The following is a 144,179-nucleotide window of genomic DNA, read 5'->3' as shown; positions in this document are numbered from 1 at the left end:
GTAACGGTTTGTTCATGGTGTTTTCCAGTGGTCTGTATTATGGTTTGTCCATGGTATGTTCTAGTGTTGATGTAATAGATTGTCCATAGAGTACTATTGCTTAATGTAATGGATTGTCCATAGTGTTTTCCAGTGCTCGGTGTCATGTATTGTCTGTGATGCATTCCATTACTCAGTGCCATAGGTTACGTCTGTTTTGTTCCAATGAACTGTATAATGGATGGTCCATGGTGTCATATTGCTCAATGCAATGGACTGTCCATGCTGTGTACCAACGCTCGGTGTCAAGGATTGTCTGTGATGTGTTCAGTGTAAGGAATTGTGTCATACATTGCTCCAGTTCTCATTGTTGTGTACTGTCGATGATGTGTAGCAGTGCTTGGTGTCATGGACTGTCAGTGACGTTTTCCAGTGCATGCTCGGTCTTGCAGACTGTCAGTGTGTTTTTTCCAGCGCCCTGTGTCATGGACTGTCCCTGGTGTTTTCCAGTGCTTTGGTGTCATGGACCATCAGTGGTGTTTTCCAGTGCTCGGTGTCATGGACTGTCAATGGTGTTTTCCAGTGCCCTGTGTCATGGACTGTCCCTGGTGTTTTCCAGTGCTTGGTGTCAAGGACTGTCAGTGATGTTTTCCAGTGCTCGGTGTCATGGACTGTCAGTGGTGTTTTCTAGTGCTGGGTTTTATGGAATAACAGTTGTTTTTTCTAGCGCTTTGTTCCATGGACTGTCAGTGGTGTTTTCCAGGGCTCTATATCATGGACTGTCTCTGGTGTTTTCTAGTGCTCGGTGTCATGGACTGTCAGTGGTGTTTTCCTGTGCTTGGTGTCATGGACTGTCAGTGTTTTTTTCTAGCGCTTTGTGCCATGGACTGTCAGTGATGTTTTCCAGTGCTCAGTGTCATGGACTGTCCCTGGTGTTTCCCAGTGCTTGCTGTCATGGACTGTCAGTGGTGTTTTCCAGTGTTCGTATCATGCACTGTCAGTGTTTTTTTTCTAGCACTTTGTGCCATGGACTCTCCGTGGTGTTTTCCAGTGCTTGGTGTCATGGACTGTCAATGGTGTTTTCCAGAGCTCGGTGTTATGGACTGTCAGTGGTGTTTTCCAGTGCTCGTGTCATGCGCTGTCAGGGAGCTTTCCAGTGCTCCTGTCATGCACTGGCAGTGTTTTTGCTAGCGCTTTGTGCCATGGACTTGGTGTCATGCGGACTGTCAGTGGTGTTTTTCAGTGCTCGGTTTCATGGACTGTTAGTGGTGTTTTCCAGTGCTCTGCCTCATGGACTGCCAGTGGTGTTTTTCTGTGCTCGGTTCCATGGATTGTCAGTGGTGTTTTCCAGTGCTCAGTGTCATGGATGGTGAGAGGTGTTTTCCAGTGCTCGGTGTCATGGACTGCCACTGGTGTTTACCAGTGCTCGGTTTCATGAACTGTCAGTGGTGTTTTCCAGTGTTGGGTGTCATGGACGGTGAGAGGTGTTTTCCAGTGCTCAGTTTCATGGACTGTCAGTGGTGTTTTCCAGTGCTTGGTGTCATGTGGACTGTCAGTGGTGTTTTTCAGTGCTCGGTTTCATGGACTGTTAGTGGTGTTTTCCAGTGCTCTGCCTCATGGACTGCCAGTGGTGTTTTTCTGTGCTCGGTTTCATGGATTGTCAGTGGTGTTTTCCAGTGCTCAGTGTCATGGATGGTGAGAGGTGTTTTCCAGTGCTCGGTGTCATGGACTGCCACTGGTGTTTACCAGTGCTCGGTTTCATGAACTGTCAGTGGTGTTTTCCAGTGTTGGGTGTCATGGACGGTGAGAGGTGTTTTCCAGTGCTCAGTTTCATGGACTGTCAGTGGTGTTTTCCAGTGCTTGGTGTCATGGATGGTCAGAGGTATTTCCAGTGCTCAGTTTAATGGACTGTCAGTGGTGTTTTCCAGTGCTCGGTTTCAAGGACTGTCAGTGGTTTTTCAAGTGCTTGGTTTAGTGGACTGTCAGTGGTGTTTTCCAGTGCTCGGTGTCATGGACTGCCAGTGGTGTTTTCCAGTGCTTGGTTTAACGGACGGCCAGTGGTGTTTTCCAGTGCTCGGTGTCATGGACGTTCAGTGGTGTTTTCCAGTGCTCAGTTTCATGGACTGTCAGTGGTGTTTTCAAGTGCTTGGTTTAATGGACTGTCAGTGGTGTTTTCCAGTGCTCGGTGTCATGGACTGCCAGTGGTGTTTTCCAGTCCTCGGTTTCATGGACTGTCAGTGGTTTTCCCCAGTGCTCAGTGTCATGGACTGCCAGTGGTGTTTTCCAGTCCTCGGTTTCATGGACTGTCAGTGTTTTTCCCAGTGGTCGGTGTCATGGACTGTCAGTGGTGTTTTCCAGTGCTCGGTGTCATGGACTGCCAGTGGTGTTTTCCAGTGCTCGGTTTCACGGACTGCCAGTGGTGTTTTCCAGTGCTCGGTGTCATGGACGTTCAGTGGTGTTTTCCAGTGCTCGGTTTCATGGACTGTCAGTGGTGTTTTAAAGTGCTTGGTTTAATGGACTGTCAGTGGTGTTTCCCAGTGCTCGGTGTCATGGACGGTCAGTGGTGTTTTCCAGTGCTCGGTTTCATGGACTGTAAGTGGTGTTTTTACAGTGCTTGGTTTCATGGACTGCCAGTGGTGTTTTCCAGTGCTCAGTTTCATGGACTGTCAGTGGTATTTTCCAGTGCTCCATGCCATGGACTGCCGGTGGTGTTTTCAAGTGCTTGGTTTCATGGACTGTCAGTGGTGTTTTCCAGTGCTCGGTTTCATAGGCCGTCAGTGGTGTTTTCCAGTGCTCGGTTTCATGGACTGTCAGTGGTGCTTTCCAGTGCTCGGTTTCATGGGCTGTCAGTGGTGTTTTCCAGTGCTCAGTTTCATGGACTGTCAGTGGTGTGTTCAAGTGCTTGGTTTAATGGACTGTCAGTGGTGTTTTCCAGTGCTCAGTGTCATGGACTGCCAGTGTTGTTTCCCAGTGCTTGGTTTAATGGACTGTGAGTGGTGTTTTCAAGTGCTCGGTTTAATAGACTGTCAGTTGGGTTTTCCAGTGCTCGGTTTCATGGACTGTCAGTGGTGTTTTCCAGTGCTCGGTGTCATGGATGGTCAGTGGTGTTTTCCAGTGCTCGGTGGCATGGATGGTCAGTGGTGTTTTCAAGTGCTCAGTTTCATGGATTGTTAGTGGTGTTTTCCAGTGCTCGGTTTCATGGACTGTCAGTGGTGTTTTCCAGTGCTTGGTTTCAAGGACTGTCAGTGGTGTTTTCCAGTGCTCTGTGTCATGGACGGTCAGAGGTGTTTTTAAAGGCGTGCTTGTTGTCATGGACTGTCAGTGGTGTTTTCCAGTGCTGGGTGTCATGGACGGTCAGAGGTGTTTTTCAGTGCTCGTTGTCATGGACTGTCAGTGGTGTTTTCCAGTGCTCACTGTCATGGATTGTCAGTGGTGTTTTCCAGTGCTCAGTTTCATGGACTGTCAGTGGTGTTTTCCAGTGCTCACTGTCATGGACTGTCAGTGCTGTTTTCCAGTGCTTGGTTTCATGGGCTGTCAGTGGTGTTTTCCAGTACTTGGTTTCATGGACTGTCAGTGGTGTTTTCCAGTGCTCAGTGTCATGGACGGTCAGTGGTGTTTTCCTTTGCTCGGTTTCATGGACTGTCAGTGGTGTTTTCCAGTGCTCGGTGCCATGGGCTGTCAGTGGTGTTTTTCAGTGCTCGGTTTCATGGATTGTCAGTGGTGTTTTCCAGTGCTCGGTTTCATGGGCTGTCAGTGGTGTTTTCCAGTGCTCGGTGTCATGGACGGTCAGGAAGTGTTTTCCAGTGCTCGGTTTCATGGACTGTCAGTGGTGTTTTCCAGTGCTCAGTTTCATGTACTGTCAGTGGTGTTTTCCAGTGCTCGGTGTCATGGACGGTCAGTGGTGTTTTCAAGTGCTTGGTTCAATGGACTGTCAGTGGTGTTTTCCAGTGCTCGGTGTCATGGACGGTCAGTGGTGTTTTCCAATGCTCAGTTTCATGGACTGTCAGTGGTGTTTTCCAGTGCTTGGTGTCATGGACGGTCAGTGGTGTTTTCAAGTGCTTGGTTTCATGGACTGTCAGTGGTGTTTTCCAGTGCTCAGTTTCATGGACTGTCAGTGGTGTTTTCCAGTGCTCGGTGTCATGGACGGTCAGTGGTGTTTTTAAGTGCTCAGTTTCATGGATTGTCAGTGGTGTTTTCCAGTGCTTGGTTTCATGGACTGTCAGTGGTGTTTTCCAGTGCTCGGTTTCATGGACTGTCAGTGGTGTTTTCCAGTGCTCGGTGTCATGGACGGTCAGTGGTGTTTTCCAGTGCTTGGTGTCATGGACGGTCAGTGGTGTTTTCCAGTGCTCAGTTTCATGGATTGTCAGTGGTGTTTTCCAGTGCTCGGTGTCATGGACTGTCAGTGGTGTTTTCCAGTGCTCGGTTTCTTAGACTGTCAGTGGTGTTTTCCAGTGCTCGGTGTCATGGACGGTCAGTGGTGTTTTCCAGTGCTCGGTGTCATGGACGGTCAGTGGTGTTTTCAAGTGCTTGGTTCAATGGACTGTCAGTGGTGTTTTCCAGTGCTCGGTGTCATGGACGGTCAGTGGTGTTTTCCAGTGCTCAGTTTCATGGACTGTCAGTGCTGTTTTCCAGTGCTTGGTGTCATGGTTGGTCAGTGGTGTTTTCAAGTGCTTGGTTTCATGGACTGTCAGTGGTGTTTTCCAGTGCTCAGTTTCATGGACTGTCAGTGGTGTTTTCCAGTGCTCGGTGTCATGGACGGTCAGTGGTGTTTTTAAGTGCTCAGTTTCATGGATTGTCAGTGGTGTTTTCCAGTGCTTGGTTTCATGGACTGTCAGTGGTGTTTTCCAGTGCTCGGTTTCATGGACTGTCAGTGGTGTTTTCCAGTGCTCGGTGTCAAGGACGGTCAGTGGTGTTTTCCAGTGCTTGGTGTCATGGACGGTCAGTGGTGTTTTCCAGTGCTCAGTTTCATGGATTGTCAGTGGTGTTTTCCAGTGCTCGGTGTCATGGACTGTCAGTGGTGTTTTCCAGTGCTCGGTTTCTTAGACTGTCAGTGGTGTTTTCCAGTGCTCTGTGTCATGGACGGTCAGTGGTGTTTTCCAGTGCTCGGTGTCATGGACTGTCAGTGGTGTTTTCCAGTGCTCAGTGTCATGGACTGTCAGTGGTGTTTTCCAGTGCTCGGTTTCTTGGACTGTCAGTGGTGTTTTCCAGTGCTTGGTGTCATGGACGGTCAGTGGTGTTTTCCAGTGCTCAGTTTCATGGATTGTCAGTGGTGTTTTCCAGTGCTCGGTGTCATGGACGGTCAGTGGTGTTTTCCTGTGCTCGGTGTCATGGACTGTCAGTGGTGTTTTCCAGTGCTCGGTTTCATGGATTGTCAGTGGTGTTTTCCAGTGCTCGGTGTCATGGACTGTCAGTGGTGTTTTCCAGTGCTCGGTGTCATGGACTGTCAGTGGTGTTTTCCAGTGCTCACTGTCATGGACTGTCAGTGGTGTTTTCCAGTGCTCGGTTTCATGGACTGTAAGTGGTGTTTTTACAGTGCTTGGTTTCATGGACTGCCAGTGGTGTTTTCCAGTGCTCAGTTTCATGGACTGTCAGTGGTATTTTCCAGTGCTCCATGCCATGGACTGCCGGTGGTGTTTTCAAGTGCTTGGTTTCATGGACTGTCAGTGGTGTTTTCCAGTGCTCGGTTTCATAGGCCGTCAGTGGTGTTTTCCAGTGCTCGGTTTCATGGACTGTCAGTGGTGCTTTCCAGTGCTCGGTTTCATGGGCTGTCAGTGGTGTTTTCCAGTGCTCAGTTTCATGGACTGTCAGTGGTGTGTTCAAGTGCTTGGTTTAATGGACTGTCAGTGGTGTTTTCCAGTGCTCAGTGTCATGGACTGCCAGTGTTGTTTCCCAGTGCTTGGTTTAATGGACTGTGAGTGGTGTTTTCAAGTGCTCGGTTTAATAGACTGTCAGTTGGGTTTTCCAGTGCTCGGTTTCATGGACTGTCAGTGGTGTTTTCCAGTGCTCGGTGTCATGGATGGTCAGTGGTGTTTTCCAGTGCTCGGTGGCATGGATGGTCAGTGGTGTTTTCAAGTGCTCAGTTTCATGGATTGTTAGTGGTGTTTTCCAGTGCTCGGTTTCATGGACTGTCAGTGGTGTTTTCCAGTGCTTGGTTTCAAGGACTGTCAGTGGTGTTTTCCAGTGCTCTGTGTCATGGACGGTCAGAGGTGTTTTTAAAGGCGTGCTTGTTGTCATGCACTGTCAGTGGTGTTTTCCAGTGCTGGGTGTCATGGACGGTCAGAGGTGTTTTTCAGTGCTCGTTGTCATGGACTGTCAGTGGTGTTTTCCAGTGCTCACTGTCATGGATTGTCAGTGGTGTTTTCCAGTGCTCAGTTTCATGGACTGTCAGTGGTGTTTTCCAGTGCTCACTGTCATGGACTGTCAGTGCTGTTTTCCAGTGCTTGGTTTCATGGGCTGTCAGTGGTGTTTTCCAGTACTTGGTTTCATGGACTGTCAGTGGTGTTTTCCAGTGCTCAGTGTCATGGACGGTCAGTGGTGTTTTCCTTTGCTCGGTTTCATGGACTGTCAGTGGTGTTTTCCAGTGCTCGGTGCCATGGGCTGTCAGTGGTGTTTTTCAGTGCTCGGTTTCATGGATTGTCAGTGGTGTTTTCCAGTGCTCGGTTTCATGGGCTGTCAGTGGTGTTTTCCAGTGCTCGGTGTCATGGACGGTCAGGAAGTGTTTTCCAGTGCTCGGTTTCATGGACTGTCAGTGGTGTTTTCCAGTGCTCAGTTTCATGTACTGTCAGTGGTGTTTTCCAGTGCTCGGTGTCATGGACGGTCAGTGGTGTTTTCAAGTGCTTGGTTCAATGGACTGTCAGTGGTGTTTTCCAGTGCTCGGTGTCATGGACGGTCAGTGGTGTTTTCCAATGCTCAGTTTCATGGACTGTCAGTGGTGTTTTCCAGTGCTTGGTGTCATGGACGGTCAGTGGTGTTTTCAAGTGCTTGGTTTCATGGACTGTCAGTGGTGTTTTCCAGTGCTCAGTTTCATGGACTGTCAGTGGTGTTTTCCAGTGCTCGGTGTCATGGACGGTCAGTGGTGTTTTTAAGTGCTCAGTTTCATGGATTGTCAGTGGTGTTTTCCAGTGCTTGGTTTCATGGACTGTCAGTGGTGTTTTCCAGTGCTCGGTTTCATGGACTGTCAGTGATGTTTTCCAGTGCTCGGTGTCATGGACGGTCAGTGGTGTTTTCCAGTGCTTGGTGTCATGGACGGTCAGTGGTGTTTTCCAGTGCTCAGTTTCATGGATTGTCAGTGGTGTTTTCCAGTGCTCGGTGTCATGGACTGTCAGTGGTGTTTTCCAGTGCTCGGTTTCTTAGACTGTCAGTGGTGTTTTCCAGTGCTCGGTGTCATGGACGGTCAGTGGTGTTTTCCAGTGCTCGGTGTCATGGACGGTCAGTGGTGTTTTCAAGTGCTTGGTTCAATGGACTGTCAGTGGTGTTTTCCAGTGCTCGGTGTCATGGACGGTCAGTGGTGTTTTCCAGTGCTCAGTTTCATGGACTGTCAGTGCTGTTTTCCAGTGCTTGGTGTCATGGTTGGTCAGTGGTGTTTTCAAGTGCTTGGTTTCATGGACTGTCAGTGGTGTTTTCCAGTGCTCAGTTTCATGGACTGTCAGTGGTGTTTTCCAGTGCTCGGTGTCATGGACGGTCAGTGGTGTTTTTAAGTGCTCAGTTTCATGGATTGTCAGTGGTGTTTTCCAGTGCTTGGTTTCATGGACTGTCAGTGGTGTTTTCCAGTGCTCGGTTTCATGGACTGTCAGTGGTGTTTTCCAGTGCTCGGTGTCAAGGACGGTCAGTGGTGTTTTCCAGTGCTTGGTGTCATGGACGGTCAGTGGTGTTTTCCAGTGCTCAGTTTCATGGATTGTCAGTGGTGTTTTCCAGTGCTCGGTGTCATGGACTGTCAGTGGTGTTTTCCAGTGCTCGGTTTCTTAGACTGTCAGTGGTGTTTTCCAGTGCTCTGTGTCATGGACGGTCAGTGGTGTTTTCCAGTGCTCGGTGTCATGGACTGTCAGTGGTGTTTTCCAGTGCTCAGTGTCATGGACTGTCAGTGGTGTTTTCCAGTGCTCGGTTTCTTGGACTGTCAGTGGTGTTTTCCAGTGCTTGGTGTCATGGACGGTCAGTGGTGTTTTCCAGTGCTCAGTTTCATGGATTGTCAGTGGTGTTTTCCAGTGCTCGGTGTCATGGACGGTCAGTGGTGTTTTCCTGTGCTCGGTGTCATGGACTGTCAGTGGTGTTTTCCAGTGCTCGGTTTCATGGATTGTCAGTGGTGTTTTCCAGTGCTCGGTGTCATGGACGGTCAGTGGTGTTTTCCTGTGCTCGGTGTCATGGACTGTCAGTGGTGTTTTCCAGTGCTCGGTTTCTTGGACTGTCAGTGGTGTTTTCCAGTGCTCGGTGTCATGGACGGTCAGTGGTGTTTTCCAGTGCTCGGTGTCATGGACTGTCAGTGGTGTTTTCCAGTGCTTGGTTTCTTGGACTGTCAATGGTGTTTTCCAGTGCTTGGTGTCATGGACGGTCAGTGGTGTTTTCCAGTGCTCAGTTTCATGGATTGTCAGTGGTGTTTTCCAGTGCTCTGTGTCATGGACGGTCAGTGGTGTTTTCCTGTGCTCGGTGTCATGGACTGTCAGTGGTGTTTTCCAGTGCTCGGTTTCTTGGACTGTCAGTGGTGTTTTCCAGTGCTCGGTGTCATGGACGGTCAGTGGTGTTTTCCAGTGCTAGGTGTCATGGACTGTCAGTGGTGTTTTCCAGTGCTCGGTGTCATGGACTGTCAGTGGTGTTTTCCAGTGCTCACTGTCATGGACTGTCAGTGGTGTTTTCCAGTGCTCGGTGTCATGGACGGTCAGTGGTGTTTTCCAGTGCTAGGTGTCATGGACTGTCAGTGGTGTTTTCCAGTGCTCGGTGTCATGGACTGTCAGTGGTGTTTTCCAGTGCTCACTGTCATGGACTGTCAGTGGTGTTTTCCAGTGCTCGGTGTCATGGACGGTCAGTGGTGTTTTCCAGTGCTCGGTGTCATGGACTGTCAGTGGTGTTTTCCAGTGCTCACTGTCATGGACTGTCAGTGGTGTTTTCCAGTGCTCGGTGTCATGGACGGTCAGTGGTGTTTTCCTGTGCTCGGTGTCATGGACTGTCAGTGGTGTTTTCCAGTGCTCGGTTTCTTGGACTGTCAGTGGTGTTTTCCAGTGTTCGGTGTCATGGACGGTCAGTGGTGTTTTCCAGTGCTAGGTGTCATGGACTGTCAGTGGTGTTTTCCAGTGCTTGGTGTCATGGACGGTCAGTGGTGTTTTCCACTGCTCAGTTTCATGGATTGTCAGTGGTGTTTTCCAGTGCTCGGTGTCATGGACGGCCAGTGGTGTTTTCCTGTGCTCGGTGTCATGGACTGTCAGTGGTGTTTTCCAGTGCTCGGTTTCTTGGACTGTCAGTGGTGTTTTCCAGTGCTCGGTGTCATGGACGGTCAGTGGTGTTTTCCAGTGCTCGGTGTCATGGACTGTCAGTGGTGTTTTCCAGTGCTCGGTGTCATGGACGGTCAGTGGTGTTTTCCAGTGCTAGGTGTCATGGACTGTCAGTGGTGTTTTCCAGTGCTCGGTGTCATGGACTGTCAGTGGTGTTTTCCAGTGCTTGGTTTCTTGGACTGTCAGTGGTGTTTTCCAGTGCTTGGTGTCATGGACGGTCAGTGGTGTTTTCCAGTGCTCAGTTTCATGGATTGTCAGTGGTGTTTTCCAGTGCTCGGTGTCATGGACGGTCAGTGGTGTTTTCCTGTGCTCGGTGTCATGGACTGTCAGTGGTGTTTTCCAGTGCTCGGTTTCTTGGACTGTCAGTGGTGTTTTCCAGTGCTCGGTGTCATGGACGGTCAGTGGTGTTTTCCAGTGCTAGGTGTCATGGACTGTCAGTGGTGTTTTCCAGTGCTCGGTGTCATGGACTGTCAGTGGTATTTTCCAGTGCTCACTGTCATGGACTGTCAGTGGTGTTTTCCAGTGCTCGGTGTCATGGACGGTCAGTGGTGTTTTCCAGTGCTAGGTGTGATGGAGCAAGGATTCGCACGCATAGCGCTTTGCTCGTATGCAAAACCCTTGTCTATAATTGCATAATAATATTAACACCATTGTTCGTCATTTGTAAAGTGGTTTCCCCTACACGCGGGTGTCCCTAGGATGCTTGCTTGTTTGTCTTTTCACGTACTAACGAAGCTTGCACTGAAAATGGCTGCTTTGCCGCAAATTCAGTCTGCGCATGCGTCGGTCATACCCATGTGATGTGACGCACTCGCATTCTGGAGGGATTCTGTGCTCATGCGCATTGATGCTAAATATGGCCGCTTGTCTCTCACCACGCTCTCTGCTTACTGCAGCAGCTTTCAGCCTATCTATTCTTTCGCATTAATCCTTAATGTTATAGTTATTATAAAAGTAAGGGTTGGTTATCTTTTATCATGGTATACAGTGCGATCATTTTTATGTATGATTCTAATTTGTCTTCGCTTACTTTTCATGTACCGCGTCTTTTGGGCTGGGGTGATCTTGAGCGGAGCCATGCTTGAGGCTCTGCTGGGCACCGTCACGTGACCTGAGAAAGTTCCAACTGCGCAGAAGCTAAGCCTAGCCAGCTGGCACCTGAAGCATAATGCGCCTGGGAACATCGCTGGGAATACGGCGTCTCACCTTGGAAAAAGCTATACTGTTGCTACCCACTGTAGACTATCCTGTACTATTGTATTCCATGCATGGGAACGTGAACCAAGGGGGCGGGTATGAAAATTGAATAATTATGATGGGAACGTTGAATTTAGGAGGTGGTAAAGACCACGCCACCTCTCCTGACCAATCACAATATGAGAAACTGTCACTTGCAACATTAGGGGGTGGTCTGAGGGTCCCCAAAACTGTATAACTACCCTAGTTTAGCTTAGGAAAATTGTCCGACTTGTCCGAGTAGCAGACCTGTCACTGACCCTACGATCTCAATAGGTGTTCAAGCCTGAAAAGTGCTGCGGAGCACTTTGTCCTTACTTTCCACAAACTCCCAAGGGGTGGAAAATCCTAAGTGCTGGCGAAGCACTTTGCTGGGGAATTCGAAACTCCAATCGGGGTTTCTGGCGGATTACTTGCAGGAGGGGGTAACGCAGGCGTTGCTGTCCGAAGCTGTGGGTGTTGGTCGTACCCTGGGAGGCCCAGTCCCTGATTCGAACCTGAGGGGTATCCTGTCCTTATTCTCCGTGAGCTGTACCTGCTCACAGTCTGGCATTCCTTTTCTGAGGGTCCCTGTCCCCGTCTTCCCAGCTGACCCGTGGCCAGGGTTGGTCTTCAATCTGAATTAGGTAAATATAGATTGTGGGTTTGCGTATCCCTGTTTCTCTCTCTGATCTGTTAAAGCATTCTTACCTGTGTTATTGCCTTATTGCCATTGAACTTATATGTGCCTGAATTTTAGTTGGTTCCTTCTCTCCCCCTCTCCTTTAGAAATTCATCGATTTTATAAAACCATAGCATGTTCCCGTTTTTCCCTTTCCTTTAGTGGATTGCAGTGAAAGTAGCAAGAATAGTCTGAACACTTAGGTTAAGTACATGTTCTAGGTCCAATCCCATTCCTATGTTCTAGTATAACGTGGCAGTGAATAGTATGTGCTAAAACTTCTCCCTGTAGTTTCCCATATATTCTAAATGGTCATATTTTTTGTGCAAAGTTACCTTTTGGTACTAATTTTGATGTTTGATATATTACTCTGTGTATCGCTTATTATTTTGGCTTCTTCACTTTGAATTCTTATATAAAAACTCGAACTTAATCAGGTGTCTGTGGTCATTTTACAAAACTGTGGAAGGCATTTTAAGGATTTTAAGGTGTATTGAATGTTAGGCCTGTCTACTTTTCTTTAACAGCTCCAGGTCCGTCAAGGAATTGCGCCTGTGGTAAGTCGGGTGCATGGTAAGCAGAGGTAAATCCAAACTTGATTACTCCTAGCAGCGTGCAGGAGGAGAAATCCTCACCCAGTTTCACCCAAACGAAATTAGTGTGTTCTTCACGCCAAGGGCCCAGTGCGTGTTAGAGAATTGGTATCCCGGGTGACCTGGGGAAAACTGCGCGCTCTAGCAGTAATTTCTGGCTAGCAGAGGATGGTTTGGACTAGTTAGATTAGGTAGGCAGGATAGTCATAAACAAACCGTGAATACAAAAACGTGCTGCTGATTGTTACTGTATTTTTACAATATTTTTGAAATGTGTTTTTATATGTAAATGTTCATGAATTTGCATTGCTGTTATAAATACTGCATGTTGAATTAACCCAGAATTGTTTGTAAATGTTCAGTGTAGTCTGAATCCCCGGGGAAGTATTTTAGCTAACGGTGAGTAGAATCCGGTTAGCTGTTGAAGTCACTAAATTTGAATCATTAGTGCAGGGTTAAAGAAGTAACTGGAAGCACTAATTAGGACCTTTGTTTCTGGAGTGAATGATAGCTACGAGTCCATTATAAAACTTTCATTGCGATATCACCTAGTAAGGGTCGCATACGGGAGGAGTAATAGGGTCTCCGAGGCTTGTCTGGTAAGTAAAATAGTTCGCTGGTGAAATCCTGGCTCAGTACATATCCCCGATCAAGGTGGATGAGTCAGAAGAATAACGGGTTCTATGTTACTAGTGTGTAGGGACAGGCAAAGAAGTCTATCCAGAGTGAATGAAAAGTAGACAGAAGTGGTTTACTAGTAGCGAAAGAAAAGTCTTTTCTCTCTTTAGAACACTCAGACATAGTGGCAAACGTTGTGTATTGTTAACTAAGACCTGCACTCGCACTTTAGAGAGAGTAAAAAGTTTCCGTTACCTTGTGAAGGCGGGAGTCAGCCGGAGAGCTGCTCTGACGTCACTCCGTGCCGCGCTGGTATTGGTCAGGACAGCGGGCGTGTAGCGGAGCTGAATTTGTGAAGGAGGGGTGAGTGCCGAAACGGGAGACTCTGTCTTGCGAAAAGGCCGCGCACCCATTGGTTGACCATAGTTGTATTCTCTGACCTGGTTGGGTGGCGCGAAATAAAAGTCGCGCTAGCATTGGAAGCACGAAAGTAAACAAAATTAATCAAGCCGAGTTAGAAGCGAGTCTGGAGAGTTGTATGTGGTATCCAGACTTCATACCGAATCCGAAGCACCTAGGATTTCATAAGGATCAGCTTATACGAGGTAGACCGCACATGATGTATGGAATAAAGAGAAAATTGTCATTTTCGGATAAAGTGAAGAACTTTTTCAAAACTGACAAGCCCATTAGAACGAGAGAAGGCGTACTCATTCCCCCGCCAAATACCCCTGCCTCTTTTATGATGTTTGATAAAGGGTATCACACTTGTCTCTGGCTAGAAAATTGGGCAAAGTATACTGTAGATGACGGAGTCCTGGCATTCCCTGTTGAAGGTACATTTAATGGTCGGATCCTGTTTAACTTAAGGACCCGCATGAATGAATTACACCCTAGACCTAGGTTGACCCAGTACGAAGCTTTGGAGGAATGGGAGATTGAGGCTGCAGAGCGAGATAAACCACGAATGGATAAGGGAGTGAGTAGGTGGTATCCCAGACTTCCAACGCCAACCAAAGAGCAGAAAATGAAACAGTGGAGGCAGTCTATGTTAACTGAAGGGCTGTTCCCCATGATGGGAGTATTAGAGGAGAAAAGAGGAAAGTGTAAAGCAAAAACCCATCACCTAGCACCTATGGGGGATGTAGAAGATGAACACCTGGAAGACTTGTTAATGAAGGATCCACCTCCCTATGTAGCGGAATCAGATTCGGTGCATTCCCAAAGTTCTGTTACCAATTACCCCCGGAGTGGGAGGGAAAGTGATACAGACAGGACAGCTACAAGCAGTAAGCATAGTGGAAGGGATGAGTTTTGCAGACCTAAGTCCACAATCCCGAATTATCAACCATTCGGGGAAAGTCCCCCTCGATTGGTTACCCCGACTGCCCCGAGTATTTATCCATCCTTAGTACCCCAGGTATTACATGGCAATACTGCTGAAAGGGGGTTGCAGGAAAAGGAGAGAGAAGTCCTGACTAGACAGCGAGAGGACTTAGCCAGAACCATTGCACAGATGCATCCCCATCCTGAGGCCTTGACCATTCCGGTAACTATTGGTCCTGCTATCCCAATGTATAAAAATGACTTGATTAGTCCCCTTCCTCCTGTCATCACCCCAATGCTGCCTACTACTAGCTTCCAGACCCCGAGGAAAGAAGTGTTCATAGATGAGGATCAGGAAAGTGAGTGTGAATCTGGAAGTTTAATGGATTTGCCCATAAGGGAGCCGAGGGCCAGTATAGTAGGGGCAAGAAGTCAGCCTAGACAAAAGGAAGTGGTGATTGAAAGTGCATCTGGAATCAGGAACGCCTCTTTAGTTTCCCCTGAAGAATTAGACAGATGGGGGGCGTGGCTTGGCGGGCGAAGATGGCGGTCGCAGCCCTGTAGAGCTCCCGCCGGCCCGGACTGAATCCGATCATTTATCCTGACCCCCGAGCCCACTGTCGGTGCCCAGTGACTGTATTCGATCCAGTGAGGTCTCCAGTCTGCATTGGTGTGTCGATTCTGCGATTCCTCCCTTCCTGTGATCGAGGGGAGACGGCGGCGGAGTGCGGCCTGGTGGCTGGCCGGAGACCGGGGTCCTCGAGTTTCGCGACGCCTGGTGGCACTGTGACCTGGCGGGTGCGGGTGGCATCCGCCACGCCGTCCTTGGCTCATCTCATCGGCTGCGATCGCCTGGGGTCTGGGGCGAAGCCAGCGACTCCTACCCGTCGGCTCATCCCCTGCAGCGACCGGCGAGTGGTGGCAGTGAGGCGGGGCCCGGCGACGGTCGGGTGGCCGGACTTCTTGTGCCCGGGGGAGATCGGGGCTGGACTGGTGGTCGGCTGGGCCGGCTACTCCGCCTCCCCTGGCTTGGACCGCAGGTTACGGCGACCCGTGGACTGCGGATCTGCTGATTTATCCTGATACCCTGGACGGCTGCTTGTGGGGTCGAGTGTGGGTGCGGCCTGACCTGCCGGGGTGAAGCCGGGGCCTCGATTTCCGCGACATCCGATTGCGGCGTCCCTCCCTGGGACCTCATCTGGGCCGCTCCGATCCAACTACTGTGACGGTGCCCGAGAGTGGGGTTGGCCCTGCCCAGCGATCGCCATGACCAGGGACAGAGGAGGAGGCCCGCCCAAGCATGGCCCCATCGATAAATTCACGGGGCCGAGTGGTGGTGCTGGGGCGACCGGTGGCAGCGGCGGCCCCGGACCGGACAATACAGCTATCCTGGCGGCCATCACCCAGTCTCGGGACATGCTTGATGCCAAGATAGGAGCGGTTGGGGCGGATGTCACACTCCTACGCCAGGACCTTCGCAATGCAGTGGAGCGGATCGCCGGGGCCGAGACCCGTATCACGGAGACTGAGGCGGACGTTAGTGGCCTAAAGAAGCGCCTAGCGGAGGTGGAAAGCGTCCAGAGGACACTGGCGGCCCGCGTGGAGGATGCAGAAGGGCGCGCGCGGCGCAACAACCTCCGCTTCATCGGTTTTCCGGAGCGGTGCGAGAAAGACAGCATGGAGAGGTTCCTGACCGAGTGGCTGGAGGGCTGGCTCCCTGAAGGGGCGCTTTCTAAATGCTTTGTGATTGAGAGGGCCCATAGGGCTCTGGCCCAGCGGCCACCGGAGGGTGAGCGCCCACGGCCGGTTATAGCCCGCCTGCTGAACTATCATGACCGGGATGTTATCCTGCGGGAGGCGAGGAACAAGGGCTCCCTCGCCTTCGAAAATCATACCATCATGATTTTCCCGGACTACACGACAATGGTGCAACAGCAGCGGCAATCCTTTATGGACGCTAAGGCTAAGCTCCGGGGCCTCAAGCTCCAGTACTCGCTCCTGTATCCAGCTCGTCTGCGGGTAATCTATCAGTCCCGTACCCACTTCTTCGACTCGCCCGAGGAGGTATTTCGCTGGACGGATGAGGCGGTGCGACTCCGGCCCCACGCACAGCCGGGACTGGATCCGGGCAGGTCTCCGGGATCGTCGCCGGAGCGGACACATCGCCAGCCCAGGAAGGGCCGACATCGGCGGTCTCGCTCCAAGAAGAGGTCGGCTTCCGCCTGTGCGTCGCAGTCGGGTGGCACTAGGGACTCTGAACACTCCGATGCGGGCAGCTGAACACTGTTGGGCCTACACATATTCTATATGCTGCGAATGGACTTGCTCTGCTTTGGCCGGTGAGACTGTTTTATTTTGTTCTTGAGGTGCCGGCCGGCTCCCATGTGGAGACTTCAGCTATAGACATGGGACACTGTGTGGCTCGGGGGGTACCGTATGCGGGCCTCAGACCCTCACGGATGTGAGTGTTGGTTGGGGGGTGGTGAGTGTGCGTTTTGGTGGGGTTTTGGGGATCCATTGGTATGGCGGGCCTTGAGTCCTCTGTTCTGGGCTCGGGTCTCTCCATGCCGCGACAGGTACTTCACTGTTTTCTGAGGTATTGGGGTGGTGGGTGCGGGGTGTGGGGGGATGTTTTGGTGTTGCGCTTGTTGTTGGGGGGGCTCTGGGTTGGAACGGGGGTGTTGCGTTGGCGGGCTGGGGGGGGTGGGTCCACACATGTCGGGGGCTGGGTTTTCTGTCAATTTGCGGGTAGCACCTGGGTGGGAGGGTGGGCCGGATTTTGGACTGTATGTCGATAATGGCTAATGCTGCGAACGTGCCTCCTTCGAAGACCCTGCGGGTGGTGACATGGAATGTGCGGGGTGTCCTGGATAAGATTAAGCGTGGGGCTGTGTTGCGGTGGGGGAAACGGGAGATGGTGGATGTCCTTCTGCTTCAGGAAACACACATGTTGGGCTCCAAGGCCCTTAGCCTCCAGAGATTCGGCTATCATCAGGTCTATCATGCTGGCTTTACGAGGGGCTCACGGGGGGTGGCCATACTGATTCATCGTAGGGTGGCTTATGTCCACGAGAAGCAATGGATTGACCCCCAGGGCAGATTTGTCTTCGTTAAGGGCCTACTGGGTTCCGAGCCGGTGGTTTTTGGAAGTGTTTACGCCCCTCCCCCCCTGCAATGGGCACTGTCTGAGCGGCTGTTTGCGTTGTGGGACGAGATCCCTGAGGTCCTGACTGTGGTGGGGGGTGATTGGAATGAGGTCATGGATGTGGGCCTGGACCGCCAGCGGCGAGCGCATGTGGTGTCTGACCCCCCCCCCGCGGCTGCCCCCACCCGGTTGAGTGCGACGGTGCGCAGTCTGGGCTGGATAGATGTGTGGCGGCATTTTCACCCTGCGGTACAGGCCTTCACGTATGTATCGGCGGTGCATGGGTCTTTCTCGAGGCTCGACTACTTGTTTGTACCAGGGGCCTGCCTGAGTCGTGTTCGGGACGCCACGATACTCCCCAGGGGCCTTTCAGATCACTCCCCCGTCCTGGCCACTCTGACCCTCCCCGCTAAACGACAACCTTTTCGCTGGCGTATGTCCGCCTGGCAGCTACAGCGGCCGGACTATGTGGCGCACCTTCGGGAGGCGATCGACCACTTCTGGCGCGAGAACCTGGTGGGGGGCGCCGACGCTGTTGTGGTGTGGGAGGCACTGAAACCCACGATCCGGGGCATTGACATGGCTTGGTGTGCGGCCGCTCGGCGGGAGCACCGGGAGGCCATTGTGGCAGCCGCGGCCCGTGTGGAGGAGTTAGAGCAGCGTAGTCGACTTGGGGGTGAGGAGGGCGTGGTGCGCCGGCTTCTGCAGGCCCAGCAGACTTACTCCTCTGTCCTTTATGAGGAGGCCCGACTAGCGTGGCTCGCCACGCGTAGTAGGGTGTATCAGTGGGGCGATAAGTCCTGCACCATGCTGCATAGACTATGCCAGGCGACCTTCCAGCCCCTGGAGCTACCCGGCCTCACGGCAGAGGATGGCTCAGTCATGACCGATCCGGACCAACTGGCGGCCAGCTTTGCCCGCTACTACGAGACGCAATACGCTCCCCGAGACCCACTGGGAGAGAGCGAGATTGCCTCGTACCTAGATGACTTACTCCCGCAGGCCGTCCCGGAGGAGACTAGAACGGCCTTAGAGGTCCCGCTTACGTCTGAGGAGCTGGGGGAAGCCCTTGGCCAACTGAATACTGGGAAAGCGCCCGGCCCTAGTGGCTATCCTGCCGAATTTTATAAAAAGTTCCACGTCCAGCTGGGACCCCACTTCCGCTATGCGCTGGAGGCAGCGCGGTCTGGAGGCGAACTACCTCCTGATTGGCGTCACGCTGAGATAGTGGTCTTTTTGAAGCCTGGTAGGGCGCCTCACCGTCATGATTCTTACAGGCCTATCTCCCTCCTCAACATTGAGGCCAAGATCTTGGCGAAAGCCCTGGCGAACCGCCTTCTGCCCCACATAGCCGACCTGGTCCACCCCGACCAGGCCGGGTTCATGCCGCACAGGGCCACCCGACATAATATCCGGCGGGCGCAGGCAGCGGTTGACGCCATGAGCGCTGGGGATGAACAGGCCGCACTTCTCCTAGCGGACATGGACCGAGCCTTTGACTCGGTGAGCTGGGCGTATCTCTTCACCTTGTTGGCCCGCCTAAACCTCGGGCCAGTCTTTCTGTCCTATGTCCGTCTCCTTTATACCAACGTTACGGCGTCGGTCCGAGTGGCAGGCGCGGTCTCAGGTCGCTTCCCAATCGGCCGCGGTACCCGCCAGGGTTGCCCGTTGTCCCCATACCTATTTGCCCTGGCCATGGAGCCCCTCGCGTCGCGGGTGCGACTAGACGCCCAGTTGCGAGGATTTGTCTGGAGTGATACCCTTACGGATAGAATTGCACTCTACGCGGACGATGTCCTCCTGTTCCTTACGGACCTGCGGCGCTCTGGCCCTCGAATCCTGGAGATCATGCGGGGGTTTGGCGAAGTCTCTGGGCTTACCCTTAACCCTTCTAAGTCGACCCTATGGGTTTTACGTGGTGGAGTGGTTGCCGATGGTTGGGCGGCAGACCTGCGCGTAGCGACGGATGGCCTGAGATACTTAGGTGTTTTCCTCTCGACTTCGCGGGCCGCGGCCTGGTCACGTAGTGTCCTGCCGGTGTGGGAACGGGTCCAGACGGATGTTAAAACATGGTCCAGGATGCCACTTACGATCTTTGGGAGGTCGGCCATCTTTAAGATGGTGGCACTGCCGAGGCTGTTGTACCAACTCCAACATTTCCCACACCCTATTGGCATGGAGTGGTTCCGCCAGGTGAACTCTGTGCTGGGCCGCTTCCTGTGGGAGGGTGGAGCAGCCAGGGTGGCCCTGAAGACATGTTTCTTATCCACCTACTGCGGTGGCTTGGCCACGTCCGATCTCCTCTCCTACTACCAAGCATCGCATCTACTTGTTCTTAACGACTGGTGGTACGGGGACAGGAGTGATCCGGCATATGCTCTGGAAAGGCATCTTATGGGTGAACGTACGCTCCACACCATTCTCTACTCGGCGCGTATACGCCGTGGGTTGCCCTCGGTAACGAGGGTGGTCTTTGCAGTGTGGCGGCAGTCTTTGCGTCGCATGGGATGGTGGGGCAAATTGACGGCGGAAACGCCGCTGTGGCATAACGGTCTGCTCCCGGAACTGGCGGCCCTGGCTGGGTTCGAGGGTTGGGAGACTATCGGAATAACGCAACTGGGCCAAGTCATGTCCGGCGCGACTCTCAAATCCTTTGCAGACCTCCAAGTGGACTTTCAGATGCCTCAGACCCAGTTCTTCCGTTACTTGCAGCTGCGTCATGCCCTCGCCCCAAGCATAGCCGGCCTCGACTCCCTCCCGGAGTTCAGTCCGATTGAGGCGAAAGTCTTTATGGGAGACTTGGGAGACAAGAAGGTCTCTAGGATCTATCAGACCCTTGTTATTCACTGCTCGTCTACTCTCAGCTCCCTCCGGGAAACTTGGGAGGTGGACGTGGGCACCTTGGATGAGGACGACTGGAGAGAGGCTCTGGAGTCCCCGCGTGGCGCCGCTATCGCGGTTCGGCTCCGCCTCATACAATTCAAGTATCTGCACCGTGCCTATTACACGCGTGAACGACTGTGGAAGGCTGGTTTGATTGCGTCGTCGGAGTGCCTGCGGTGTGGAGAAGTGCCTGGCACCTTGTTGCATACAGTATGGTCATGTGGTCGCGTGGCTGGCTTCTGGAGGGGTGTATGGAATTGCCTGGCTGAAGTCCTGGGCTGGGACCTTCCCCGTACCCACCGGCTAGGCCTGCTGCATATCATGGAAGGGGTTGGGGGCAACATTTATAAGCGTCATCTGCTGCTTCTGGGCCTGGTGGTTGCTAAGCGAGACTTGGCTCGGGCCTGGAAATCTGTGAGGGCCCCCCCCCTGTCGGCATGGAAGGCGGGGCTGGACTACTTTATGGGTCTTGAGAAACCGATTTTTGAGGCGAGGGGCTGCCCGCGCAAGCACTTCAAGATCTGGAAGCGGTGGGCCGAATACCGTGGCTTATCCTTAGAGCCCCCGGCAGAACCGGAGGAGGACATATGATCGCAGCACTGTCTCTGGCCCTACTGGCGCAACCCGGGTTGCATCGTACCTGCTTCTCTTATGCAAACCATTTATGTGTTGCCTCTGTACATGTGTGGAAGGGGGGGTGGGATGGTGGGTGCGGGTGGGGGTATAGTTGGGGTTGGGTTGGGTGGTGGGGGGGCTTTTTAAAGCTGAGCTTCATTAATGCTTGATTAACGACTCTTGTGTATGCTATCAATACATTGATCTTGATGTGGTGATCTTGGTGTGGGAAGGTGCCACATACATGTCATTCTTTTGCTCAAATAAACTTGGTTGTGAAAAAAAGAATTAGACAGATGGACAAAGGAGATAGAGAAAGAGACCACTTCTCAACCTAAAACATTGGAAATATATAAATTAAGAATAGAAATAGAAGAAATGATGGCTGGGAACGTGGGAGTTGAGCGCCTGAGCTCGTATAATGAAGCAGAGTTACTATTCATCAGTAAAAATCTTACCCGGAGTGCTAGGGTGCTCCACGAAAAGATAATGGATGCTGCCACAGAAATGGGAGTTGATATTAGTCGCTCCAAAATTCTTCAGAAACCCTACAGAGTGGACTTTTCAGACAAGGACTTAGAAAGCCTGAATGTGATGGGGAAACAGATCCAAGTAAAGGAATTGTTGAAACTCCTGCAGAAATGGGGCGAAGTGGGGAAGTGGAGAACAAGGTGGGCAAAGAAGAAGGAAGGCAGCAGAGCTGGGTCAGTAACTTCAGAATTCGTATTAAAGGAAGTAACCCCAACAGAAAAATTGTGTCCCATGAGAGAGGTCCCGGGAGGGAAGTACGTCCATGTCCCTTGGTCCAGGCAAGACATTGTGTCATTTACAAATGACTTCCCGAAATTGCGCGAGAAACCAGTTGACTGGTACCGACAGGTAGAGCGATTCATAAAAGTTCAGAAATGCCTGCTGAAAGACCTGGATGGGTTTTTCGATATTGTGGTCCCTGTAGATCTGTGGACGGAATGTAAAATAGAGATTGATTGGCCTAATGATGAATATCCCAGAGATGCGAGAACGGGAGCCCCTTCACCGGATGTTATGAGGAAATATGACCAGGTCATACAGTATCTTAAGAAAAAGGTGCCAGCCAAAGAGACAGATTGGACCCGAATAGATAGAACAACCCAAGAACGTGATGAGACAGTGCATTCATTTTACGAAAGGTTACTACAGGTATTCAAAACTTACAGTGGTATTGATAATGTGGACATGAAAGACATGACCCATTTCAGTTACAGATTTGTGCTAGGATTAAGGCCTGAGATATCACAGTGGATTCGAGATAACAAAATCAGTTGGCAGGGAAAGCCCATAGATGATGTCCTGAAATATGCGAAATACTGCGAAGATGAAATTGAAAATAAAAAGAAAGCCCTCAAGGAGAAAGTGATGTGGGCACAGGTAAAATTAGCCGAACAGCAAGAAAAACAGTTAAGTAAAATGACTTCTGATAATAATGTTCCGAATACCAATTCTGGGGGGGGAGGAAAGCCCAGACCTAAAATGAGTCGTGAGGAGGCCATGAAAAAGTTTCCGTGCCATGGGTGCGGCCAGATGGGGCATTGGAGAGACGAGTGTCCACACCTACAGGCTGGTAATGCCCCTGTAAATGGTTTGAATCCACAGGTGCCGAAAGAGGGGACAAGGAAAACTCAGCAACAGGTAAAATTACCTCCAGTACCTCGCGCTCCTAGACAGAATTTTAAGAGTCAGGGTCAGCAGAATGAGAGGGCGGAAGTATGGGAGGTTGAGAGTGAAAGAAATGCAGTCATTCCACAGTACTTGCTAAGTGATACCTTCCTTTGTGAAGATCAAGATTGACGGGGCCTGAGAGGGGAGGATGAGGAGTGCGTACTTGGCGCCTCCTTGCCGGTAGACCAGACTGGACCATACATTGAAGGAAAGGTTGAAGGCAGAGATGTCACCTTTCTGTTGGACACTGGCGCTACCAGATCTACTGTAAGAACAGTGGATGTTCCTAACCTACCCCTCTCGGGAGAAGCGATCCAAGTAGTGGGAGTCTCAAACCAGATAATAAGTACCCCTGTAACTGAACCAATGGAGATTTCCATAGGAAATTTCAAGGAAATGCACAGATTTGTGGTCTGTGATTCCAGTCCTGTAAATCTACTAGGACGTGATTTGTTGTGCAAGATGCGTTGTACCATTTACTGCACACCAAATGGCGTTGAAATTCAGACCCCCGATGAAGATGGCCTGTACAAGCTGATGTTAGTCAGACAAGATGCTGATATCAAGCCTTTGACAATTGAGGATTTACCTGAGGAACTACAGCTAAGAGTAGTACCTGAAGTGTGGGACTTCACGGGAAAGGATGTAGGCCTGATGGCAAATGTGGACCCGGTTAAAATAGCAATAAAAACAAATGCTGTATACCCCAAAACCAGACAGTACAGAATGAGTGCAGAAGTGAAGGCAGGAGTAGCGACTGAAATCACAAGGCTGCTGGAAGCAGAAATAATAGAAGAAGTGCTGAGCAGCCCCTGTAATTCGCCTATCATTGGGATCAAAAAGCCTAGTGGGAAGTACAGGGTGGTGCAAGATTTGCGCAAGGTAAACCAAATCGTTGTGCCTTGCTGTCCTATTGTGCCCAACCCTGCAGTAATACTCTACCAGATTCCTTGGAACGCAGAATGGTTCACTGTCATCGATCTGTGCCATGCATTCTTTTCCATCCCATTGCATCCAGAAAGCAAATTCCTTTTCAGTTTTGAATTCGACAGTCATATCTATGTCTGGAATCGTGTCCCTCAAGGGTACACTGAAAGTCCATCGATTTTCAACCAGATACTGAAAAAGTGCCTTGAATCCCTAGTGCTGCCAAGAGAGTCTGTTTTGGTGCAGTACATAGACGACCTGTTAGTGGCATCTAAAACCCAGTCTGACTGTGTCACTGACACAATTGCCTTGCTGAATCACCTAGGAAAGGGAGGACATAAAGTGTCGCCTGACAAATTACAATTCTGTAAAAACTCAGTAAAATATCTGGGGCACCAGATAGAAAAGGGAATCAGGAAGGTCACTACCGAAAGGATCAAAATAATTAAAGCAATGGAACTGCCCACAACCCAGAAAGAAGTGAGAATGTTCTTGGGAGTTGTGGGTTACTGCAGGCAATGGATTGCAGGATTTGCGGCTCTAGCCCGACCCTTGATAAATATGACAAAGAAAGGAGTGGAAGATCCCGTCCATTGGGACAGTGAGAGCATGAATGCTTGGGTAACTCTGAGAAACTGTCTGTGTACCGCACCTGCATTGGGTATGCCTGAGTACAATAAACCCTTTGAACTGTTCTGTGACACCAGAGAAAATTGTGCTCTTTCAGTCTTGACCCAGGAGCACGGATCAGTCAGAAGACCAGTCGCCTACTTTTCGGCCACCCTAGATCCAGTGGCGGCTGGATTGCCTGGCTGCTTAAAAGCCGTTGCTGCTACTTGCGTCAGCCTAGAACAGAGTGAGGGCATTGTCATGGGACATCCCGTCACTGTCTATGTTCCTCATTCTGTTGTCATCCTACTGACTAGAACTAGGACCCAGTACCTCACACCTAGTCGGCTGACTAAGTATGAGAGAATTTTGATCGGTGCTGAAAATATAACTATCTCCCGGTGCAATGTCCTAAATCCTGCGACATTGTTACCTGTCCCTCTGGATGCAGAATCGGATGAGGGTGGGGAACATAATTGCATTGATCTGACTGAATATAGCACCAAGCCCCGTCCTGACATCCGTGAAATAGCACTACGGGACGGGGATAAAACAATGTTTGTGGATGACTCGTGTTTGAGACATGAGAGTGGGAGTCTGAGTGCTGCCTATGCTGTGGTTACTCTGACAGGAGTCGTCGAGGCATCTTACATGCGCGAGGTGAAATCTGCACAAGTGGCGGAGCTTATAGCGTTAACTCGAGCATGCAAGAGGGGAAAAAACAAAAGAATTACTGTTTACACAGACAGTCAGTACTGTTTCGGGGTTGTTCATGACTTCGGCCAATTGTGGTTGCAAAGAGAATTCATGACTTCCTCTGGCACACCTATCCGAAATGGGAAAGTAGTGCATAACTTACTGGAAGCCATCCAATTACCCAAAGAATTGGCTGTGGTCAAGTGTGCGGCTCACAGATCTGGAAATGATGATGTGACTGCCGGTAATAGGTACGCTGACCAAATTGCACAGTTTTGTGCCCGACACCAGATGTCCCTACAAATTGCCCGGTGGGATGGAACCAGCTGCCAACTTATGTTGTTTGATAATGTGTCAACGTGGGAAGAATTAAGAGAGATACAACAGGCCACAGACAGGCAAGAAAAAGGCAGGTGGGCCGCAAAGGAGTGCGAGTTGCGAGAAGATGGTGTGGTGGTAAATCCGGAGGGGGTGCCTGTACTGCCTGATAGCTTGATCGACCCCATGGTCAGAATGATACATGAGCCAACACATATGGGAAGAGATGCGATGTGTCGGGTGTTTGACCAAGTGTTCTGCAATTCAAAGTTCAGGGACCAGGCGGACAGGTTTTGCCAGAGGTGCCTAGTGTGTCAGCAATTCAATGCAGGAAAGAAGACTGTAGTGAAACAGAGTAATATTGGAAAGGCAGTAGGTCCCTTCGTAAGAATCCAGGCAGACTTCATAACAATGCCCAGATGCAACGGATATAGATATGTTTTAGTCATAGTTTGTCTATTCTCTAGGTGGGTGGAAGCATACCCAGCTAAGAAAAATGACGCAATTACCACAGCCAAACTATTGCTCAGGGAGTTGATACCTAGGTTTGGGATCCCAGAGACGATCGAAACGGACCAAGGTGGGCATTTTGCCAACGATGTCCTATTGGAACTCTGTAGAGCATTCAAAATGAAGCAAAGACTGCACTGTGCCTACCACCCAGAGGCTTCTGGGGTAGTGGAACAAATAAATGGCACTCTGAAGTCCAGACTGGGAAAAATGTGTGATTCCACAAAAATGAACTGGATAGAAGCTTTACCCCTGGTGCTGATGAGTCTGAGAAGTATCCCGAATCGAAAGACTGGCCTAAGTCCCCATGAAGTGTTGATGGGAAGAGTGATGCGCCAGGCATGGGTACCCGGAAACAAACTGCTAAGCATTTCTGATGATATGGTGCTAGAATACTGCAAGCAGCTGGGTGACCAAGTGCGTTCTCTCTCTCAGCAGATTGGAGAGACTGAAGACGAGTGGCCAAAGACTCCAGCACACAACCTGCAGCCAGGAGACTGGGTGGTGCTAAAGAAACACACCCGGAGCAGCTGCTTGAAGCCAAAGTGGGGAAAGCGACGACAAGTGATCCTCGTCACTACCACTGCTGTGAAGTGCGCTGGTGTACCGAAGTGGATCCACGCCAGCCACACAAAGCGGGTATCTGGAGAAAACGCGACTGGAGCTGAAGGCAGCACAGCTGAAGAGACCTCCGAGGAAGAGAGTCCGGAGCTAGCTGACATCGAACTGCCGAGCACAAGTCGAGACGTTGAATGGTATCCCGCCGACGAACCAGTTCATGACCCAATACGAACAAGGAAATATTCCTACTTAGACAGTGAGTGGGATAGTCCAGGTGAGTCAGGAGTAGAAGAAGAAGGTCAGGTCAATGAAAGCCATAACCCACCTGATCAGGACATAGGCCAAGTAGGGTCAGATCAAGATCTCGAGACTCCTCCTGAAACTCCGGAGCCGAGAAAGGGACAGTTAGAAATTAGGGCTGACGTTCATGCAGAAGAAAACGAAGAGATCGAAGAGCATGAACAGGAACAGATAGAACTAGATCAAAGTGCTCAGACAACGGAAACAACAGTAACAAAAAGCAAAAAGAAAGTGCGATTTGAATCTGAGCAGGGACAGATTAGCGACCAGGCAGAAGAAATAGACGAAAGACCTGGGACTAGTCAGACAGGCAGGGAATCAGAAGTGCCACAACAAAAAGTGAAAAGAGTGCACGAGGAAGGAGAAGTCTCCTCAACCACTGGGAGGCACGGAGGAAGAAGTACACCTCGATACGTCAAGAGACTAAGGCTCAGACTAAAGACAGTCGAAGAAAACGATAAAGACCGAAAAAGGGCTTTAAGTGAAAGGAATGCAGCCCAAGGCAAATCGCTGAGAAAGAGCGACCGAATAAGGAAACAGAACCGACTGTATCGGAGCCCTGAATGGACGTACTTTGTGTTGGAAGAGATTGACGAGCCTCACCACAGTGGCAACAGTGACAACGAGTCCATTGCTGATCGGAGTTCGGACGAAGACCCTCCTTAAGCGAAGCCCTGAAGTGAGCCTTTGGTGCAAAGAAACGAAGAGGGGTAGCAAAAGCCACCTGTAAGCTAAAATGTCTGATCCGAGTGTCTCTGGGAGATCCCGCTGTGGGTGTCTCAAAACCTGTTGTAAGATATGCTTGTGTAGTGTAGCTATGCTAATAGTAATGTGGATAGGACTAACAGTTTTTTTACCTTTTATGATAAGTAAGAATCCTAACTTGTCCCCTGCTGAACCCGAAGTAGTAGATGTAGGAGTTGTACCGACTGCAGAAACACCACGAAGACTAGAAAGACGCGACAAAAGAGTAGGACTGACACACACACGACCTGAGTTAGAAGCACCAGATGAGGATGGACTACACTTTCACAAAATGAAGAACAGGACGCACTTAAATGTTTTTGCTAACTTGTTAGTACATTATGTAGAAGCTATGGAAATAGAGGACTGTTATGTCTGCATGAAGCTGCCAACTTCAGTGGCTGAAGGCGTGACATACCACCATCTACCTTTGACCTATGGAATATCCTGTAGTATATTAGCTAGCTTGTTCTATAGAAGCTCCTTGCAGTACTATTATTCAAATGAGGACGTAGTATTTTCTGAACTTCCCATTAGAAGACATTTGAACCGTGTACATACTACAAGTGACGTGACCCGCTATATGGGAGAATATTTCCTGACTATAGGTAACATAGACTTAGATCAAGCAAAAGAAGACAATCTGACCTGTTCTCTGCAAGAGCAGGAAAAGATGTTTATAAAGATGGCAGATAGAAGGAGAGAAAAGTTTCAGAAGAAGGCAGATGACGAGAAGGAAAGAGTTCCTAGGTGGGCTGAGCACATGGATAACACCTCAGAAGGCGAAGCCAGTCCTGCCTTGTTGCTGGATTTTGAAGGAAAGGGGAAACTTTGTATCCATAGGGAAAGGACAGAGTACTATAACAATGTATTCATCGGTTCCAGCGAGTGTGAACATAATTATAAGGTAATTGGAGGTTGGGGTTTCAAAAACGGGTCAGAACCTGTGTTTCCCGGAATATATTATATATGTGGGAACAAGGCTTATTTCAAATTGCCGGATCACTGGTATGGGAGCTGCTACTTTGGCATTGTTTTCCCGAAAATATACCATGTGAACAATGCAGCTGGAAGCGATGATGAAACTAATGGCTTAGTGCGTAGTAGACGCGAAAGTGTAGGCGAAATTGTAGGTGATATTTTTAGTGCACTGATACCTGGAATGGGGGTAGTTCTGAACACCCATAGAATCTGCAAATTGTCTACAGTAGTGGACCGGTTGTCAACGGACACTGCTGCTGGTTTCCTGCTGGTCAATACTGAGATGGTTGCGATCAGATCAATGGTTTTACAAAACCGTCTTGCCCTTGACACCCTATTAGCAAAAGAGGGCGGAGTCTGTAGAATGCTGAGAGCGCAACATTGTTGCACCTACATTCCTGATAAGAGTATCGAATTAAAACAATATGTGAGGAACATAACTAATTTGGAAAAGGAACTCAAACCATTAGAGGTTGACAGTGCCTGGACGAGACTGACTGGAGGTCTCTCCTCTATAGGTAGTTGGTTTACTAATCTAGGTAGAAATATTCTGGGGAAAATACTGATGCCAATAGTCATAATAGGTGTGATTGTATTGATCATTTTTATCTGCTGCAAATGTCGGAAGTGTAAAAAGAAATACACAGTAAATCCGAGGGGGGTGAAAAGAAACATTGATGAGTTAGAATTAGAAGAGCTGAAGAGTGCAATTTATAAAAAGGCGAAAAATCACCACTCTCATAGGGAAGCTGAAAGAAAACTAAACAATAAGGTTATTGAAATCGAAATGGACGATATGAATGAATGAGAAAAGTTGGCATCTGTTTCCTTCATGTAGTGATGATAGTAAATATCATCAAAGAGGGGATTGATGGAGCAAGGATTCGCACGCATAGCGCTTTGCTCGTATGCAAAACCCTTGTCTATAATTGCATAATAATATTAACACCATTGTTCGTCATTTGTAAAGTGGTTTCCCCTACACGCGGGTGTCCCTAGGATGCTTGCTTGTTTGTCTTTTCACGTACTAACGAAGCTTGCACTGAAAATGGCTGCTTTGCCGCAAATTCAGTCTGCGCATGCGTCGGTCATACCCATGTGATGTGACGCACTCGCATTCTGGAGGGATTCTGTGCTCATGCGCATTGATGCTAAATATGGCCGCTTGTCTCTCACCACGCTCTCTGCTTACTGCAGCAGCTTTCAGCCTATCCATTCTTTCGCATTAATCCTTAATGTTATAGTTATTATAAAAGTAAGGGTTGGTTATCTTTTATCATGGTATACAGTGCGATCATTTTTATGTATGATTCTAATTTGTCTTCGCTTACTTTTCATGTACCGCGTCTTTTGGGCTGGGGTGATCTTGAGCGGAGCCATGCTTGAGGCTCTGCTGGGCACCGTCACGTGACCTGAGAAAGTTCCAACTGCGCAGAAGCTAAGCCTAGCCAGCTGGCACCTGAAGCATAATGCGCCTGGGAACATCGCTGGGAATACGGCGTCTCACCTTGGAAAAAGCTATACTGTTGCTACCCACTGTAGACTATCCTGTACTATTGTATTCCATGCATGGGAACGTGAACCAAGGGGGCGGGTATGAAAATTGAATAATTATGATGGGAACGTTGAATTTAGGAGGTGGTAAAGACCACGCCACCTCTCCTGACCAATCACAATATGAGAAACTGTCACTTGCAACATTAGGGGGTGGTCTGAGGGTCCCCAAAACTGTATAACTACCCTAGTTTAGCTTAGGAAAATTGTCCGACTTGTCCGAGTAGCAGACCTGTCACTGACCCTACGATCTCAATAGGTGTTCAAGCCTGAAAAGTGCTGCGGAGCACTTTGTCCTTACTTTCCACAAACTCCCAAGGGGTGGAAAATCCTAAGTGCTGGCGAAGCACTTTGCTGGGGAATTCGAAACTCCAATCGGGGTTTCTGGCGGATTACTTGCAGGAGGGGGTAACGCAGGCGTTGCTGTCCGAAGCTGTGGGTGTTGGTCGTACCCTGGGAGGCCCAGTCCCTGATTCGAACCTGAGGGGTATCCTGTCCTTATTCTCCGTGAGCTGTACCTGCTCACAGTCTGGCATTCCTTTTCTGAGGGTCCCTGTCCCCGTCTTCCCAGCTGACCCGTGGCCAGGGTTGGTCTTCAATCTGAATTAGGTAAATATAGATTGTGGGTTTGCGTATCCCTGTTTCTCTCTCTGATCTGTTAAAGCATTCTTACCTGTGTTATTGCCTTATTGCCATTGAACTTATATGTGCCTGAATTTTAGTTGGTTCCTTCTCTCCCCCTCTCCTTTAGAAATTCATCGATTTTATAAAACCATAGCATGTTCCCGTTTTTCCCTTTCCTTTAGTGGATTGCAGTGAAAGTAGCAAGAATAGTCTGAACACTTAGGTTAAGTACATGTTCTAGGTCCAATCCCATTCCTATGTTCTAGTATAACGTGGCAGTGAATAGTATGTGCTAAAACTTCTCCCTGTAGTTTCCCATATATTCTAAATGGTCATATTTTTTGTGCAAAGTTACCTTTTGGTACTAATTTTGATGTTTGATATATTACTCTGTGTATCGCTTATTATTTTGGCTTCTTCACTTTGAATTCTTATATAAAAACTCGAACTTAATCAGGTGTCTGTGGTCATTTTACAAAACTGTGGAAGGCATTTTAAGGATTTTAAGGTGTATTGAATGTTAGGCCTGTCTACTTTTCTTTAACAGCTCCAGGTCCGTCAAGGAATTGCGCCTGTGGTAAGTCGGGTGCATGGTAAGCAGAGGTAAATCCAAACTTGATTACTCCTAGCAGCGTGCAGGAGGAGAAATCCTCACCCAGTTTCACCCAAACGAAATTAGTGTGTTCTTCACGCCAAGGGCCCAGTGCGTGTTAGAGAATTGGTATCCCGGGTGACCTGGGGAAAACTGCGCGCTCTAGCAGGTGTCATGGACTGTCAGTGGTGTTTTCCAGTGCTCGGTGTCATGGACTGTCAGTGGTGTTTTCCAGTGCTCGGTGTCATGGACGGTCAGTGGTGTTTTCAAGTGCTTGGTTTCATGGGCTGTCAGTGGTGTTTTCCAGTGCTCGGTTTCTTGGACTGTCACTGGTGTTTTCCAGTGCTCGGTGTCATGGACGGTCAGTGATGTTTTCCAGTGCTCGGTGTCATGGACGGTCAGTGGTGTTTTCCAGTGCTCACTGTCATGGATTGATCAAATGTCTTCAAGTGCTGAGTGTCATGGAATGCCCTGGCGTGTGCCAGTGTTCAGTGTCTTGTATTGTCCCTGGTGTATTCCATGGTTTTATATCGTGGATTGTCCACCCTTTTGGTCCAGTGCTCTAATCATGGAATGTTTGTGGTGTGATATGTACAAAGTTTTATTAAGTCCCAAGAATTCCCCTGGATCCTAACTGACAGTTCTTTGAGTTGATTACCTTCCACTATAAGAGGCTCTCCAACTACACGACATTTACGACATGAAATGAATGAGATGTTGTTATTGCCGTTCGGTTTTTGTCGGTTTCCTACACAGTCAAAAAATAGAAATAGCACAAAATAATCTTAAACCATCCGTTGAACAATTAACAGGCACAATCTTCCTGAAAAGCTCAATTGCTGATAATTACCCCTCATTCTTCTAATCCGCGTTGCTGATCACTTCTTGCTGCGCTCCCGTGACAGGGCTTCAAGTGAGGGAGCTCTTTGTTCCCAGTCTGACGCGCGTGAGCCTGGACTTGACATTTATCATCTCTTTCCACTGTCACGGGCCGCCTTCTCTTGCGGACGTCTTCTGTCACTGACTCCTCCACTCGGGGCGGAGGGAGGGATGGTGCTATGCTTTTACTCCCACTGACAACTTCTACCCGGGCCCTTTTATTGTGGGACTTGTTTTCGCAATGGAGATTTCTGATACTTGCCATTTGGAAGGCACGAGAAAAAAGACAACAGCGCTGTAATGCATGCTGCACAATAGTGTAGGAGGCTGGGTGTGAATGGCACTGATCTGCGCCAGCTCACAGCTGGGCGGTGTAGTGTAAGACCACGAGCCGGCTTAACACTGTATACTCTCAACATTCAGCGATGCTGGTCGCCAATTTGAGACAACTCGAATAGGGTCTCTCATAGACCTTCCAAATAGGAGCATTACTGGGATACACGAAGGGGGACATTTGGGTGTATTTCAGTATATCCGCAGGAACTTGTGAAGAGACCACTCTCTCTGCATTACCATTTGATTCTACCTCAATGTGAACAGCTTTGTTTCACATCTTCATAACACGCTCTCCTTCATGTTTGGCCTGAGGCTAGAATGGGATTATCATCTGATGGTGTACTCCCACGTTTCAGCAATAACCCTGAAATTCATTCTCCTGAAATGGTGATCCATTGTTAGTCTTGATCTCTTCAGGTAGCCCAAGGGTTTCCAGTAATTTTTCGAGTTTAGCTTTTAGATTCTTGAATGTTGTTGACACTACCAGTTCCACAGCAGGAAACTTGGGGGGAATGTTTACAACAAAATTTCGGAGCGCAGTGTTATGTCAAAATTGGTAACACTGCGCTCTGACATTTTTAAAACGCAGGGATGCGCCATATTTACAAATATACGGGGCATCCCTGTATTTCCCTAGCGCTGGCGCTAATAAACCTTCCTAGCGCCACAGGGCAGGCACCCTTGCGCCATGTTGCAGGGGGTGCCTGCATTTCATGGGCAATTGTTTTTGGGCAGCAAGAGACACCTTCCTGCACATAAACAATCTTGAAGGGCGATTTACTCTTTCTATGTGTCCTGCAGAATTCTGCACACATGGAAAGAGCAAAAATCGAGGAGAAGTTAATAATTTATCCTCGTATTGCCAGTCTAATACCATGTATTACCTGGTCTTAGTTTTTGGCACTGCCCCAGACTTGTAAATTTGGGGCAGCGTAAAAAAGCAATGAGTGTTGCAACAGAATGCCCACAGCAACACCCATTGCACGCCCCTTTCACGCTTAGTGAAGTGTGAACAGGGGCCTTATTTACAAGCTAGTGTTAAGCCACGTTAAGTGGCTTAACACCGCTTTGTAAATGAGGAGTAGGGGATATCGCCACCAAAATGTCGCTAAAAGTGATGTTACAGTGACAATATTCCTTTGCATATATGCCCCTTGTTGTGTGCGTCCATCTACACTAAAGCCTACCATTCATCTGGAAATGGACAGAAGTCAGCACTTATTTTGGTCAATGGTATGTTACATGGTTCTTTGGTGAGTTGGGGCTGGTTGCTCCACACCACTAGCTAACTGGCACGGCCAGTAGCTCCACATGGCCTTGTCCACCATCTGCTCCATGCACGGAAACCACACATTCTCAATTAAATGATTCTTTAATGTAACAACACTTTGATATACTTAGTGTGCAAGCACAATTACTCTCCCTTTCAGTGAGGCAGGAATCAAAATCGTGTGTCCTCTCAACACCAGTCGATTTGCAATAGTGCTTAATTCTGATCTAACTCTTCAGAGCAGAGATACTGTTTGTTGATCAATCAAGATCAAAATCCAGAGTCCCAATCATCATTTCTTTTAATTCTATTTTCAAGCTGTCCACATCCATTACCCTTCCTCTCTCTGGGACCTGAGCTTTCGTTCCAGGATTTCCAATCACTGTTGGGGTGTCTATAACTTTGAATCAATCATCAGGTTCTTGGGCGGTAAGACCCGATTGTTCTGCTGGGGTATGAAGAATTATTTCCCCTCTACAGGTACCACTATTTGCACCAGGTGATGAGTTCAAAAGAGACATGTCAGAAGTTGGCATTAGCATTGGCACCTTTACTCTAGGAGTACTGCAGTTAACATTCAAAGGTATGTTTGGATTGGGTAATCTCCTTGTTATGTGAAGTCCTGTCTGATTTAATGAAAGGTCTGCACTAGCGCCACATGAGGTATCCCCTATGACAGAACCATAGGAATGGGTCTCATTGTTGAGGCCACTGAATTGCTAACTTTAGCATTCATTCCGGTAGGAACAGTAAAAGCATGTGTAGTATTTCTTGCTATTCCAGGTTTATAGAAAGAAACTACAGGACCAATTGTAACAGGAATGATTAATGCATCTGGGGCATGTGAAGTTGAAGGGGCTGTCACTCCTGAATTCTCTCCCATCGGAACAGGATTCATATTTATTGGTGCCGTAGGCACATCAAAGTCTCACTCATAAGTTCAATATCTATCCCACCAGTCTGAGTGACAATGTAGTGACATTGTGTGACATTGTATGGAGGTGGACGGTTTCACAATAATTCAGTTATAAAATCCTCATTTAAGTCACTGTCACAGTCCTCAGGTATATTCTCTGTGTTTCTTCTTTCTTCTTTTTCTTATTCATGCGTTTATCTTTCCCTTCTTCCTCGCTTGTTAGTGCAGGCGATTCATGGGGCAACAATGGCCACAGGGGAGGTAATAGCAGGGGGTGCTGGTGATTCATGAGGACGTGGGTAAGAGCAGGGGGCAGTTAAGGGGGTGGTGCTCATTCTTACGGCCACAGGTAAGAGCGGGGGAAGAGAGTTCAACCACCACTCCCAAAACTAGTGCCACCTGGGGCGGTCTGCCCCCACCGCCCCTCCAGCTACGCCACTGGTTGGTAGGCTGCACATGCAATCACTGGCACTAAATGTGCTTGTGCATACTGACAGCAGCTTACAATGGCAAGCTGCCCATGAGTTTACTCACAATAGATACCAGTGAGCCCCCACTGGTCTGCAATGAAATTTCGGTCCGTGTTCCAGGACATGGAATCAGTGCCACTTCCCAACATGGATAGAAAAGGCGCGCACCCTTTCATGCATATTTAGAGTGTGAAAGTCTGTAGACCCCAGAAGTCCCATAAGATAATCAGCAAAACGTAGGCAGAAAAAGCAAAAAAGGTCAGGGAATGCTACCTGACGAGTATCAGGTTCAACAGGCGTTCCTCAGCCAAAAGTTGGGAGGTTCTACCCAGCATCCAGGTAGTCCTCCTCACCAAGGTGGAAGAACCTAGATAGACTATCAGCGTTGGAGTGGTGGACCCCTGGTCAGTTTTCCACTCTAAAGTCCATCCCCTGTAAGGAAATGGACCACCTCAGTAGTTTTGAATCCTCAACGCTCATCTACATTAGCCATTGGAGGGGCCTGTGGTTCATTTGGACCAAGAAGTGTGTGTCAAACAAGTATGGCCACAACTTCTTCAGGGCCCAGACCACGGCAAAAGTTTCCAGCTCTATCACGCCCCACCCTTGCTCCTGTGGGAGTAACCTCAGATAGATGAAGACTACGATCTGGTCTAAGCTCTCCTCGTTCAGCTGAGATATTACTGCCCCAATACCATGTTCGGAGGCATCTGTCTGAACGATGAACTCTAGAGAGAAGTCCGGGGCCAGGAGCCAGGAGCTGTGTACATGGCCTGTTTGAGGGAGTCAAATGCTGTCTGGCAGGCCTCAGTCCACATTACATTGCTGGGCTGCTTCTTTGAAGTCAGTCCATTCAAGGGGTTTACAATGGTGCTATATCCCTTGATGAACCTCCGGGAATATCCGGCAAGGCCTAAGAAGGCCCTGACATCCGTTTGGGTTTTGGGGGTCTGCCAGGCCAGGATAGCATCAACCTTGCCCTAGAGGGATTGCACCTTACCCCCGCCCACCCGGTGCCCCAAGTACACCTCCCATCCTTGCCGTATCCGGCTCTTACTGCCCTTGATCGTTAGGCCTGCTTGCTGCAGGGCCTGAAGTACTTCCAGGAGGTGGAAGTGATGATCCTCTCAACTGAAAAAGGCATTGTCATCGAGATAAGCAGCAAAGAAGGCCTCCATACCGGCAAGGACCTGGTTCATCAGGCTCTAGAAGGTGGCAGGGAATTCTTGAGTCCGAAGGGCTTGACCCTGAATTGGTAATACCCTTCCTGAATGGAGAGGCAGTTTTCTCCTTGGCTCCCTTGGTGAGGCCGATCTGCCAGTACCCGGGGGTTTGGTCAAGGGTATTCAAAATCTGGGCCAGCCACAACCTGTTGATCAACTCATCCGCCCACAGAATTGGATGGCCATCGGTCCGGGTCACCGAGTTCGGCCCCCTATAGTCCACGCAGAACCTTAGTTCAGGAGTGGTGCCCACCAGAGCGGCTTCTGGCACTAGAACCACTGGACTGGTAAGATCTTCTCTTGACAGGTAGGATGTTGCCCGTGTCCATGTCATGGGTGCACAGGTGGATCCTCCCCGGGATAAGGGAGAACACACAGAGAGAATGTCCCAACACTCTGTAACAATCCCTCTGCTGGTCAGGTGTCAGGGTGGAGAATAGGATGCCTCCTTCCACCAACCCATCCATCTCCTGAGAGTCCAAGGGACAGGAAGAGTATCACTTTCCTCTTCTTCTCCCCATCAGTCACCATTTTTTCTGTTCAATAATTTTATTAAGATTTTAAAAAGATAAAAACAGTTAGGTATAGTTCATAATGATACCAATATGAAGAATAAGGAAAGATCCACAACGTGTGGTAAGAAACGGAAGTAAAAGACTTCCACTCCATAAGAATCACCTTGACAGCCACCGTCAATAAAAGATCTAACAATTGCATATCCAAGGTATCTAACGGCAGAGGTACCTGGGAAGCCCAGGGTCCCAATAAGATCATAGGAAAAGAAAGAGGAAATTTAATTTGAAAGATTAACATGAGATGTTTATGAATAAGATCCCCAAAAGTCTGGAGAAGTGAACAATGAAAGAACATATGTGGATAATCACCGACCTCCAATCCGCAACTCCAACATAAATCATCATCCTTTAAATGAAGAGAACAAAGCCGCTTAGGAGTCCCCATCAGTCACCATTAACATGGTAACCTTGGACCTATTAAAGTGTGGCTTGAGGTGGTTGTAAGTAAGTAAGCTTTATTGTTTGATAACATTGTATCCAATATCCAACATACAGTAAATCCTTAAATTAATCATGTGTAAGTATGGCTAGGATTCAGAACCTCACTTAAATTAAATATATGTATATATATATATGTATAACATTAGTGCACACATTACATAAATTCTCTACCATTTTAAGTGAAATCACATTCTGCTTATATGAGGATGGTTTCCATTTGGTTTGCTAATCAAAAAATGTCATTCAAGGTATTAAAGCACACATTATGGAAGTCGAATTTCATCTTTGTAGTAAGTGCATTATCTACTAAGTAAGGATGGTTTATTCCATGAAGACTTCAAATAATGTATCAATCAGTCAGGGCAAAACACACACTATGAGTATCCTTAAATCCTACAGTGATTGCACTCTTTAATAATGATGTCAAGTGCAACACTCACATTAGTCGCTAAACCACACAAGAAATGTGTTAAGAGCACATTCATGTCATGTATCTATTAAATATTGGTGAAGTGGGGGAGGAGCTACGCCGCGAACTAAGATGGCCGCATAAGCTCCCGGCTCCGCCGACCTCCGCCGGCGACCCGTCTATCCTGTCGTTTATCCTCTACCCACGCCCTGTGCCTGGATGTATGAAGGTTGCCTGATGCCAACGGTGCTGTCCCGGATTTCCTACCTTATTCAGCGATGAAGTTATGACGTGTCCCATTTCTGGCCTACTCCCGGGCTGCCGCCGGGACCTCGATTTTTGAAACACCCGAGAGGGACCTGATCAACATCGGCTGTGGGACCGCGATTGTGGTCGGTCTTCCAGGTCTGAATAATTCTTTCCGCTCTTGACTCTTGTCCTCGTTGATGGATGGTGCCGGAGAGGAGACACTGTGACGTGCTGCGATCCTCCTGCACTGCGGCTGTGGGTTGTGTGCCTGACCCTCGTTTTCAGGGTCCGGGGGCTGACGGGCTGCACCCACGGCCGGTGTCTGTCCTGAGTGTGCCAGTTCGGGGCGCCCTTGTTGTTGCGATCGCCAAATGTGTGCCCGGAGCCCAGCGATGTGGGCTGGAGATTGTGTCCCCCTCCGTCCTCTGGACCCCGGGATGGAGGGGATGGATGGCGCACATTCATTGAGATCCGTAATGGCGGCGATTGGGGCGCTCCACTCGCAATTCACCGGCGCATGTGTCTCCCTGGCGGCGAAACTGGATGATGTCTGCTCGCGACCGGCCACGTATGCTGCAGCGCCTGTACAGAAATCTGCGATCCAGACGAGCAATTTGACCCTCCATCTGCAGGGGCCCGAGCGGCAGCCCGACTTTTCTCCTTTGAGAGTTGGCCTCACTTTTCCTTCATCTGCTACAGTACATGGTCTTCCCTCTACGTCTCCTCTCCGATGGTGTGTTGTCGCTGGATGTCCTGTTCTTCATTGCCGAGTCTCAGGGTCCCGTCGAAGGGGATCGCCATTTCCCTTTGTTCCGGCCCGTCTGCATAACGGATGCCGCCATTTTGAGACCGGCCTTTGCTCCACCTTCACTGCCTTGGTCCGCCATGGACGCTTTGACTGCCTCTGGTCGGATGTGGCTTGGTCGGGATGTGCTCCGGAACGGATTCGCACTGGTCAGGGCTGACTTTGACTTTGAGGTTTTCTTGCTCCTCGCCACTGCTTTGGACCATCTGAGACGCTCACTTGGTTTGCAACTGTTATGACTTTGGAGATAGAACTCCTTGTGGGGCTTGCAGGGTTGACTTCTATTTCCCTGGGGTTGCTCCGTTTATTTTTGCTGAGACTGCACCGAATACCTTACCGGGCCAGGGGTAGGAGGGGGGGGGGGTTTCCTGGTGACTGTCCTCCCCGTGATACTACTGACTGTTTTTGCTTTATTGATGATGATTGTGCTATGGGGGGGTCACTGCCGGCGGGGGGTATCAGGTGTCCGGGGGCTTGTTTGATTTTCTCCTCCTCCACTTTTTATATTTCCCCTTCTGTGGGGCAGTTCCGGGGCGACAGGCACGCTGTTAGTGGGTTAGGCCGTAGCCATTACAGGGGTGCAGGGTGGCGGGTGTGGGGGGGTTCGTTATTTTAGTTTGTTTTGTTCTATGGACCCTATTGCTCTTTTCCGGCTTTGGGAGGGTTCTTTCCTCTTTCGTAGGGTTGGCTGTCTCTTGGTCTTGCACCTTTCTTTTTTCTTTTTTCGGCTTCTCGACAAGCCTCTGTTTCTCTGTTCTTGGGGGGTAGGCTCTCTGGGGTGATTTTTAGAAATGTGGATTATTGTAATGTGGTTTACTGTCCAGTATTATCGCCGTGGCTGCCCGGATTGCATAGCCGCTTTAGTTATAGCCTATCTCCGACTGTAATTGGGGTAAGTCCCAATCGTCTCCTTTGTGCTCCTATCCTGTGAGGTGCGATGTCCTTGTTGTTGCAGCCCCTGCTCTTTTTCTAAAATTTAAAAATGAAAACCTCATATCCTGTTTGCGAGCCCCACAACCGCATCTGATATATCTTGATATATCCTGTTTACTGATTGGCTTCAGTTTCTCCTGTTTTCATTGATTGTCTTTGCGGCCGGCCATGATGGTTGTGGGCCTGCGCATGTATCTCCTTCTTTTTTGAATAAAGGTTTTCAAACATGATGAAGGAGAAACCTAATTATTAAAAATGCTGTGGCCAGGTGTTCAGGAAGTTCATACAAGTATTTAAATAAGTCTCTGCACACATATTGGAAGGAAGAGATTTCCATATTTTGGCAGCTGCAATGGATAAGAATTTGCCTCCAAAGATTACTGTTCTAACCCACTACCGCTTTCTCTAAAGTGCATATACATGACAGACACAAGAAGGATTCATAGCTACCCAATGGTAGCCATAGAGTTTTAATGGACTTAAAAACAAAATAAAACCGGGTATGGTGCAACAATATGATAAACACTATTCACCTGATGTCCTTCTACTGCAGGGGGCATCTCCTTGGTACGAAATACCCCTTCCTACGCAGATCTGGTTACGTCAGCATTTTTCACGCCGACCTAAGTCACAAATCTAGGGGGGGTTAGCAATTTTACCTAAAAAGTAATTCTTCGTGGCAGTCAGTCAAATCAACAAGGTTGTTTTAGGAAAAGTTTAGGGTAGTAAATGGTTGTTCCTAAGTGTCTCTAGCTCACCCGCACTGATATAAAAAAGTATTAGAAGATCCGACAACAGTACTGACAGAACTTCCACACAAACCAAGGGCGATTGGGGCAACTCTAACAGGATTATGGACAGGTCTGTAAATACTTGCACCGCTAAGTCTGCCGGGACACATAGCAACAAACTATTAATAGAATGAGCTCAAGGCCCAGGCCTGATGGATATACAGCTCACTTGGCACATTCACGAGAAGGTATACACATATTACTCTGCACAATACCAAGTCCTCTCCAGGTTAAACTGCATATTCACAACAGCCACCGACCTGCGAAAGAGCCTGCAATTTGCCCAGAGACCTTCAGATCCCTCCCCAGTAGAAGTGTCACTTGGGCATCTAGAAATAACACTCAGGTAACATTGAGGCTAAATCCACAGTGTGTTGTAAACTAAGAAAATACCTCCATAAAGACATTTGTTTATATTGTCACCTTTAGAACATTGGAATGTTGGGAGCTCAATTGAGGATCTCATGGCTTATAAAGGCCGGTGTAAGCTTTCTGCTCCAACATTTCAATGATTGTTTTTCGATTTCTCAATTTTTATTTTTAGAACAATCTACCCTCAGTGGGTGGAATGTTCTGGTAGCCTTAAAGGACTTCTGCCTTGGGCTATACCGGGTGTTAAATGCCCTCTCTTGTTATGGGCCAGAGCCGCAGCCTTTAACAACTGGTATAGCCCTCAGCAGCAGGCTATAAGGATATATATAATTAGCCGTTCTTCCATGTCCGCTGACTTCATTTGGGTCTCTCAAAGCCAACATAAGATGCAAATAAATATTACAATTCTGAATTTGGGAAAATTAAAGAGGGCTTAATTAGCAAAGTGCTTAGATATGTAAAGATGGTAAAAAAAAGTGCCTTAAAGGCTAAGACTTTAGTGGATTTCTAGAATACAGCTTTTTGGACAAGGGTCAACATTTTAAAAGAGACTCAAAGAGAAACCAATGAAGAGATGTCAGCATAGTGGATACTCTGCTGCACCTGGAGAAGCTTTTGTGGAGCATCCATATATATAGAATTCGCATACTCAAGCTTTCACTGAATTGCGCTGTTTTAACTGGCATCTATAGTCTGGTGCCAGTGATAGTGTCAGGGTTGACCAAAAAAAGACATTTCACATTCTAGCTAACATCCATTGGGAGAACAAGATACTGAAGGCCTCATTTATGAAAAGTGACGCATTGCTGCGTGAAAACAGCGATGCGTACCTTTTCATTGCGCCCTCCTTGCGACATGCTGGATGCGTCATATTTACAGTATGACGCATCATGTCGCAAGGAGTTACAGCTAAGTCAGTATTTCTGACGTATCTGTATTCGCAAAAATGACGCATTGCTGCAGCGTGTCACAAAGGTGACGCAACTACAGCAATGGGTCATTTCACATGGGCAAACCCATTTCAAATGTGCCTGCGTCAGTCTTACGCATGCTGGGAGGCAGGCGTAAGATATTTCTTAGATTTCACTGCGTTACTTCTACAAGGTTTACTTGCGTCAAAACGCCCACCCTGCATACATTATACCTGTCACAGGTATAATGTGGCGCAGGGGTTTACAAAGTGACGCATCTACCTAGAAGCGTCACTTTTCTAAATATGACACAACATGGCGCTTTTTTACCCTGCTGATGCGTCACAAAAAGTGATGCACCAGTGGCACAAAAGTGACGCACCAGCGGCCCAAAAGTGACGCAAGGGCTCATAAATAAGTCCCTGAATGATTTGCAATGAGTATGGCGGTGGTCTGTGTTGTATGGCAAAAGGATTTTTTCTCAGGCAGTGATAGCTTGAGGAGTACGCAGGATTTTCATCTTGGAAAAAGATTTAGTTTAGGAAGTTAGAAGACACCCAGTACCTGGTGATGGCCCGAAAATTGGTCAAGATACTTAGATCTCGATTAGAGGGTTCCATGACAATGCAAAATTGAGCCGCTAGCTGATGAAGTGATGGCATGTACTGATTAAACAAATAAGAGGAAGTACAGTGGGTCTCTCATCTCAGAAGGAAGGTTGCAAAGCCACGGTTTGGTCTCTCCTCAACAGAAAGAATATAATCAATTCTAAGTCTAGGCTGGCATATCTTGCCTCTAACAAGGCTTTTATCAGAATATGGTGATCGAAGGTGCAAAAGGCTACTGATAGTTCTAGAAAGATAAGATCCCTGATATCACCAGCATTAACAAGTCTCTGGAGGTCTAGAACCAACATAAATTAGATATATCTAAAACACATTGCATGCAAACAGTGGCGTAGCAAGTTCAGGTGGTACCCAGTGCAGAAAATTTCTTGTCACGCCCCCCGCCCCCACACACATTGAAATTATTAAAAGAAGGAAAAATAAGATGCTTACAGTTGCTGGTGTTATTTTTGCCATTTTGTCACCCCTTCAGTGGTGACACCCGGGGCGGCCCCCTCCCACTGCAAACCCTTCCTACGCCCAGTAGCGGGCAGTGGAGGGAGTTCCGTGGGTCGGTGAGGCGGGGCGGGGGAGGGGCAGGGTGGGGGGTAGTAAACACCGGAATATGGCCGCTGCATGCAAACATAATCTTTCATGGAGGAGATACAGCCCTCCTTGGAATATGGTGCCCAGGAGAGCAATCTATATGTAGAACTCTCCACAACATTTTTACCCTAAGCACCCAGGACAAATTGTTCAGCCCTTGATATCACCAGGTAAATGAACATGAAGCGAGTGGGAAGACAGAAACAGGAGATGTGATCTATTGGTTGTAAAGAGTCCTGCATGTAAATCGCGGCTTCTTCGCTCGACTGAATTGTCTGATCTTGAGCGAATCACTGCTGGCCTGTACCTCACCTGTTTCATTGTATTCGGAATGTCTAGAAGCAATTCAGTTTGCTGTGTGTGGTTCTCTACAAACAAAATCATTAACAATGAGATTAATTAGCTAAGCAGAAGGCCCAAAACATATGATCGAGGGCCAGATAGAAGCCGTTAGGGCATATTAATGATTAGTTTGGAATACTTACTGCATTGATGTTCTTGTTATGACAGTTTAAGTATGTTTATTTTACTAAATTCCTTTCCGATTAGATGAGAGTAAGAAAGAAGCTGAGAAAACAGCTGGAGATTGATGTTTACATACTTACAGATTGCTTTAGAGCATTACATGGCAAAATGGCGTTCAAAGTGTCTGGCATTTAAGAGAGAATTCGTATTTTTTCTCTCACATGAAAGCTAAAATAAACTTGGAGGTATAATGTTATTATAGCTCCGTTTGAGTTTTGGTAATTTACTTTTCAGTGATCAAAGTTTTCCTTTCATTTAAATACATAAAAAGCATATCTTGTTTATCACTGTAGAAAGCACTGGTGCACATTTGGTTTCAATGACATTAAATGAATAATAAATGCATTAAAATAATTGTACATAAGGCACTATACCAATCTCAAACTTTCTCACTTCTAGATGCAGTCCATACACCTGCTTTGCGCCCTACGTTCAGCTCAAGTTTTACCAAAACAAAGACAGTCACATTCGGCAAAAGAGTTTTTTCGGATAGATTTGGCCAAAGCCTGGCATGATCTTCCATTATCCTGGTGCCAGGAATCTACTTTATTAAGCGTCTGTTAGAAACCCAAGAACTTTCTTATTGATGAATGATCCTCCTACCTCACAAGGCTCTTTTCTCTAGTTATTATGTTTTTGGCCTGTCCCTTCTGAATTTTTTGGTTTTAGCAGGTATGTTTTTCTATAATGCCAAAAAGCTCTGGCATACTCTGCGCTTTATAAATGAACACATAAACTAAGGACCCGTTTTAACCCTTTAAGTGTTATGGCTTCCACCACTAAATGCTGAGTCCTTTTTAAGGTCTGCCTTGACAGCGCAGCTGTTGTCAGAAAATTATGTGAGCATCTCTACTTAGGAGGAGCTTTGGTTCTTCCTACATGTTGAAAACCAGGGGTACATGTTTTGATTGATTGGACAGAAGATATTTACTTCCACAAAAAAGTGCTTGCACTCCACGCAGCTGTGATCATTTTGTTTATTTATCCAGCTGCCTAAGCTTCAACTTTCAGGGGCACATACAACATTGGAATGATATTAAAGTTTTTTAGATAACTAGATGATTGATGTTTTTTTCCTCTGGCAGCGGCACAGGTGGGAGGGGGACAGTCTTAACCTACATGGATTTTTAAGTCTGGCTTGGGAGGGCAACTGTCGCTTGACGCTTTAACCTACACCAATATTATTCTACAGTTCTTTGCTTATGCACAATACATATCTATTCCTATGGTTTTTTCTTGTAATTCTTGACGTTACCATACAACATTGCTTTATAGACAGACCTATTGGCATTGTCAATCCTCATTTTATATTTGAGGTATTCCATGCTTTCCCCTTCATAAATTCTTTCCACAAAAGATATTGAGGTCAAATCTAAGTTATTTTTTCCCATATGTTGGGGATTCTAAAGGTAGACAGGGTTTGTGGATTCCCCAGAAGGTAACAGAGAAAATAGCTGTGGTGACTAGCAATCATGGGACTCTGGCCAGTTATGGTTCTTCTCCAGCATCTTTCTCTGCAGAGCTGGAGGAGAATATAGAGAAATGACAGTTGAAGTATAGGCTGTGGCTTTGGTGAAAATCAGAAAACCTACCTGAACATTCCACTGCTCTACTGATCTCATCCCTACCTGAGTTGCCTACCTTCTCAGACTGGTGTGAGCCAGGCCATTTTACACTGGCGACAATGTTTTGGGAGCTGCACCCCGACACGCTGGATAAGTTCCCAAGGTAGCGGATCATCAAAGTCATGAAGTATAGAAACTTACACTGCAGCGAGTTTGGTTGGCATAAACAGTCTGTCACGGTAGGAAAAGAAAAGAAAATTAACTTTGAAGTCTGGTAGTAGGAGAGGCTTGTGGACTTTTGCTTAAATGCACATTGCCCTTCAGTGACATGACCAGTAGGTACAGTGATAGATTCTCAGATGCGTCACCTGGTATAAGGCGGCGAGAGGCGAAACGCAAGCAGGTGCTGCACTGCAGTGCGGTGGAAGGCTGCATATATCGCGGTGATGAAAAAGACATACGCAATTGTACAGATGTCGAGAAGTGGAACAAGAATTGATGCTCTGTTTTCTGTACAAGCGTGGTGGAGCCAGTGGAGTCTCTAGGAGCATCTGGCACAATCTCCGCAGAGAGCGTACACTGCGCATGTACTGCGGATGTATTGGTGCGCAGTGCATCGGTTCGCCTTAGCATTGACTCAGTTTGGGAAGTGAGCCACTCACAAGCGCTTTTATCGGATAAGCTGTTTCAATTGTTCTGAATGCTAATAGGTGACTTGATGTAAGCAGCAATTATTCCTCAGCAACTGTTGCAGCTGGGATTGCATGAGATATACTATTCTTTGGTGACAGGCACAGCACATTAGACTGTCTCTTGAGTAGGAATTATACACAGTTATGGGCTCACCATTTCTTAGCCACTAGATTCAACAACTGATTCAAACCTTAAGGTTTCTCTCAATTGGTGTCTTGTCAGATTTTCTTGTTGAGCTCTCTATCCGGGCTTTGGTGGCATGGAGGGTGTTGGTGATTGGGTTTGAGTTCAATACACTAGAGTGTCAGTCTGGAAGCACAAACAGTTACATACATTTCCAGAAAGTGATGAGGTAGAAATCATGCAGAATATAGCGGGAGAATTTCTAAGTGTAATGAGTGCTGGAGAAACGATAGAGTCACATAAAGACACGTACCCACCTATGTATGTTTGAGGAACTCTGGATGGGCCTTGACAAGAGGTGTAAATGGACCTATTGCGATCTCTGCCATCTGCTAATTGCCACACCACATTTATTAGTTGTAATTGATCTATAATCACTGTGGCTAGAGTTGCAAGCAGTGAGCGATATCAGTGCAAAATGTGTCGTCTGATTTTTGGAAGGTGTTTTGCGTGGGAGAGCTTAACAAATAGTCGTATGCAATTTTGTTCATGGTGTTTGAGAACTTCCTTAATTTGAGTGGGATCAGACATTGCAAAAGCAATCTTTATCATTCTGAGACATATGATATGGATTAGAGGTTGAATAGGACTATCAAAGACGGTATGCAACTGGCAAAGGTAAATGGTTTAGACTGGAAGAACACTTCGAACACAAGCAAGAGATTGGTGGCTTCCCAGATGTTCATCATCGGACCACTGGTAAGACACCTTTTGAGTTGTTCACAGGAAGGAAGCCAGACTATTGACTGGTTCCTGGCTTTTGATGGATTTTCTCATTAACCTTAGAGAAGTGAATTCTGAAAAATTGCAGTTGGAGTCTGGTTGTCAGTGGGAAGCAGTTCAATAAACCCACCTGAACATTTCACTGGCCTATTGACTTCATCCTTACCGGAGTGCCATAGGTTGTGGGACTGGAATAGACCAAACGATTTTACAACAGACAAAATGCAGCAATTAAAAAAAAGAACAAAAAGGTGCTGTGCAAGAAAGTTAGTTTTTCCCACTAAAACAGCATCAATAAAAGGTCTGCAGAGCTACAATTGCCTTGTTACCAGCTTTAAGAAACAGGCAGAGTTGTAAAGGAAAAAAACTTTTTTTCATCATAGCTTTGGCAATTTTCTAAGTGGTCGTCAAAAATCCCTATTTTTGATGTTTCTTCCTATCTGCAATTTCTGGGAGGAAGAGGTGTGAACCCCATGGGTGAACAGAAAAAGATGTACATTTCCAAAAAATAGACAACATTCTGAATTCAGTAGGAGGTCATTTGCATAGATACCTCATGGTTTCGGAAAAAAACTAATCACTGAATGTAAACAGGAACAAAATGATATAGGTGTCAAAGTTATTATCTGTACGTTTTTGCCACGGTAGGTATGGCAGATCTACCAAAGTAATATACTGTTACATCTGACAGAATATTTTGGTCGCAGGGATACACATACTGTTTGTTGGTTGTCCATAAACTTATTGAATGGACAAGGGCTAGGAAGGAATTTGAGTTTAGAAATAATGGTTATTCAAAGAGCTAGGAATGAGGAATTACCCTTAATATCATGTCATTCAGAAGGACCTCGGCAAATTGCGTTCTTTCCTGAAAACAGACGTACATTTGGAAACCAAAAATGGAGAGAAATTCAATAAATAATAATATGTTTTCTAATATTATGTATTCTCACACTAAAAACAATACTCTACGTTTATAGGAGGGCCTAGTTCCAGCAACAGGGAAGCGCTTAAAAGCTACATGGAGAGAAATATTTTTGGGGGGAATTTCAATCTTTCTGGAGAAGTAGGTAGCTGCTGTATTTCGGCCTAGGATCGGCCAGTAGCCATGGAAAAATCGAGTTACCTGTAACTGTGCTTCTCCAGCATTGCTATCTTTCATAGATTCACATGATTAAATCATTCCCCATTGTCGAAGCTGGTGTCCCTCTGTAACTTGGAAATAACAGTATAAGGCACTGACAACTCACCTAGCCAAAGGCAGTGCTCACGTTATGAACTCATCCACCTCATTATTTAAAGGTCCAAAGTCCAACCAATGAGGTAAAGTGCCTAGTGACTCATCCTTCCGAGAGGAGTTCACTCCTCAGATTTCATGGCACAAGTAGTAGACATACTAAACCATGGATTAAAAGACTGAGGTGAGCCTCTTTTTGAGGAGGAATGTGGGTCATGTATGAATCTATGAACTATACCAATACTGGAGAGCCACAGCTACAGGTAAGTAACTCTTTTTTTCTCCAACATTGGATCTTTCATAGATTCACATGCTTAAATCAGAATAGCAAGCCGTATTAACATTTCTAATCAATATGTACATTACACGAGGATAGTAGGAAAGAGAAAACAGGCTCACCTGTACTTGAACAGAAGAACCGCCTGTCCCACCACTGCATATCTGTTTGCAGTTGCTTCCAGAAAGTAATGCTTCCTGGAGGAATGCTTGTTTCTTCACATCGCCGCACGGCAGATGTCTAGTAGTGGCACTCTGGAATACAGTTCTGGTGAAGTAACCATGTTTGTTGTGAAGTGAGCTTTCACCCTCTGTGTAAACGACCTTCCAGCTGTTGTGTGACAGAAAGTTATTGTAGCAGCTACCCATCTTGAAATTCCCTGTTTTGTTACCGGGAAACCTTTACGCTGTGTGAAAGAGATACTAGGAGTGTATTTGACGTTTCATTTTTAATTTTTGTCAAGAAAAAATATTAGACACCTTTTGATGTACAGTGAGTGAAGAGTCCTTTCTGCTGGAATCGACCGATTTCAAACAAAAATGTTTTTACATGAAAGGTTCATTTAAATCAAACTTGGTTGGTACCTTTGGTGTAAATGTGGTGCTAGTTCTTAGTATTACTTTGTCTTTTGAGAATGCTATGATAGTCAATGCCTGAAGCGCACTAACTTGTCTCACTGAATGAAGACAACACAAAAAAACTCAATTTTCCAAGTGAGGAATTTTAAGGTAAGTTTATAAATAGGTTCAAATGGAGGTGATATTAGCTGTGAAAGTACTGCATTTAGTTCCCAGGGTGTAGGAGGTGTTCGATATGGTGAGAACATTCTGAATAAAGCTTTCAAGAATTAATTTATAATTCTTTGTGACCAAAATGATGGTTTAATTGGTGTTCATATGAAACGTGAAATGGCTGAAAATGAATTCTGATAGAGCCATGCTTAAGACCCGACTTTGCTAGGTGCAAAAGTTAAGTATCTAGTGGGATTGAATTTGAAATCTGTTAGAAGTACACCACATACAGAATCGTTTCCATTTAGAAGCATATGGTTTATTTGTTGACATAGCCTGGCTTGAGCAAGGGTTCCTTTCAGTCCTGCGGGATGTCTAATTGTCCAAATTCATGGTGCTCAGGAGTCAAGCTGCTAATTTGAGTAAATGCTCATTGGCATGCACCACTTGACATTCGGAAAGAAAATGCGTTCCCAATTTCAGTAGAATTAGCCGGTTTTGTGCTAATTTAATCAGATCCGAGAAGCAATATTGTCTAGTCAAAAGTTGAAGGGAAGTACCGACTTGGTACAGCAAGAAATGTAGATTGGCCGAAGAAGCCCTGATAAATGCAGTAAAATCCAAGGTTAGATGGTAGATACTAAAATGTTGGGTAGAATATAATAAAATACTATAAGTGAACGAAAAAGGAAAGCGGGGCCTTCTTCTGATTATCACAAGAGAAACAAGCACTGGCGTTGCCAATAGGTCTCGCAGTAGGAAAGTTGGAGCTATTACAATTGCAAATAACAATGCCTTTTATTTTTGTTTTCATTTTAAAAACATAAAGGGCTTTGTCATTTACAAAACCAATAGCTCCAACTTTCCTACTGCGAGACCTATTGTGCACTGCACAGTGTGGGTGAAAGTGGCACTGCGTGGGTGTGAGTGGCGTTGCGTGGGTGAGGGGTGTTGCATGTGTGAGTGTTGTTGCGTGGGTGAGTGGCGTTGCGTGGGTGAGTGGCGTTGCGTGGGTGAGTGGCGTTGCGTGTGTGAGTTGCGTTGCGTGTGTGAGTGGCATTGCATGGGTGAGTGTGGCGTTGCGTGTGTGAGAGTGGGCTTGCTTGGGTGTGAGTGGCGTTGTGTGTCTGAAAGTGGTGCTGTGTGGGTAAAAGTGGCACTGCGTGGGTGTGAGTGGATTTGCGTGAGTGAGTTGCGTTGGGTGGGTGAGTGGAGTTGCGTGGGTGAGTGGCGTTGCGTGTGTGAGTGGCGTTGCATGTGTGAGTGGCGTTGCGTGTGAGAGTGGCGTTGCGTAGGTGAGTGGCATTGCGTGTTTGAGTGGCCTTGCATGTGTGAGTGGCGTTGCATGTGTGAGTAGCGTTGCATGTGTGAGTGGCATTGCATGTGTGAGTGGCGTTGCATGTGTGAGTGGTGTTGCATTTGTGAGTGGTGTTGCATGTGTGAGTGGCGTTGCATGTGTGAGTGGCGTTGCATGTTTGAGTGGCGTTGCATGTGTGAGTGGAGTTGCATGTGTGAGTGTTGTTGCATGTGTGAGTGTCGTTGCATGTTTGAGTGGTGTTGCATGTGAGAGTGGCGTTGCATGTGTGAGTGGCGTTGCATGTGTGAGTGGCGTTGCATGTGTTAGTGGCGTTGCGTGGATGAGTGGGGTTGCGTGGATGAGTGGCGTTGCGTGTGTGAGTGGCGTTGCGTGAGTGAGTTGCGTTGCGTGTGTGAGTGGTGTTGCTTTGAGTGAGTGGCGTTGCGTGGGTGAGTGGCGTTGCATGTGTGAGTGGCGTTGCATGTTTGAGTGGCGTTGCATGTGTTAGTGGCGTTGCATGTTTGAGTGGCGTTGTATGTGTGAGTGTCATTGCATGTGTGAGTGGCGTTGCATGTGTGAGTGGCGTTGCATGTGAGAGTGGCGTTGCATGTGTGAGTGGCGTTGCATGTGTGAGTGGCGTTGCGTGGATGAGTGGGGTTGTGTGGATGAGTGGCGTTGTGTGTGTGAGTGGCGTTGCGTGAGTGAGTTGCGTTGCGTGTGTGAGTGGTGTTGCTTTGAGTGAGTGGCGTTGCGTGGGTGAGTGGCGTTGCATGTGTGAGTGTTGTTGCGTGGGTGAGTGGCGTTGCGTGGGTGAGTGGTGTTGCGTGGGTGAGTGGCAGTGCGTGGGTGAGTGGTGTTGCGTGTGTGAGTGGTGTTGCTTGGGTGAGTGGCGTTGCGTGTGAGTGGGGTTGCTTGGGTGAGTGGCATTGCGTGGGTGAGTGTGGCATTGCGTGGGTGAGTGTGGCATTGCGCGGGTGATAGTGGGCATGCGTGGGTGTGATTGGTGTTGCGTGTCTGAAAGTGGTGCTGTGTGGGTGAAAGTGGCACTACGTGGGTGTGAGTGGCTTTGCGTGAGTGAGTGAGTGAGTGGCGTTGCGTGTGTGATTGGCGTTGTGTGTGTGAGTGGCGTTGCATGGGTGAGTGGTGTTGCGTGTGTGAGTGGTGTTGCTTGGGTGAGTGGCGTTGCGTGTGAGTGGGGTTGCTTGGGTGAGTGGCGTTGCGTGGGTGAGTGTGGCATTGCGTGGGTGAGTGTGGCATTGCGTGGGTGATAGTGGGCTTGCGTGGGTGTGATTGGCGTTGCATGTCTGAAAGTGGTGCTGTGTGGGTGAAAGTGGCACTGCGTGGGTGTGAGTGGCTTTGCGTTAGTGAGTGAGTGAGTGGTGTTGCGTGTGTGAGTGGCGTTGCATGTGTGAGTGGCGTTGCATGTGTGAGTGGCATTGCATGTGTGAGTGGCGTTGCATGTGTGAGTGGCGTTGCATGTGTGAGTGGCGTTGCATGTGTTAGTGGCGTTGCATGTGTGAGTGGCGTTGCATGTGTGAGTGGTGTTGCGTGGATGAGTGGCGTTGCATGTGTGAGTGGCGTTGCGTGGATGAGTGGGGTTGCGTGGGTGAGTTGCGTAGCAGGTGTGAGTGGCGTTGCATGTGTGAGTGGTGTTGCGTGGATGAGTGGCGTTGCATGTGTGAGTGGTGTTGTGTGGGTGAGTGGCGTTGCGTGGGTGAGTTGCATTGTGTGTGTGAGTGGCATTGCATGGGTGAGTGTGGAGTTGCATGTGTGAGAGTGGGCTTGCGTGGGTGTGAGTGGCGTTGTGTGTCTGAAAGTGGTGCTGTGTGGGTAAAAGTGGCACTGCGTGGGTGTGAGTGGATTTGCGTGAGTGAGTGGCGTTGCGTGGGTGAGTGACGTTGTGTGGGTGAGTGGCGTTGCATGTGTGAGTGGCGTTGCATGTGTGAGTGGTGTTGCATGTGTGAGTGGCGTTGCATGTGTGAGTGGTGTTGCGTGGATGAGTGGCGTTGCGTGGATGAGTGGCGTTGCGTGGATGAGTGGCGTTGCGTGGATGAGTCGCGTTGCGTGGATGAGTCACGTTGCGTGGATGAGTGGCGTTGCGTGGATGAGTGGCGTTGCGTGGATAAGTGGGGTTGCGTGGGTGAGTTGTGTTGCGTGTGTGAGTGGTGTTGCTTGGGTGAGTGGCGTTGCTTGGGTGAGTGTGGCATTGCGTGGGTGATAGTGGGCTTGCATGGGAGTGAGTGGTGTTGCGTGTCTGAAAGTGGTGCTGTGTGGGTGAAAGTGGCACTGCGTGGGTGTGAGTGGCTTTGCGTGAGTGAGTGAGTGGCGTTGCGTGTGAGTGGGGTTGCTTGGGTGAGTGGTATTGCTTGGGTGAGTGGCGTTGCGTGGGTGAGTGTGGTGTTGCGTGGGTGATAGTGGGCTTGAGTGGGTGTGAGTGGCGTTGCATGTCTGAAAGTGGTGCTGTGTGGGTGAAAGTGGCACAGAGCCTTTGATGTGGCCTGGCGCAGGAGAAATGCTGCTGCTGCTAATTAAATATAAAAAGTGTTTAGGGACCCACGGCTGCCAAGAGTAACAAGGCAGTGCTGGGAGGGGGGCTGCGCACCAACTGAAGTGCTCTGGTTGCACGGCCTGCGGCCGTGTGAAGTGATAAGCCTTTGAAGTACACAGGCATGCTGTGACGGAGGTGTGAGAGGTCTGGCAGGGAACAGATGGCCTGGCCGTGAAGCAGGGGGCGGGGCAGCGCTGGGGAAGCCTGTGGGAGGGTGATTGATGCCATTGATGTGGGGAGGGAGGAGAGCCTTTTGCGAGCCTTGTGCAGGAGAAATGCTGCCGATGCGCGTGCATGTTTAATCATGTGATTCACGTGAACTTCATGAAAACCGCGGCTGAAAGCCATTGGTTTGACGATGATTTTGGCCACTTGAATTCTCGTTCCCTCAATGCGCTTGCGCGCATTGTGGGTCACGAGACCTAAAAAACATATAACCTTCTGGAACCTGGTTACTAAAGGAAATGCAGAAGGAATTGCTAAAATACACACCAATATAGCGACAGAGGTTTGGAACACCCACTTTTCAAGTATATACTCAAACCTGCAATGTGTTGGATTAATTGATGGAAAATCGGGGGATGTTACAGGAACTACCTGTTTTGAAAAGTCCAGATAATCTTCCAATCATCATGTGTGAAGAAATAGAAAATCCTATTAGGAAGATAGTTCCCCTGAAAGCCCAAGGTCTAGACAAAATCCTAGCTGACCTATTCTTGTCAGAGATAACAATATGGGAACCCTACCTTACTTTGATATTTAATGCCATCTTAAAAGGTCTACAGGTACCACACTTCTGGGCTGGAGTAGAAATGTTTGCAATCTATAAAAAGAGAAGTCCTTTAGACGCTGTTAATTACAGGCCAATTAGCCTAGTTGACACCTCCCAAAATATTTTTTGTAGAGTTATTTTACTTCACCTCCAACCTTGGCTAGATAACCAAGAAGTCTTATGCCTCTTTCAGGCTGGTGTTCAAATAAGCACATCAACCATTGATCACATTTTTAGACTTGTTAATTTTCTGCAAGACAGTAACAATGAATAAAGGAAGGCTCTACGTTGTATTTGTGGATCTCAGAGCGGCTTTTGATCTAGTGCCAAGGGCCACTCTGTGGAGGGTCTTAGCCCAGATGGGACTACCAGACTACATATGTAGAATCTTAGAGAGACTCCATGAGTCAAATTTTGTCCAGGTCCGGAGAGGCACCCTAGATAAACGTATGAAACCTTTTCCCATAAATAAGGGCATGAGGTAGTGGAGGTGTGCGTGCCCCCACCCTATGTTCGCTGTATAAAAATGGTAGGGTTAGTTATCTAAACAAATGTGACAACGATGCTCCTAAACTTGCCTAGATGAGGGTTCCAGCCCTCACTTTTGCAGACAACACTCTTTTTTTGGTCAAGTCGCCGATGGGGATCCTGAAATTACTGAACCAGTTCGGCAGGTTCAGCCGAGATATGGGTCTCGAAGTTAATATGTCACAGAACAAGTTTATGATCTTTAACCAATGCCACTCAACTCAATCTAATTCAACTTTAAATGGGGTCCCTATAGAACAGGTCCAATTGTTTGAATATCTGGGTGTCACCCTTAGTGGAATGGTGGAATGGGCACACCACATTAGTAAACAAAGGATCAAATTAGAAGAATAAATAGGAGGGTTGGTAAAGATTAATCGAGGACTCCGTTATAAACCATTCTCTCCATTTGCGATTGGTTATTCCCCCGAGCGGTTGCAGGCTGGCTCCCTACAATCACTATTATGCCCCGGGGCAAACCGAAAGAGAGACCCCCCATATCTCTTGCATATTGCAATCCAGTATTGGAAATTAGTGCTGAAATATACTGGTACGCCCGTGCCGCACGCCCCCAATGTCCCCCTATGTGGCCTGCCCACGTTACGGGGAATACCATCTACCACTAGATAACAAAGCTGGGCGGGGACTGGAGTGACGACTGTGGGCAACTTATTTGCCCTATGACAAATTCATGCAGACTTACTCAGCCCCTCCCACGCTGTTTTTAACACATCCTGCGATTACACCATATGTGCGAAAATACTGGTTGGTTGACCAGAGGGAGCCCCTGACCTTCGGACTCTTGCAGACACTGCACATAATGGGTCATGGTAGTCATCTGGTCAGATGGCTATACCGCGGCTTACGGTCCCATCTAGGACTCTCCCTGTTGACTCTTCGACATAAATGGGAGGTAGACATAGCCAGGGAGTTTACAGACAGAGAATGGGTGCGGAACCTTGAGCATCCTAGGCGTGTTTCCCGAAATGCTCGACTCAAAACAATACAATTGTTTGCACTACACAGGGCCTACCTTACGCCCCGGGTGATAAAGCGTATGTACCCAACCTCCCCTTCGGAATGTCCTCGATGCAACTACCCGGAGGCAGATTTTCTGCACATGCTATGGGCCTGCCCCTCTCTTGTAGAATTATGGACAGTGGAATAACTTACCCATGGCCCTGCGTAAAATTTCCATGTACAGCACCTTCAGGAAACAACTAAAAGCCTTCCTCTTTTTTTTTTTGTAAAATTTTTTATTTAGTATTTGCAGGGAGAAAGAAAAAAAACAAAAAAAGGGGAAAGGAAGCAAAAGGAAATATACAAGCGACAAACCGCGATTAACCCCACACAGGGGGTGCTGGAGAACGCTCCCTCAAAGGAGGCAAAGGAAAGCAGCATAGATTAACCTTGAGGTGCTGGTTCTAGAGTCAATGTTCGTCGGAGCAGAGGAAGACTGAGGCTCAAATCCCCTCCTGGGCAGCCGACCGGCAAAAGTCTTGTTATTAGAGGCGGTAACCCCAATTGGGGGACAGTGCTACATAAGACTCAAACAGCTATTCCTCTCCGTAGGCTAAGCGGTGTCGCAACAAATAAGAAAGAACAACCCCAACTTTTGCCCCCCCCCCCACTCCCCCACCTTACCCCCCCACCCCTCTCCGCCCCGGTGGCGGCGACCATCCACACATGCACTCCAAGTCCTCATTCAAACCATCCGATTAAATCTGGAATAGGTGAAGAGCACGAACGCGGAGGGACAGACCGCAGAGGGCGGGCCTCGAGACAGAAAGCGGACCAGAGGGCCCCATCGGAACAAGAAATTCTTAAAATTGCCCAAAAATATATCCGACATTCTCTCCTTGCTCAGTAATCGCCATAGTCTCGCGTGCCACAATGATAGAGCCGGGGCAGTCGGTTTCTTCCAGCCCCCCGCTAAGGTTAACTTGGCAGCTTCAAGGCAGAGCCGTAAGATTCGTTTGTCCGCATTAGTTTGATGTTCCAAAATCGGGTCGCGGAGCCCCAACAGGACAAAGTCCATCGACTCTGGAATTGGGTAACCCAGAATGTCCTTGATGTGGGACAAAATCTCAGTCCAGAATGGGCAGATAGCTGGGCAGTCCCACCAAATATGGCCGAAGTCCCCCAACAAACCACATCCTCTCCAGCACCTGTCTGAAGAGGCGGGAAATATCCGGTGTAGCTTGGACGGGTAGAGGTACCAATCGAACATGAGTTTCAGGTGGGCTTCTGGAAGATCTACCGAATGATTATGCGCCGCTATATCCCTCCAGAGGCTTTTCCACTCACCGTCAGAAATGTCTCTGCTATAAGGACCTCCCAGTGTTCCATATAGTGGGACGTGGGGACACCGCAGTCTCCAGCAACAGCCCGTACAAGAAGGAAATCGTCCCCTTCATAGTAGAAGTGCGGAGAATAAAGGCCTCAAATGGTGTTAGTGGCCTCGTGGCGGCGTCCACCACTCCCGCTGAGGTTGCCCAGTGTAGGAGCTGGTTGTGACGGAAGCGTTCAGTGGCCGGGATCCCATAATTTCGCATACAATTATGAAATGTGAGAGGCGCCACCCCGTGGAACAAATGCGTGAGGGCTTTACATCCTCCCTCTCTCCATAGTTCGAAGGGTCCCTCTCTCAGGGCTGGTGGGAAGTCCGGATTAAAGTGAATGGGCGTAAAGGGGGACGGAAACGTGGTCCAACGGTCATCACCGCTGACCGTGTCCCACACTTTCAGAACCGTGCTGGTAGGTGTGCTGATGTAAGCATTCCTGGGCCGGTCCCCCTTAGGTTTCCAGGCCAAATCCCATATTGACCTCCCTGCCACACTCCTGTCCATATGCAGCCAGTGTTTCTCTGAGAGCTGCTGGGACCATTCCACCAGTACCCGCAGCTGCGCGGCCTTGTAGTACAGGTGCATGTCCGGAAGCCCCACTCCTCCTTCCTTCCGCGGCCACCGAAGAGTCGAGAAGAGAAGCGTGCCCGGCCTCCTTGCCACACAAACTTCAGCATCAAAGTCTTAAGGCACCAAAAAAAAATCCAACTCCACCGGTATAGGCAGAGCCTGGAAGAGGTGTAGGAATTTAGGGAGTAGGACCATCTTGAGCGGAAGGATCCTACCCAGCCATGAGATGTATTTTGGCTTCCACCTCTCTAAATCCGCGCGAACTGCCGATAGCATTGGGGGGAAGTTAGCCGAGAACAATGAACCTAGTGCAGGTGTCAGCCGGACGCCCAGATACACCAGAGAGGCAGATGCCCACGATAAGGGTGTGAGCGCGCGTACCCGGTCCACCTCCGTTGGGGGAAGAGTGAGGTTCAGTATGTACGATTTATCAAAGTTGACCTTAAACCCCGCCACCGCCTCAAAGTCAGAGAGCACCGATTGAATATGGGGCAACAATTGGGCCAGGTCCCCCACCGACAACAGCACATCGTCTGTAAAGAGAGAAATTTTGTGCTGCTCACCTGTGAAAGGGAGACCCTTAATCTGTTCCTTCTCCCGGATCGCAAGGGCCAAAGGCTCGATACTCAAAGCAAAGAGGAGAGGGGAGAGAGGGCAGCCCTGCCTCGTCCCCCGTGAGTGAGGGAAGCAAGCAGACCGGTGTCCATTGACCATTACCCTAGAGGTGGGACTGCTATAATTGGCACGGATCATTTTTATGAATTGTTGCGAAAAGCCAAAGGCGCCCAGGGTGCGGAACAAGAAATCCCAATCAACGCGGTCAAAGGCTTTTTCCGCGTCGAGCTCCACCAGGATCGCCGGGATACGGAACCTGTTGGCCTTCTCCATCAGATGTATTACCTGCCTCAGGTTGTCATGTGTCTGTCGCCCCTTTATGAACCCGGACTGGTCCGGATGAATGAGGGCCCGCATCAAGTCCTGGATTCTACTCGCAATGATAGAGGAGTACATTTTAGCATCAACATTGAGGAGAGCTATCGGGCGATACGACGAGCACATGGTGAGATCTTTCCCTGGTTTGGGGAGCACGGTAATCATGGCCTCGGCCATGGTCCCAGAGGTCATCCCGGTGACCGCCATTTCATTAAAGAGGGAGACCAGACACTCACACAGTTCTGTCGCAAACATTTTATAAAACAGGGCAGTGTAGCCATCCGGGCCCGGAGCTTTGTGGAGCTTCAGGGCCTTGATCGCGTCCAGCACATCCGTATCGGAGATAGGGGCAGATAGCAACTCATTCCACTCTCTAGAGACCTGCGGTATGGGGAGGCCAGCCAGCAACCCATTTTGGGCATCTTGATCTAGAGCGTCGCCCTTATAAAGCTCGGCATAGAAGCGGCCAAAAATATCCGCCTTATCCTCATTTCGGTGCTGCAGGGACCCCGCTGAGTCCTGTATCCCTCCAATGTAGTCCCTCTCTCTCTTATCCCGAAGCTGTCGGGCCAAGTGCCATCCCACCTTGTTCCCCTGTGAGTAGGAAACCCGCCGCAGTCTCAAGAGAGTGAATTCTGCTTGATTGTTGTAATGAGCTTTCAATTTCCCCCGCACCGCTGGCAAAGGCCGGAGGGTCACTCTGGACGGATTCGATTTGTGCGCCTGTTCCAATATCGCCAGCTCTGCCTCTAATTCCTCACGCTCCTTCCTCCTCAGTTTGTTGAGGTTCGCATTGAGGCCTAGACAAGTGCCCCTCTACGAAGCCTTACAAGCATCCCACGTGTTGAACACCGAGGTGTCCTACGGCGGGTTGAGAGTCAAGAACTCCCAAATGGCCTTCCGCAACTCCCTGCAGGAGACCTTGTCCCAGACCAGCGCTGCTGGGAAATACCACTTCCGCCAGCCATCCCCTCCCACCGGCCAGTGCAGCCCGAGAACCACCAGGCTATGATCAGACACTGAGAGCGGAAAAACGCTGGAGTCACGGAGATCCCCCCGAAGGCCTTGGCTCAGAAAGATATGGTCTAAGCGAGAGTAAGAGTGGTGGACGTGGGAGAAGAAAGTGTAATCCCGGGTCCGGGGGTGCAGGAAGCGCCAGCTATCAATCAACCCCTATTCACCCACCTGTTGCTGTGTTTCGGCGGAGAAGACCCCAGCCTCCGCCCTCTGTGCTCTGGAGCTATCCAGGTCCCTGTCCCACACCATGTTACAGTCCCCCATTAAGAACAAGTGCTCTTCCAGAAAGTCCCCCACCTTGTCCAACAGGCCCTGAAGAAAGCTATTCTGTCTAGCATTGGGAACATAAACCACAACAAAGATGCACAGTCGACCGTACAATGACCCTTTCACCATCAGCCAACGGCCATCTATATCACTACACACCCCTATAGGCTGGAAATGAAGGGATGCTCGAAAGAGAAGAGCCACCCCCCTGTGTTTGGTGGGGGCAGAGGACCTGTAAATGAGGGGAAAGTGTTTGTGCCGGAGCCGAAGCTCGTCTCTTCTAGCCAGGTGGGTCTCCTGGAGGCCCACCACATCCAGATGATGGTCAGACAAATATTTCCACAGTTTCTGGCGTTTCTGTGGGGAGTTGAGACCTTTCACATTCTATGTGCCAATACTAAGAGGCATGAGGTGTCAACAGGCCCCAACGCTGTGTACTTGGTATGGTAACCTGACGCTGTCCCCTCCCTACCACAGGCAAACAGGCATCCTCCCAGACTACAGTCACTCTCCCGAGCTCCCCTGTCGGTCCCCCATCACCACTCTCCCACCTCCGGCCCCAGGCTCCAAAGTCCTCCAAAATCCAATCGCACCACAACAGGAAGAGGACCCCAGTCATAGCGAATATCATTGACAGCAACTGCCCCTGAATCCGGTCTCCCAGGGCCCACGTAATGTTCAGCCTGAGAGGACAACACTCACAACAAGCATCCATTGGTCGCCACCACCCCCCTACCCACCCCCACCCCGACCCCCAACCACCCCCCCCGTGCAGTCCACCCCCAAACACCCCCCCACCCCCCCAACAAGCAAGCAAACAAAAAAAAAATACTTAACAGTCCCAGATTGATGCAGATCGCAGAACAGTCTCAGGGAAGGGGACGGAAAACCACCGATGGGTCTCCCAAGGACACGGTCCGGGGTGTCTTCTCAAAAAGTACAACCATACCCACGGTACCTGAGTGCACGGGCCCCTCCGGCGCCATCTGGCCGTGAGCCCGAAAATCAGGCCGCCCCGGAGCTCTGCTGGGAAGACATCAATGTCGCTGAGGCAACTGACGCCACCGCATCCCCTCTCTTCTGCAGGCTAGTCGCGCGGTCAGGCCACCCGCAATCTGTCTCCGACCCCACTCTGTGCCAAGAGGAGGATCGTCACCGTCTCCGCGATGAAGGGCTGCCTGCCCCAGAAGCAGGAGTCGTGTCCTCGATGCCCAGAAGCTCTTTCGCCACCTGAAGAGAGCGGATCTGCGCCAGCTTATTTTGCCACCGGAAGACTATGCGGAAAGGATGAACCCATGGGTAGGGAATGTTATGTTCTCGCAGAAAGGCAGTCACTGGTCGAAACTCGCGCCTCTTCTGGAGAGTTGTTGCTTCCGTCCTGATAAAGTTGAGGGCGATGCTTGCGGAACAGCAAGGACGGGATGTCCTGCGCTTTTCGGAGGATCCGCTCCTTCAACTGGAAGTCATGCACGCAGACTAGTATGTCAGGGGGTGGCCCTCCACCTCGCCGAGGCAGGCCTACCCTGTGGACTCTGTCCATCCTGATCTCATGCAAATCCTCCTCGCCCAGGACCTGCAAGAAAAGCGCCTGCACATATCCACGCAGGTCTCCCGCTTCGCCATCCCACGGCACCGCCCGTATGCGGATGTTGTTCCTACGGGAACGGTTCTCCAGATCTTCCGCGTGGGCCTGCAGGTCCAAGTTCTGCTTCGTGAGCGTAAACACATCTTGCTGCAATTGGTGGACATCATTCACCATGCTCAAATCATGGTCCTCCAAAGTAGCCACTGGCTTCCCGATTCCGTCCACGTCCCTACGCTCCTCGCGGAGATCAGAAGCCAGTTGATCACGGAGTTCAGAAATATCCTCCTTTATAGACGTAAAGAGTTCTGGCATGAAGGCCTTGGTTGCAGGGGCCTCATCATCGGACTTCCTGGGCGAGGCGCTAGAGCATGGGGACGCCGGTTGTTGGGTGGCCTTGGGCTGGCCATCCTTGCCGGGCTTCCCTTTGCGCGACACGGTGGACATCGCGGCCCCCCTAGCTCGTCTGGAAGACACTGCGGAAGGTCTCTCTTACGTCTGGATGGAACCCCGCCGATGCAGCCGCACTACTCCCCTGACCCGGATGGTGCCCACAGGTTAGCTCATCGACCCTTCACTGAACTCGTAGTCGGTCCGGACCCCGTTGAAGGTAGTCCTCCAGCCGCCGGCCACCGTCCCAGTTCTCAGCGGTGCAATCGTTCAAGCGACTCTGAGTGTAGGGGCAAGGAAGAGGCACAGCGTCCAGAGAGCCTCCACTCCACCCGGGGTCACCAGCTCAGGCCCCCACCACTGCACGGCCAAATGCTCCCTTCTTGAGGCTGCTCAGTCGAACACCACAGCCCTACTCCGTTCGCCACCTTCAAAGTGCATGCCACAGTGTCAAATCTGGCTCTCCTTCTGCAGAGGGGGGGGGGACAAAGCTTACCCCAAGGCCCCGTCCGGACCATCAGCCGACCCCACGTAGTTCGAGGACCCTCCGAGAGATACCCACGTCTCCGGCACCACCTCCTCGCGCCCAATGGAGTCCGGTGCCCGTTCTCCTCCACCAACACCACACAGGCGCCGGGGGCCCAGGTACACGAGCAGCCGCAGCACTCGCTCCTCCTTCCTCGTGTCCGCTAGGCCAGATGTCGTGCACTCGTGTGGGGCCGCAAAGCTGGACGTCGCGGCACCCCCCCTCAGTGGCCGTGCCTCCCGAACTCCTCCAGGGATCGCCGGACTCACTCATGCGGGTCTCCTCAGCTCCAGGCAGTAGTTAGCGTCCCAGCGCGGCAGCGCGGCCCCCGGCGCAGCTCCTCCCACCTTCCACCGCTAGGCCAGAAGCCTCGGCGTCGCGTAGATTGTAGGCCGAGCAGCACCGTCTCCGGTCCGCAGATTGCAGGGGCCCCACCTCCGCTCCAATGCCAGATGCTGTTACCGCACCTGGGGCCTCCTCTTCGTCCGCCGGGCCCCAGATGCTCCTCTAGGCCCCCTCAGACATCCTCACTCCGCCATCTCTCCGCAAGGCCCTGCGTCCTCAAAGCGCTGCCGGCCAGCCCCGCGACACGCCACTCCAGTCCGGCGCCGTTCTCGGGCGCCGCCGCAGCCAGACAGCGGCCGATAGCCGGACACTGCTCCCAGGGGACGCAGGAGCGTCCAGAAGCTCGCAAACAAGCCCGGGGTCAGGTGCTAAACGAAGCAATGTAGGGCCTGGCGCCGGAGGGACTCAAAGCACGTCCTACTCCGCCGCCATCTTGGCCACGCCCCAGCCTTCCTCTTTTAATTTCTGCTACTGTCCGATTTCAAGTTCTCAGGCTCTATTTCTAGGCAGGCGATGCGATGCGATGCCCCCGGGTGAGTCGCGCGCTATAGAAATAACTATAACATAACATTATACAGGGCCTTACATGCCTCACTGAATGCCCTATGTGGAATGCTCCTGAAACTTGTCTTTTGGGTCTTCTTCCTCTACCTAAGAAGGTGAAGGTATTACAGCGTTTTATGAGCCTCGCCTTGATATTGGCCAAGAGGCTCATCATTCAACGGTGGAAATTACACAAGGCACCTCGTGAAGCGAGGTGGCAGGAGGAGGTTATACAGTGGGCCACTGCTGAGAGGCAGGCGCTGCAATGTGAAGAGTATAGAGAATTAAGAAAGAAACCGATATCAATGGACTGAGCTCAGTTATTAAAACATTTCAAAATACAATCTACAACCCTTACTGATGAATGAGGCATCATTGAGGTCATAGCCTGGGTTCTCCTTCCCCACCCTGCTCTCTTCCCCCCTTGCTTTCCCTCCTTCCCCCCTCCGTCCGGTCCGGCGGCCCTCTGCCCTGCCTTTCCCACCAGATATAGGAGGCAGACACTCCGTTGATAATATCTCAGTTGTTTATTGTTAATTTTTTGTTGTACATTATTCTGCTTTATTATTTGTATTTCTGTGGATAGATATTGCGTATATGATTGAAGCCTGCATGACACTTAACTGTTACAGTAGTTAATTTTAGCATACACTTCTTTCACTTGCACACCATCACCACGTAAAAGATACATTGTGGCTAGTTGGTTACGCTATGATCCATCTCTACACCATCACCTGATGGGTTGGGTAAGATTTGGATTCACCATCCGTATCCCACGTGACGATACTCCGCCATAATGGTGGTCTGATGGGAGTTTTCAGCCAAATGTAATCTTTGGTGTTCTCCATGACCCAGTGTATTTTTTAGATTAAGTACAACACATAGTCTGACTTTATATCTCCTGTATTTTTCTGATTTTGATAGAGTTTGAGATATAGAGGTCAATAAACCAACCCATAGACCCCCCTCCACTTCCCCCTGTTTTGTACTTAGCTAGATATGGCATCTGTCGAAGTCTTTACCGCTATTGTTGAATGCGCGATAGCTGTGCACAAATGGATACTATAGAAGATAATATTATTGTACTTCTCACTGTTAACATATCACTTGGCACACCTTAGATTCGAAAGATGCCGATGAACACATGTATACATGATGTAATGTATTCACAGCTATACACAACTTACAAAACTCAATAAAGTTTGTGTTAAAAAAGAAAGTTTTAAAAATAAACCATTGTCTCCAGTTGAGCAGCGCTCCACTTGTCAGGTTCTGGATGTGGCCCTATATGAAGTGGAGCTATGGAGACACAAAAATCTCAAATCCCGAGAGCTTGTGCAAAATAGATTCTTGAGGGAGGTGTTAAACCTGCCGGCTAGTACCCCTTTGATCCCCCAAGACTGGATACCGGCCTTAGATCAATTGTGGAAAAAGCTTCAGTACGACCCTTGACACTCTGGAGGAAAGTCTGGGCTACCCCAGAATGAATATACTATTGCAGCGGTCTTGAGGATATTCTTAGATATCCTGCAGCAGTTCAAATACCATGGCTACATTTCATTAGGGTTTCCCTAAATGAATTGGGTTTATCTAAATTGTGGGATGATCTGGGGACTAGCTGTTGTACCATTTCAGCCAGAGAAATAAAGACCCGATTTAAATCTCATAGTGAAAACGTATTATTAAATTCGCTGACACTTTGTAAATTAACAGATATCTTTTTGGGGACCAAAGACTCATATAGAATTGAATCAACCCTTTCCAGATGACATCGAGCCAACCCTAGCCAGGAAACTGGATATGCACTTTAAATACGGGATCTTGCCACTTTGCATATTTACCTCAAGATGGGCCAAAACACTAGATTCTGCTGCTTCGAGTTGCCCAACATGTGGCAATGATAAGGAAACTGTATCACATATGTTGTTTTTCTGTTAGACGTATAGTAGGGCTAGGGCGAAAAGGATAATCCCGATATGCAGACGCATAGGAACCACTAGACACTTGTAAACTTGCAGAATTATCCAGACTGATTTGACGCCCTCAACAGTGTTTGCTGTCTCTAGATTTCTAGTGCGCATGTGGTACGCAAGGAAGAAATGTATGATAACCGTTGCCCCCATGTAATCTACAGCTTGTTTTTAGATTTATAATAAGTGCACTTAATGATGTTGAAATTTTACTAGGCAAACTGACCATTCTATTTTTAACCGTAACACTTTTGTAGCACATATGGGTTTTCTCCCTTTTTAAATCGAGATATTTCATATTTTATGTCTCTTTTATGGTGCTTTCGAATCGAATAGTGTCTAGTCCAGTGCGGCCTTTTAAAATCAATGTGCAGGACTCTGCTTTCATTTTCACCATCAGCTTTGGTAGTAAGAGAATCAGGGGAAAAGCTCGGGGTATACGTCCTGTGCCATCTTATCAAAAGAGCATTCAACCAGGAATTTAGCTGTAAGTGTCTACTTGCGTAAAGCAGCATTTTTTGATTCAGAAGGCTGTCTTTCAGCTCCCAATCATGACTGTTTCGTAATGCTCTGCTGAGGTAATCTGCGTGGTCATTGGTTATAATGTGAGGAGGTTCCGACACATGTGTAATTCCATTCTGAATCGCCCAATGGCATAATTTTCAAATTTTCTAGCTCCGAATGACAAAATCAGGGAGCGTGTTCATCCTTGTTTCTGTATGTAGAACATGGCAATGGTATTGTCGGTTCGGACTAACACCTTTGAGTTGGAAATGTGTGGGAGGAACGACTGTAAAACCCTTCTGACTGCCTTGAGCTCGAGCATGTTTATATGCAGGGGTTTTACCTTGGGTATCCAAAGTCCCCTTACAGACAAATCTTGAAAATGCTCTCCTCATCCTTCCACTGAGTCATTGGTCGGGACAAAGTTAGACCTCATCCCTAGTTGTTTGAGCGTTCCACTAGGGAAGTGCTTCTTTCATCTTTGTTATCACCACTACGTTGTCTTTAAAGGACCCTTACATCGGTGCCCACTCATTAACCAACTCTTCCCATGTAGGTGCCATTATCGGGCTACAGAATAGTATTAGTACTACACAGGAAGACATCATCACTAGCAGTCTCTTGAGGAGGAGTACTTCTGTCTCTTTTTTGATGCAGTATTTGCTTCTCTAAAGCTGAGAGGCCCACTTGTGTCTCTATTGAGGTAAATAAGACTTTTGGATTTTTTGCATTTATTATGGCTCCTAAAAAGTAGATTTTTCTTGATGGTGTTAGCTGTGACTTTCTTTTGTTTAATTAGAGACCTCGTACCTGAATAGGTCTATACACACATCTATTGAGTCGTTTGTAGATGCCATATATGAGACATTGACCATCCAGTTGTCCAGGTAAAGATATACCCTATGCAAATATTCTGGGTGCTGACGACCAAAGAGAAGTACTCGAAAATGTTTGTGGCTACATCAAATTGAAGAAATGTGTAATGATTTTGTGGATTCGAATGTGGAAATATGCATCTTTAAGATTCAATGATGTTATGTATTTTTTTTCTTCATTTAAAGGGGTAGCACTTCCTCTAGTGTGATCATTCTGAAAATTTGTTTCCTCAAGTAAAGATTGAGCTGGCACACATCCAGAATGGGTCCCCACTCTTTTGCGGTCTTCTTTCTTAACAGGAAGTATATGATTTTAAACCCCACATTTTGATACGGTTTTGAGACTATTTCTTTGGCTCTTTTTTGTACATGGATCAAATTTCTGCTTTCAGCAAATGTAGCTGTTGGAGTTATATTTTAGGAAAACAGAATTGTCGGAGGATGTTGAATGCACTCCAGGATGTGACCGTACTAGATAACATCGAGAACGCATGTGTCTTTAATGATTGCCTTTCAGTTGTTGATGAAGGTAGATATTTCCCCATTGCAGGGTCTAAAGACGGTATTCAATCTTTTCTGGTATCCGACACCTGGAAATTATCGATGAGGCAGAGCATCCTGGTCTTTTTGCTGGAGTCTAAGGGCTGTATCTATAAACGTACTTTTGCTGTCGGAAACGGCCTGATTCACAGAATTAGGCTGTTACCGACCACAAAAATGCTTTTCCATATGTAGAGCACAAATTGCGATTCAGTAACAGGTCACCAAATGGCAATTTGTGTTCAGCGATTCAGTATTTGGAAGGGAGGTGTTTCGGGCTTCCCCTCCTAATCCTAAATTGCAGTGGTATGTATGAATGTTTTACAACCAAATAAGGGTCGCAAAACATTTGTTTTTTTATCAACACCTCAAGGAAGGTAGTAACCATTCGCAAATGAGACGGGGTCCCCACAGGACACTTTCCTCTTTGTGAAAGCTGGAACAAATATTTTTTAGAGCTGGCAGTGGCCCTTGGACCACTGCCTGCTCTTAAAAATGTGACTTAAATGTTTAATTTTATCTTTTTAACATAGAAGTTAAATAGTGCCTCTATTTCTTCTCTTTTGATGTGGTGCCATGCTTGGGCTCATCTCGTATGAGATGACTTTTCAAGAGCCTATTTATGCCTTTTTCCCTCACTGTGTTCTGAAGAAGGTTCTTTAGGCTTATAGCTGGCTTTAGAAGATTCTGTGTCATCAATCTTTCTATTTTCTCTCTCCCTCTCAAGTACCAGCTACAGACTAATTTCAGAAATATAGGTGTTCAGAAGTCTTGTTCTTATGGATTCATCTAAATAGTTTTCCCTCTCTATCATTGAGGGTCTTGGCCAAAAAAGTTCTGCATATTTTAAATTCAGTGGCATTGTGACCAGGATAGAGGCAATAGATACATCTCTTGTGAGAGTCATCAGTGAAAAACCCTCACTTTCCCACATAAATCACATGCCTTGTAGAGGCTACTTTAAGATTTCTCTGTTGATGTTATTTCTTTAGAGGCAATTAGGTAACAGCACACCAAAAGTTCAAGAAAATGGTCATAAATGAATTATCTATTCTCTGAGGAGCAGCAAAGCTCTGGAACTCCCTTCCACGACATATAGTAGAAATCTGAGATTTGAACTCCACTGGGAGGGGTGAGTTACAACAAGCCACTTCCTCCTCATTGGCTGAACTTGGGCTTTTATAATGAAGGAGATGTGCTAGTAAAGTGAGCATCTCTCATGGCAAGTATCAATAAATAAATCAAGCAGGATTTATAAACATGGCTAATCACCCGATAAGGTATCCAGGCGCTTGTAAGTCCATGAGGGTTAATTGAACAGCCAGGTCTTGACGGCCATTCAGAATTCCGGAAGCAAAGTGATGGTCCCGAGTTGCATGGGGAGGTTGTTTCAGGTCTTTGCTGCGATGCTGGAGAAGGAGCGACTTCCACTTCCGCTTCGTTCAAAAAGGGGGAGTATGGGCAAGGGAGAGGGAGGTAGAGCACAATATTCTCAACGGTTGGTGGAAATTCAAGCGGTGTTTAGTGTAGACAGCTCCTTGGCTATCTCGAGCCTAGTCTGCCTGGGTCAGCAGCTTGAATTGGCATCTCTTCTGTATGGGGAGCCTGTGGAGTTGCCTGATTTGGGCTGTGATGAGGGTTCGTCGAGGTAGGCAGAGGATTAATCTGGCTGCTTTTTTCTGTATGGGTCTGAAGTCTCTATAGGAGTTGTACAGCAATCCCTACATAGAGGGCATTGCAGTAGTCTAGTTGGCTGGTGGTTCAGGCCTGTGTCACAGTGTTTCTCGTGTGCTGGGGTAGCCACTTGAAGATCTTAAGTGAGGAAGCAGGCGGAGGAGCTTGAGTTGACCTGTGATTTAATGGTGATCCTGTTGTCAATGATGATTCTGAAGTTTCTGGCATGGTCAGAGGGAGAGGGTTTGGGCCCTAGATCTGATTGCCACCAGGAGTCATTCAATATGTTGCTGCTAGTGACGAAGATAACTAATACCGTCTTGTCTGTGTTCAGTTGCAGGCAGTTGTTCTTAATCCAGTATGTGATGCTTGTCATGCATCTGTGAAAGCTGTTTCTGGTGGTGGTGGGGCCGTCGGTGAGTGAGAGTGAGAGGATGAGTTGGGTGTCATCTGTGTAGGAAATCATTTTAGACTTCGGATTTGACAATGTTGGCCAGCATTGTAATATATGCGTTGAATGGCGTAGGACTGAGGAATGAACCCTGGGGGACATGACAGGTAATCTCCTTGGATTCTGAGATGAAATGTGGGAGGTGGATCTTCTGGGCTCTTCTGGTGAGGACAGATGTGATTTACCTGAGTGCGTCCCCTTGGATGCCGATGTGGTGGAGTCTTTCGATCAGCATGTGGTGGGATACTGTGTCGAAGGCTGCCGAGAGGTCGAGGAGGATCAGAGCTGCTGTTTCTCTTTGGTTGGGGAGGGTTTGGATGTCATTGGTGGCTGCGATCAGGGCTGTTTCAGTGCTGTGATTGTCGTGAAAGCCTGATTGGGAGGCGATGAGTAGCCGGTTCTGCTCCAGGTGTGTCATGAGTTACTTATTGATGATCTTTTCCAGTATCTTTGCTGGGAATGGGAGAATAGAGATTGGCTGGCGTGTTTTTAGTTTGCTGGGGTCAGTGGAGGGTTTTTTGAGTAGTGGTCAGACTTTGGTGTGTTTCCAGGCATCAGGAAATTTTGCGGTGATGATAGAGGTGTTGAGCAGGTGGGTGAGTACCTGGCCGGTCCTTTGGTTTTCAAGGTTGAAGATGTGGTGCAGGCATGGGTCAGTGGGAGCTCCCGAGTGAATTGCAGTAGTCTAGTTGGCTGGTGGTTCAGGCCTGTGTCACAGTGTTTCTCGTGTGCTGGGGTAGCCACTTGAAGATCTTAAGTGAGGAAGCAGGCGGAGGAGCTTGAGTTGACCTGTGATTTAATGGTGATCCTGTTGTCAATGATGATTCTGAAGTTTCTGGCATGGTCAGAGGGAGAGGGTTTGGGCCCTAGATCTAATTGCCACCAGGAGTCATTCAATATGTTGCTGCTAGTGACGAAGATAACTAATACCGTCTTGTCTGTGTTCAGTTGCAGGCAGTTGTTCTTAATCCAGTATGTGATGCTTGTCATGCATCTGTGAAAGCTGTTTCTGGTGGTGGTGGGGCCGTCGGTGAGTGAGAGTGAGAGGATGAGTTGGGTGTCATCTGTGTAGGAAATCATTTTAGACTTCGGATTTGACAATGTTGGCCAGCAGTGTAATATATGCGTTGAATGGCGTAGGACTGAGGAATGAACCCTGGGGGACATGACAGGTAATCTCCTTGGATTCTGAGATGAAATGTGGGAGGTGGATCTTCTGGGCTCTTCTGGTGAGGACAGATGTGATTTACCTGAGTGCGTCCCCTTGGATGCCGATGTGGTGGAGTCTTTCGATCAGCATGTGGTGGGATACTGTGTCAAAGGCTGCCGAGAGGTCGAGGAGGATCAGAGCTGCTGTTTCTCTTTGGTTGGGGAGGGTTTGGATGTCATTGGTGGCTGCGATCAGGGCTGTTTCAGTGCTGTGATTGTCGTGAAAGCCTGATTGGGAGGCGATGAGTAGCCGGTTCTGCTCCAGGTGTGTCATGAGTTACTTATTGATGATCTTTTCCAGTATCTTTGCTGGGAATGGGAGAATAGAGATTGGCTGGCGTGTTTTTAGTTTGCTGGGGTCAGTGGAGGGTTTTTTGAGTAGTGGTCAGACTTTGGTGTGTTTCCAGGCATCAGGAAATTTTGCGGTGATGATAGAGGTGTTGAGCAGGTGGGTGAGTACCTGGCCGGTCCTTTGGTTTTCAAGGTTGAAGATGTGGTGCAGGCATGGGTCAGTGGGAGCTCCCGAGTGAATAGATTTCATGGTGGAGGTGGTGTCCTGGGTTGAGAAGAGGTGTCAGTTGTTCAGTCTGTGGCTTGTGTCGGTTAAGGTGGTGGCTTATCTGCCGATAAGACCATAGGTGTGGGTTGGGGTTTGAAGTTTCTGTATATAGTTGCAATAATGTCGTGGAAGAAGTTTGCGAGGTTATCGCGCAGCCCCTTGAGGGTGTGATGTTGTTTTTGGTGGGTTGGAGAATTCCTTAACAATGTTGAAATGTTCTTTGGTGTTGTTGCCGCTGGTTCCAATGCGTATGGCTAAGGCTGTCTTCTAAGTTGCCCTCAGCAGGCGGTGGTAAAGGTTGAGGGAGGCCTTGAAGGTTGCCCTGTCTGAGGTGTCCTTGCTGACGCGCCATCTCCTGTCTAGCTGTTTGCTGAGTTCTTTGCTGTACCAGTTGGCCTTTTTTGATGATTTTCTCTGGATGTTGCTCTTGATGGGGACGATCTTGTCAGTGCAATTGGTTATCCAAGCTTTGAAGTTCTTCACTCCTTGTTCGAGGTTGATGTTGGTAACAGAGTAGTAGGTGTTGAGGGTGTCCATCCAGCTAGTCTCTGAGATGTTCTTCCACCTCCAGTGGGGGGTCATCTTGTGGGTGGCAGTGTGGGGGCTGGAGCTGCTGAAGTGGACGATGGAGTGACTGGTCCATGTGAGTTCTGTGACATGGCTGTATTAGGTGCGGTTGCTGGAAAATGGGATCCAGCATTTGTCCTGCGATGTGTAGGGTTGTGGATGATGAGGACCAATTCAGGAATGCTCATACTGTCAAAGAGGTGTGCGATGTTATTGTCGTCGGGGTTAGGTCACTGAGGAAGATGTATACCTTGGAGACTAAGGCTAGGGGTGCAATGAAATCTGCAATGGTGTTGTAGAAACTGGAGCACGGGCCTGAGGGTTGGTATGTGAGGGTACCTCTGATGGTTGTCTTGTCGTCCATGTGGAACCTGAAGCTGAGATGTTCCATGGGGGTGGTGGTGTTGTCAATGGTGATGCACTGTAATGGTCTATTTGTGGAAGATGACAGTTCCTCCTACCAGCTTGCTGGTACAGCAATCAGTTCCTTGTATTGCTATTTCAAAGTTATTGAGGGACTGCTACTTTGGCGAAGGAGAATGATTCAAGCATGTGAATCTATGAAAGATCCAATGCAGGAGAACCCTAGACATCTCTAAAAACTAGACACCAGCGGGAGTTCAGTGTGGTGTGCCTTATGTAGATCCTAAACTTTTTCATACATTGAACGCACTGCAAATATCAGGTTTTGGCTTAAAATAACAGATGCTTCCTCACATTTTTATGAGGGAACGTTCTGAATCTGCAAGGATCAACAAAAGACCTCCTGTCCAGTGTTCCCTCAGTTCTCCTAATAAAAAAGTACCCCACATAAGTCGGTGGGCCTATCGTGCCAGAGAGGAGTAAGTCAAAGCGTGGATCATTGAAGTCAATGTAGCATTAATAGGCTCTTCACAAGGTTACAGCTTTAATCCGTTCCTATCTCGTGGCTTAGGCCCACTCACTCATGTGGGTACCGTTTTTCTCTGAAGGCATGTGGGAAAAAAGGATGGAAAATCTTTTGCCAAAGGCTGGAAGTGCATGAAATGTCTGTACAATAAGGGCAAAATTGTGTTTTGTAGCCATACTTTAACATTTGCAAGGTATTCTGGGTAAGAAAGGGTGCTTGGATCCATGCGAGCCACACCACCATGTATTCCAAGGAGTCTCTAGATTTCAGATACGCTGGGATGCCGAGGGTGCAAATCGACCTCAGGATTTAAATACTGTAGCCTTCCCCACTAGATACAGAGAAGTGGTAGGCTACTTCTAGGCCTTGTTTTGTTATTTGCATGGCATTTTGGGTAAAAAACGATCTGGCGTCCATGCAAGTCTCGCCACCCCCTTGCCCTCCACCCTTGCGACCCCTGGACTCAGAGGAGACAAAAGCTGTGCTAAAAAGATAGACAGTGCCCTGGTGAGCAAGGTTTATATTCTGCAGTTACCATTGAGACATCATATTTTATGCCAGGTAAAAAAAAATACACTCAGCAGTGGAACAATCTACATCAAAGAATGAAAAATATAAAAGAATACACATTTTTAAAACTTTTTGAAGCAGACACATTTTCCAAACTTTTTGCCATGCTTCATTATTGTGAAGACATGTCAAAGAAGCAATGGTAAAGCCAAAAGGTCTGGCATCGGCAAGCTAGTGAGATGTTTATTATTTTATTATTCCAAGGAAGTGTGCCACAAAATGAAAAGTAAATAAATGAGCCTAAGTATGGCACCACATACAATTTAAAATAAAAAAAAATGATAATAATTGCATACACTTTTGTTAGAAAATGACGGGACTTTCCTGGAGAGGAAATGTACGGGTATAGAGACTACTTTTAGTTACAATGTTCGTCACTTGTTAATATGATTCTTAGTGCCACAAATGTATTTTTGGCTTTGAATTACTGTAACCTGAAAACACAGTTTAAACACACAAGAATTACTAAAAAATAAAAAAGGCTTAAGAAAGGAAAGAAAAAATGATTGTAAAAGTAAAGTATTGGCCTATCATCCCTACCAGGGCCGGACTGGCTACTGGGCAGTTTGGAATGCTGATGAGCTGGGGGCTGAATTCACTGCGGTGGGGGCTGATTTCGTTCATTGAGACCTGCGTGTGCTAAACGAAATTCGTTTTGCTTTGATTATTTCGAAACACCCGCAGGTCTCCATGAACTAAATCAGCCCCCACCGCAGTGAATTCAGCCCCCAGCTCGCCAGCATTCCAAACTGCCCGGTACTCAGTCCGGCCCTGATCCCTACCACTTAAGTACACTTCATGTTAGGTGGATGTTCATATGTGATCAGGAAATATGCCGCCACTCACTCACAGTGCAAGGCAGTTAATGGATAAAGTGGACTGCCCATTGAGCCATGCTCTTGGCAGAAGCAAAATTTCAATGACTTCTGTAGAATACCCAGGGCTGTAAATTTAATCATGGCTATTCGGATGATAATTTCAGGGCACCTACAGCTGGTAGAGTGTATCAGAATTAGGGGCCAGATGAATCAGCATTCTGATTTCCAACTTGCAATTCTTGCCAAATAGCAATATGGAAATCGCAATTTCTAATGCATGACAGTTTTCTTTTTTTAAATAGCATTTCCTAGTGGGTGGCAAATTGACCTACATTATGAATATTAATGAGATACGTCGCAATGTGTGATCCTAGGAAACACAGTCATCACAGGAACTGTGGCCTGCTGGGTTCAGCAGACCACCATGTCTATGATTGCTTTTTAATAAAGCAGACTTTTTTAAATGCAGCTAGTTTCCCTTAAAAGAAACACGACCACGTTTAAAAAGAAACGTTTCTTTCATTTTTTTGTTTGTTTAAGAGGAGGCCGAGCCTTTTATGCAGATTCGGTACAAAAGGGGGTGGTGATGGACGGAGCATCTGAATCAATCAAACACTCACACCCAGTCAAAAGATCTGTGTTTAATCCATCACCGTTCTTTAGCCCACTCTGCCACCCCTGTTCAGACATGGCTATATACAAATCAGTCTGACCCTGTGCCTCATGGGAACAGTCCAGCCCGAACTGCCAAGCCATGTCTTCCCTGGACCGGAAACAAGCTTCCGAGGACCGGTTTCCGGCATTCCAGCCGTCTTATGCAGATTATTTATTTCTTTATTTATTTATTTATTTATTATTTATTTATTTATTTAAGGATTTGTAAAGCGCCTGGTGACCCGGAGGCATCCCCGCGCTGATTAGCATCGGTCAGCATGTGGGAACGCCTCTCCATCTCCAGATGCCATTTCTTTCTTTGGTGCACTTTATTTCCGCAGCATTTGTGTCCACGAATGTGTTCAGACCTCTACATTTGGCTTATTTTGGTGCTGGCTGGCTGGATGCATCATAGTCTGGCTTCCCTCTTCCCTTAGGACCATGGGATTTGTTGTGATTTACTGAGATGGTTTGGTTGAAGCGCATAAGATTGCTGAGCTACTTAACTGATGTCAGGTGAGGAATCTTAAAGCCCAAAGAATATTGACACGGAAGTAGCACTTCTAAGAGCCGAGTGCTGGCTAATCTGCATAAGAGGCACAACGATAATGGAATAGATAAGTTCTGATGTATGAGTTACAAACTGATATAAAAAAAATTCTCTCTTGTTTTCCGCTCCTAGGGTAAGGGAATACTGATATAAGGTTTCTTTGTGAACAGGTATGATTATAATGAGAGCACTTAAAGGGTGAGAGGTGAAAAATAGAATCTTAGCAATAAGAACACGTTTAAAAAAAATACATATTTCCAATATAGAATGCACAGCACTAAATATACTGGTAAAAAACTCCTACTTACTACTTAAAAATCTGGATGGACCCGAGGAAGTTCTCACCACTTAAGTCCTTACGGAGAACGGAACGAGTAGGCATGACATTGGAGTGCTTGGGTGCAACATAGAAAAAGGAGTAAGGGCCAGATGTACAACGGTTTTTACTGGTCGGAAACGGAGAATCCGGCTGTTTGTGACCGCTATAATGGCTTGTGCAATGTACCAACCCTATTTTGCGAGTCAATAACCTATTACTGACTTGCAAAATAGGGTTTGCGAGTTGCTCTTAGGAAGAGGTGTGCCAAGGGCGTCCCTTCCTAACAGCGAGCCATAAGGGCATGTATGATTGTTTTGCAACTGGAATGCGGTCGCAAAATAATCGCAGTTTATCACCTATTTGAAGTAGGTGGTAAGTCTGTCACAAACTGGCAGCGAAAACATTCTTAAGAGCGGGCACTGATCCAAGGGACCACTACCTGCTCTTAAAAAATATGAAATAGCAATGTTTAATTTTTCTTTTGAAAACGCATCCTGATTTCCTTTAAGGAAAAGGGGCTGCATTTAAAAAAAAAAAAAAAGGTTGCTTTATTTAAAAGCAAACACAGACATGGTGGTCTGCTGTCCCCAGTAGGCCACCATTCCTGTGTTATTACCCATTCCTAATGGGTCTCAAATTGCGACCTGCCTCATCAATATTGACGAGGCAGGTCATTTGTGACCCCATTGGGAATCACTAAATGTATCTGAGACCCATTAGTATATTTCATTTGCGAGTCTCTAATTGCCAGATTGCCAAAAAATCGCAATTAGCGACTCGCAAAATGAAATGGTTGTACATCTGGCCCAAGTTCACAACACTGTAGGTCGAAACTCCAAGTTGGATATGTCATAAATAAAATTGGGTTTAATTGAGTTGGTTATACAAAAAAAATTCTAACCTCCAAGTGCAGAGTTTTTTTTTTAATCTGTGCTTTGGTGCGTTCTTTGGTATTGATTAGGCATTCCTTGTTAGGTCTCGCCTCTCAATGCGCAAGCGCATTGAGCAGAGCGAGACTATAGCGTCTTAAACAGACTTTACCTAACTGGGCGATTTGGTGCTGTGCCCGTGGCTTTTAGGTCAATGCGCAAGGGCATTGACCTAAAATGCGCGTGCACATCATCAAATCGCCGTCTGTTCCCTCAGCCGCACTCCTCCCACACCTTTGAAGTGAAGGTTAGCTTCACTTCAAAGGCCCCTGCTGCTTAACACCCTCTCCCCGCTCCGCCCCCTCCCCTGCCCGCCGTGTCGCATTTCTCCTCCCCCCCTTCTCTGCCTTCCCTCCGTCTTGTTTCACATTGTAATTCCGCACGGCTTGCCCAACTCTGTTAACATCTCTTTTTATTTTTGGCAACTCTGGCGCGGCACTTGGGGTGCACCACTGCGCTCGCTTTTCCACTATTTGCTCCTCGTTGTCCTGCATTGTAACTTTAAGTATTAACTATTATTTTAGCAGGCGCCCAGTTGTATATATTTTTTTTTTTTTGGAGGGGGGGTTATTTGATAATATATATGTATATTTTTCAACAGTACTAATGCCTCATGTAATCTGGTTGACCGGGAAACTAAGCAAACAATGGCATCCGTACTCGGCTCGACCAACTCTGTTAACATCTCTACTTTGTTGCGGCGAGGAGAGAGAAGGGCGGAGGCGCGACAAGCGGCCTACCAGGCTTTACTTATCATCCCTCGGTGCAGGGAGATTACCCTTCTGCTGTAGTGAAGTCTGCACTTCTCGGCCTTTCATGGAGCGCGACGTCCAGGCCACCCCTGCAGCACGGTCCTCAATGGCTTCTAACTCACAGCAGGATGCTTGGTTTTTTTCGGGATGGCTTCGACCGTTGGTTGTGTAATGTACTCTTTGTTCTAAATTCCGGAAGAATTGAATCTTTCTTAGACACAACTACAGACACGAATTTAAATGTTATTGAAATAAGATCATCTTTTCTCTGTCAAAAACCCTTATGGAACCCACAGGACCACCACACCCACCACCACTACATCCACCAGCACATCCACCACAACCACCACCCCATCCACCACCACAGCATCCACCATCACCACATCACCACATCCACCGCATCCACCACCACCGCATCCACCGCATCCACCACCACATCCACCATCAACAACACATCCACCATCACATCCACCACCACCACCACCACATCCACCATCACCTTCACATCCACCATGACATCCACCATGACATCCACCGCCACATCCACCACCACATCCACCACCACCACAGCCACCACATCCACCACCACCACAGCCACCACATCCACCACCACCACATCCACCACCACCACCACACCCACCACCACTACATCCACCACCATATCCACCACAACCACCACCCCATCCACCACCATCACCACCGCATCCACCATCACCACATCCACCACCACCTCCACCATCAACACCACATCCACCATCACATCCACCACCACATCCAGCACCACATCCACCATCACATCCACCATCACCTCCACATCCACCATGACATCCACCATGACATCCACCGCCACATCCACAACCACATCCACCACCACCACATCCACCACATCCACCACAACCGCATCCACCACCACCACTAGACCCACCACCACATCCACTACAACCACCACCCCATCCACCACCACCGCATCCACCACCACCACCGCATCCACCACATCCACCGCATCCACCACCACCACATTCACTGCATCCACCACCACAACCACATCCACCATCACATCCACCATCACATCCACCACCACATCCACCACCACATCCACCACCACATCCACCACCACCACATCCACCACCACTTCACCACTGCATCCACCACCGCCACATCCACCACCACATCCACCACCACCACATCCACCACCACCACATCCAACAACTGCCACATCAACCACCGCCACATCCACCACATCCACCACCGCCACATCCACCACCGCCACATCCACCACCACATTCACCACCACCACATCCACCGCATCCACCACCACCACCACATCCATCACCACATCCACCACTACATCCACCACCACATCCACCACTTCCACCGCATCCACCACCACCACATCCACCACCACCACCACATCCACCACCGCATCCACCACCACCACATCCACCACCACATCCACCACCTCATCCACCATCTCATCTACCACCTCATCCACCACCGCATCCACCACCACCACATCCACCACACCCACCACCATCACTTCCACCACCACATCCACCACCACATCCACCACCACTTTCACCACATCCACAACCACCATATCCACCACCGCCACATCCACCACATCACCACCACATCCACCATCACCACCACATTCACCATCACATCCACCACCCCCACCACCACCACATCCACCATCACATCCACCACCCCCACCACCACCACATCCACCATCACATCCACCATCACCTCCACATCCACCATGACATCCACCGCCACATCCACCACCATATCCACCACCATATCCACCACCACCACATCCACCACCACCGCATCCACCACCACCGCATGCACCACCACCACCAAACCCACCACCACTACATCCACCACCACATCCACTACAACCACCGCATCCACCACCACCACCGCATCCACCACCACCACCGCATCCACCGCATCCACCACCACATCCACCACCACATCCACCATCACCACCACATCCACCATCACATCCACCACCACCACCACATCCACGGCATCCACCACCACCACCACATCCACCACCACATCCACCACTTCCACCGCATCCACCACCACCACATCCACCACCACCACATCCACCACCGCATCCACCACCACCACATCCACCACCACCACCGCATCCACCACATCCACCACCACATCCACCATCACCACCACATCCACCATCACATCCACCATCACATCCACCACCACATCCACCACCACCACATCCACCACCACTTCACCACCGCATCCACCACCACCACATCCACCATGACATCCACATCCACCATGACATCCACCACCACATCCACCACCGCATCCACCACCACATCCACCACCACCACATCCACCACCGCCACATCCACCACATCCACCACCACCACATCCACCACCGCCACATCCACCACCACATCCACCACATCCACCACTTCCACCGCATCCACCACCACCACCACATCCACCACCACCACCACATCCACCACCACATCCACCACTTCCACCGCATCCACCACCACCACATCCACCACCACCACCACCACATCCACCACCGCATCCACCACGACCACATCCACGACCACATCCACCACCATATCCACCACCTCATCCACCACCTCATCCACCACCGCATCCCCCACCACCACATCCACCACACCCACCACCATCACTTCCACCACCACATCCACCACCACATCCACCACCACTTTCACCACATCCACAACCACCATATCCACCACCACCACATCCACCATCACCACCACATCCACCATCACATCCACCACCCCCACCACCACCACATCCACCATCACCTCCACATCCACCATGACATCCACCACCACATCTACCACCACATCCACCACATCCACCGCATCCACAACCACTGCATGCACCACCACCACCACACCCACCACCACTACATCCACCACCACATCCACTACAACCACCACCACCGCATCCACCACCACCACCGCATCCACCGCATCCACCACCACATCCACCACCACATCCACAATCACATCCACCATCACATCCACCACCACCACCACATCCACCGCATCTACCACCACCACCACATCCACCACCACATCCACCACTTCCACCGCATCCACCACCACCACATCCACCACCACCACATCCACCACCGCATCCACCACCACCACATCCACCACCACCTCATCCACCACCTCATCCACCACCTCATCCACCACCGCATCCACCACCACCACATCCAACACACCCACCGCCATCACTTCCACCACCACCACCGCATCCACCGCCACATCCACCATCACCACCACATCCACCATCACATCCACCATCACATCCACCATCACATCCACCACTACCACCACATTCACCGCATCCACCACCACCACCGCATCCACCACCACCACATCCACCACATTCACCGCATCCACTACCACCACCGCATCCACCACCACCACATCCACCACCACATCCACCACCACTTGTACCGCATCCACCACCACCACATCCACCACCCCCACCACATCCACCACCGCATCCACCACCACCACATCCACCACCACATCCACCACCTCATCCACCACCTCATCCACCACCTCATCCACTACCGCATCCACCACCACCACATCCACCACATCCACCACGCCCACCACCATCACTTCCACCACCACATCCACCACCACATCCACCACCACTTTCACCACATCCACAACCACCACATCCACCACCACCACATCCACCACATCACCACCACATCCACCATCACCACCACATCCACCACCCCCACCACCACCACATCCACCATCACCTCCACATCCACCATGACATCCACCGCCACATCCACCACCACATCCACCACATCCACCACCACCACATCCACCACCACATCCACCACATCCACCACCACCGCATCCACTACCACGGCATGCGCCACCACCACCACACCCACCACCACTACATCCACCACCACATCCACTACCACCACCACCGCATCCACCACTACCAACACCACCGCATCCACCACCACCACCGCATCCACCGCATTCACCACCACATCCACCACCACATCCACCATCACCACCACATCCACCATCACATCCACCACCCCCACCACCACCACATCCACCATCACCTCCACATCCACCATGACATCCACCACCACATCTACCACCACATCCACCACATCCACCACCACATCCACCGCATCCACCACCACCGCATGCACCACCACCACCACACCCACCACCACTACATCCACCACCACATCCACTACAACCACCACCACCGCATCCACCACCACCACCGCATCCACCGCATCCACCACCACATCCACCACCACATCCACAATCACATCCACCATCACATCCACCATCACATCCACCACCACCACCACATCCACCGCATCTACCACCACCACCACATCCACCACCACTTCCACCGCATCCACCACCACCACATCCACCACCACCACCACATCCACCACCGCATCCACCACCACCACATCCACCACCACCTCATCCACCACCTCATCCACCACCGCATCCACCACCACCACATCCAACACACCCACCGCCATCACTTCCACCACCACCACCGCATCCACCGCCACATCCACCATCACCACCACATCCACCATCACATCCACCATCACCACCACATCCACCATCACATCCACCATCACATCCACCACTACCACCACATTCACCGCATCCACCACCACCACCGCATCCACCACCACCACATCCACCACATTCACCGCATCCACTACCACCACCGCATCCACCACCACCACATCCACCACCACATCCACCACCACTTGTACCGCATCCACCACCACCACATCCACCACCCCCACCACATCCACCACCGCATCCACCACCACCACATCCACCACCACATCCACCACCACATCCACCACCTCATCCACCACCTCATCCACCACCTCATCCACTACCGCATCCACCACCACCACATCCACCACACCCACCACCATCACTTCCACCACCACATCCACCACCACATCCACCACCACTTTCACCACATCCACAACCACCACATCCACCACCACCACATCCACCACATCACCACCACATCCACCATCACCACCACATCCACCACCCCCACCACCACCACATCCACCATCACCTCCACATCCACCATGACATCCACCGCCACATCCACCACCACATCCACCACATCCACCACCACCACATCCACCACCACATCCACCACATCCACCACCACCGCATCCACTACCACCGCATGCGCCACCACCACCACACCCACCACCACTACATCCACCACCACATCCACTACCACCACCACCGCATCCACCACCACCACCGCATCCACCGCATTCACCACCATATCCACCACCACATCCACCATCACCACCACATCCACCATCACATCCACCATCACATCCACCACCACCACCACATCCACCACCACATCCACCACCACATCCACCATCACCTCCACATCCACCATGAAATCCACTGCCTCATCCACCACCGCCACATCCACCACCACCACCACATCCACCACCACAACATCCACCACCACCGCATCCACCACCACCACATCCACCACCACCACCATATCCACCACCACCACCACATCCACCACCACATCCACCACCACATCCACCACCGCATAAACCACCACCAAATCCACCACCACATCCACCACCGCATCCACCACCACCACATCCACCAGCACATCCACCGCCTCATCCGCCACCTCATCCACCACCGCATCCACCACCACCACACCCACCACCATCACTTCCACCACCATATCCACCACCACTTTCACCACATCCACAACCACCACATCCACCACCACCACATCCACCACATCACCACCACATCCACCACCTCCACCACATCCACCACCACCACCACATCCACCACCACATCCACCCCCACATCCACCACCATCACCACCACATCCACCATCACCACCACCACCACATCCACCACCACCATATCCCCCAGATCCACCACCACCACATCTATATGTTTGTGGCTCTGTGTGTGTGTAGGTGCAAATGCAATGTTCTTGGATTTTCGTCAAAATAAAATACACTGAACATAATCTTCACAAAAGTTATTTACAAACGTTTAAGCTATTGCCATTATAAATTACAATAACTTTTATTTAAGTATTAATTATTTACAAAATTAAAAGCCATCGTTATTTGTAATATCAATACATCTAAGTCACGTAAATACAACACACATTGCATTACAAATGCTATAGGTGTCACATTTGCAAAAGTTAAAACTATTGACATTGTAACTGACAAAGCTATTAATTTTGCTACTTTCAAAACCAACACATAAATAAAACAAGTGTCATTTACAATACCAATAGCTCAAACTTTCCTAATGCGAGACCTATTGCATTTCCAATGCTTGTTTTAGTGTTAGTGATTAGGCATGGGCTGTGTTCCGAAATAATTTGATGACAAATTTGTAGTTTTGTTGTTTTCCTAAAAAAATATGCTTTGAGTAATTGGCATTGTGGAAATAAATGGTAAAGCCTGAATTACTGTGAAGGTTTTTTTTTTATGTATTTATTCAGATGCAACAGGATCATAAAATGGAAATAACAATACATAAATGTGACACAAATAAAGAATAAGGAAGAAACCATCAATGTCTTCTGCCATTCATCTCAACACGATAAAACTCAAAAGAAGTGCATAGTAGCATACTTAATCCAAACATAATTCATATCGAGTTTTCCCAAATTTAAACATTTTAAATGTGCAAACTCTAGACTTTGCATACATTATTTCGAGTGAATGGACTCTTTGCATCTTATTAATCCACCGGGACACTGAGGAGACTGTCTCTGACTTCCAGTTTACCAGAATTAATGATCTTGCCACAAGAATGGAAATTAATACTAGCAGGCGCTGTCTAATTGAAATTCCCCCAGTTGAACAAATATCCCAAACAGTGCTCCATAAACATTCAGAAATACTGTACACTTGAGTTTTAAGCTAATTTCTGCAAAGATGTCTTGCCAGAACTCCATTAAGTGAGTGTAAGCGAACATAATATGGAGCCACTCCCCGCTCGTATTGTTGCATCTAAAGCATTTAGGCGCTATCCTGGCTCTAATGTATGGATCTTAACTGGAGTGTGATACAACATCCATTTACTAAAAAAGAAAATACTTTCTTAAATTAGAAGCTCGCACGGCCTTTGAGCTGATTTGGTTAAAAGTATCTAGTTTACACCCTGTTGAAGATTCAATTTGCTACAGTAAATTTAAAATTAGAGCCTCACTTCTTCTAGGGTGCAGTAGTCTATACCAGTTCCCTGTACCCTCTATTTTTGACACAAAGTAAGTTTTCCTAGGGGAGGCTGGTAAAAATCCATCTCAAATTACAAAACGCTCACCAAAATGCTTAATTTGGACAAACTAAACAAAAATGTGAAATTGAGACTAGGATTCATATTAACAAATCGCTGCCACTGAGAAAACACATTGTGGAAAAAAATCTAGTAACCTCCGAAACCCCAGCTGACCTCACCTACTGCACGTATGAGTAGACATACGCCAGCCCAGCAACCTACAGTCTGCTAGTTTCAGTTGGGAAGGAGCCTAGGAATTTCTCATTCATCCTATATCCTAGTAAACCGTTTTACGATGATGTTGGTTGCTTTATTACCTTCTTTGGTAGACTTGGAATTTTCAGGAAACGAAAAAAAGGTCAATTTTTTATGGTTTCAACATTTGTTCTAAATAGAACTTTGCGTTACTAGAAGTGTTGGAAGAAGACCTTACTAACCAGTCAAGAAATGAAGCCTGATAATATTTCTCATTGGGCAGCACCAACCCTCCTTCCTCGGGATCTAACTGGATTGCATCCGTTTTATTCTGGGTTCTTACCCTGCCAGATAAAGTATTGAATTGCTGTATCCACTAACTCAAAGAAGGACTTTGGGGTTTTAATCAGTATGTTTGCAAACATAGTAACAACGGAAGAATACATATTTTCACCAGGGCGACCCGCACCCCTTAATTGCCATAGAAAGAAAATGTAATTGACTTAATATCCTGTGAATTTTATCTAAAGTAGATTTAACATTTTGTGTGTACAAATCCCCTAGATTACAGGTTACAAAGATCCATAAATACCTTAAAGGCAAGGTAGGGGAATAGTGAGATTGCATACTAAAAGGTGGTACATCTGGAGAGCAATTAGCAATTAAAAAGAAGTGCTTCAACTTAGCATGGTTTATCTTACACCCTCCCATTTTAGAAAATGCCCCTAATTTCTCAAATGCGTCTAACACGTTAGTTTTATCTGTCACTAGGTAAAGAACCATGTCATCAGCAAACTCTTTTAATGTATCCGCCTCTGCAACCGGAGCATTCATTCTGGGGTATTGGCGAATAGCGCAAGTGAGTGGCTTAATGAACAGTGAAAACAAAGTAGCGAAGAGAGGGCAGTCCTGACGTGTCCAACAGCTTCTGGTAATATTCCCTGCCAGACTGCCATCTAAGTTTATGCACGTCTTAGCCTTTAGATATAATTTTTTTCGGACTTGAACGAACCCTGATGGGAAAGCATATTCATCTAAAAATGTAGATAAAGCATTCCATCTGACACGATCAAATGCTTTCTCTGCGTCCAGCATTATAACGCCTGCCTTGGCGTTCTGTGCTGTAAAAAAATCAATCACCTGAATTAGGTAATGTGTATTATTTGCCATCTGTCGACCTAAAAGAAGCCCATTTTGATAACTATGAGTAATCGGTAGAACTGCTAGGGCAAGATGGTTTGCTAAAATGTTAGTGAACAGCATGTAATCGCAGTAAAGAAAGCTTATCGGTCACACAATAGTATAACTACGGGTGTCATCTTTCAGCAAACGGTGAGATGCGTTTGCAGGGATGTGGGAAGTAAGGCACCTTCAGAACAACAAAGAAAGCAGCCATCGAGCACGCATCAACGCCAACGCACACAACAGCAAAGAACTCTTCACCATAGTGAAAGAATTAGCTAAACCCAGCATAGAGAAAGCAGACATCCCCCATCTCAAACCTCTGCGGCAACTTTGCCACCCTCTTCCACCGCAAGATCGAGGAGTTCTACAACAGTTTCACAACCAAAGACTCATCCACCCAACCCACAATCACTGCACCCAATTGCTCGCGCCTCCAGCAGACCTTAACCAACTGAACCACCCTCAACTCTGATGACACTTTCAGGATCATGAAGAGCATCCACTCCGGAGCCCCCTTGGAACATGGCCTCACCACATCTTCAACAGAGCCGGCACTCCATCGCACCCGAACTCTGCTGTACCATCAACTGCTCTATTGAGTCTGCAACTTTCCCAGTAGGCTGGAAGCACGTAAAGATCAACCCCTGCTGAAGAAACTTTCTGCCTACCCAACGGACCTCAAGAACTACAGACCCATCTCTCTGCTCCCCTTCCCATCCAAAGTCATTGAGAAGGCTATCAACGCCCAACTCTCTGAGTTCATCAAAATTAACAACATCCTGAATCTCCCAATCGAGCTTCAGAAGCAACCACAGTACTGAGACCACTCTCCACACCGCTACAGATGACATCCGCACCCTCCTCGACCTAGGCGAGACTGCAGCCCTCATCCTCCTGAACCTCTCGGCCACCTTCAACGCCGTCTTCCACCACACCCTCTGTGCAAGACTCTGACGTGGGCATCCACGACAAAGCCCTAGAATAGACCTGCTCCTTCTTCACGGGTGAAACGCAGAGTCAGACTTCCACCATTCAAATCAGAACCCACAGAGATAATCTGCACAGTGCCTAAAGGATTGTCCATGAGCCCACTCTCTTCAACATCTACATGGCCCCGCTCGCAGCCATTGTCAGACTCAACATTGTCTCCTAAGCAGATGACACCCAGCTAATTCTCTACCTCACAGATGAGCCCACAGTCGCCAAGAGCAACTTCCACAATTATATGAAGTCAGTCGCCTCCTGGATGAAGGACAGCTGCTTCAAGCTTAACTCAGACAAGACCAAAGTCCTCGTCGTCTTGGGCTCCTCCCCTTTGCATGGGACGACTCTTGGTGGACCACAGCACTCAGAATCTCCCCCACACCCACGGACCACGCACAAAACCTCTGCATCATGCTGGACTCCTCACTCTCAATGAACTGCCAAATCAATGCCGTCTTGTCCTCCTGCTTCCACAAGCTCCGCCTCCTTCATAAGATCTTTAAGTGGATCCCGACTGAGTCCAGAAAAACGGTCACTCATGCACTCGTCAGCAGCAGACTTGACTACGGCAATGCACTCATCGCCTGCAACACCCAGAAACTCGTAAAAAAAACACAGACCATTGAGAACACCTACACCAGACTCATCCTGAACATCCCACGCCACAACCACATCACCGGCAAGAGATGCCTTCATTGGCTCCTTGTCAACAAGAAAATCACCTTCAAGCTTCTCACGCATGCCTACAAAGCCCTCCACAACGTTGGAACTGCATACCTCAACCACCACCTCTCCTTCTACACTCCCACCAGACATCTCTGTTCTACTCAACTGGCCATGGCCACTGTCCCATGAATACGTAAGACCACGGCTGGAGGAAGATCCTTCTCCTACCTCGCTGTGAAGACCTGGAACTCCCTGCCTCTGCACCTCAGGCAATCCCCATCACTTCCGCAATTCAGGAAGGAAGGCACTACGACTGAACCGCAGACCTAGCCCCCCGCCCCCACCCAGCGCCTCGAGACCCTCGTGAGTGAGTAGTCGCACTGTATAAGATACTGATTGATTGATTGGTTGATTGATTGATTGATTGATTGATTGATTGAAGTGTGCTCTCCAAGGCCCGAGTGCGGGCCTCCTGTTCTCTCTAAGATCTCAAGGACATCAAAGATCACCTTTGAGGCACCTACGCCATCTACCTAGGACATCTAGAGAGTGGTGCCCTCTAAAGTGCCCATATCGGCTACTGAATCCCACTGGCAGTGTGTAGTGAGTGTGGAATTAAGACTTGTGTCTGTAGACCGGACTGTCTAGTGTGGATGCCCATGAATCTTGCCCGCATCTAAGGTGTGAGGTCCCAGTACTGCGGAGACCCTGACACTCATAAGCTTCAAGTTGGTGGTAAGGTTTTTCACTGGTTGCTGGACCTCGCATGACCCATTTCGTCGATCTATCGCATCTCTCTAATGCGACATGCCGACTGCTTGCTCATTGAGAAAATTGTCTGATTCACAGGGTGCTACCCTCGGAGGTGGGGGTGTACCTGTAGTAGTGCCTCATTTTACCTCGTGTAGCTCTGCTGAGCTTGCGCTTCTGTGTGTGGTACCGGACTGATGTAGTGCAACCTGTATCATCATGCACCGGACATTGTGCCTCATTTTTAGATAGGTATAGAGCTGCAACTCTTCACTAAGGGTGTAACCCATCTCAATGTGCACCAGACATTTCCAGAGAGGTGTGGAATTTTCAACTCATGGTGTTTGAGATCTGCAGTGCCTGGTGCAACTCATACCAAGCCGGTACAGGCGCTGTGCTCGGATTGCCTGGGCACGAACCGGATCATTGTATTACGATCTGGGCGCCTCCTCCTGCCGAGAGTCTCCACTGTGTTACTACCCATTCATCGGTTGTACCCTTTTGACCCTCATTGCAGCAGACCAACTACTCTCTCCACACCTGCCCCTTCCTGAAGACATCTTGGCACCGTGCAGTAGCGAAAGAGAGTGACTAGGTTGAAGGAACGTTTCCGAGACAGTTCGGAGGCGGGTCAAGAGACTGCGTGACTATTTTGTGACCTATGGGTGAACTTCCTGAGTGGCTGCTAAACTTCCCTTGTTTACATCTACCTCTAATCAAAACTGCTACATATTCCCACCTGCTTCCCCGAGACCCAGACTAAGTGTGGCTTCGACCGCGTTCAGTCCAGTGTCCGGGAGGCGGGTTGGCTATCTTTCATCTAAGGGCAAAGGACAATTAGGGTGAACTAGAGGGTAGAGGGGGGCTTGGGCCACAAAGTTTGCAGAGGGTGAACCATTGACCTGCTGGGTACTAGTGGCACTGCATTAGGATGTTGATTAGGTATGTGTGTAAGAGCATTCCGTACGGCCTGGCTGATACCTGCCACACCGTGTAGCAGTGCAGAGTGAGTGTGCGTGAGTGGGAATGGGAGTGATCGTGTGTGGAACGCCTGTGATTCACGACGCTGGATGGTGGTGCCACTTCATACATTGTTTGTATGCTAAAAGCACAATACATTTGACATTGGGTTTACCAGTGTGGCTCCAGCCCAAGGTACAGCTAAAAAGTGTTTCACTTTTGTGTATGTACATATTGCTGCTATTGTGCACCACAAAAGGGTGCTCTCTCAATTGGCAGGAGGTAGATTAGAAATTGTCCACAGTGTATATACTAGTGATATCATAACAATGCGAGTGGACCTAGTACTGCTAGCAATATTTCCAAATATGTTTTATTCCCAAAAGGTATATGATGTTCATGTTTTAATGATTGAATATGTGTGTTAAATATAAATGTTTTTGAATACATCTTTTGTGGTCTCTTTTGTGGCGCTCGCTATATTTACCGCAAGTGACTGCTGTGCCTGTGCTTTACACAGTTCCGAGCTACCCAAGGGTGAGCACAGGTTGTACAGTGAGTTTAATTACCTGACCTTGATGGAAGAGAGAGGTTCTGCCTGGCTGGGGGCTTCCATTCCGCCAACCATACACTGTCGGTTCCAGCAATCAGACAACAGCAGATTTTATATCTGCTCTCAAAAGGAAGGCAAAGGGCGAAGTGGCCCAGGCAAGATATAACTTGCATGATTATTTTTTGTCAAAAGAAATATTAAGTCATAACACAATTCTACAAAAAAGTATGAAGTAAATGAACATATAGGAAAATACTTGCCTGGTCAGTCATGCGTAGATCAAATATTAAATGCATTGATCAGATTCAAGATCTTAATTCAGATAGGATTATAACTCATTCACAAGGTATAGTGGATCCACTGAGAAGTTAAAAAGAGGTACAATTGAAATCAGTTTAATTAGACATGATGGGAAAAGTCTGCATGTCTTAGATTGTATAATTATTTCATAATTGATGGGGAGTGAAGGTTTTTTATAGTTGGTTAAGATAAAGGTACCCCTACCCTCATTCTCTGAAATTGAGTCAAGCCCCATTCTTTTTAGGCTATGGAACATCAGAGCACCTGGACCTCAATACAACATTTACTACAATGGATCATGTCATTCTCTTAAAACATCTTTTCCAATTTGGTATTCAATTTACTGCTGTATTCTGATTACTAATTAATTGTGATTTCTGCATTCTGACCGGCTCTAGATACCCATATCAGATTTTAAGTCTTTAATTGTGATTATTTAAAGAATTTTTGTGATCAATTTTTGTAAAATCTTTTACTTTTTTGTAAATTATGTCATCTTTTGCGTTTTGTCCATACTCATCTTTTTCTAGAAAGGGGGAATCCTCTGTGTATTTGTTGAAAGTCAATAGTTAGACAAAGAACCTGGGAAGGTTTTTGAAACATTGCCAGGTCAGTTTTTATATGGACACAGACAAGGACTGCTCAAATTAAGCACTGCCCAAACGTGCCCTCACCACTTTATGTAGCAGATGAGCTTCTGGCTAACAGCACACAGCCAAAGTATTTTTGCATTTATTTAGTACACTCTGGTGGAATTCAAGTAGGCTGACTCGGAAGATACCATGAAGCACTGTCAAGCGGCTGTACTCCACATCCTATTCGTGATCAGCCCAGCCACCGCTGACACAATCCCAGAAGGTAATGAAAATGTTAAAAAGCCCCATTCAGCAGACCTCTGTACTTGACATATGTCCTTTTTAAAACGTTTAACTATGTGGTGGAGACTTTTGCTTATACCTAATATTTGTCAGTGGCTGAACTGCACAATATGTAACCAGGAAACCTGGGCAAACCCTCCCCTTTTGATCAGTTGTGTGATCATAGGCAAATTGCTTTAATTCACTATGCCTCACTTTAATTAAGAGTCAAATCTGAGAGCACCTTGAAGAAATTTAGTTCAGGATATGTGTTATATAAAAACATCACTTCGTTTTTAATAGACAATAATGTTGCTCCACGTGCAACATGAACACTAATGTGCAGTGCACATGACAAGCTGACATTTCTTGGCTTACTCATGTCAGTAGTGTCAGGGCATGGCAGGTAGGAAAAACTATCATTTTTAACTGATATCAACATGATATAATAAAGTGGAAAAACAACCAATTGTTTCATTTATATGGTTCATCTTTTGACAGCTCTGCTTGTTCTTTTGCTTTTAGAGCCTAGTCAGACACCTGACTTTGCTCCTCTACGGATTTCCTGGCTCGCCCACTTCTAACAAATGCGTGCATGCCAATAGACTCGATTCAGGTGGGAGACTCACGTTCCTTTTAGATAAAACTGGCTTTAGGTTGACTGTCTCCCTGGCTTCCTCTTGAAATAACCTCTCCTTCAATTACATTCTCCTGAATATTTCTTTAAAATCTCCCACTTTCCTATTCAATATTGACGTGTATGCCAATACAACAAGCTTGGCAGCCTGGCTTTATTCCCATCTTGTTCTGTACCTCAATCCAGGGGCATAACACAAGCCCCTACAGTACCGGGGGGGGGGGGGGGTGAGGCAGCATTTATAGGGTACCCTGTCCTTCACGAGGTCCCCACCCATTAACCACAAGGCCATGGAATGAATATCTTTCAGATATGCGAGGCTCGTGGGTCCTTCCGCGCGTTCTGTGGGACTGCATCACGTGTCCTTTCTCGAGTTCTGCCGGGGGGTGAGGGAGTTAAGGGGCGTCATTTACGCAACTACCACAATCAATAAATTATCGAAAGGGCCTTTTTCTCAAAACGATGCAATGATATGTATTTCTCCCTAGCTACGGATATAGACAAAATCTACTGTCTTTTTTCCTCTTATCGTTCTTTCCCTGGTTCTCATCCTTTCTTATTCTTCCTTTTCTCGTCTTCCACTGCCCCGCCCTCCTCCCTCTTTTCCAGATTTTCGACTCCCTCCCAAACCGTCCTCCACAATTTTTCCCTCTCTTCCTAATTAACTCTGTTTATATGTTCGTCCTCAAGCCAGGACTGCACATATTGCTTCATTTGAGGGCCTTTGGCCTCTGGGGCTTTGCTCTCGTGCGTTCTACGTCGTTCGTTCCTGTCGCCAGTGAGGGCGTCCTCGAGTGACACGTGAGAGTATCCACGCAGGCCGTGGCTTCTATCCCCGGGTCTCCGTGCAGGGAGACGGCAGCAGGCCTTGGAATCCGTTTGGGGGTCACCTCGCAGTGAGCGGAGCGTGTGAACAGAAACCGCCATGTCACCGAAGGCAGCAGACTCGCTCCTGGCGCCTCCATGTGCTGTGCGCGGGAGTAACTAGAGGGTAGACCGAACAGGAGCGGACGTGTGCTGGTGTGCTTTCAGCAACGCGTAGGTGTCAGGGAAGGCCGAGAAGCCTCGGGGCACAGGCGCTGGGTGTGCGGCTGCTTGGTTGTTATCTCGCAGTCACCGCCCTGGGCCTTAGTTGCACCTGCACACCATTACCATGTGTTGTACATTGCAGATACGCATGTGTTTTTTTAACAACGAGCATAGGAGGAAAGTAGGGTCATCAACTGGCATGGGTGTAAATTCAGGACGGTAAGTGTAAAAATTCAGAACAGAGGGTCAAAATTCTGTACACAAATTTAGGACAGAAGGTCAAAATTAAGGACAAAACTTCGGGACAAAAGGTTTACAGAAACATCAGAGGAAGTTGCACAATAGTATAAAAATAAGTAAATAGAAAACCACTTAAGACAAGTCAAAATAGGTTTTATATTAGGTTGAGACAATCGTGCACTTCACAGTTTTTCGGTATGCACGCAGCTTTGAGCAACTGTGCAGGTCTTTTTGTGGTATTTCTATTTGTATGGTTAGTGCACTGGGTTGTTCAGTCTGATATTTTGTTTACAACTCATGGCCCTGAGCAGGCATGTTTGGTGAGAGAAGAGGTCAGGAGGATCTGCTCGGATAGACTTTGTTGCTAGCATCTCATATATGAGTGCCATTGTGAGATGTAAAGCTGCCCACATAGGTGAACTGAAGGGGGAATTGCTGTGATGAACCCACTATAGGGTACACATTATGGGTGTTTCAGCAAGTGGAACAAAAAATATGGAATCTGACTTTGCTTATGGGAGCTTCGCAGAGAGTTGCATAAGCTGACGGAAGTCACAAAGGTGCTTTTCCCTGCAGCTTTCTTAACCCCTTGCATGCTGATGACGAACCCCAGCCGTCATGCACTACGGTGCTCGTGTGCTGATGACGGCTGGGGTTCGTCATGGCCAGCCCCTGTTCATTTGTTTACCGCACGGGGCGGAAACGGGCCAGCAGTGAAGGGGTTAAAGAATGCACTGTCTATACACTATTACATAGTTTGTTTTTGATGCCTTGCTTATTGCTACAAACACAATATATATCTCAAGCCCAGCTCATGGCACTATGAAGCTCTCCCTAAAACCTTACACCTAAAATAATCATATCAAGAACAAAAAGTCAGCCTTCTTCTGTGCGGCGTTAGACAATGCCAAAAACCGCCCTAAAGAATTGTTCAACATCATTAGGAACCCAACCTCCATTCCAGTGACAGCCAACTTGGGGGCGTCCAAAACCCAGTGCGACAACTTTGCAAGCTTTTTCAATGATAAAATCGCCAAAATTGATTGCTCATTCTACTCGAACCCCTTCTCCCGCACAGATACCCGGATTACTGCTACCAACCAAAACCCCCTAATGACCTCGCCCATCCGCTGGTCATCCTTCCGGCCCGTCCAGGCTGAAATGATCGGCAATCGTATTGCCACTCTCTCGATCAGCTACCCGCGAGACTGACCAAGGAGCTGAAGCTCACGCTCGCCCCTATCTGGGGCAAGATCATCATTAGCTCCTTGAGCGAGGGTTCAATTCCTGACTGCCTCAAATCAGGACAAGTCACGCCACTTCTAAAAAAAACTGGCCTTGACCCCATGGACATGAACAACTTCAGACCGGTCTCGAATCTTCCGCTCCTATCCAAAATTCTTGAAAGATGTGTGCTCGCACAGTTAACCCTATTTTCAGAGGACAAGGGAAACCCAAAAGGAATGCCACTAGGGTCCTTGGGCAGTAGTATATTTTACGGAACAGAGGACCCTAGTAATTAGAGATCAACCGAATGATAGACATATACTGGATAGTATATATGACTTCTGTCCAGCCGGACAGAGTTTTTATTTTCAAATATAAGGTTAAATGTGTCAGTTTAACATTTATACAAAAGTGGGCACAACCTGTGACCCACGAAGGACAAGACAAGACATATGACAAAACAATTACGTAAAAGCGCACAAAGGCGGTCTGTACTAATAATCCATTTTACAGACTGGAATTAAACCATAGCAACCCATTGTTTAACGCAATATGTGAATTGAAATAAAACATATGGTGCAATAAGGTCGACGACGTTTCGATGCAATTACCAAATGCATGCATCATCATCAGGACAAAAGCTAGTGTGTCAAGTTTGTCTTGAGAGGTTTTTTACAAGCTCAATACCCCTTAACTATGCATGGTAGCATTCCTGGGGGTGAACGGCCTTTCATACGTGGTAAAGAGCTATGAGAGCTTATGTTATTTATCACAATGTCCATGCGTGTGAGGGAACAATCACAACGCCTTAGCCGGTGGGAGTTAAGGTCATGGAGCCATGCTCACGTTCTTGGCGGTTCAAGATTCCATAATTGGGTTATCTGGGGGAGCAGAGGTTATCACAATGTCCCTGCGTGTGAGGGAATATTCACAACGCCTTCGCCGTTCAAGTAATGGAGCCGCGCTCACGTTCTCGGCGGTTCAAAGATCCATAATTGGGTTATATTTCGGGCAATCCCTGATAGCCGGACAGATGGGTTCTGGCGGGGATCGCTTCCTCTAACCCAACATCTAGAGAACACTAATCTACTTGCCCCACACCAATCAGGGTTCAGAAAGAGCTGCAGCACTGAAACCGCAATCCTAAATGTCCTAGACGATCTGCCCATGTCACTCGACTCCAACCAATGTAGCCTTCTCATCGTCCTTGACCTCTCGGCTACATTCGACACAGTCGATCATTCCTTGCTACTCAATGTCCTCTAGGAGAGAGCGGGCATTGAAAAGACAGTTTTAAAATGGTTCTCCTCCTTCCTCAACAACCGCACGCAAAGAATAAAGATCAACAGCTTCGAATCGGACCCCCTCCCCATCAGTAGAGGAGTTCCTCAAGGGTCAGTACTCTCCCCGCAACTCTTCAACATCTACATGGAACCCCTCACCTCTCTTCTAAGGAACTCCAACATCCCCTTCCACCTCTACACAGATGACACACAACTATATTTGGAAAACACATCGATTGCAGACATTCACAGACTAAACAGTTTTTTACTCTGTATATTTGAGTTGTTTTGTACATTTCATCCATCTAACCCTAACAAAATGCCCTGATCTAGCCTGTGGCAGGAGGAGGCCCACCACATGCTGTAAGAACCCAATCTGGCCCATTGTCATTCTGTATGTGGCAATTAAACCCATACAGAATGACAATGGGCGGGTGGGGCTGCTCTTGTGCTCCGAGGATGAGTGCCTGAAAGCTGAGGTCTCTCACAGGGGAACAGGTCTGCTCCCTGCAAGGCCCAAAATTACAGCCAAAAGGCATCCGTAAAAAGGAGTCTCACGAACAATGGACGTAAGGTCCAAATTACAGACAGTCCGTGAAATTTATGGGCGGTTGGTCACCCTGGAGGAAAGAGTTGCAATACAGGTGGTGGTACTCTGCTAAACTGATGTTCAGAAACATGTTTTCCAAATAAGGAGTATCAGCAGACCTGCAGTGAAGCTGGCCTTAACCTGCATAGGACCACCCCCTAAGCCTTTCAGTGGGCCGGGGTCTCCTCAGACTGAGTAAATAGTAGAAAAAGCAAATTCTATAGTTTTGGAGTTACTTTTTTTAAGGGGGGCTTAACTAACATATCTAAATTGCTTATTATAGCAACTTGCACTTGATCCTGCACTTTGCTTCTAATAGTTATGTGGGGAATAACATGGATTTATTACAATAATTACTGTAGGGTTTTCCCATGTTAAATTTCGTCAGGGTTGAACTGCCAAAATGTAACTAAGGTTTAGTATTTAACGCATCCGATAATTATCAGATTTGTTAAATAATACTCAACTCGTAAATACGACCCCTGTGCAAACGGGTTATGTACCATAATATGTATCAAACTCTCACCCGAGGGACGGGTTTGGCCACAGGGGATAAATAAAGGGCAGGGTGGACGCTCGAAGCCACTTTGCATTCACCTGCAGTGTATCACTCTGTTGCTTACCCTTATTTGCAGTGCCTACCTTCGTGTCCACCTGGAGGCGAACATTAGACTGGCGACGAGAATAGTGGCAGCCTGTACATGCCGCTATCGCTGGCCAGCTAGCGTGGGTGTGCGGCTGCAGTGGCCACTCTCAGCACAACGTCCTCCGTTTGGAAGTCAGCCAACAGCGGAGCCTCTTCTTTTGGCCCTGCTGGCCATGTCTGCTTTGCAATCGGAGGAGGGCCTCTTTACTGCGGTAACCACCTGCATGTCTTCAGCCTGGCTGGTCTTATCGCACGCTTAGAGGGGGTGGATCCTCCCACTCTGGGCCGCTACCTATGGGAGCCCCTGTGAAGTGCCGGAGGCGATGACCCATGCACACATGGTCGATGCAGGAAGCCTGAGACCAGTAATGGGTGTGGAACAGTGCCACCTACAGGGAGGTGAGCAAACTACATCGCTTCTCCTCCACTCAACAGGTAGCACATGGCTGGGGCAGCTGGGTGATAAGGTTGGACTGTGAGATCTGTGTGTGGCAGGACGGTGACTTTATTTGAACTGTGTGCAGTGGGGCAAGGAGTTCCAAGGCTATCTGGTTGCCAGGGGCCACACAGGTGGTTATTTGGGAGTGCTCAGCATACAGCCTGCAAAGCTGTGCCCAGATTGTCCTGCACAAGTGTGTGGAGGGCCTTCAGTAGGCACACCCCATCTTGCCCAGCACCTTGCCTCTCTGTGCAGTGACCCACACACCTAGATTTCAGGGAGACCCGCGGATCATGAAGGAAACACTACGTCTGAGCAACAGTAGGTTCCGGCTCCGATGCTACCTGCTCTAGGTGCCAATTTGTAAGTTATGGCGCTGCCGCCATTAAGCAAGCTGGTGGACAAGGCCATTGTGGCACCACTTTGGCCCTCAATGGTTGGACGCCTACAACATTACTTCTGCGCTACCTGTGAAATGGATGGAGTGGTAAGGATGTAATTGCTGGTTCATTTTGGAGGGGCAAAAGTTTACGACTTGTTTGAATTCCTTCTCAACACAGGTGGGGACACTAACTTTGATGCCACAGTGGCGGCTCTGAATGGGCATTTCAGCTGCAGGTCAGTTGTTCTATGGCGGCTCATCCTACACCAGCCAAAGATCGCTTTGGATGCCATCTTGGTACTCGCACGGTCACACAAATTGGTGAATAGCCGGACTGACGACATGAGGTTGGCTCTGGCGAGAGGGGCGGCCGTGGCCGTGGCCTCCCACGTCGTTAAGGTGAAGGAGGAGTTGGTGGATGCCATTCAGACGCAGCTGCTCGCCCCTGTAACCCCAACATGCGAAAACCACAGGAGAGAAGATGCAACAATTGCAGCTTAGAGCACCAAATGGCAGATGTCTGCCCTGCCCCCCAATCTGGCTGAATGAGCCACTTTGTCAAAGTGTGCAGAACAAAGGGAAAGGACCAAGGACAGGTTACAAGGCAACGTAAGGGCAGCCTTGCAAAAGCTTTTGATCTAAAAGGAATCGTCGAGAGTCCCTTGACAGGAGATGATCAGAGAGCCTATTATGACAATGACAAGGAGGTTTTCACCATTGCTTTCGCTGGCAATGAGGGCAACCAGAAACAACCACCATCGCTGTGCATGGTGGAGACAGTTGGCATGTTCGTGAAAGCATTGATAGACATTGGTGCCTCTGTCGACATCATGGGCTTCACTCAGTTCGACAGACAAACAACACGCCCAAAGTTGGCTTCCACCAGGGCAAGAATATGCATCTCAGTTGGCACAGAACTGCTGCCTTTGATGGGAATTGTGGAGGTTCTGGTGGTGAGCGAGGACAGGTCGACACAAGCCCGGTTTCATATAACGAAAGAAGACAGCAGCTTCCTCCTAGGCTGCCACATGGCAGAGCACCTGTAACTCGTTTTCTTTGCAAGGCAGATCCACAAGTTGCATGCCAATGTCATCATGCAGGAATTTACCCAGCTGTTTCAAGGGCTTGGGTTGTTGAAAGGCACCAAGGTGAGGCTGCACATTGATAATACCATGGGGCCTATGGGTCTCAGTCGCCAAAGGGTTCCTTTCCACCTGCGGCTGCTCGTAGAGAAAGAGCTGTGGAACCTGGATCAGCAAGGAGTAATTGAGAAGGTCACTGGCCCCACACTCTGGGTCTCACCCCTGGTAATTGCACCAAAACCCAAGCAACTGGGGGGCATTCAGCAATGTGTTGACATGCAACTCCCAAACAAGGCCATTCAAAGGTAGTGGCATATTTCCCCTACGATGGATGACATTATGGCAGACCTGAGCAGTGCTCAATGATTCTCTAAACTCAACCTTAATGTCGTCTACCACCAACTCGAGGGGGAGCCGGCAATACTCTACATAACTTTCTCTACCCACATAGGCCTCCGGAGGTATCGGAGACTAAACTTCAGAATATCCCTAGCAGCAGAGATGCTTTAGAACACCATCTGTGAGACTTTCTTGCTTGGTGGGAATATTAATCATCAGCTATGAAATCTTCATTTTCTCTGACACCCTCGAGGAGTACCATTTGCAGCTCAAAGCAACACTGAAGTGGCTGGCAGCACTGAAGTGGCTGGCAGATCGTGGGTTGACGTTGCACAGGCATAAGTGATCATTTTATGAGAACTTGATAGAATTCTTTGATATGTGTTCTCAAGAGAAGGACTGCTTGTAGACCCAATGAAAGTGGAAGCAGTAAAAAAGCGCTGATACCCCAAAATGCCACAAAGGTGAGGCATTTCCTCAAAAGGGTAACATTTTACAGCCTGTTCATTCCAAACATAGCCACCATATCTGAGCTGCTGAGAGCCTTAACTAGGGTTGACATCCCATGGGAATAGGACACACACACTGACCTGGCTTATTCAAGCAGAGTATTGTCAGACACTGAAGCTCAATATGCTCAAATCGAGTGGGAGGTGCTAGCAATCAGATGGGCTTGCTGCCATTTTCACCTCTGACTATGGGAGCAGAAATTCAGAGTCATCATGGATCATAAGCCACTGGTCCAGTTTGCAGGTTCATCTTGACATACTGATCAACGCATTGGGCTGCAGCCATATTTGTTTGATGTCATGTACCACCCTTAAGTGAACAACCTGGCAGAATACTTGTCATGACTTTCTCAAGTGCAACCAGGCCCTGGTGAGGCAAAGGAAGACAAAGGGGCCAATGAGTTTGTGAGGATGGTTTTGCACGAAGCATGTCCCCGATCTTTGTCAATCAGGAGGACAGGGAAGCAATCATTACTGAGGCATGTCTGTACAAAGCCAAGGAGGCTCTCCTCAGGAAGCAATGGCACAACTTCCTGGGTGGAGCCAAGTTGTTAGCGTTCACTGAAAGAATTATGATGGGCCAACTCTGAAGGGTCCGAGACGAGCTGAGCAACAGCAGTGAAGGCCTGCTGCTTAGAGGGAGACCCCAGAGTTTCTGGGCCCGGGTTGTCAACCTGGCTCACCAAGGCCACCAAGGCGTGGTAAAAACCAAAGGGAGACTAAGGGGCAAAGTGTGGTTCTCTGGAATGGACACATGGGTGGATGAGAAGGTGGAAGGCTGCCACTCCTGCACAATCACCAGTGGGGAACCAACATCAGCGCCAGTAATCACGGAGGAACCTTGCTTAAAACTATGGTTCCGAATCAGTGTGGACTTCGGGAGCTTCTCAGATGGTAGGCTCCTGGCAGTAATAGTAGATAGCTTTACAAAGTTGTCAATAGTTAAACTGGTGCAATCCACTGCATTTTTCAAAAGTGAAACCTCTCCTAGAGAAAGTATTCGCCCTGCTAGGGCTCCCGAAGGAGGTGAAGACTGATATTTGGCCCCGTTCCAGGGGCAAGAGTTTCAGGAATACCTTTTGTTGCTCAACATCCATCACAGGAAAATGACTCCACAATATCCCCAAGCCAATAGGTAGGTTGAGCAATTTATGGCTATGTTGAATAGAGCACTATGCATGGAGGTTGAGTAGGGTTAAGATGCACAGTGCTTCCCCCATAGGTTCCTGTGGGCATCCTGGCAGATGCTGCATGGCACCATGACTGTGCCACGAGGGATCTGCTGCTGCGGAGTCCTGTTAGAGACAGCATCCCTGCAGGGCCTAGTTGGAGGCCCGCTCCCCTTGATATACAAGCTAGGCAGAAAAGTGAAAGAATAAAAACAACCAAGCAAGCTAGGTCTGGCAAGCAGTGGCACCTGACCTGTATGTGAGCAATCAGGTCATCATGCAGGACAGGCACCCTGGGTGGAAGTTCCGCAAACCATTTGAGAAGAAGGTATGGAACGTTGTGAACATTCAAGGGACCATGGTCACCAGTGGGGTCACACCACTGTGGCCAGAAATGTTTCCTGGTTCAAGCATGTAGCTGCACCCATGGTGGAGCAAAACGATGATCCAGAGAGATTGGATGAGATGCAGTGGGATGGGACTGCAACCTCCAGCCCTCATGAAGAACAGGCCCAAAGGCGCCCTAAGAATTCTGGACCCACCTCAGGGGTTGGTAGGCTATTTGGGGGCAATGGCCCCTCCACTCCCGGACGCCTGCTCCAGGTCACCCAAGTTGGTCATCCCCACCACTGGGGGGGAGAAGATTGAAGCCAGAGCCAGTCCTATGAACTATGTCCCAATCCCGCACCAAGTCAGAGAGATTGCACATTATGTATGCAGGATGTAAATAAAGAAGAGTTGAGTTTTTGTTTGTAAAAGTTGGAAGGGATGTAGAGTGCCAACCGGTCTCTAGTATAATATGTTTCTCACTCTCACCCTGAGAACTGGGTGTGACCTGAGGGGATAAATAAAGGGTGTGGTGGCCGCCCAAGGCCATTCCTCATACACCTGTATTATAACACTATGTTGAATCCCCTTATTTGCAGATCCTGCGGCCTACCTTCATGCCTGTCTTAAGGCAAACACGACAGGTTTAAGCCGGGGTCAGAAATTAACGACCCACTCGTAATCACACCCTTGATTTGCAGATCATCACAAGCTTCAGCAGCGATTGTTCATCTCATTGAGCCATGTTGCTAGTAGCTTTGTTGCAGTTGAGTTGTGACTGCATGATTTATTTGTAATAAGAAAATGACATTAGTCTTTAAGGATGTACATATTTACTGCACTGCTGGATTTCACCACACAAAACAGGGCCATCTGCATTTTTCTTACCAGACGGTCTGAACCATAGCCACTTCTGAAGGATACTTACCTTTTTTTTAAGTTCAAGAAAATTTTATTTGGTAGCAACAAATGAGAGAACCAGGTGTCAAAACAAAGTACAATAGGATATTAACTTAAAGACTCTAAGCATAATAAAATAATCATAATCATACAGGTGCAAGTAATACAATAGAAGAATTCTGGGTACAAGATAAAAGAAAAGGTAAAGAGGAAATACGATAAGCATAAAATATGAGAAGCATGAGAGCATTGGAAAGGATTACAAATAAAAAATGGTACAATGAAGGATAAGTGGAATGTATCGAGCTGTTAAGGAGGTTTAGGAACTTCCTGCTGTGAAGGCGGAGGGTGAAACAAGCGTTTACTACATGAGTCCAAGTAAAGCGTGACGGGAGTCCATAAGTCCATGCGTTTAATAGCCATACATGCTGGAAAGACATGAGCAGTGTCATGTCTGTGGTTGTGGCAAACATTGAACCACCACGCCTTAAAGGAAATCTTGGAGAAGTCTTTCCAGTTGACCGTTATTTGTTGAAAGGCAGCGGCAAGTAATAGGTCAACAATCTGAGGTCTTAGGTCCACGTTGTCCCAACAAGGGGAGAGGCTACCCATGAAAATATGTGTATGAGAAAAAGGGATAGAGGTGTGGAAAATTAAATTAATTTGAGCCCAAACCTGTAACCAAAAACTATGAACATGAGTACATAAAAATAACATATGAAATAAATTGGCTTGTGGTGATGAACAAGACCAGCATGTATGGGGAGTGTTAGGAAAGCGTTTGTGAAGGTCAAAGGGTGTGAAGAGGAGTCTATTGTAAATAAAAAACAGAGTCTGCGTGAGGGTTGCTGCTCTTGAAGATTTGCGAAGCTTGGTCCAGATTTTGTCCCAAAAGGAAACGGACCAGAAGACAGACAAATCATGTTCCCAGGAATCCTCCACTTTGGATTTAGGTCTTGGAGTCTCACCAACGTGGAGGTACTTGTAAATAGCAGCAGCCTTTGGTGTGGTGCGTAAAAAGGAATGAAGTGAGGAGGCGAGAGTGGGTGAAGCAGTAGGAGGACCAGGCTGAGAGAGGTCACTGTATTTCGTGAGGACTGAAGTTTTAAGCAGTTGATATTCGCGCGCAAAGGAAGTGGGTAAGTCATAAAGGGAGCGAAGGATGTCAAAAGATAAGAAAGAGGAGTGAGAAAAGAGTTGGGAAATCCACTGCAGACCTCGAGTATGCCAAGATTTCCAAAAAAAGGGTCTGTTACGGATGAGTAAAGAAGTGTTATGCCATATGGGGGAGGAGAGAAATCAGCAATGGTTGTGGGGGGGGGGGGGTGGTGAGTGGAAGATAGGAGTAATTTAGTAGTAAATTTAAGAATTGGTGTAGAGATAGAGGTAGGTTTACGCGAGAAGGAAAGGTATTCAGCAAAGGAGAAGGGAGAGAGAAGGAGGCGTTCAAATTTAGTCCAAAGAGGGCATGGGGAATCGGGGCCTTGTAACCAAAGAGAGGCTTGCCGCAGCTGGAACGCTTTATGGTATGCTGGGAAGTCAGGAAAGTTAACCCCACCTTCTGATTTAGGACGAATCAGACGTGCTAGAGACATTCGTGGTTTCTTTTTGTGCCATAGAAAGGATGTTAGAATAGAATTGATTCGTTTGAAAAACTTGAGGGGATAGGGACCGGAATATTGGAGAGGGTGTAAAGGGCAATGGGAGACAACATCATTTTTATAGTGTCGAGGCGACCCCACCAGGATAGGTAAAGAGGATGCCACTTGGATGTGAGATCCGTTAATTTTTGAATGCATTTGGACATGCACAAAGCAACAGTGTCTAGGATGGTAGGAGTGACGTGCAGTCCAAGGTACTTGATATTGGAGGGTTTCCACGTGAAATTAGAGGCGACAAAGTCGGGTTTGAATGTGAATTTGGTTAAGGGGAGGATCTCACATTTATCATTATTGAGTTTATAGCCAGATATTTGGGAATAGGCGTGGACTTCTGTGAGAAAGGCGGGAATTGAATCAGAGGGGTTTGAGAGAAATAGCAAAATATCATCCGCATAAGCGGCTAGTTTGATGTGGGAGTCTGACAGCTGGAAGCCTTGGATGGAGGGGTTTTGACGGAGCTTGGAGAGGAAGGGCTCTAAGGCCAAATTAAAAAGAAAGGGGGATAGGGGGCAGCCTTGACGAACACCTCTTTTTAAATAAAAAAAAGAAGATATTTGACCATTGGCACAAACCGCTGCACGTGGGTTAGAATAAAGTAGCGAAATTAAGGATATAAAAACAGGACCAAAACCGAACCAACGGAGGGTGTGAAATAGATAGATCCATTCAACCCTATCAAATGCCTTTTCAGCATCCAGGGCAATAGCCGCAAGGGGATGGGGTAAAAGGCGAGATTTAGAGAGAATGTTGAAGAGGAGCCTGGTGTTATCTGTGATAAAGCGACCTTTGACAAAGCCCGACTGTTCCTCTCCCAAGAGATCAGGAAGAAGAAGATCTAGGCGTGCCGCAAGAGATTTTGCAAATATCTTATAGTCAATATTGACCAAAGAAATTGGCCTATAATTTTTGCAATGTTGAGGATCTTTCCCCTCCTTGGGTATGAGGCAAATATGAGCATCTGAAAAAGAGCCTGAGGAGGAACCCAAGGAGAGAAAAGTACCAAGAAGGGAGTGGAGTCTGGGGATAAGAAGCTTTGAAAAGTGGAGAAAAAATTCTACCGTGAAGCCGTCCGGGCCAGGGGATTTATCTTTTTGAAGGGTTTGAAGTGCTTTGAGTAGTTCTTGTTGGGATAAATCAAGTTCTAAGTGCGAAAGGTCCAGTGGAAAGTGAGGTGGTTTTTGAATAGTAGAGAAAAATGCGTCTAAAGAGTGAGAAGAAGGCTGAGTTTCAGAAGAGTATAGGGTCTTGTAAAAGGCAGAGAATTCAGTAAGGATGTCTGCGTCTGTATGTTTGAGGTTCGAATCGGCGTCGTAAATTGATTCAATGTTTAATTTATTGTGTTTAACCTTTAAGTAATTAGCTAAGATCTTGCCAGCCTTTTTTTTGCCCCCATAGAATTTGGCACTCGATTTTAACAAATATAAGGATGCGTCGTCCGTGGATTTTTTGTTGAATTTCATTTTAGCACTAACCAAAGCGGTTAGAGTTTGCTGTGAACGGGAAGTAAAATAAGAATGCTCCAATTTCTTGATATCCAGAAGGATAGCCTTAGTGAAGTCGCGAGCAGCTCTGCGTTTTTTAGCAACAAAGCTAATGATGAAATCTCTTGCTGCCGCTTTAAAGGCATCCCAAATGGTATGTTTGGGGACAGGGGAATTGTCGTTTAAGGAGAAAAATTCATGGGAGAAGGAAGTGAAGGAGGTAGTAAATTTAGGGTCTAGAAGGAGAGAGTTATTGAAACGCCAGCGTTTAGGACCTACTGATTTGGGTAAGATGTCCAATTGAACTAAGGTGGGGGCATGGTCAGAAAGTAAAATTGGGCCGATTTCTGCATGGGTGAGAGTTTGGACAATGTTGTGGGTAACAAAAATGTAGTCGATTCGGGATTGGGAGTGGTGGCATGGAGAATAAAAAGTAAATTCCTGGAGTTCTGGGTTACAAAGACGCCAAGCGTCAGTGAGTTTATGTTGGGAAATAGTTTGGGAGAAGGATTTATGGGATTTGTTGGGGATGAAGTGTGCCTTGGAGTTTCTATCTAGGAAGGGATCTAGGGGTTGATTGCAATCACCCGCCAGTATAAAATTATCATCAATAAATCTGGTGACGTGCTGGGAAAAGGAATGCCAGAAAGTGGGATCACCAGTGGTAGGGGCGTAAACATTTAGAAGAGAAATTGGAACATTCTTGATAGAAAGTTTAGCATACGTCCACCGACCCTCAGCATCCGATTCCTGAGCGAGCAGGGAATGGGAAAGAGCTTTATGACATAAAATAGCCACACCATTGCGTTTGCCATCCCCAGGAGAATAGTAAACATCACCCACCCAACTTCTTTTCAATTTAACAGATTCATCAGCAGATAAATGGGTTTCTTGTAAAAAAGCAATGTCCACATTCAAACGTGAAAGGTGAGATAAAATTCGTTGTCGTTTGATAGGAGAATTAATGCCCTTAACATTCCATGTAATTACTTTCAGAGACATACCATATCAGAAATGATGAAAAAAGCAGAGGAAAAAAAGGAGATGCAAAAGAGACCCAAGGGGGTAGAGAAAACCAGGAAAATAAAGGAGTCGATAAGAGTCAGTGCAGTATAATAGTGAGCAAGAGGATGAAGAAAGAGGAAATAGGTTGAGGGAGAAAAAGATGAAACCAGTTGATATGAAAAACATGAGAAGATAGTCCAAGAAATAGTAAGGAGGAGGAGAGGAAGTCGGTAGTTGAAGAGTAGTCGAAAAACAAGAGAGGAAGACACCTGTGAAACAAGGGAAATTGGTGAACTTAAAAGTGAGAAAAATACAAGAAGGAAAGCGAACAATCGGGAGGAAAGGGAGAACATACTTACGGAGGGTAGAGACGAGGGGGATTGATCACCGGGGGGAAGGTACGAGAGAGAATGGATGAGGGGGGAGCACCAGGCAGAGGAAGCAGACGTCCAATGCAAACGAACCAACAAGTCGGGGGAAGGACGCTATGCGTGTTGTAAAACCTGCAAGGAAAAGGGAGGAAAGACAACAATGAGTGAGACGAATGAAAGAGAATGAGAACAACAATACTTAACCAATACTTAACCAATCAACAGGGGAACAAGAAAATAACGAAGAGTGAGGGGGAGAACATAAGAACTGAAGTCGCTGAGAGATGTAGAATGGACAAACAGTAATACAGTCAACAATGCACAATAAATATGCAGAACAGTTGAAACTTCAAGGCTGCGTCACGCAGAAATCATGGCGGGAAAGCTGACGAAGAGCTGGAAAAGTCCATGTCAGAAGCTTGAGTTGCGTTCAAAAAACTTCGAAGACGGACAGGATCCTCATAAGTCGTTGTCTTGTTGTTGTAAGTCACTCGAAATAGGCAAGGATGGTAAAGGCCGTATCTGGCTCCAATGGCACGAAGTTCTGGTCGCATATCCAAAAAGGCCTTGCGGCGACTAGCTGTGGCCCTTGCGTAATCCTGCGCAAAGAAAAGGTTGGAGCCCGACCATTGCAGACGAGGTGAGGCACGGGCCGCTGATATGACCTTGAGTAGGTCAGTATATTCTAAAAAGTACATGATGACACCTCTCGGTCGTGAAGAGGGGGAAGAAGTAGTGGGAAGACGCCCCAGCCTATGCGCACGCTGGATATTAAGCGTGGTGCCTTCAGGTAGATGAAGAAGCTTGGGCAAAAATGATTGAAAAAAGGCAATAGGGTCAGTCCCCTCACAATTCTCCGCCAGGCCATAGAGACGAAGGTTGTTGCGCCTGTTTCGGTTCTCCAATTCTTCAACTTGTTTTTGGAGAGATGAAATCTGAGACTGCATGTGTGAGACTTTGGAAGATGATTCTTGAAGAGATGTGAGAGACTTCTCTACAGTGGTTACTCTGGCATCCATCTGAGACCAGTTGTCAGTGAGAACCTGCAATTTGGAGTTAGTCTCTTCCATGAATGGTTTGAGGGCACGAATCTCTTCCAATAATAACTCCATGGAGACAGCTGATGTAGATCCAGTTGGTGATGGAGGGTCTTTTTTGAGGCGTTTCGAGGTCACTTTCCCCGGAGGTTGAACAGGCCGTTCCGTACTGGACTGTGACATCTGGGTGTCGAGCTCTTGGGAGGCCTCAAGGTGCGCCAATGCAGAGAAGACCTTCGAGTTTTTGATGAACACACGGCGTGGAGTCTTGGGAGTGCGAGTGATGCCCTTCGTTCCATAAAAGGAGTTATTATGGAGATGAATAAAGTCTGATGAGAAGCAATACGTGCTTGTTAATATTGCAGAACAAGCTCAGGATGTGTCAAGTGAAGAGAGATGCGCAAAATGCAGGTTGTGTGAGGAAAGCTCAACAACACAAAATGGCCGCCATTATCAAACTGTCTCAGAACTTGAGTAGTACAGACAAGAAAAAACAGCGTTCTTCAAAGACAAGCAGCCGTGTTACATAGCTGAAGGCAGAGGCTCACCAGGAACAGGTGGGGTAAGGTGAAGCGTCGTGGTAGGCAAGCATGATCTGCGAGCGGATGCTCCGTAACGTGCGCTGTGAGGAGACAAAATGGCGGTCGCGGCTATCAGAAAGTCGCGTCCGCCGAAAAATTGAAGAAAACGAACATTCCGCCGCTCAGGTGCTGCTGCAGTTGGGAACACGATGTTGTCCAGAAGTTCCGATTAGGGAAAATGAGGTTTGCAGGCGTAGGGAATTGAGAAAAAGCAGCGAAATCCCCTGCCGACCCGGAGCGCTCACATCAGGGCTGCCGTCCTCGCCGGGCGCCAAGCCACGCCCCACCAAGGATACTTACCTTAACCTGCTTAAAATGTGTTTCTGCAACATATTTCAAAATATATACTTTAAATTTACACATGTGCAGCTAGAGTCTTCATAAGGGGGATTAGGAAGCCAAGGAAAGGGACACGGTGAGATGATGTGGCCAGGTGTTATGAGTAGTGTTAATTTTTTGAATACCAGTTGGTTTTTATCATTCGTTTTCCAGCATATGAATATCAATTGTTATTGTTCATACATTTAGGTGCCCAGAATAGTTTCCAAAGGCAGTGTTTAGAAAATACAATGCAGAAAACTTCATCAAGGGGCCATTTGCACGAATTCTCAGCTATAATCTACTACTGAACCTGTGCTCCTCTTACCAGAGGAGTGGTAGAAGTAAAAGTGGTGTGGCGAATAGCGGTTAGGTCCCTTAGCATTCACTATAGGCCGCTGGAGGGTCCAGTGTGAGCTTAACCTAATTTACAGAAGGTACATGTATCAACCCCTAGTCATCATCATAGAAGGACTCCAGTGTAACCTTCTTGCATCGTTGCTCAAGTAAATTCTGTACACATAAGCGATCAGTGACTCCACTTCTTGAATTCCAGACCCAGGCGCACTGTCACTGCTCTGGACAACAAGACAATCTGACGGCCATCAGAAGCAGTGGCTATTCTCCACTGCAGCTTAGGTGGACCTTTGAAGCACATGCTACCTGAGGCATCTCATACAGCCTTATGTTCCATCTATGACCTTGAACTTAAGATCAGCTAATTTAAAGCTAGTAGTAGTTCCCAGAATCAAACTAGCCGGGCGGGGGGCCAATCCTTCAGTTACTTGGCGTCCAAACTCTGGAACTCTCTGCCATTGCACCTGCACCCCAGCCCAAAGGAGTGACTTTTTTCAGAATACACCTTAAGACATTACTCTTCTAAGTAGGCTAACAATGTATGCTGATGTACTGTATCCAACCTCTTTTAGCCATGAGAAGTCCCATTTGGGGTAGACATGCACTCTATAAAGTCTGTGAACATAACAGATCATCCACGGGGAGAGCTGATTGGCGAGGCATTAAGTCTGACCTATAGATACACATTTAATCTTGTAATAACTCCAAGGCTGACAGGCAAGACTCCCGCAGGGTGGGGAGCCAGGAATCACCATACTGAAAGTGGCTCAATTGTATTGGTAAAGTTGGAGCCATGAAGGGCCTAGGCACATTGAGCAATATAAGTTATGGCATGAGCCGACAAGAGGAGAAGGTCGGATTTACTTACATTTAGGTTCAATATTGTTTATCTCCATTGGTGCATTAATACATAGGAAGAGAAGGAAGTAGCCACAGTACCTCCCCTCCACACCTCATAGCCAAGGGGAGAGGCTGCCACAATATTCTTTGCTCCACTAGCAATAGTGCACCCTATGCCAGCTGGTACCCACAAATTATTTTTAAATGTTATAAACAGTGTAATATTGTTATTGATGTTAATTTGCTTAGTGGGATGTGAGCACAAGCAGCCACTGGAACGGCTCTACACTTACACTCTGAAGGGTTGATTTCGATGTCGGATGGACCTGAGTCCGTCTGACATTGATTTGGAACTGGGACCAACCGACCTCCTGTTGGTGGTTCCGAACCAGCCACTAGGATGCGACCGAACACTCTTCAGTCGCAATCCTATTCTTTACAATGGGAGCATGCATTTCGACCAGAATGCATGCTCTTATTGTAAAGAGCCGAGATGCAGTTCATCCCTGCACCCCGTGGTAGGCACCTCAAGGTGCCTGCCACCGGGTGCGGGTAGGGGGGTAGGGTGCGGGTAGGGGGGCCTTGCACCTCTGGGGCACCCAAAGTCGACTTCCCACAGCCTTTCTGTATCGGAAAGGCCGGCACAGAAAGGCTGTCGGAATCTGACATCATAATCCCTCGGGCAGAAAGAGCCGCCCTTGGGATTACTGGCCCCTTTCGGAATGGCAGACAGGCTCTCCGGGCCCGTCGGAAGCCATTCGGAAAGCCCGCTCAGATTCATTTCCGACCAACCACATCATAATGGGCCGGTCAGAAATGCATCCATACGGGACATTACAATACGGTCGGAAAGGCTCCCACCAATGGTCAGAGCCGCTTCTGACCGCATCGTAATCTGCCTCTTAGTCTGTTTGACAACGCAGGCAAGACCTGCAACACATCCAATCACCACACAGCTACCACATGGCTTTGGTCATGTTGCAGGGCTGGCACTCCTCAATCAGGCTGTGTGTGAGTGCAGGGTCTGCCACATGGAAGACACACAGGTAAATCATCATGCAGGAAACACTGCTTGATTGCTGAGGTATGTATGTCTCTGCCTGTCAGCGTATTCCTCTGTATTCAAGTGTTATTCTGCACCTGGGTGTGTGTTTACGTGTGTGATTGAGGGGAGAGTCAAATGTCCCTCAGCATAGCTGGGTCCCTTTACAGCAGTGGTCCTTAAATTTCTTAATGCCACATCCCATTTGTAAAAAAGATTTATCATTGCCCCCCTCAATTTTTCATCATTATTCTGTTAAAATGGCATCATATAAATGACAAAAGAGGTAAGTGACGGGTCATTACTAAGTGGCGTACTGCAGCTCATTTTTTATCACTTAAAACAAAGCATGATGTTTCTCTTGGCCAGAACATGGTGCCCCCCCTGGTGTCAACTAAGGACCCTCTCAGTTTGAAGACCTCTGCTTTATAGTGAGCTACCCCTGCATTTGAAAGCAGCCAGGGCAAGTGGTGCTCCCTCCACATATGTGGGCAGGTCATCTCTGACATCACAGGGCCCCTCGCGGGAATAAAGCTGGCCCTGGCAAAATCCAAGTAAATATTACCATGTAGTCCGTATCCAGGGCATGACGGTCCTCACAAATGACATTTTCAGCTGTGACCTTTTGCACATGTTTGCACGCACGACAATGTTGTATTAGTTTCTCTGAAACTAAACTTGCTTTTACATCTAGCTTTGTACAACATTATCACAATGCCCTGAACATCATGTACAAAGTCTTGTTCCATACTACATACAAATGTCATCACTATCTTCATCCACGGGGCGACAGGGCTATTTACATATCCATAACATCACGTACATCGCAAGGCTGCTTTCTATTATAAAAGATGAGCATCTTGATAGATCAGTAGAGGAGGTACTTCCGCTGACACCAAGGGTCCTTGCTTGCTGAGAAATCACCACGCAGAGGTCTGACATCTAATGAAGGGTGTCCAATTCGTGACCAAGATTAGGTCCTTCACTTTATCCCATCAGGTAATGGAGTTGGATTGTCCCTTGGGAGGGGTTCTTGGTTCTACACCTACACACACTCTAGGTACACTTAGAGTAGGGTTTGCATAGTAGGAGTATGCTAGAATATTGTATTGTTGATATGCCTGCATATGTACAATTGTTCAGCACCATGGTAGAACTATATCTATGATTTACGCTCTTGGTGCTTTTAATCACATTTATATGCCTTTGTCTCCTAATCTTTGAAGCACATGTATTTGAGGCAAGAATAACATTGGTTCAATAAATATTATTGAAAGCGTCTCACTGTGTATTCTCTGTATATTTCTATGAGAATAAGTAAGCACGAGTGACTAAGCTAAAGGGACTGTACTCTTTCCACGATCCCTGAGGAGTCAGGGTTGTCATGTTCAATGGTTGCCAGAAACTATTCGCTCCGTAGTAGGTATGGGGGAATTACGTTACCACCGTGAGCTAGCTGGTCTATAGGCCAACATATCGTGCAGGGGTGTTGGGAATCTTGACACCAGGCCCTTAGTTTATGTTGTCCAAACAATGTGCAGGTCCTATGAATTGGTAGGAACTACAAGACACTCCTGAAGGAAACTTTGAAAAACAAGGTGGCAAAACTAGGCATTTCACAGCACCATTTCTTTACAAAGTGGCTGAAAGTCACAAACGTAAGGGGCAGTTCAGGAATTCTGGGAATAAAATTTCACATTTCCCAATTATTGACCTGAAATGTCTTACTTCTGTTTTTCAGTGAACATTCTTTTATTTTTTCCATCCTGGCACTTCTCAGTAGATTTTGATAAAATATGGACGAGAACCTACATCTTCTTTGAAGGGGTAGCTTGGAAAATAGTAAAGTTGCACAGAAGTCAGAACCTAGGTCATAAATAGCAGAGGCAGACAGTCTTACAGGTTCATACAGCAGTGTTCCTGCTCTGGTTAAAAGACCTTACAGTGTTTACCAATCTTGCGGGCTCAGGCATCAGACAGAACCAGTGATAATGTTATAAAAGACATCAGTAGTAGCTGTTAGGGGGTGAGCCATGGCACAGCCCCACTGTTAATTGGTTAGGGATTTTTTGTGTATGTGTTTTCACTTTATTACTGTTTGAGTGCTGCATAAATACTTTACACAGTGTCTCTAAGTTAAGTCTGACTAATTTTGTGCCAAGCTACCAGAGGGTTAAGCACAGGTTAATTTAGTCTCTTTTGTTGTTCACCCTGACAATGATTATGGTTATTGCTTGAGTAGGGTTTTCACCTCCCTCAATCAATAATCTAATTCCCTACACTAAAAAACAATACAAAGCTGGCTGTTTGACAGCTAAATGAAAACAATCATATAAGACTGTTTCTTTGAATACTACATATGTCAGCGGTGGAATGAGGAGTGATGGCTTTGCTACTATGCAATGGAGTAACACAAAATGATGCCCCACTGCAGAATGTGAAGAGGAGTGCACAGGTCTCCCATGTCTTACAAATATTCATTGGCCTTGACCTGATTGGGCCTTCTAAATGGTTGGGTGGCACATGAAAGGTTGGGAGCCCCACTGCGCCACAGGAGGCTGCATAGGCCGCAGTTACACCATTCTACTCTGACTATGTATTCCACATGTGTGAGGGGCATTCACAGAAATGTTCCCCTCACATGGCCACCATACACAGATGACATGAGACACATACCTCCGGCAATGGAACATGTCAGCTAATTCAGTCACAATAGCACTTTTCCATCAACAGTCACTTGACATTTGTTGCTACCTTTTGAGTAATTGCAACTGTTGGCTAATGGTGTCCATCCTCGATGGAGGCATTCTAGTCCTACTTGTGACTTTCCCTTGTATAGTGGTTGAACTGACATATGCCGCACCATCTAACATGGCTAATCGAAGTGGTCCTTCTTGACTTGTGAGCAAACTTGACATTGGGACTATCCTTAGCCTAATCGTGGTTGTGTAATACTCTTTTTAGACATTTTGGATGCAATTGTAGTTATTCTTGGCATAGTAGTACCCCATGCACCCTTAGCCTCTATCTGTGGGTCAAGCAAGACTGTGCCTGACTAGATATGAACACATTTGATATATTAGTGGATATTTTTGGCATCATGGTGACCCCAGGGTAACAGAGATCATATTTCTCCAGACGCCTGCTGTTGGTGTGGGTCCAAGTTCTTTGAGTATATGCCATTGTGCACCTCCTTACAATTGTCTTTCTTGGAGCCCTGACAACCTTGATAATTAATCTGCGGTATTAATCAATTTACCTGGTTTATGCATTGTTGATAAGGAGTAAAAAAAATAGTGTTTACAGAACATTCAGAACTCAGCATCCAGAATCACTCTCTACCTACCACACCGCATTCACATCACATCACACCTGAGGGGGCTCCACTGGCTCCCTGTACACAAAGGAGCACAATTCAACTTCTCATAACACTGGCCCATCATAACTCAAAAATCACATCTGCTTTCACAAACCTTCCAGACAGCTCTGCTCATCCGGACTCCTACTGGCCCACATCCCACACATACGGAAAACAAGATCCAGCGGTTGAGGCATCTCCTACTTTGCTCCTAAATCGTGCATCGACCTGGCGCTGCACATAAGAGCTTCCTCCCCACTTCTTGAATTCTGCAATAGGCTGAAGACTTGGCTTTTCGAATAGTCTCACGAAACCCTAGGTTTGGCTAGACTCACACCTTTTTAGCACCAAGATACCCCCCAGATGATAGTGTGTGCTTCAAATCTGCATAACATAATATAAGGTGACAAATACCTATTCCTGGTCTTGTCCTTAGGGAAACTGATTATGACATGTTATAAGTAAAGTAGCAAGTGTATCTAATATGGTTAAGCATGTGGGACGGACTGTCTATAATGTCCTACAAACCCAGGAGGGAGTGGGCCTCTTTTTTGTTCCTAGGTATGTGGATCATAGTCAGTACTTCCATTTTGGTTTTTAATCTAGGGACATACCTCATCTTTCCCAGTCCGATATCCCAAATATTGCACATGGGTGGAAGCTATTGTGAATTTGGCTGGGTTAGCTGTTAGCCCTGCTTCTCTTAACACTTTTAACATTATTTGTAGGTGTTTTAATGGGGACTTCTAGTTAAAAGTAAGGATGGTGATGTTATACAAGTAGGCCACTGTAAAGGCCCAATAGAGTTACAGCACATGGCTCATAAGGTGCTGAAAAGCGGCAGGGCCTCCATGCAGCCCAAATGCTAGTACCTTAAACTGAAATAACTCACAGTGTGTTGAAAATGCTGTCTTAGGTCTGTTCGAATGACTCAAAGGAACCTGATAATATCCCTTCATATGGTCAAAAGTGCTGATATATTGCACTGCTCACAAATGTTCAAATACATCTCCAATAGTTTCCTTAAATCAGTCCCCTTTTTCGCTGATCCTGAGGTACTTGCTAGCGTCTTGCCCCACAATCTTTTTTCTTGTACAGTGTACATTTTTTAATCTTTTCTATTTGAGTGTTCTCTGATTCCCACCAGGCTTAGTTCCATAGGCTCCTCTGATGTTTTTTTAACAAATTACTATGATAGATCTGGGAATCCCTTCTACTCTCCGGATGGATTACTCGTTAAGAGAGAAATACTATCTTTTCTGTAACTCTTTAGGGACCATACTATTTCACTAACATCTTATCAATGGGTGCTGGTGACAATACAAGAACCTTATCTCCTATTTCTAGGTTTCTCAGCTGTACCCATTTGTTATATTTAGCTTCCAGGACTCTATGGGCATCTCTTGCATGTTCTGCAGCTACTGGGCTTAGACACTGAAGGCTGCTACATAGTCTGCTAATGGAATTTTCCTCTCACCAGGTTCCACCCACTCCTTGAGGCCCATGTTCAATATTGAATTGATAGTTGTTGAAACAAAAGTACAAATGCTGTAAACCCATGTCTTAATATGAATAACAACAGAGGTATTACTCTATCCCAAACTTTCCTGTGCAGGCTGATTGCTCTTCATAGCATCTGCTTCAAGGTCTTATTAAAAGATTCCACCTGTGGATGGTAAATTGAAGTATTTATATGGTGGACTTTTAATAGTTAACAGACTTGAGCCATGAGCTTAAACATGAAATGTGTACCTTGGTCCTTTAATAATTCATCTACTCAAGAAACAGCCTGGATGAGTTCATCACAAGTATGGGCAGCCAAGGTGTCCCTTAAGGGAAACATCTCCGGGCAGCTTGTGGCATAATCTACTAATTCCAGTCTATATTTATACCCCTCCCTGATGGTTCTATAAATTCTATTAGATCCATCTCAATTCTCTGGAAAGTCTGGTAATAATAGGCAAAGGTTGAAGGGGAGCATTTGAAGGAGCTATAGCCTGCATTTACCTTTTGAAAATCGATGCATAGTGTGGAAACTTTAGTAGGCTCTGAATATATATTCCTGGGCAATAAAATCATTTGAGAATGGCCTGCTGATTTCTCCCTGCCTCTAGATGTCCTCTGTTAAGGTGACTATGAGCAAATTTGAATACTGTTCTTCTGAAGAAAGTATCAGTTTGAGAGTATGTTTTCCAAAATGTGAAGACTGCCTTGTCAAAGATAAACCTGTTCTCAAATGCTCAATTTCATCTGCTTCTATGTCACATAGAGTCTAATATGCAATGTTCACTTTCTCTTTGGAAATTAACCGTAAAGCAATGTCTGTCTTGTTTTTCAGTATGCAGTGTTTTCTCATGTCAACTGTGAAATATTGTGAAGAAGATCACAAATCTCTAAGTTTCCTTAAGAGTATCAATAAATAGGCCCTTGCAAAGTACCTCAAACCTTGTACAATAACTTGTTCTTCAACATTATGTTTTCGTACAGGTGGTATTTTTTAGGAGCGAGACCCCTCCTCTGTGACCTGCTTTGGAACTGAAGAACTTCAAATGGAGTACAATGGTAAATAAACAGAGAGTGCACAGCAAATGGGGCCACTCTCACCTGAAACCTTGACAGAAAGCAAGTTTTAAAGAATGGGCCCGGCTTAAGTACTAGGCCGCCACCAAAGATGGCCGCAGGTCTCTGAAGATGTTTACTTTTGCAGGAGTTTCAGACACACCCTTGGGTTGCATGAAGAACTTGTAGGCCCTCCAATACACGCTACGAATGCTCAACTTTAGGTATGATTTGACATGGCGCTATGAAATATCAATCTGGGCATGATGGATGGTTTCAGTGCTGGGATTCATCCTGTCAAGTTTCCCAAGTCCGTGCGTGATGTGCTTCTTCAGTCCAGGTTTTTTCTTTGAGTTCTAGGACTTGCAATTGTGTTTATTGCATTATAAAACAGATGTACAAGTCCCAGACTTCAAAGAAAAAAACCTGGACTAAAAAATATATCAAGCAAGGACCTGGGAAACTTAGCAGCTGTGGGGAGTTTGTATTTTTGCCAGTGGTTAAACGAAACTTGAGGGGGCGCCCCTGCAAAGTACATAGAACCCCACCCTCCCATGCTCCGGACCTAGTCAGGAGCTCTCAGCTGCCACCCGTGCACAGTGCTGGAGGGCTCTACCTGGAGCTTGGCCCCCCCACACCGTGGTGGGTGCGGGAGCTATTGTTACGCAACTGGTTTTTGCTTCAGTAAAGAAGAGGTACATTGGTACAAAAGTATTTCTTTATTGGCATTAAAGGAACTTACAACCTTTAAGTTACATACAGCATACCTCGATAGGTAAGTATCACACAGACTAGACCAGTGCACATACAGTGTTAAACAACGTTACAGTAAGCAAGTATCTTTTCCGTTACGCCAACTTGAGTTTTATATCTATGACAACTATACAAGTGCCCAACAACCCCGATCCCAACCCCAACCATCCTTAAATTACCAGTAACTTTTCAGCATCACTTTTCCTTTTACAATGCCCACAATTATTTCGGAACTTGGCGCTCACTACATAACTACCACACTTTCTAATGTGTCATTGTCAGTCTTGTGGGGGAGTGCTTATATTCAAAATTCTTTATTTTAGCATGAATACCATAAAAGAGTCACAACACAAATCATTACATTAAAATAAAACTTTTTGTCAAGAAAAATTTAAATACATCAATAAAAAAATATATATTTTTTTAATACAATTACATCGGAGCACAACCGATTCTAAGATACCAAAGATCCCCCTTAGTTACTAAGACTCATTCTGGTTCTAATCTTGTAGATATGTTTCATTTATAGTTTTTGTCCCTTTTTTTTTCTTAGGAAAAAAATTGAGTGTAAGAATTGACTAACACTAAATATTATTGTTTGGGTTGTGTTTGTTTTAAGTATTCTCAGGGCCTGGTTGCATGATCTCAGGCCCAACAATAGGCATAGTGGTTTAATCCATCTTCTTCTGGCCAATACATAGGCGGGGCAGAAAAAGAAGATGTGGAGCTCATTTTCAATCTGGTTACATTCACACATAGAACAAATTTAATCTACCACTAGGAGTGGAACATTAGGCCTCCTTGACCAACGTGCCAAAGTTGTTTTGATCAAAAGATTCCCATATCTTAGTTTTAAAAAAAGGGTTTTGGCAAGTGGGGGCTCTATCTCGTCAAGGAAGGTCTCAAATAGTGGCTCATCCTTGAAACTGAGAAAGTTAGTTACTAAAGTTCCAGCATCCGATATATTTGTTACCATGTTAACCATGAAACTCCAAAAGGCCCTTTTTACAATTAATTTTGGGTTAGACGGTAGATGTTCTGGGTCCTCCCAAAAATGTTTTAGGCCTATTTTAGTGAGCCAAATTTTAAACATGTTTTAACCACGGGATGGTTTTTGAGTTATCCAGCCCCATAATCTCTTTTAGACCATCTCTATAGTCATGCAATTCAGGCACCCGCCACAACCTAACCCATAACATCAGTGGACAAATTATAGTGTAATGGTCAGTTCTTTTTACATTTAAATCCAGTTGAAGGGGCACTAGAGGAGTGCCTCTTGGGGCCCTTACCAGGCTTCTCATAAAGTTATTATCCAAGACACAGAAAGTATCCTTTGACCCGGGACCCCAGATTTCTGCACCATATAACACTGCTGGTTGAACCTTGAATTTGAAAAGCTCTACTACCGGAGACACAGCTTTACTAGTACTCAAACTTTGTTTCCTAAGAATTGGCTTTACATTCTGAATGAATGCAAGCTTACTTTTTTCCATTTGGGCTCTCCAGGAAAAATTAGAGTCTAAAGTAACCCCCAAGTATGAGAAATGTGGGACCGATTCTAGTTTATCACCATTCAGTGTTAAACAGCCTTTGTTAATTTTTGGTGGATTGAGGGCCATGCATTTTGTCTTTTCCCATTTATTTCCAGTCCTTTCTTACTACAGTATTCGCTAAAAGAATTAAGTAGTGCCTGGAGACCTTTCTTAGTTTGGGAAATCAGAATAGTGTTGTCTGCAAATAATAATGATGTTACCCCTTCCCCACTCAGTTTAGGTGAATCATTTATACATCCCTCTAGATGTGTGGGGATGTCATTCACAAAAAGGGAGAAAAGTGTGGGGGCCAATACACAGCCTTGGCGGACGCCACGCTCGATGGGAATTTTTTGGGTCAGTTCCCCACTTGGACCCCATCGAATTTTCGCAAAGTTCCCTTCGTGCAGCTCTTTTATCTGAACCAATAGGCTATTTGGCAACCCTATTACACTCAATGTTTCCATAAAAGATTGTGTGGCACTAAATCAAACGCTGCTCTCAAGTCGACGAAAGCAACATATAAATGCCCCTTTTTGATATGTACATATTTCCAGTAAAGGCAGCAAAATCTGAATATCTGATCTATTGTGCTTACTTTACATCGGAAACCAGCTTGGAATTTGGTTAAAATTGCATTCTCCTCCATCCAGTCACTGACACGAGTTAAGATATGTCGTGCATAGATTTTCTGGAGAATGTCCATCAGGCTGATTGGCCGGTAATCGGAAGGGTCCATCCGATCCCCTTTTTTAAAAATTAAAACAATTTCTGCTCCCCTCCAACTTTCAGGGAAATCTAAACAAAGGGATAGCTTGTTGCACAGGTAATTTATATATGGTGCCCATACTTTTAGAACGTGTTTATATAAGTCCCCAGGGATCTTATCTAAGCCTGGAGCTTTACCAGTCTTTACTAGGTTAATTGCCAGCTCGGTTTTGCCTAGTGTAAAGTCCAGGCAGTCAGTGGGGTGTTCAAATCATGGGGCATCCACATCAAATTGAGCATCGTCATACTTTTTGTAGAGGTTAGTGAGTGCTTATAGGTGGTGTTATCGGTGGAGTTTGTAGTTCCTTTGTATCTGACAGCATGGCCGCCCACGCCTGCAGATCGTTCTCCAGTTTCTCATCCCGTCTCACTCTCTTCATTCTGACTGATTCCGCCGCTGCCCATTCACCCAAATATTTCAAGGACATCTCAATCTTCGGAGGAGCTCTGCCCATCCATGATATAGCAATTCGCCTTATGGCCAATGCAAACCCAAGCCTTACAAACCCAGCAGCATCTCCCATATACCTTTGGGCACAGACCAACCCGTCGCCTCCTTTATTTTCCCCAGGACCGAGGTCCAATACTGAGACAGCCTCAAGCACGTCCAAACCATATGCAGAAAATCTGCGGCAGCAGCCCCACATCTGTGGCAACTATCTGCTCTGGTCGGGCAGGTTCTGCTAAGTGTTTTGGGGGTGAGGTGTGCCTGGTGTACAGAATGATATTGGACTTTTTTAAATCTGACATTCAAGTTGACAGTTTTGACCCCTTTGTGTACTTTTATCCAGCCTTTTTCGGACAGGGGCTCCCCCAGTATCTCCTCCCACCTACCCTGAACCAGAATGGGTGCACTGGCCAGATCCTCTCATAACGCTCTATACAGGTGCGTGATGAAGCACCTCCCCTGCGCCATATAAGCATAACCTGTAAAACCCTGGTTTCCGAAGGTACAAAAGAGTTGTGCCTATTGTGTCTGTACCCAGATTGAGAGGGACATGGCCATTGTGAGTGGTATGACGAAAACATATGACTAAGAATCACTTTTGAAGAGGTAGTGTGGGAATGTGAAAAGAAGTGGAATGTAAAAAAAAAGATACTATATACTTTTGAAAAGTCATAGGCCTTGTGAAATTGATTTTCCAGATATTTTAGCTGACTGTGGCAACTATAGCACTGTAGACCCCTTTTAAAGAAACTTATAAAACGTTTTTGTGGGAAACATGAACCCCAAACTTCTATGCAGAGGGTAAAGCTTGGCCACCAGACCATAAAAGTACTGGAATATTTCATTAGTGCCCTTTTAGGACATGTGGATGTTAAGCGAATGTAAGATGAAAGTCACTGTAAAATACAATCATTGAGGTCCCCCAAAAGAAGCTGTGTTCACTCCCTCCCTTCACTCGGTTTCATGGGCAAATTCAGGGCAGCAATTTATGTCCCAACGGTTTCAAAGTTCAACAGCTTCCCTTTCAGAAGCTCTTTTTCAACAAATAGGTTCACAGCACAAATGGCGTGTCAGTCCACATCATCAGGGTGTCAACAACAGGGGATTCTGTGTTACTGGCGCTAGAAGTCTTAGTCAAGTAATATTCTGGATAAGGAACATGGATTTGCACCATACATCTGTGGGCATTAAAATCAGAGCTATTTGCCCTTATTGTATAGAAACATTTAGGCTGCGCATGCCAGTCAGGCCAAGGTTGAAAATACATTCGCTTCCTAGTGCCTGCTTCTCTGAAGCATCACTTTAACTCTGTCAGTCAGACAAAGCTGTAGATGAAAAATGTTTCACGACCACAGATACATTCACTTTTCATGTGTCATTATCCGGAGTATTTGCATGGAATAATTAAAGCTAAAAAGAAAAGCCATGTGATGAGATATCCCCTTCTTCTGTTCATGCTTTATTCTGAGATGACAACCCAGAGAATATACTCGAAAGGGCATCTGTATTGTATTGCAATGTATTGTATTGTAGTTGTATTTATATAGCACTTTCTACCACTGAAGAGGCACAGAACAGAGATTTACTGTGTGGGTGCTTGTAAGTAACAGTGTGGGTTTCAGTTGTGAACTAAGTGGGAAGTGTTTCAGTGTTGTGCATGTGGACCAAAGATTTTTTCGTATAAAGTTTTTGTTGCTGCGCCTTGCAATACATGAAGCAAAAGGAGTGAATGATACGGGTTTTAGGCTCATAGGACACACATGCTGTTGGGAAGAATGTGTGTGCATGGAGCGTGGCCCCTGTTGGGTATGTCTTCGTGCTGTGTGAGGTGATTTATCCTAGTTTTGAGTGGGTTTGATCCAGATTGCTCTATTGTCCACCCCCTGCTTGTGATAGTAATTGATTGTTTGCTAGTTGTGGGAACATCTAGGAAAGAGGTAAGCCGTTCATGACCTTCCTGAATTAGACCTAGTCTTGGATGTTTACTTTTTTGGGCAAAAGAGAGAGAGAGAGAGATACTTGTGGCCTCCACAGCAAAGTTAGTTTTTCCCATGTGCAACTTCTTGTTTGGGGGAGGGGTGTGAAGCGGAGCTGTCAGTATAGAGCGGAGGGTTCTCTTCCGAGAAAATCTTTGAACCTTTCCTTAGATGAAGTGTGGGCCCTAGCTCTAGATACAACTGTGGGTGACACAGAAAGTCTTAAATGCCATGCGTCTGGCAGTGGGGAACAAGTGGTGTTGGTGGGCAGGTGATATGTGGCTCCTAGATATACTGCTGCTGTGTTTTGGATTATCTGCAGTCTTTGGAGCAATAAGAATGACCTCTTAGAAAGGGTCGGTTTGGATAGTCAAGAAGACACATGACCAGAGTGATGGTAGCTGGAGCAACAGAGAGAAAGATAGAGTATGATTTGTGGTGGAGTTCACACACACTTCTTGTGACTTGATTTACTTGGGGATAAGCCTGTAGTTCTTTCATAACCGCAGTTTGGGATCTCGGTTTTGGACAAGTTAACGGTGGATCCTCTGATCATTGGAGTGTTGTGTGTGTAGTTTTAGTGTGTTAGGTTGAGATATGTGAATGGAGTTAGATGGGGCTGAAGTAAATATTTGAGAATAGAGGTGAGATGAACAAGCCTTGAGAGTGAAAAAAAGATGTTCAGAAGGAACATAATGTGAACAGAGCCAGCAAGGTGACACAGAATCTGTTGGAGAGATAGAAGATAAAGCCAGCACAGGTCTTTTTGATACAACGTTTCTCAAACCTCAGTAGGAGTGAGTCAAATGACAAGCTTAGTAGACAAGTGGTGATTCCACTCCTTTCTGAGGTGGGGGGTTTGGAGGGTTCTGTCACAGATAGTGATAAGATTATTTCCAGGGTGTGCCCACTAGTTGAGTGAAGACAAGGGTCTCTATGTATGTTGTGATGCTCCTTGGTTGTGGGGGATGAAGTTCGTCTAACCAAATGTTCACTTCACTCAGAAGCTAAAGGACGAAGCAGTTTATGGAGATGTCCGAGACTTTATCTATTAAGACATTGTGAAAGCTCTGTGTTTCAGTGGCAATCTTTTGATTAGAAGAAATAGATATGAGAAAGTAGGTATAGGTGAGCAGCAGACTAATGGTTGTGGTTTGTAATGAATGCTTGAAAATGACCATTAGTGCTACTCTAGACTTCCTTAGGCGGTGTTGTGTCAGGAACCGATGCTATATGCATGGGGTCTACCTCATGCAGTACTGTGGAAACATCATTTTCTAAAGAGGCTTTACGACAAACAGAAAGTTTGGTTTTGAGTCAGAGATCGGACAGAAAATGTTTAGTTGGGTCTTGTATATAGAGAGACCACTGACAAAAAGGAACCTAAGCTGATTAAGGTGTGTGTTTGGTGGGAGGGAATTGCAACACAAAAAGATGATGGACGGAATGTTGAACATTGTCAAGCATTCACCCCCAGTCACAGATCTGGGTTTAATCCATTGTTATTTTGCTCACCATGCCATTCCAGTTTGGACCCACCCATATGTAAATCAGTCTTGAACCTGGTCCCCATGGGAACAGTCCAGCCCGGACTGCCAGGCAGGTCCTCCCTGGACCGGAAAACAAGCATCCTGGAACCGGTTTGGGGGCCTCACCCATCATCAGGGAAAACAGGAAGAGGGTAGTTTGGTTAGTCGAGAGGGAGGAGAATTACGTTTTTCTTGGGCAGTACTCTCCCTCTCAAAATAAAAAAGTGCTAGCACTCAGTACTGGACAGTACCGGCCCATTTAAAGCACTGATGGCCTATCTTGCTGCTCCAAGAGATCGATTAGGAAACTCATCCATGTAAGCGGGGCTTGAGAGGTAGCAATTGTGGGACTGGTCAATGAGGGAGAAAAGATGAGAGGAGTTAGTAATGAGAGGACACACGGTTTTGCTAGTTGTCGCAGGGAAGGATGCAGAGGAAAATAGAGGCCTTAAGGGGGATTGGAATATATAGAGCGGGTGTGGTACATGCGCTGGTGCCTTTTTGGTCCAATTATGACGGGTAGTATATGGTTTGAGAGGGTAATGGGAGACTAAAAGGGACTGAAGTGCCCAAAAGGAAGCAATAGGTGTGATGTGTGAGGATCATCTACAAGTTTAGCATGAAGGGAAGAAGAAGAATCAGGATAGGGACGAGAGTTGTGAATATTGGTGAGGGGAGACAGGTGTGTAGCCGGAAAGGGGTGTTATCGTCAAAGGTAGGGTGGAGATGAGGAGAAGAAGGTGGGCAAATGCTGATCTTGATATTAGAGTGAGTGGTTTCTACTTGTGTTGTTTTTTTCTAGCGTGTGGATCTGCCACTGTATTGTGGTGGGTTGTCTTGACATAGTATGGTGAGGGTGCTGTTATCTAGCTGTCTTGAGGTATGTGCCACAAGAGGTGTTGCCTGCTGATTTATGCGTAGACTGTGCAGTGCTCCTGTTCTCACTTGATATCGCGTTGTCTGCATAGGTTATGCTGAATGCTGTTATCGTTCTGTCATGTATTGTGATGCTGTGGTATACAGGGTTCACTGGTTCCTGCTGTGCATAGACTGTGGTGTATTCTTTCTGTCATGCTGTCTCGTGGTGTGCGTGGCTGTGGTGTGGACCTTTGTCTGTTGTTCTGTTTTTGTAAGTCTTGCTGATGTCCTGCTGTGTGTTGCCTCGTGGTCCACTTGGTGGCTGCTTCCTGCAGATGTTCCCAGCAGGGCCCGCTCTCTGGCCAGGCTCTCATCCACTGACATCAACAACAATTAGAAGTGAGTCCGATGAGCAGACTCAGGAGGCAAAGATCATGGGAACAAATCCAAGAGCATCCCTTGTCGAAGAGAGACATTGAAAGACAGCCCTACTCTCTCCAGAGAGATAGAGAGAGAGAGAGCGAGAGAGAGATACTTGAAGCAGAATGATAGGTGGGGGAAGAGAGGGGCAGGCCAGCATTTAGCGAATGAGGCAAACACAGCAGAGAAAGAGCAAGAAGGTTACAATAACAAGCCTTCTGTTTAACAATATTTCAGTACAACAACAAAAATCCATATGTGATGGATCGTGGGAACCTAGCCAGTAGTGAAAGTTTTTTAAGGTTCTCCCAAATTTTGGGTTCGCCTTCTCAGAAAAGAAAAATTATTTTCTTGAGTCCCCTCACTCACCCAGGGTTGCCCCTAGGTGACATGCTTCATCATTGGGGCCATCCCATGCATCTACTGCTTGGGGCGTGCTGCGACTTGCGAAGGATACGTAGGAGCACTGATTAAGTGAAACTATGTGTGGTGCAGTGTATGGTGGAGTGGTGATTGGTGCTAATTAAAAATACCTAGCGAGTAAGCTCAATTTTTTATTCTTGCTCCTAGTTGGTATGGTAAAAACAGTGGATACAGGCAGATTAACTGTTATGTGGTTAAAGTCCCTAATATCCTGTCAATATTTCAGTTTAGATATTCGCCTGATAAAACAGCCCAACTTAATTAGCTAATCACTGCCCCACTGTTCTTGCGTCTGAAGCAGCGCTGCCCAGCGTCGGATTAGTAAGGCGGGCACTCAGGCAATGCCCGAGGGGCCGGTATCCGAATTCCAGCTGTGGACTGCTTTTATGAGCAACCTGGCGGTTTCTGCGTTGTTCAATGCTGCCAGAGGACCAGTGGGTGCCTGAGTGACCTTTTTGGAGGCAGATGGGTGCCCATTACCTCCCTTTTATCAACACAGAGGTGTCACTCCCTTTCTTTTGCTGGGCCGGCCAATTAATATATGCAGCCAGCCAATTAATATATGCAGATTGAGCGGGGACCTGAGCAAAAGGGGCCTCACTTGTTTTCGTGTGTTTCAACAGTGTAAACTAATCTGTGCATTTTTTTAAACCACCCCCCTTTTTTTAACCCCTTCCCTGCTCGGCACATTCCCTTGCTGTGCTGGGGGGAGGGGGGCGCGCGCAGCGCTCCCATGCTCATGACGAGCTCAGCTCGTCATGAGCTACAGTGCTCCTGTGCTCATGACGAGCTGAGCTATTCACGGCCGCACCCGTTTCTTTAGAACACTCAGCACAGCAGGGGAATTAGCCCAGCGTGTGGGCGTTCTAAAGGCCATGACGAGCTCAGCTCGTCATGAGCACCGGAGCACTGTAGCTCATGACGAGCTGAGCTCGTCATGAGCATGCAAGGGGTTAAAATAAAATGTTGCAGAAGCAGTGTTTTGCGGAAAGGCAATATGCAAATGTGGGGCGCTTGTTTTTTTTAGCGTGCCCGGCAGGGCCGGACTGGGCGTTGCGGGCACCGGGCATTTCCCCGGTGAGCCGCTGGGGGGCGATTTTGTCACAGAGCCGTTTTTTCAGCATAGCTGCAATATCGGCTGCCGTAACAAAATCGGCCGAAACCGGCAGTGGCAAACAGCTCGTTCCCTCCCCCCCCCCCTCCCCCGCACCCCTCCCACCCCGTGGGAAGTCCGGCCGAGCACTATGTCAGGGCCAGTTTTGGCTCTTTGGTTCCCAGTCCGGCCCTGGTGCCAGGCCGATTTTAACCCAATCCAACCCTGGCGTCGCCTTTACCTCTTTTCTGAATACTCGCAGGCAGCTTCACGAAGGAGAACACTTTGTCTCATATGTTCTCTCTCCTGGCGAACAATTACAAAGGTGCTTTTGAAGACTGTTCAGAGCAGGGCAACGCTGTATCTGCAGTTGCAAAATCGCTGTTTTTGAAAATCCTGTATGCTTTTTTCCCCGTGTTATTTGCTTGGTGTATCCCGCTGTGTGGTAGTGTACTGTGAGTTGTAATTCTGTTTTTATCTGTCCTGGCTTGCGCTCTGGCCTGTTACAACCTTTCACTGGTATTTAAAAAGCTATCTGCTTCTTGAAAATGAACTATCTCCTTTTACACTCTGAGGCCCTTGCTAATTAACTAAAAGTCATGCTCCTATTTTGGTGCAGTGTCAAGAATTTCGACCCATTCTTTTTTTTTTTGGTGAACCTTTATTTGTAGCACATGTGATTACAGGTATGGGCCTACAACCATCACGGCCGGCCGCTCGACAAACCCAACATTTTCAAGCAATATGCACAGTTGTAACAGTTCGGAGCCCAGGATAATAATATAATAGTACATAATCTGTAAGCGGACACAACCGCTTGAATCAGGATTTAAAAGGTTCATTTTCAAATAAAGAACTAAGAAGAAGTGCCGCACAGTCACACCCAGTCCCACGATAGTGTACGAATCAGGATATCTGGTACAGTAGCAATGCGGGGGGGGCATCCGGGGATAAAATATACACATCAGGAGAAGTGGAAGGACAACCCCACTGTGTAACAAGTCTAAACCCCGCCCCTCAACTCCAAACACATCGCAAGGAACATGGGCGACGACGACACTAAAAGAGAAGAAAGACTAAAGGGCCATAGAAACAATTACTAAGCTAACACCCATCCCGCAACCCCCCACCCTGCACACCCGCAGAAGGCCATGGCCTACCCCCAGCCGCGTGCCTGTCGCCCTAACAGAACCCGAAATATAGAAAGATAGGGAAAAGGATGCAAGGAAGAGAAAATAAGCGGAGGAGGGCCCTCATCGCGCCGCCCGGCCCCGCCCTTCACCCCTACACTTTGGAAATCCCAGAGAGGAAACAATACCATAGGGAAGAATAACAAATCCCGAGCACAAGAACAATGAAATATCAATCGAAGATACCCACTGCACCGTCTGTCAGTAATAAAGCAAATAAATTGTAAGCCACCTCATCCCTGACCCTGTCTGGCAGTAGTACCGCCCAAAGTCCTCTCGTTAATCAGTATAAAGCACAGTCTTGAAGGTCCAAACAGTATAGTTGAGCCCGGACATGGCGAAGCCACAATAGAGCATAGTAATCCAAATCTGTCCAAATATAGATAGCAAAGATCAGGCAACAACAATGCCGGTCCCACGAACCTCCCAAAGCTGGCAAATAATAACATCATCCAGGAGAGGAGAGTCAAACAGTCTGGCAACCACCGCGATACAACCCGGCCAGTCCAAGGAGGAAAACAGCGCTCCACCCCCAGCCGCCAGCCAGACACGTGTTCTAAGGATACATCCATACGAGCAATCAAAACGGTCCGCGCGGACATGGGGGCCCGGTCTTCAAGCGGCCCAGGGTGCCCCCGAGGATCCGTAACCTCCTCCATGGACACAGCAGCAGGCTCATCGGCCGACCTCTGGAATAGGGCCGTGGCCGCCATAGATGGCGAAACAGCGATGGCGTCCATCCTTGCACCCGGGTCTCGGACATGGCAATCAATAGTCTCGTGCAAAACTGTTAGGGCAGCCAACACGTCCCAGGGTGTGAACTCCGCCGTGCGTTGCGAGCATCTCGGTCCCATCCTTGCAACAGCCGCCCAACTCGGACGTGAGCCGTGGAGAAGGGTACCAGCCGCCATCTTAATCCAGTCGGCCCCGTCCCTCTTCACCATATTCAGGGACCGGGCCTTACTGTGAGGGCACCGCAGGATGCGTCCCCAGGGCAAACGAACTGTGGGGCAGGGTCCAGAAAGGAGAGCCACCAAAAGGCTAGAGTCCCACTGGGCCCGGGGAGTCGCCCGCCAATGCCGGGGGCAATCCTTGGCTATGCCCGGGCAACAAAATTTGGGGAGGGGGCAGGAGTCAAGTGCCCCCTCCGATCCAGCGCCACCACACTGCCCCACAAGGGTCTCCGACAAGCGGATCGGGTCTTCACCGCTGGCAGCGGTCTTTCATGTCATCGGCACCCACCGGCAGGCTCCCCGCCGCCATCAACGGCCGTTGGTGCTGCAGCCGTGGCCAGAGGCCCCGCCTAATCAACGCCCCGGTCTCACCATCACGTGGGCCGCAGAGCAGTCAGGAATATTTCCCAAGATCGGCGGCACGCCGGAGCTCCGGAAGCAAACGGTAGGTGCTCGTTTTCTTTCCTCTATCAAAGTAAGCCTCCGTGGGTCAGGATATTCGACAGGATAGATGTGTGGGGCGAAAGGGCTCGCGGAGCCGAGCGACTATGCAGCCATTTCGGATGCCTGCTTGGCTCCTCCTCTTCGACCCATTCTTGATGTAGAATATGAAAATCCGATCTTACCCCATCTTCAAATATGCGTTGCCAAAGCCAACAGATCTGGGTTTAATATGTTAACACAGGAAGAGGTGTGACAATCGTTGTTCTTGGTCGACCCAGTGACCTCCTTCTCCATGGTTCACGTCACTACTCACTCCTCTCTCACGTTTATTTATATTACTACTCATCCCGATATAGACTGTCATAGCACTTTACATCAACAGCACTTTCAGGAGAGAGAGAATGTGTCATATAAGTGTGTAAATACATTTTAGGAAGTGGTGCTTTAGACAATGAGGACTACAAGGTTTAAGAGTCACATCTTGTGTCCTCTTCAGTGCCCTGAAGCCGGCAAAATGCAAAGCGACTATGTATGTCTTTGCAACGTGTCACTTACTGTGCATCATATGTCTGTACCTGGTTTTATCCACCGGTCTTGTGGCTGTGCAGCTTGGCAGCAGCATCACAAGTTTAAGAAATGAAAACCAGCAACAGCTCAATCTTAGTGAATAAAAACACCAGGGCAAGACATAGGAGGCACAAAAGGATGTTGTATAGAGGCAGGGCACAAATGGCCTGTGCACATTTGTGCATGCCTGTGTTTGCATGTGTTAGCACATTAAAGACAGACCTAGTGCCGCTGCTATGTTGTCAAGACGCGTCTTAAGGAGTTTTAGGATGTAGTGAAGCATGCGCTGAATTTGCTTCCCACTGAAGCTGCATTTACTCTGCTCTTGCTTGCTGTCATTGTAGCTGCGGTGTACGGCTGTTGAATATTTTCTTCAGATACATAGGTGTGTGACTGTGGATGTTTTTGTGGATGACCGTAGTAGCGTTGTATTGTATTCCATATTCTTCCTTCTGCCACTGATGTTTTTTGCTTGATGGCGAAGACTGGGGTACTTTTGAGTGATTTAGTAAACCATTAAATCTTTACCCAGTCATTGGAAAAAGGTCTACCCACCTCTATCAAGGGCTCTGATGTAAGACCGAAGCATGGCATGTGGTCTACTGATTGAATGCTTGCATGGTATAGGTGTACAGCCTGGCAGAGGCAGACACAATGCAAACTTGGATGTTACGAGTGCATCTTTTGCTGGTGTGAGGGAAGAATCACATTTGTGAGCAGTCTCCTGCCATTCTCAATAGTTTCCAAAACCAACATTTCATAACATCCTGTGGGGCTGCATCTTCACTCCGATCTCTGGTATACCAGGAAATTAGGAGGCTGAATTTATTACGACTCCACACCATAACTAATGGATAGGTGTTTATGAGAGCTCTCTCCAATCGCAATTTGATAGCCAGAGCACATGAGGACTATAGCCATGAGAGGTTATCTGGTGTTGGCAGCGGCAGTAAGGACTGGTCCATTAGAGGAATAGCCCTGGATCAGAATGGTACACACCATAACCCTGCTTTTAAAGCCCAGATCGAATTAAGATGGGATATAGACCTGGCAAATTATATGTGAAAGGCAACCATGCTTTTTTAACAGTGTTAGAAAAGAGTTGGAACCAATCAGAATCCGCCAGCAGGAGCTATTCTTGAGCTTGAATCGGGATTCAGGCTGTTTCTTCTCCCATTTTGCTCAAAAGGTCTGCAATGATATTCCTTTAAGTATAAAACTTGAAATGCTTTAACCGCATCGCTGCGGCGGTTATTTTTGCGCTACGCGGCTTTCTTGTAAAAGCCGCGTTAGCTGACGAGCTCAGCTCGTCATCCGCACACGCCCCCGTGGCTGATGACGAGCTGAGCTCGTCATCAGCATCGAAGGGGTTACGTCTTCCAAAAAACTGGCTGAAAACACTTATTGTTGAAACTACCACCCACATCCATAGCAACCCCTGCACTCTATCTCGGAATGCATTACTGCTACCCCTTGTGACCTCACACTATGAACAATGGTGTTAAACCCATTTATTCTGCTACCTACCCTAACTCTCAGAATGCATTGTCATTCTATTCACTGCACCCCAAAGGGGTTTAGGGCTCTTGTTTCCGTATCATACTGGCTGGCATTTAAATGCCTCAGTTCGAGATGATCATAAATTCCTTTTTTCAAATTTGTGTACTCTTCTATGAGTGAAGGGAGGTCCCCACACATAGATTCAGCAACAAAAGCTAACTCTGATGGAACTTCAGAAGTTTAAAAATGCTAGTTACATTTAAAATAGTTTTTAACTCACAAGCTCTTTCTACGTGTAAGATTGTGTGCTTTATATGTCAGTGTGTGTAAAACATTATTACTTAGAGGCTTCACTGATATCTTTCTAGTGGGCGCATACCTTTCCAAAGTATTTAACCTGATTGTAACTTGTGACCAATGGGATATGTAACAATCTCTGCAAGAACAGTATTACCACACTGAGCTATCCTACAAAAAAAGAAATCTGTAAAGTGCATGGCTGAGATTGTAAAGTCTCCTCCTGCATGGTATACGGCCATGTGCTCTTTCCCCGAGTGACCCAATTGTATGTAAAACTGATGTCCTGACTTTTTACTGTCCCAACTTCCACGCCAATCTAGCATGTATGTGGGAGCCTAGATCTGTTCATGGTACTGCCAAGGCCCAGAAATTGTTCTGTGATCTGGAGGGTCCACAAAGTGTATCCTCTTTCGTTGATATGAAACTACTGTCCAAGTCCTGGGTTCAAGGGGTATTTAAGAAAATTAAAATACCCCAACTTTGAACCAAAGCTCTAATGGCACCAAACAAGCGAAGCAAGTCACCACGACCTCCCTCAGAAGAGCTTACTTGTCTCTTCCATCCAAGCATCTATTAATTCATTTTTTCATCCTTCCATCCACCCGCTGATAGTCACCATTTCACTTTTGCATTCTATATCCATTCAGTTTTCCATTCAACTTTCAGTTTTACATCATTCCGTCCATCTGTCCACCCATCCATATCTACACCACATCATCTATCTTCAAACCTATCCATCAAAGATATCCATCTTTTTACTCAGTCATCCATACTTTCACTTATCCATCCCTCTATCATAAATCACCCATCCTTTCAGTCATCCATCCATCCTTTTGCTCACCTATCCACCCTTTCACTCATCTATCCATCCTTTTACTACACCCATCTGTTGGACAGGCCACATGAAGGGCCGCTCTCCCCCGGCCCAACCAGGCCCAAGTCCAGTCACGCAAGTACCACACACCACCATTGCCCGTCCTCCGTCCCCTCAGGGACCCCTGCCCTCGAGCGTGCCGACCTCGTGGGTCCGATCCACTGCTGGCCCACGCGCCCAACCTGGGGCGCCATCTTGGACACTCCACCGCGAGGCCGCCTGGCCCCCGATCGACCTCGACCCTGGGCCTGGCCCGGCCTCAGACATTCCGGCACCACTCTCCACCCAGGAGGTGAGCGGGCTACTTGGCAAGTCAATGGGAGAAAGAGGTGTCGATGGCTCTCCCCCGCCAAGGGCCGCTCGCCCATCGCCTCCCCGGGCGCTGGCTCCACCCCCCTGCTGGGTGTCTGGACTCCCTCATCCCGGACCTCCCGACCTCCAAGTGCGAGGGTCCGGACATCAAAGCACACCAGCCCTATAACTGGGGCAGCTCCAGAGCAGGAAGGCAGTTGTATCTTGGAGTCGAGAGACGTAAAGAGGAACTCATCCTTGACGGACTACTGGCGCTGCCGTAGCTCTGTCTTGTGCACCATCGTCCTGCCTGTTGGCGCTGCCACAAGCCTTCGCAACCTTCATCCTTCATCGTCGTCGGGACCTGCTGGCGTGGCCGCGGACCGTTGTAACCGTCATCTTCACCGGGACCTGCAGGCTCCGCCGCGGACCGTCGTTTTCCTTCGTCCATCTCGGGACCTGCTGGCTCCGCCGCGGCCCGATCATCTAGAACGCCGAGCTCGAGGATTGAGAGCTATATCCATCTTTTGGTAACAAGACTGTCCCGCTACCCTTTTCCTAAGCCAGAGACTAGAACCGAGGGGACCCCTGAGTCCAGACCTCCTTGTACCATATCACCGTAACCTAAGAATTGCATATAAAAGTCTCGTTAACCTTCAACCTTGTGTGGTGTCCGTCTGTGGGGGGGAAGTTACTTGTCTGTACAGTCGTTGGAGACGGCTCTCCCCGGAGACCTCTCCCCGTAATCTCGGCCGACCCTCCCGGTCCGTCTAACATTGGTGGCCAGCGGCGCGATTCGAATCACCGCATAACGTACAGAGAGTAGCTCACCCCACGACGAAATCACAATGTCCACTAAAGAAAGCGGATCAACCGAGAAGTTCCAAATGGAGAAACTGGAGGAGTACAGCCATCGTGAACTAAAACAATTCTGCATCGAACTGGGTATCGCTACCACCGGACTAAGCACCAAAGACGATTTTAAGCATGCCCTAGAATCTTGGGCAGAAACCGGGGCTGCCGGAACCCCCGATCAAAGCACCGCGGAAAAAACCACCACGGCCCCTGAAGGGCAAAGAACGGGTCTCTCGCAAGACGAGATCCAGGAAAGAGAAAGAACCCGACTACACGAGCTGGAAATGGCCCGACTCAAGATGGACATTGAACTTAAACTGGCCGAACAAAAAATCAACTTAGAGCACCTGCGTCTCCGAGAAGAAAGAGAGGAGAAACAGAGACAAAGGGAGCTCGAGGAAAAGAAACTGGCGTACGAACACGAACGGAACCTAGCTGAGATCAACCTGCGCAAACAGAATAAAGAAGCCGGGGTGCCCGAGCGACCCCACACCTCAGGGACCACAGAGAAAAAGGTACACATCCCCAAGGATGTTGTCCGAGAATATTTTCGAGAGGACGACATCCAGCAATGGTTTAAGGCCTATGAAATCGCTATGACTGCACACCGGATCGATAGAAGCGATTGGGGAGCTGGTCTATGGGGGAGATTCCTCAATGAAGGTCGCAACACCCTGCTACAACTCCCGGACCACCAGATGACCTCCTATGACCATATGAAAGCGGCCCTCCTCACCCGCTATGGCCTCACACCCGAGATGTACCGTCAGAGGTTCCGAGACTGCACCCGCATCCCGGGTACAACTTGGGTAGACTACGTAACCTACTTTAGCCGAGCCTTCGAGGGCTGGATCAGAGGAAGCAACGTTACGACATACGAACAACTGTTCAATCTGATGGTATGGGAGCATTTGTCGAACAATTGCTTCATTGAACTCCGCCAGCACCTCCTCGACAGCAAGTTAACAGATCCCCGGCAGCTCGCAGCAGAAGCTGACCGGTGGGAGATCACCAGAGTGGGCCGAAATGGGTTCTACGAACAGAACCGGAACAACAATGGTCAGCACCGACCCAGAGGAGGAGGAGGAGGGGGCCAAGGACGAGGAAGAGACAACACTCCGGCCGCCCCCGCAACCAGCACCACCCCCCCGGCCAACCGGGGCAGCACCCCGGCGCGACCGGGGTACAGAGCCAATGTCACGTGTCACCGATGCCAACGAGTCGGCCACTACGCAAACGACCCAAACTGCCCGCAGTACCAGAGTCCAAGACCCCGCCAAGTGGCCGCCGCGGCCCTAGGGGAAGAACAGATCTCCGAGGAGCAGGAGGAATACGAACAGGAGCATCAGGAGTGGGAGCCAGCCGCCATGGCTCTAGCGTGCTTAGGGGGGAAAGACATGGTCCCGCGGGTCCCCCTACCCGCTAACACCCAGAAGTACAGCCAATGGGTGAGCATCAATGGACGCCGGGCCGAAGCCCTTCGTGACACCGGGGCCAGTGTAACAGCCGTCCGCTGTCATCTGGTGACCCCAGAACAGTATCTACCGAACATTCTCTGCCCTGTACGATCAGCCGATAACTCAGAAAGTCTGTGTCGGATGGCCTGCGTCCCTTTCGAATGGGGAGGGGTCTCCGGCATGTTGAAAGTAACAGTCCGAGACGATGCCCCCGTAGACTGCCTCCTTGGAAACGACCTTGAAAGCTCTCCGTGGGCAGCCGTGGAGCGAAGAGAACACCTGGGGATGTTGGGCGTCCCGGACTGGGCGTGCGTCACCACCCGGTCCATGGCAGCCCGTGCCAACCACCGCCCAGAAGAACCCGAATGGCCGGCGCCACCGCCTCCGGTCGCCCCAGCCGAAACCACCGACCATGACATCCCCCCCGAACCAGCTCAACCTTCCGACCTCGCTAACCTCGACCAGTGGCCTCAAGAGGGGGGACCCACACAAGAACAATTTCGCCAAGAACAGAGGACCTGTCCCTCCCTCGAGGGACTCCGCCAGCAAGCGCTCGCCCAAAGCGCAGGGGATACCTCCGGAACTCATTGGGTCTACTGGGACAATGATCTGCTGTACAGCGAACAAAGAATCGCCGAGCTGGGGGCCAACAGAGTATTAGTGGTGCCCCTCCGTTTCAGAGACTTTCTGCTTAACCTGGCCCACGATGTCCCCCTGGCCGGGCACCTGGGACAAGATAAAACCTACAGTCGCCTAGTGACCCACTTCTTCTGGCCCAAAATGAGAAACGATGTGCACCAACATTGCCGATCTTGCCCCACGTGCCAAGCCAGTGGAAAGAGCGGCCGCAAACTAAAGGCCCCCCTGCAACCTTTCCCTGTGGTCACTACCCCATTTGAGAGGGTCGGAATAGACATTGTGGGGCCCCTGGACCCGCGCACAAAACAAGGCCATCGATTCATCTTGGTGCTAGTGGACCACGCCACCCGCTACCCTGAAGCTGTTCCTCTGCGGACTGTAACAGCCCCGGTAGTCGGCCGGGCTCTGATGGGGATCTTCTCCCGTGTGGGCTTCCCCCGAGAAGTCGTCAGCGACAGAGGCACGAATTTTATCTCTAAGTACATGAAATCCCTCTGGCAACAGTGCGGGGTCACTTACCGATTCACGACCCCCTATCACCCCCAAGGGAACGGACTTGTTGAGCGGTTCAACCGCACGCTAAAGGGGATGATCGGGGGGTTGGAAGAGCCCCTCCGACGCCAGTGGGATGTGCTACTGCCGTGCCTCCTCTTCGCCTACCGAGAGGTCCCTCAGAAATCCCTAGGCTTCAGCCCATTTGAACTGCTATATGGACACCCAGTGCGGGGGCCGCTCAGCCTAGTCAAAGAGGGCTGGGAGATGCCTCCGTTAAAGAACCCTCCAGATGTCTTCCGGTACCTCCTAACCCTCCGCAACCAGACCAGACGATTCCGAGAACTAGCGAAAGCCAACCTAGAGGCCAGTCAAGAGGACATGAAAAAATGGTATGACCAGAATGCCTCATCCATTGAATTCGAACCTGGCCAACAGGTATGGGTGATGTCCCCCACTGAACCATGCGCCCTACAAGACAAATGGACGGGGCCCTTCAAGGTAGTCGAGCGCAAGGGTCCTGCCACCTATCTCATCGACATGGAATCCTCCCGGAACCCTCTCCGGGTCCTCCATGCTAACAGACTAAAGCCCCACTTTGTGCGAACAGAGCTCAGCCTCCTGATGGCCACAGACAATGGGGTTGAAGAAGACTCCGAGCCTCTCCCTGACCTCCTACGGACTCAGGAGCAAGACGGCTCCGTGGATGGGGTCCGACTCTCGGAGGCCCTCACCAGAGAACAACGCCAAGAGTGTCAAGCTCTCCTGTCACAGTTCGCCAGCCTGTTCTCCCTCACCCCAGGTGTCACTTCCTGGTGTGTGCACGATGTGGACACGGGGGACAGCCCCCCTATTCGCCACCGGGCCTACCGCGTGCCAGATCGGGTACGGGCCTGCATCCAGGAAGAAGTAGCCAAGATGCTCACGCTCGGGGTCATCGAGCCCTCAGACAGTCCTTGGGCCAGCCCTGTCGTACTGGTCCCCAAAGCAGCTGCCCCCGGCACCACACCAGAACTCCGGTTCTGCGTCGACTACCGGGGCTTGAATGCGGTCACCAGAACCGACGCACATCCCATCCCCCGGGCAGATGAACTAGTCGACCGAATGGGAGCTGCCCGCTACCTCAGTATCTTCGACCTGACGGCAGGCTATTGGCAGATCGGTCTCACACCCCGGGCACAAGAACGTTCTGCCTTCTCCACCCCCGATGGCCATTACCATTTCACGGTCATGCCCTTCGGCATGAAGAATGCCCCAGCAACATTCCAACGGCTCGTCAATCAGGTCCTGGCGGGGCTCGAAGGATTCAGCGCCGCCTACCTAGACGACATCGCTGTATATAGCCACCATTGGTCCGAGCACCTCCACCACCTCCGAGCAGTGCTGCAAGCCCTTCAGCGAGCTGGCCTCACGATCAAGGCCAGCAAGTGTCAAATTGGGCAAGGGTCGGTAACCTACCTCGGACACCAGGTGGGAAGCGGCCTGGTGGCCCCTCTGCAGCTAAAAATTGCCGCCATCCAGGCCTGGCAGCCCCCCATCACCCAGACCGAGGTACGAGCCTTCCTGGGCCTCACGGGCTATTACCGAAGGTTCGTGAAAGACTATGGTACCATAGTGGGGCCCCTCACAGAACTCACGTCAAAGAATCAGCCCAAGGAAGTCAACTGGACCCCAGAGTGTCAATCTGCATTTGAACAATTGAAGGCCGCCATGTGTTCCGCCCCTGTGCTCCAGGCCCCAGACTACAGCCGGGAGTTCGTCGTCCAGACGGATGCCTCCGACCATGGCATTGGGGCAGTCCTGTCCCAAGTGAACACCGAAGGCCTTGATCAACCGATGGCCTTCATCAGCCGGAGACTCCTGCCACGGGAGCAACGCTGGAGCACCATAGAGAGGGAGGCCTTCGCTGTGGTATGGGCCCTCAAGAAGCTCCGGCCCTACCTTTTTGGCACCCACTTTCGGGTGCAGACCGACCACCGACCCCTGCAGTGGCTGATGCATATGCGGGGGGAGAACCCAAAGTTGCTACGTTGGTCCATCTCTCTACAGGGGATGGACTTCACTGTTGAACACCGGCCTGGGCCAGATCACGCCAACGCGGACGGCCTGTCCCGGTTCTTCCGCCTCGACGAGGAGAGTCCCCAAGGAGATGGGTAACTCTCCCCGCCTTCAGCTGGGGGGGACGCATGTTGGACAGGCCACATGAAGGGCCGCTCTCCCCCGGCCCAACCAGGCCCAAGTCCAGTCACGCAAGTACCACACACCACCATTGCCCGTCCTCCGTCCCCTCAGGGACCCCTGCCCTCGAGCGTGCCGACCTCGTGGGTCCGATCCACTGCTGGCCCACGCGCCCAACCTGGGGCGCCATCTTGGACACTCCACCGCGAGGCCGCCTGGCCCCCGATCGACCTCGACCCTGGGCCTGGCCCGGCCTCAGACATTCCGGCACCACTCTCCACCCAGGAGGTGAGCGGGCTACTTGGCAAGTCAATGGGAGAAAGAGGTGTCGATGGCTCTCCCCCGCCAAGGGCCGCTCGCCCATCGCCTCCCCGGGCGCTGGCTCCACCCCCCTGCTGGGTGTCTGGACTCCCTCATCCCGGACCTCCCGACCTCCAAGTGCGAGGGTCCGGACATCAAAGCACACCAGCCCTATAACTGGGGCAGCTCCAGAGCAGGAAGGCAGTTGTATCTTGGAGTCGAGAGACGTAAAGAGGAACTCATCCTTGACGGACTACTGGCGCTGCCGTAGCTCTGTCTTGTGCACCATCGTCCTGCCTGTTGGCGCTGCCACAAGCCTTCGCAACCTTCATCCTTCATCGTCGTCGGGACCTGCTGGCGTGGCCGCGGACCGTTGTAACCGTCATCTTCACCGGGACCTGCAGGCTCCGCCGCGGACCGTCGTTTTCCTTCGTCCATCTCGGGACCTGCTGGCTCCGCCGCGGCCCAATCATCTAGAACGCCGAGCTCGAGGATTGAGAGCTATATCCATCTTTTGGTAACAAGACTGTCCCGCTACCCTTTTCCTAAGCCAGAGACTAGAACCGAGGGGACCCCGGAGTCCAGACCTCCTTGTACCATATCACCGTAACCTAAGAATTGCATATAAAAGTCTCGTTAACCTTCAACCTTGTGTGGTGTCCGTCTGTGGGGGGGAAGTTACTTGTCTGTACAGTCGTTGGAGACGGCTCTCCCCGGAGACCTCTCCCCGTAATCTCGGCCGACCCTCCCGGTCCGTCTAACACCATCCATCCATCCTTTCACTCATCCATCCATCCTTTCACTCAGACAGCCACCCTTTCACTAATCCATCCATTCTTCTACTCATCCATCCATTAACCCTTACACTCATCCAGCCATTCACCCTCTCACTCACTGACTCATCCATCCATCCTTTCACCCATTCATCCATCCTTTCACACATCCATCCAGCCATTCTTCCTCCTTTTCACTCATCCATCCTTACATCCATCCTTTCACTCATTCATCCATGCATCAATTCATCCACCCATCTACTCATCCACCCATCCACCACTTAACTCACACATCCATCCATCAATCCTGTCATTTACTCACATTCCACCCTTTCAAATTAATTATGAGCCTTTGTCCGCCAATTTGCAGATAGAAGAGGCCCATCAAAAGCCTAACTCCATCTGTAGCTACTAAAGCAGGGGGGTTAACGACGCCCCTGCCTGGGTTGTTGGGTTGCTGTCAAGACGTTGTTGTGTATGCGTATCAATTTTTGTAACTTCGTAGCCCTGACCAGCCCTTTTTTACTGTCTCAGAAAGGAATGTGTCTTACTGGCCCAATTTTGTCAGAAGTTCTGCTCCAATGTGCCAACGCACTCTTGCGCTGACTTTCCGTGTGCATGTTGAATGCGTGTGTACATTGTGTATATGTGACACATACATGACTGTAAGACTGTGCTGCGTCTGTTTGCTAGTACCAGCGGGTTCCATTTTGAATGGCCCCTGGTTTAGTGCCTGCACAAGATGGAGAAACAATAGGTCTTTCTCAGACAATAGTAGTTTGTTGCTTGTATTTCTGGACCTAGATGGTGGAGACCCACAAATTGAAGTGAGGGACAATGGAGACAGAGAAACACTTAGAAATTCTAAGAAGACCTTTGAGCAAGGCATTGCTAATTAGATGTTCCTGAGCAATCCCATTAGTTGGATAGTAGGGGCAGAGGATGAGTCAGCAGATTCAGTCCTTGAAGGTTCTAGGCAAGGCCTTCTCTTTTAACTGCCCCTGATTACCATTTCAGGAAGGCTGATGACATACAAATTGCCAGATTTCACACTCCATTGAGCCTACTATATATTTACTTCTCCGACATACTTCTGCAGTGCAAATATATAGAAAGAATAAATACGCTTTACATGTTAAACAAACACAGTGACACACAGTCTCACACTGAACAGGATTAGTTTCTATAGTTGAATAGATGTTACACTCGTGGTACTGGGTAAGAAGAAAAGAAGGGAGGGATTCGGATAAATGAGGGTGGGTACCTCTGAGCAGCGAGTGCCCATAGGGGGAGCCCGGACAAAGGATTAATGTTCAGGTGTTGAATTTGTGGGACAATGGGAGGTGAGGTATTTCTATGAAGGAAACAGGGAGGGAGCACACTCCTAACCTCTCAGCCGGGTCGCCCCTTCGCATTCTGGTACATGCGTGTGCTCCCTCCTTGTTTTCAAATATTTCTATGAAGCCTGCTGCTCTGTGCTTTTGGGATTGTAAAAAGTATTTTCCATCCATGATCGGTTGTTGAGCAGGACTGCTCTCAAGGTGAGAATGTCATTTATGGTAGATGTATTTAGGTACATTTGAGTGTTCTTGACATACTGGTGGATGGTGACAGAAGAATCTTTGCAGATTTCAGCTAGCGGCTCTACATAAAGGTTAACATGCGTAGGAGAGAAGATAGACCCTTAAGGCACTTCACAAATGATAGGGGCAGGATCGGAAATACAGCTATTGATCTTTACAATTTGTGATTATTAGAGAGGAACGATGCAAACTATCTCAGGACTGTGTCATTGATTCCGAAGCGAAATTTCAGACGGTTAAGCAGTCTGAAGTGATCAATTGTGTTGAAAGCTGCTGTAAGGTCGAGTAAAACAAGCAGGCAAGAATCACCATCCTCCAGAACACAGTGAATATCATATAGGATTTTGAAGAAGTTTCAATTCCGCGTCCTGCTCTGAACCCAGATTAATGGGGTGCTAGTAGGTTTTGTATGATGTTTTGTCCATGATTTCAATACTTTTGCTTGGAACCAAAATCAATCAATCAATCAATCAAGGAACTTGTAAAGTGCGCTACTTACCCATGAGGGTCTCAAGGCACTGAGGGGATGGGGGGGGGGAAGGAGGGGTGCCTCTACTGCTTGAAGAGCCAGGTCTTGAGGAGTCTTCTGAAGGTGAGTAGATCCTGGGTCTACCGTAGGTGGGTCGGGAGGCTGTTCCAGGTTTTGGCGGCGAGGTAGGAAAAGGATCTGCCACCGGAGGTCTTTCGTTGGATGTGGGGGACAGTGGCGAGGGCGAGTCTTGCGGAGCGGAGTTGGCGGGTGGGGGTATGGAAGCTGAGTCTGCTGTTCAGGTAGGTTGAACTGGCGTTGTGGAGTGCTTTGTGTGCGTGGGTGAGGAGCTTGAAGGTAATCCTCTTTTCGACCCGGAGCCAGTGTAGGTCTCTCAGATGGGGGTTTATGTGGCAGCGGTGGGGCACGTTGAGGATCAGTCGAGCTGAGGCGTTTTGGATGCTTTGTAGTCAGCGCAGGTGTTTGACTGGTATTCCTCCATAGAGTGCAATGCCGTAGTCTAGCCTGCTGCTGACGAGGGCCTGTGTCACTGTTCTTCTTGTTTTGGGCGGGAGCCACTTGTAGATTCTTCGAAGCATGCGGAGCGTGTTGTAGCAGGAGGAGGAGACAGCTTTGACCTGTATTAACATGGATAGGAAGGAGTCGAGGACGAATCCTAGGTTGCGTGCGTGGTCGGTCGGTGTCGGAGCTGTTCCCAGCGTGGTCAGCCACCACGAGTTGTCCCAGGCTGAGGGGGTTGGTCCGAGGATGAGGACCTTCGTCTTGTCCGAGTTCAGTTTCAGTCGGCTGCTTCTCATCCAGCCGGCGATGACCTTCTACACCCCCTCCCGCCAACTTCGCTCTTCCAGCCAAGCCTTCGCCACTGTACCTCGCATCAACAAGACCACCATGGGAGGCAGATCCTTCTCATACCTGGCTGCCAAAACATGGAACTCGCTCCCCGCTTACCTTCGCCTCACCCAGAATCACCTAGCGTTCAGAAAGCAGCTTAAAACGTGGATATTTGACAAATAATCCTCCTCCCCATCCTAAGCGCCTTGAAACCCTCTGGGTATGTAGTGCGCTATATAAATTTTATGACTTGACTTGACTGACTCATTCCCTCGTGGAGGTTGGTTTTGGCAGTGTGCGGGTCCTTGGTGAGGGAAAGGATGAGCTGGGTGCCGTCGGCGTAGGTGATGATGTTGAGGTTGTGCTGGCGGGCGACGCGTGCGAGGGGGGGCATGTCATCCTTTCTGTATTTAGCGGCCAAGATGTGGAGCTCCCTGCCGCTACACATCCGGGCCATGGAGGACCTGCTTGTGTTTCGGAAAGCTATCAAAATCTTCCTGTTCTCCTCAGTATAGGACTTGGACTAGATTCCCTGTGCTGTAATTTTTCTGGTTCTCTCTGTTCAGGTCTGACAGCGCCAGGAAGCCCCTTTGCTGGGGCAGCTGTGCGCTCTAGAAATCTTTTAACATAACATAACATATGTTGAACAGCGTCGGGCTGAGGGATGAGCCCTGGGGGATGCCGCAGATGATGTCGGTGGCTTCGGATCGGAAGGGTGGGAGGCGGACTCTCTGTGTTCTGCCGGAGAGGAAGGACGAGGTTCAGTCGAGTGCCTTCTCTTGGATTCCGGCTTCTTGGAGGCATGTCTTTAGTGTGTGGTGGCAGACCGTGTCAAAGGCAGCTGACAGGTCCAGGAGGATGGGGGCCGATGTTTCGCCGTTGTCCAGTTGGCATCTTATGTCGTCTGTTGTGGCGATGGGGGCTGTCTCGTTGCTGTGGTTTCGTCTGAATCCGGACTGGAACGGGTCCAGGATGTTGTTGTCTTCAAGGTGGTGGGCCAGTTGTGCATTCACAATTTTCTCGGTGATCTTCGCCGGGAGCAGGGAGATGGGCCGGAAGTTCTTGAGGTCCTTGGGGTCCGCCTTGGGCTTCTTGAGGAGGGCGTTGATTCCGGTGTGCTTCGAGCTTTCCGGGAATGTTGCTGTTTCAAAGGAGATGTTGATGACCTTTCGTAGCTGGGGTGCAATGGCTACGTCGGCTTTGTTGAACACATGGTGTGCTCATGGGTCTGACTGAGATCCAGAGTGTATGGAGTTCATGACCTTGCGGGTGTCGTCGTCGCTGACGTTGGTCCAGGAGGTCAGGCGGATGGTGCGGGTGGTGTTCGTAGGGGTGGAGTCAGGCATGGTCGTGGTGTGGAAGCTGTTGTGGATGTCAGCGATCTTTTGGTGGAAGAAGGAGGCCAGTGAGTCGCACAGTTCTTGTGAGGGCGGGATGTCATTGGCGTTGGCTCTAGGGTTGGAGACTTCTTTTACGATGCAGAGGAGCTCTTTGCTGTCGTGTGCGTTGTTATACAGGCGATTTTTGAAGAACGATCTCTTGGCAAGTCTGATGAGGTAGTGATGTTTGCGGATGGCATCCTTGTGGGCTGGGTGACTGTCTGGTGTGCGTTCGTGGAGCCATTACTTCTCCAGTTTCCGGCAGGTGCGTTTGGAGGTCTGGAGGTCGTCGGTGAACCAGGTGGCTTTCTTGCTGGCGTGGTTGATGGAGGGTTTCTTGAGTGGTGCGAGGGTTTTGGCGCAGTCATCGATCCACTGTCTGGGGTTGCGGGCGGCGGCGTCTGGGTTGGTAGGGTCGGTTGGTGGGTTCTGGGCGAGGGTGGTGATCAGTTGATCTTCGGTGACTTTACTCCAGCAGTGTAGCTGTTGGGTGTAGTGGTGTGTGGTTAGTTTCTTGTAGGTGAGGTGGATGCAGCGGTGGTCGGTCCAGTGGGGTTCGGTGGTGTGGTTGAAGGTGACGTGGGTGCTAGTGGAGAAGATGGGGTCCAGGGTGTGGCCGGCGGCGTGGGTGGGTGCGGTGACGAGTTGTTTGAGGCCGAGGTTGGCGAGGTTGTCGATCAGGGTGGCGGAGTTGGCGTCGTTGTTGTTCTTGAGGTGGAAGTTCAGGTCCCCGAGGAGGATGTAGTCAGTGGAGGCGAGTGTGTGGGTGCTGGCGAGGTCACTGAACGGTGCCCGGGGTCCGGGGGGTCTGTAGATGAGTGTTCCTCTGAGGGTGGTTTGGGGTCAGTGTGGATACGGAAGTGCAGGTGTTCGGCAGTCTTGAGGGTGTCGTCTCCGTGGGTGGAGACCTTGAGGGTGGACTTGTGGACAATGGCTATACCTCCCCCGATACCGTTGGCGCGGCCCCTGCAGGTGATCTTGTAGCCGTCCGGGATGGCTATGGCGATGTCGGGTGCCAAGGAGTCGTTCCACCAGGTTTCGGTCAGGAGGGCGACATCAGGGGCGGAGGTGTCGAGAAGGTCCCAGAGCTCGACGGCGTGTTTGCGTGGGGAGTGGGTGTTGAGGAGTACGCAGCGGAGGTGGTTGGGTCCGGTCTTGGGGGTTTGGTGGCTCTGTCGCAGGTGAAGTGGCAGGTGCGGCAGGAGAAGGGTCCGTGGGTGCGTTTATGGGCGGCCTGGAAGCAGGTGTTGTCTCTGCCGGCATTGAGTGCATGGAGGGTGCTGGCGTCATATTGGCGACAGGCGTTGTGGCATTCGCGAGGTCCAGGGTCTGGCGCTGGGTGTGGTCCAGGCACAGACGGGCGCAAACGGGCTTGCCTGCGGCGCGACCGCTCAGCGGTCGCCATAAGTAGGGGTGGGACGGGAGCAGTGAGGGGGCGGGAGTGGGCTGGATTGGTGGGCGGGACCGCGTGGGCAGCAGCGGCAGAAAAACAGCAGGAAAACAGCGAGGAAGCCTGGAAGGGTTACACAATGCCGTAATGGAGAAACGGGGTACAGAAGGGAAGGGGACACACAGAGGGGTCAAGGCTACAAGGAGCAACCACCCCAAGTGCTAAAGCAGACGCAGTACCGCGGAGCGGGCTGCAGAGTCGAACCAGGGACCAGGAGGCTCACGGAGGCACTGGGGTTAGACGAGGCTGCTGAAGGGTGCTGGAGTGCTGACCTTTGACCGAGGGTCTGACCTTTGACCGAGGGTCACTACTTGCTGTGTGAGATATCACCTTGGACAGGGGCTGTGTCTGCACTACAACCAGAAAATCACATTTTATAGGAAACCACCCCAAATCAGTTTCAGGACTTAGACAGTTGATCAGCATCTCCTGTCCAGAAAATACCTATATAAGTAGGACTAAAATAACCCCATTTTCCGGGTCCTCTTTGAGCAAGGAAAGGAGCACTCTGCAAAGTAGTAGAAAGGTTCTGCAGGCCAGGGCTGGTAACTGCATGACAGTCTACCAGAGATGTAGGGGCATCACCTGAAGTCTTTGCAACATGCTGGAGAAGCTTTGAGTCTATCTAACACCTAAAAGCCTGTCTACCTACTCAGAGATGGAAAGAGAGCTCTTGGTCGGCAGGATGAGAGGCTGCCCTGCAGGAGAAGCCCAGCCATGTTCCCGGTGCAT

This window comes from Lissotriton vulgaris, chromosome 11, assembly GCF_964263255.1.
Source record: "Lissotriton vulgaris chromosome 11, aLisVul1.2, whole genome shotgun sequence".
Taxonomy (NCBI): Eukaryota; Metazoa; Chordata; class Amphibia; order Caudata; family Salamandridae; genus Lissotriton; species Lissotriton vulgaris.
The sequence above is the reverse complement of the archived record's forward strand: the minus strand, read 5'-3'. Positions refer to the sequence as shown.